At 42.0% G+C, this 131,500-nt stretch overlaps 2 protein-coding genes and 1 long non-coding RNA gene across 3 annotated transcripts; 2 read left to right on the top strand and 1 right to left on the bottom strand.

The window, feature by feature from the left end:
* Positions 1-19,857: 19,857 nt before the first annotated feature.
* On the top strand, positions 19,858-57,308 carry BCO1 (beta-carotene oxygenase 1). Its single transcript, XM_063110785.1, has 11 exons — positions 19,858-20,085; positions 22,870-22,998; positions 33,235-33,364; positions 35,593-35,740; positions 37,442-37,589; positions 40,226-40,449; positions 43,056-43,313; positions 50,451-50,556; positions 53,020-53,114; positions 54,278-54,389; positions 56,565-57,308. Exons 1-11 carry the CDS (start codon positions 20,022-20,024, stop codon positions 56,771-56,773), a joined length of 1,623 nt encoding a protein of 540 aa, XP_062966855.1. The 5' UTR covers positions 19,858-20,021; the 3' UTR covers positions 56,774-57,308.
* LOC134388052 (uncharacterized) lies at positions 40,146-77,796 on the bottom strand. The gene is made up of 3 exons (XR_010024617.1): positions 77,170-77,796; positions 51,972-52,216; positions 40,146-40,221 (listed from the first exon to the last, which is right to left on the bottom strand). It is a non-coding gene; the product is annotated as an uncharacterized LOC134388052 (long non-coding RNA).
* Positions 77,474-129,668, top strand: GAN (gigaxonin). Its single transcript, XM_063110783.1, has 11 exons — positions 77,474-77,824; positions 105,528-105,642; positions 108,047-108,397; positions 110,039-110,256; positions 110,469-110,590; positions 114,592-114,704; positions 115,598-115,747; positions 116,684-116,820; positions 117,071-117,199; positions 126,863-126,972; positions 127,060-129,668. Exons 1-11 carry the CDS (start codon positions 77,658-77,660, stop codon positions 127,239-127,241), a joined length of 1,794 nt encoding a protein of 597 aa, XP_062966853.1. The 5' UTR covers positions 77,474-77,657; the 3' UTR covers positions 127,242-129,668.
* The last annotated feature ends 1,832 nt before the right edge of the window (positions 129,669-131,500 follow it).

The raw sequence follows: 131,500 nt of genomic DNA, 5'->3' as shown, positions 1-131,500 counted from the left end.
TCATAATGCCCTTGCTGTGACCTTCCTTCACATCTCTGTGCATTTGCCTGTGAGGTCCTCTCTGCCAGGACCTAACCCTTCCTGACCACCTCCTCATCCTTTAAGACTCAGCTCAAACGTCACTTCCTTTGTGAGCTCTGTAGAACTTGCCTCATGTAATAAGCCTCGCTCTTCTGTGTTTCGCTTTTCTTTTTTTTAAATAATAGCTTTGTTGAGCTATAATTCACATATCATACAATTCACTAATTTAAAGTGTACAATTCAATGGTTTTTAATATATTTACATGGTTGTGCAACTATCACCACAATCAATTTTAGAACATTTTTGTCACTCCAAAAGGAAACCCTATACCCAATAAGCAATTACTCCCTATGTCCTCCTGTCCCCATTTTCTGGCAGTAACTAATCTACTTTCTGTATTAAGGATTTGCCTATTTTGGACATTAAATATAAAAATCATACAGTATGCGGCCTTTTGTAACTGGCTTTTTTTACTTAGCATCGTGCTCTCAAGGTTCATCTACGCTGTAATGTGGACCTGAACCCCTTCCCCCACCCTTAAATATTAGCTGACTAGCTTTTATGCTTCTGTAATTAGCTTGCGCAAGGTTTTACAAGCCCCTGCAGGTGGGACTTTCTGGTAAGGGCAGATAAAGGACTTCCCAAACCGCCCAAAGTTCACCCAGTTCTGGGAAGGGCCTAACCACACAAGGGGTGGGCTGCTGGGCAATTCCCCAGTTCCTCGTCTGTATACCACCCCACTGAAAGCCATCAATGAATTTAAAAGTCACCTCAGGTGACCAATAAGCTGTATACAACTCATCCTGTTGCCAAAGTCTGCCTACCAAACTGTATAAAAAGTGCTCGTGTTAAGAGCTCGGGGCCGCTTCTGTCCTGAAGACGGAGCGACCCCAGCATGCTGGAATAAAAAAACCTCTTGCTTGATTGCAGCGATTTCTGTCTCCTGGTCTTTGCGAGATGAGCCTTCCCAGCAAGTAAGATTTGCGCTTTCAGGCCAGTCTTACAGTAACAAGTGTCAGAACTTCATTCCTTTGGGGGAGGGGTACTCAGTAAAACTTTATTAAATAAAGGTTGAATGAAGGGTCTTACAGAACTAACATATCCCCACCTTAGGTCTTTTTTTGCCTGCCTGAGTAACGTGCCTGTAAACTTTCATAATTAATTACGTTTGACAATGTTACTTTAGTGATGGGAAAAATTATTTTAACTGCTAGCTTCAGAGTTCCTCTTGAGAGGAGAACTTTTTCTTTAGGAAAATACCTACACAGGCCATCTGGGTTGGGAATGAAGAGTCAAAAGGGTATGGTTTATACTTTTAAATCAAAAGCCAGAGCTGGAATGGTCTGCATAAGAAGTTAGTAAATTGAGGTTAGAGGAGGGAGCCGTGCAATGTGATGGGATGTGGAAGCTTCAAAACAGGTGTCAGGTCAACAGTTCCTTGTGGCAGGGTAGACAGAGACTTTAGAGAACACAGTTGTCTAATATTTGGTTTTAAGTTGTCAACTTGCTCACAGTCCCATTTATTTTTTCTCTCCATTGCCCCTCCCCCAGCTCCAGGCAACCACTAATCTACTTTCTGTCTCTATGGGTTTATCTATTCTGGACATTTCTTATAAATGCAATCATACAATATGTGACCTTTTGTGTATGGCTTCTACTTAGCATAATGTTTTCAAGGTTCATCCACCTTATAGTGTGTATCAGTGCTTCATTCCTCTTTAGGGCTGAATAATATCCCATTGCATGGATAGACCACATTTTGTCTATCCATCATCAGTTGATGAACATGTGGGTTGTTTTACTCCGTGATTCTCAATCTCTGTCCATCGATGGCTGGCTCATAGTAGGATTCAATGAACATTTTTGCCATTTTGGCCCTGTCTCCCAGATCCCTGGGGCTGAGCCTTTGGCCTCCCTCTGTTTCCTAAAAACCCCTCCAAGCCTTCTGGAGTGGCCCTGCCTGACAGAAGAGGGGAAGGGCCAGAGCCTGGGGCAGGGCGCGGTATCATCGCTGACTCACAGCCTGGAGCACAGGCTGGGCAGAACTGGCCTGTTATCTCTGGAGTCCAAACTTCTAATGACTTCCATTGCAAAACTACATGGAAGGTACAGGCAGTGATAATGTATCTTCTGGGTGAAGGCTTAACTGATGTCTCTAATGGAACATGCTTAGAGACATTTGATAACGAATGCAAATCTGCAGGCTAAATTCCATGTTCACATTCTTTACATTCTGATAAATTGCAGACTCCTGGATGTGGATTTGTTTTGGTGATGTCAGCTCCCAATGTCCTTAACCTTTGGAACTCACACTTAAAGTAAGCAGGACATGGCTGGCCCTGTGTGAGTGTGTTTCCAGTGATCTGATCCAGCTGTCCGAGTTTCCAAGCAGTATCAGCAACATGAAAACAGAGAGCAAGTTCAGTTTAAATAAAGCATAGAGCCCATAAAAAGAACCATAAAGATATTAATGCCCTATGGCCTAGATGTTCCAGTCCAGGAAGTGCACACATTTTAGTTTGAGTCCCCAAGAAGCTAAATGAGATAAGGATTCAAGTACAAGGAACCTATTTGGGAGGGGATTCAGGAAACACTGGCAGGCACTGGGGGAGTACCTCTCTCTATGGGAACTGGTGTCTTTACTGGTCATACTGAATTTTTGTCCTCCTTTAGATCAAAAAGACAACATAACAAAAGAATTCTCATGGTCCTATCACCCTAACATATTTTCATTTCTTCTTGGTTTCATCATGTGCTTGATCCCTGGAAGACAGGTCCAGGCACAATCATAGTGTGTATATAATTAGTTCATGTTGTGTTCTGGATTTCCCACTTAGCATCAGACATTAAACCTTTTCCATGTTGCTAATGAGCATTGAAATTGGCATGGTGGTGGCTGAGATGCCTTTCACTGAATGGACATTTATCAAGCCATTCCCATGTTGCTAGACATTATGATTATGGAGGCTGAGAAGTTCCATAATCTGCCATCTGCAAGCTGGAGAACCCGAAAAGCTGGTGGTGTAAGTTCTAGTCTCAGCCCAAAGGCCTGAGAACCAGGAGAGCTCTGATGTCTGAAGACAGGAGAGGCTGGATGTCTCAGCTCAAGAAAAGAGTAAATTCACCCTTTCTCCTTTTTGTTCTGTTTGACCTCAATGTATTGTATGGTGCCCACCCATGTTGGTGAGAATGGATCTTCTTTACTTAGTCTACTGATTTAAATGCTAATCTCTTCTGGAAACACCCTCACAGATATACTCAGAAATAATGTTTTACCAGCTACCTGGGCATCCCTTAGCCCAGTCAATTAACACATAAAAAAATTAACAGTCACAACTTCTCAAATAAGCTTCTCACGCTTGAATCCTTGTCTTAGGGTCTGCTTCCAGGAGAGCACAAGTATGGACTGATACATTCTCAGGAGTGAAACAACTGGACCACAGGGGATGATATTTTTATGATTCTTGCTATGGACTCAATGCCCTGTTTAAACCAAATCAATTATCTTTCTAGTGCTCATATTGCTGATCCCATTTGAAGACTAAGACCTGCAGATAAAATCCTGGCAAATATGCTCACACTGCTGAGCAGTGTCCTGGATGCTTTCCTGGTGGTTTCAATTCTACCACTGGGGACGATCTTTGAGCAACTGATAACAACCTTAGTCACTGGAATGATGAGCAGTATTCTACTGATTTTTTTAAAACATGGATATAAGTGAACCCTACAGGTTTGCTGACATATGCTTAGTTGGTTGCTTTTATAGGATAGCTGGTAACCTGGATCTTGAAAGCCTAGCCAGGCAGAATGGGGTGGAGAGACAGCTAGTAGAATGGGTGCCTCAGGGAGATCCCAGAATGCCAAAGCCTGTTTCTTATCCATACCACAGAACTAACATAACCTACAGCCACCCCAATTATCCTCCACTGAGTGCTCTGCAATGCCTGGTCACATCTCCACTCTTTTGTACGTGCTGTTTCCTCTACCAAGAATGCCTTTTCTTACACCCTTGCTTAGACATTTATACCCTTTTTCGAGAATAGCTCAAATATAAAACTCTTCTCTGAAGCCTCCCTGGGTCCTATAGGAGTTCATTGCTACATCTCCTGTGCCCTCATAGCATTTTAATCTACTACCATTTTAGCACTATTTAAAGGTGACAACAAGCTTTTAAAAAAGAGTAAGAGAAAGTACAAGAAAAACTACAAGAACTTCGTTATAAAAATAAATCAATTTCTAGCCTTTTCTATTCCCATTTTAAAGTTATTTTGCTGACTTACTATTGTGGGTTGAATTCTGTCGCTCAATTAGATATGCTGAAGTCCTGATTCCTGGTACCTTCAAATGTGACCTTATTTGGAAATAAGTCTAGAATCATTGTGCAGTGTATGCATGTATTGAAATAATACACTGTACCCCACAAAAATAAAATAGTAAAATTAAAAATAAAGAGAAAAAAAAGAAATAAGGTCTTTCCATAGGTAACCAAATTAAGAGGAGGTCATCAGGGTGGGCCCTAATCCAATGACTGGTATTCTTATATTACTGACAGGTCAGGCTCAGCTTGCCTTCTCGCCTTAAACAAATGACATGAAAGTCCGAAAGTTGGTGCAAGGATTGAAAGCTTTATTCAGATTACCAGTACTAAACTAAATGTCTAACCAAGCAAACAAACAAAGAGAAAACAGGAGCAGTGGGGTCCAATTTAGCCTAGTCCTAATCAGTGGGGCCCACCTATTCCATTAACAGTAATTGATAAAAGCAGTTCTCCCCACTGTTTTCAGCATAAAGAAAAGTATCGACTAGATTAAAATCAGAAAAACAAAGCATAGCCAGGAGCCCTCCAGGGTGCACCTATACAGACGTGGATATAATCCAACCAAACAGAAGAGGGCTCAGAAAATCAGAGAAAGGTAAAGAGAATAAAGCATTGCCTTGTCAGAATTTAGGCCAGGGACTCCAGGAGAGATCTACCAACATCAGAGACATGGGAGCAAAATAGTCCCAGTGGCCACTTGCCTCTTGCATCTAGAGTCTTCTCCGGTGCCCAAAGCTTTCCAATTTTTGCCAGTGATTAAATTAGGCTCTCGGATTTCAGAGTCATAGAAATGAACAATGTACCCAACAGTAAAGCAAGCAACACTTTATTAAAAGAGGAGATAGACTTATGCATAAGGGGGTTGGTTAGCAACAGTAAAGCTAGCCCCACTGAGGGGAGCTGTCCAGGGTCTTTTACAGGGAAAGGAGTTAAGGGGTGGCAGGCCAGTGTCACTGGAGGTGGTCTATTCTGTTCTTCCTGGTTGCATCATGGGCGCATGCTCAGTAGGCAGTGGTGTTCATCATTGTCACCCCAGGAGGATAATTGTAGCAGTCACCTTGATGCTTTGTGCGCAGGTGGGAATTCCTAAAGGGGTCTTAAGGTTACTCTGTAACTTTTACAATTATAGTACACAAGCCTTGGGGAGGGGTTTTGCACCTCAGTAAACTGTCTGTTTCCTCTCTTAGTCTGTTTTGTCAGGGCAGCCCATGGGGTAATCATTTGCCCTGGGGGGGTCTCATGACTGAGGAGTGGAAAAGTAACAAAGTGTCCTCTGCAGGGAGAATGGAGTCAGTTTGGTTCACAGGCCTAGTCTTACTCTGTTTCACAACCAAAACTGTCTCGCATTGAAGCTCAGGATCCCAGGCCCTGGGGGGTGACGACAGCATTGGGGCCTGAGGACACTGAACCTGGCATTCTCCAGGGGACAGAGTTACTCCCCCAGCCTGATAGAAGCTCAATTAGATTCATAACATTTCAGAGTTCTATGTGCATGGTCTTGGGGTGAGCTCCATTCTGTCCTGAGTGGTGCCCCAGCAGGAGGGATGCCCCAGACTGTTCTAGAGTCTCCAGGCCCATGGGTTTGGATATATAGGGTTAAAGAAATATCCATCTCATTGATGAAATTATAGCAAATGGGAAGAAACCCGTAGAACAATGCCACAGGTATCTGCCTCTCTTCAACACGTTTCCCCCAAGGCATCGTCCCCCATAGGAGGCCCCAGTTCAGTAGGGATCATTGTCACCCCAGGAGGGTCATTGTAGCAGTCACCTTGATGCTTTGTGCACAGGTGGGAATTCCTAAAGGGGTCTTAAGGTTAATCTGTCACTTTTACAATTATAGTAAACAAGTCTTGGGGAGGGGTTTTGAAACTCAGTAAATATGTTTCCTCTCTTATCTCAATCTATTTTGTCAGGGCAGCCCATGGGGTAATCATTTCCCTGAGGGGTCTCATGACTGATGAGTGGAAAAGTAACAAAGTGTCCTCTGTGTAAGACTGTCCCGAAAGCACGAATCTTACTTGTTGGGAAGGCTCATCTCGCAAAGACCAGGAGACAGAAATCGCTGCAATCAAGCAAGAGGTTTTTTTATTCCAGCATGCTGGGGTCGCTCCATCTTCAGGACAGAAGCGGCCCCGAGCTCTTAACATGAGCACTTTTTATACAGTTTGGTAGCCAGACTTTGGCAACAGGATGAGTTGTATACAGCTTATTGGTCACCTGAGGTGACTTTTAAATTCATTGGTGGCTTTCAGTGGGGTGGTATACAGACGAGGAACTGGGGAATTGCCCAACAGCCCACCCCTTGTGTGGTTAGGCCCTTCCCGGAACTGGGTGAACTTTGGGCAGTTTGGGAAGTCCTTTATCTGCCCTTACCAGAAAGTCCCACCCGCAGGGGCTTGTAAAACCTTGCACAAGCTAATTACAGAAGCAGAAAAGCTAGCCAGTTAATATTTAAGGGTGGGGGAAGGGGTTCAGGTCCACATTTCCCCCTTTTTCTTGTGGGTATTTCAATCATGAAATACTGATTCCTGTTGGTTTAATTCCTGATATTGTTGCCTTAACATCATAATTTGAACAGTACTAACACGTTCTCTAACAAAAGCTAGCAAGCGATTTAAAATGCAGGGACTAAAGGTCAGAAGCAACACCAAAATGACTGGTGGTCCTAATAGGGTAGACACGAGGGTCGTGAGCCAGGGGGAGGAGTTGAACCATGACTCAAACCATCCCTGATTTTGTTCTCTTTCTTTTTTTCTTTTGGCCAGGCCTTCCCTGATTTTGTCCATGGAGTCTTTAATTACCCCTGAGTGATCAATGTAAAAACAATATTCTTCTCTTAGTGCAGCGCAGAGTCCCCCCTGCTGAAGGAACAAGAGGTCTAGTCCCCTTCTATTTTGTAGGACCACCTCAGAAAGAGAGGTGAGGGACTCTTGTAATTTAGTAATTGAATTTTCTATTTCTTTAATATCAGCATCTGTGGCTGCCCGTAAACTTTGGTAATTCTGATGTTGAATAGCCAGAGCTGAAGCTCCTGTAGCTGCCCCAGCTGCTCCCAATCCTAAGCCTAAGCGGACAGAGAGCGTGATACTTACCGGCTCCCTTCTGGTTCGGTAGTTCCCGTTATTTTCATCCCAGTATGATAATAGTTCTTCATAGGGATGGTAAACAAGCCAAGGCAACAACCGAACCAAGACACAGAAATCCTGGGTCTCGTCTAGGGCCTGTAAGCTAACACAGGGTGTGACCCCAGTAGCGCAGGCCCACCATCCTTCTAGAGGGGGCAACAGATATGTGTCACCAGACCACTCGGTCAAGTTAAGAGTCTGGTTGCACAGCTGGCTGTGTGAGGAGGGGATCTTTCCTATACATGTTCCTCGCCCCATAACAGCTGACAGAGTGAGTTTGACCTGTCGTTGCTGCCAACGACAGTTGGAGACATCAGATGTAGTATTAATTTCACTTCTAAAGGCTATTCCTTCATAATATGGGGGTGCAACATTATAACAAAGCCAGCAGGAGTGGGTAGCATTGGGGTTGGTACTATTTAAGACCTTGAAAGCTTCAGAAATTAAGTGGAATAACCCAGGTTGTTTTTGAGGTTTAGATTTAGGGAGCTTAGACATTTTCTTTGATGTCTTAGCTTTTGACCTTTTAGTGGAGGCTGAGGACTCTGGTTGGGTACCTGGGGTAGTTTTTAGTTTGACCATTGGAGGTCCCACTGGAGCTAAGTATTTATTTGGGCCTAGGCTGGTATACTGGGTTTCTACTTTGAGCTTGATGGTGAACAACAGCCCATCATCATACCTCTCTTTATAAAATCTTAACCCCCACATAAATCCTTTTTCCCACCCAGTGGCCTTTTTTTCCTGCATCCGTGAAGGATACTCGGAAGGGGTGGCAACATCCCGTGCAGGCAGGGTTATCTTTCCACTTAGAGTGGCTGCTTCCCAATCGGCCTGCCCACCCTGCAGCAAGGGGAGAGAGGTGTATAATTAGCAGTTACCTTTATATAGTCCCAGGAGGACGAGGGATTCCAATATGTGTCTCCCGTGGTCTCACAGCCCCAGCCTTTACAGAAATAATCTGCTTTGCCTCCATACTGAAAGTTTAGTGCTCTGTCACGGTGGAACCCAGAGCACACATAGAAGGTGAGGGCACTCAGCATACTTCTCCGATCTTTAGTAGAGCAGCCCCCCCACGGCTCGAGCCCAAAGCGCCCCAGAGGGGAGGGGGTAGAAGGGGGTTTGTGAGCATCAAAGTATCCTTCTAAATCCCAGTTGGCTGGGGCTCCTATAGCTAATTTGCACATATCAGGAAACAGGTCAGGCCACCATTTTCCCGTGGTGACCTTGGATAGGTTCCAGATTTCATCTCCCGCCCCATTTAGAACATACCAAGTTAACTTTTGGGGAATATGTGGGCTGGAAGCTCTCAGGCTCCCAGGAAAGACTGTCAGGTACAGAAGGGGAAAAAATAAAATTTTCATCTTACAATATTTAAGGTGTTTGAACCCCCAGTCCAAACGATTTTGAGCTTCAAGGGGTGTTCCTTGAAACTTTGGGCTCTCCAGGCGGCGTCTTTTGATCCTTGGTCCTCTGGTGGTGCAGGCTTTACGTGCGAGGCGTGGATCCAGGCAGTGATCCCATCTACTTTTACGGCCATTGGTGTTTTCAGGAGCACCAGGCAAGGTCCCTTCCAGTGGGGTTCCAGAGTCTGGGAGCGATGTCGTCTTACATAGACTGTGTCCCCGACCTGGAACTGGTGAGAAACTTCGGAGATCCCAGGTTCATAGACGGCCACTAGCTGCGTCCAGAGTTCCTTCTGCACCGCTTGCAGTCCTTTTAACCTGGCATATAAGTCACTGTTACTGTGGCAAGTGGGTTCAAAGTGTCCCCCAGTAAACTCAAGGGGACTGGGGTATCATAGAGAATTTCAAAGGGGGTCAGGTTGAACCGGGAGGGGGTGTTCCTAGCTCTAAACAGGGCCAAGGGAAGGAGCACCACCCAGTCCATGCCAGTCTCCATGGTTAATTTAGTCAGGGTCTCTTTTAGAGTTCTGTTCATCCTTTCTACCTGTCCTGAACTCTGGGGTCTGTAGATACAATGTAATTTCCAATCGACCCCTAGGTATCTGGCCATTCCCTGGCTTACCTTGGCAATGAAGGCGGGCCCATTGTTGGACCCGATTACCTTGGGTACCCCGAAGCGTGGGACGATTTCTTCCAGGATTTTCTTGACCACGACGGTGGCAGTTTCCTGCTTTTTTGGGAACGCCTCTACCCATCCAGAGAAGGCGTCTACAAAAACTAGAAGATACTTCTAACCATATTTACCTGGCTTGATCTCTGTAAAGTCTGCTTCCCAATATACTCCTGGTCTGTCACCCCTGAGTCTCTTGCCAAGTCGTACGGTGTTTTTACAGACATTTACTTTTTGACACGGTACACAATTTTTAACTATTTGTTCTGCCAGTTGTTTTAGCCCTATGATGTGATATTTTGTTTTTAGGGCAGTCTGGACTAATTTATTAATTCCCAGATGAGTCCATTGGTGCATTTATTGAATCATGGCTCATGCCTGTTTGTGTGGCAAGATGGGCTTGCCTGTCACTGCTTGCCAACGTTCCTTTTCCTGATCAAAGTGGTGATTAGAGTCCCTTGAGATCATGGCTATGTCCTCAGCAGAGTATTTAAACTTGGGCTTTTCTAGCTAAGGGACGTTAACTAGCAGAATAGACATGGACCTGTGGGCTGCCACCCTTGCTTCAGAATTGGCCAAGTTGTTTCCCCTGGCGATGGGGGAATCCCCTTTCTGGTGGCCCGGGCAGTGTATTACTCACTTTTAGCGGTCGGTGAAGGGCCTCCAACAGGGCTACGATCTCTGCCTTGTTTTTGATTTCTTTTCCTCCAGAGGTCAGCAGATCCTGTTGCTGATAGATAGCACCGGGCACATGGGCAATAGAAAAGGCATACCTGCTGTCCGTATAGATGTTGATTCTTTTGCCCTCTCCTAGTTAAAGGGCTTTTGTGAGGGCAATGAGTTCTGCCTTCTGAGTGGATGTTCCTGCAGGTAAGGCCTGTGCCCATATCAGGTTCTGGCCATCTACTATAGCGGCTCCTGCCTTTCGTACTCCTTCCTCCAGGAAACTGCTGCCGTCAGTAAACCAGGTGGCTTCAGCGTCCGTCAGAGGCTGATCTGACAAGTCTTTCCACCATCCATGTGCCTCAGCAAGCATTTGTTGGCAGTCATGGATAGGAGGGTCAAGGTCAGGGTCTGGGAGCAACGTGGCTGGATTTAGGCTCACCAGGGGAGCAAAAGTAACCCGGTCTGAGTTCAGTAACAGAGTCTGATAGTGAGTCATGCGAGCATTTGTGAGCCAGCGGTCAGGGGGCTGGTGGACAATACTCTCTAAGGCATGAGGTGCCGAAATTACCAAACTCTGTCCCATAGTCAACTTGTCAGCATCTTTACCAGAACTGCGACTGCCGCTATGATCCTTAGACAAACTGGCCACCCCGAAGCTACAGGGTCTAATTTTTTAGACAGATATGCTACAGGCCTTTTCCAGGGGCCCAGTTTTTGAGTTAGGACCCCCTTTGCAACCCGCTTATTTTCTGCCACATACAAGTGGAAGGGCTTGGTTATGTCGGGGAGCCCTAGGGCTGGAGCGGACATCAAGACCGTCTTGATGTTGTCAAAAGCCTGTTGCTCCTCTTTTCCCCACTTGAAGGGCTGACTGTTTTTAGTGAGGGGATATAACGGGGATGCCATCTCAGCAAAACCAGGTATCCATAGGCGGCAGAACCCGGCAGTACCTAAAAATTCCCTGACTTGTTTTGGGTTAGCGGGTGGCGGAATGTGAAACACTGTCTCTTTTCTGGCCTCAGACAACCATCTTTTCCCGTCTTTAAGAAGGTACCCCAGGTAACTGACCTGTCGCTTGCAGATCTGAGCCTTTTTGGTGAAGGCTCGATAGCCCAGTTCTCCTAACTCTGTGAGGAGACGCTTTGTTCCTTCCAGACACAGTTCCTCGTCGGCTGCTGCCAGGAGGAGATCATCTACATACTGCAACAGAGTTACCTGGGGGTTAGAGGCCCGGAACATAGCCAAGTCTTGGTGGAGGGCCTCGTCAAAGATGGTGGGCGAGTGTTTGAACCCTTGAGGCAGGCAGGTCCACATGAGTTGCCCTGCTAGGCCAGTCTCTGGGTCTTTCCACTCAAAAGCGAAGTACTCTTGACTTTTTAAAGCCAGCAGTAGGCAGAAGAATGCGTCCTTGAGGTCCAGTACTGAGTACTAGGTCCTGTCTGGGGGTAGAGAGCTTAAAAGGGGGTTAGGAGCTGTGGAGTGGAGGTCGGCTACCCGCTTATTTACCTCTTGGAGGTCCTGGTCCGTTCGGTAATCATTAGTCCCAGGTTTTTGGACTGGTAGCAAGGGCATGTTCCAGGCCAATTGGCACTTCCGTAGGATCCCCAGCTGGAGCAAATGGGCAATGTGGGGTTGGATGCCTTCGTGTGCCTCTCGGGACATTGGGTATTGTCGGACAGCTATAGGACTGGCCTGAGCCTTCAGCTCTATGTGGACGGGGGGGCTGGTTTTTAGCCTTCCCTATCCCTGCAGTTTCTGCCCACGCCTGAGGGTAGTTTTCTAACCACCAGTCCATCTGTCCGGTCTCCTGCCCTTGTTTTTCAAACAATTGGTATTCATCTTCTAGCCTGAGAGTTAATACCTTGAGAGGCTTTCCTTGTCGATTTAGCACCTGAGGTCCCTCGGGGTCAAAATGAATTTGAGCACCCATTTTGGTGAGATCTCTTCCCAGTAGTGGGTAGGGGCACTCAGGAATGACAATGAACGAGTGGGATACCCGGCCCACACCTAGGTCCACCATTCTTCGGGTAGTCCATGGGTACTGTCTGTTCCCTGTAGCCCCTTGTACCCACGATTTCTTTTTGAGAAGGGGTCCATCTGCCTGTTGCAACACTGAATGTTCAGCTCCAGTATCTACCATGAACTGAGTAGGCTTACCCTGGGTTCGGGGAGGGGGTCTGAACCCCGTCCCCTCTAATCACTGTCTTCCTGCAGGGCCAAGACCTTGGGGCCTTCAGGCTTTTTCTTTTTCTTGGCGCATTCTCAAGCCCAGTGTCCTTTCTCCTTGCAGTATGTACACTGATCCTTTGCTAGGGGTTCCTTCCTGTTGCCTGGTACGGTCTTACTCGGTTCCCTAGTTTCCCTGACTACAGTGGCCAGAATTTTGTGAAGATTTCTTTCTTGGCACTTTTCTCCCTTTATTTCTTTAGCTTCCTGCTCTTTCTGCTTTCTCTCTTCCTTTTTCTTCCTCTGACTCTCTATTATGATAAACCTTTTCAGCCATCTGCACTAATTCCCTCAATGACTTATCTTGTAACCCTTCAAGCTTCTGCAGTTTCTTCCTGAGGTCTCTACTAGACTGGTCAATAAAAGCAACTGTCACTGTAGCCTTGTGCTCCTCACTACTAGGACCATACAGGGTAAACTGACGGAATGCCTCCATGAGTCTCTCAAAAAATGCTGACGGAGACTCATCGGGCCCCTGGATTACCTCTCTTACCTTAGTCAAATTGGTGGGGCATTTTGCTGCCCCTCGGAGACCTGCCATTAGAGCCTGGCGATAGACCTTCAGGTGCTCCCTACCTTCTGCCAAGTTAAAAATCCCAGTTAGGTCTGGTCAACGGGAATCCTGCATCTATGACATCAGGGAGGAGGGTAGGTCGCCCATCGGCTCCTGGAACATTCTTTCGAGCCTCCAGGAGGATCTGTTGCTTCTCCTCGGTGGTGAACAGGACCTGGAGGAGCTGCTGGCAATCATCCCAGGTGGGCTGATGAGTAAAGAGAAGGGAATCTACAAGATTAGTAAGACCCTGGGGGTTTTCAGAATAAGGGGGATTCTGAGATTTCCAATTGTAAAGATCGGAAGAGGAGAAAGGCCAGTACTGTAAGGGCTGGTTGCCCTCTTCATCAGGAGGGCCATAAGCCCACAGGGGGAAGATAGGAATTGCCTCTGAAGAGGCCACTCGTTTACTGCGTGTCCCTTGAGCAGGCCCTCTCTCGGGTCCTTGTGGGTCCTCTGGCGGAGCTGACGGGCAGACTGCCTGTGGTTGGAGAGAAGGGGCATAGGGATGGGGAGGGTCTAGAAGAAGCAAGTCTGATTCGGTGGGAGTTAGGACCTCCGGTTTCTTTCCCATCACTTTAAGAGCAAACACGGCCAATGGACCTGTTAGGGGAACAAAGGGACAGACCCACGGAGGAGGGTCCATGACTAGATCTTCCCAGACAATGATAAAAGGAACCTGGTCTGGGTGACTTTTAGAATTGAGACCAAAAATTTTTCTCTTTACTGCCGTGATCAGCGGCGGAGAGAAAGAGCCTTCGGCGGACCACCCGAGTTGGAATGTCGGCCACTCTGAAGAACAAAGCGTTGCCCACTTATCCTTTTTAACCTGTACAGACAGATTATGAGCCCTGGCCTTCATGTCAGTCCAGTATTTCTGAGTCAGATTTAAAGGGGTCAAGACAGTCTGCCCCATGTCGCCCCAGAAAGTCATCAGTCCCAACACCCACGCAACCAGACAAATAAAAGCCAAAACACTGACGCTCCTCTGCCACGGGCGCCACAACCTGATTATCAGAGAACTTGGGAGGGGTCTCCTTCCTAGAGATCTCCCGTGGAGCCGAACCTGTTTGTCTCCAACAGAGGAATCTGGAGTGTCCTCCAGGATTCCTGTGGCTGCGACGTGCCAGTACATACCCACCGCTATGACCACTACAGACCAGTGACTCCATCTCAGAGCCTCCAAAAAACTGAAACCAGACCGATGACTCCGTCCTGGAGCCACCGAAAAGCCGAAACCAGATTACAGTAGACAACAAAGACACAAAGACAGACACAGCAGCCAGACAGACAACCTCGGTACCTGCTTGAGCGATCCTCTGTTCTCTAGTCTCTGGTCCCAGAGAGAGCTGCTTCCCGGCCAATGCACCAAAATGTAAGATTGCCCGAAAGCATGAATCTTACTTGTTGGGAAGGCTCATCTCGCAAAGACCAGGAGACAGAAATTGCTGCAATCAAGCAAGAGGTTTTTTTATTCCAGCATGCTGGGGTCGCTCCATCTTCAGGACAGAAGTGGCCCGAGCTCTTAACACGAGCACTTTTTATACAGTTTGGTAGCCAGACTTTGGCAACGGGATGAGTTGTATACAGCTTACTGGTCACCTGAGGTGACTTTTAAATTCATTGGTGGCTTTCAGTGGGGTGGTATACAGACGAGGAACTGGGGAATTGCCCAGCAGCCCACCCCTTGTGTGGTTAGGCCCTTCCCGGAACTGGGTGAACTTTGGGCGGTTTGGGAAGTCCTTTATCTGCCCTTACCAGAAAGTCCCACCCGCAGGGGCTTGTAAAACCTTGCACAAGCTAATTACAGAAGCATAAAAGCTAGCCAGTTAATATTTAAGGGTGGGGGAAGGGGTTCAGGTCCACATCTGCAGAGAAAATGGAGTCAGTTTGGTTCACAGGCCTAGCCTTACTCTGTTTCACTTATAAGAAGAGGGAAATATGAACACAGACAGAGGAAAAATGTTGTGTGAAAACAGATGAAGATTGGTGTGATGCACCTGCAAAGCAAGAATGGCACCCACCAGAAGCTGGAAGAGGCAGGAAGGACCCTCCCCTAGTACCTTCAGAGGGAACATGGCTCTGCTGATGCCTTGATTTCAGACTTTTGGCTCCAGAACTATAAGAGAATAAATTTCTGTTGTTTAAGCCATGCAGTTTGCATTACTTTATTATGACAGCCCTGGGTCACTAATACAAGGACTATGTCGCACAATGAGACCACATGCCATTTATTTGTTCATTCATTCATTCATTCATTCAATAAATATTTGTTGAACACCTACTACATGCCAAGAACTATGCTAAATTCTGGATTTTAAACAGGAGAGTGACATGATCAGGATTGAACCCAGATAATCTGCTTGCATCAGGAAAGGTGGATTGGAGGGGGCTGGAGGCAGGGAGGCCTGTGAGGAGGCTGCTCCCAAGAGATTAAAAATAATGACTGTGGCTGGGGGCTGGAGGAGAGAAGAGCACCTAAAAGATTACAAAGGAGGTAGAGATGTCAGGACTATAGCTCAGGCTATTACCTGATAGTCATTTTTTAAATTGAATTTTTGTCAAGCATCACCAGTTGGGTTCTAAAACACATGGTGAAAAATTGAAGTTTTCCAGTTCAGGCATTACAAGACATTTCTTTTTCTACCAGTAATGCCCTCTGCATTTCAATTTTGTCAGTTCTATCTCCTAAGTGTGGCATATTACTATTTTATAGATTATAATACTTATAATTATTATTTGCCTTCCTATATCTCTTATCAGGCTTTGAGCTTATTGAGGTCAGGAGATATGATTCCTCATTTTTCTGTCTCTAATACTCAGTGGGACACTAGTCTCTGCTGCTTAGTTGGACTTTATGGAATTAAGGCATCCTTTAAAATGTTAATAGCATAACTTATGGCCTTTTGTTTAGTGATGAAGTTTTCCCTCCTGGAGCCCCTAGGGAGGCTGTCTGACACTGATGCTGTTCTCTCTTGGCGGGGGCAGCTGCCACCTCTGCAGGGACTTTGCCTGTGACCTTGGATGCTGCTATCCAAGATTTCAACATTATCTGCTCAGCTTATCATCCTGGCTAATTAGTGGTACCATTTAGAAGCTAGCTTAATTGGAGAACTGTAAAGTAACTTAGATATAATAACATTATCTCCAAAAGGGAAATATTAACTGATTTAGTCAATACCTTTGGAACAGGAGATACAGAATTGCAAAATAAGGCTTTATTCTTTCATAGCACAAAATTTTACTTTTTGATTTCAGTGTTTACTTCTCAACCTCATGACTGTTTTATTGGTTCAACCCATCCTGTGGGACAAGTGACCTCAGGGAAAGGGAGCCACCTCTTCCTTTCTCCTTCCCGAAACTACCGAAGAGGAGCCCATGGTCAAATCTTCCACTCCACCAAATAGCGTGTGATCTCTGGCCCAGGGGCATGGCCTCACTAAGCTTCAGTTGTTTTATTGATACAACGGGGATAATAATTCTACCTGCCAAACAGTGTCTGTGCGATGGTCAGAAGATGCACAGAATACAGAGCAGGGAGCATGCTGCATGTGAACTCACTTCCTCTCTAGCCCTGCAGTTCACATTCTTCCTTCTTCCCAAAGGGAGGAGGTGAAGGCTACACCTATGAGTACCTTAGACTCTCCCAAGGTCACACTGTGTGTGATTCGATACCAAGCCTTGCATTCTCCAGAAGCAAATCCTATTTTGCCATCTCTGGATTACTACTGAAGGCAGCATTGCCAGTTTGCACAAACATGTGTCCTGTGGTAGGAAGCCCCAGGAGATCCCCAACCTGGCACAGGGAGAAGCCTGCCAGTAAACACCTCCATGGAGTGCCAGTGCTTCCTCTGCTACACTCTTCTTCCTGTACTCCCTCAGCAACTTGCACCTCCACCCGCCCCAAGTCTGTCGACAATTCACCTCTCACCTCCCTCCCTCTCCTACTGCCATTTTCTTCTGACCCCTGTTCTCCTGCTTCTCTCCTGCCACAGCCTCACACAATGCACGCCCATCCCTCCCACAAGCCAGAGCCACTTGGGTGGCGGCCATGCTCTGGTCTTTGCACAAGCTGTTCCCTTTAGTAGGTGCGCTCTTCCCGTCTTCTCCACTTGGCCAATGCCTAGTAATCTTTCAGGTCTTGGCTTAAGCACTGGTCCTTTTGGGAAGCCTTCTGCAGATGTCCCCTCTCTACCTAACACCCCCAGCCTCAGTGGATTTCCCCCTCCTTCCTCTGTTCACAGCAGGCTGTGTACACCTGTGACTTAGAACTGCTCCGTATTTGTGGAACAGATGAATGAATGAATGCATGAACAAATTCACATTTTTACCATTGTCAACCATGAGCTTCTCTGACATTGTATACTCGACACTGGCTTGTTATACAGTCATAAATGCTTCTGTCCCCCTTAGTCACATGTAAATGCTATCTTTAGGAGCCCTCCTGCTAGCTCAGCAGAACTGTCAATAGAACTTGTGTGATGATGAAAATATTCTGTCTGCATTGTTCAATATGATGACCACAGAGCCCTTGAAATGTGGCTAGTGTGAAGGAGGAACTGAATTTTTAATTTAACTTTATTGTAGTTAATTTATATGAAAATTTAAGTAGCCATGTGTGGCTAGTGGCTACTGTGTTGTACAGCACAGCTAAGCTCTCACATGAATGCCTTTGTTGGACATCATATCTTGACTTAAGACTCCATTTCCTACAGTACGAAGGCCAAATTCTTACAAATCCTGCACATTCTAATCCCTAAACCATTTCCACCCCCACTTTAGATGCAGTGGTGATGAACAGTGGTTGCAAGTACAGACTCTGGAGCAAGGCTGCCTTGGTTCAAAGCCCAGCTCTGGGCTTCTGAGCAAGCTATTTAATTCCTCTGTGCCTTGCTTTCCTTACCCATGAAATGGGGCTAAAACACCTATACTCAGGGTTATGGTGAGGAGAACATGAGCTCATACGTGTAAAAGGCTCAGAAGAGTGTCTGGCACATAGGAAGCTCTCCATACATGGCAACTACAATTATCTCTCTTTATACATCCCTGCAGAACCAGCCCAGCCTCCTCGCTGTCCCACCCCCCACCCCCACTAGAATTGTTCACACTGTTTCTTCTGTCTGGAAAGGTTGCCCCCTTCATTTTGCCCACTCAAACACTTCCCACTCTCAAGGGCTCAACTGTGCACCCCCCTCCTCCAGGAAGCCTTTTTTATTAATCCTCCTGAGCTTGAGCAAGCTTCTCCTCCTCAGACTTCCAAGATACTTTCTATCTGTGCCCCTTATAGAGCAGCTGTAATAGGCAACTAGTTATTATTTACTGTGTACATACATGACTTCACAGCCAGGCTAGAAGAAACATAAAATCCAAGATACTAGGTCATTGGTATCTATTTTCCTTCTAGTGACAGGCCACAGTTGTGTGCATTGTAACTGCTCAAAAAATTAGTATGTTTGATTATTATATTGACTGGTCTTTCTTTCCTTAAAGGAGACTGGCAACTTCTGCTTCCTCTCTACACATTCACTTTTGGGAGCCCTTTCCGCCCAGAGGTCCTATAGAGCGTCAAGGACAGGTCCTGAGACTCCATGGAGAGGGAGAGAGGCTTAGGCCCAGCCCTTTAGCATCCAGAAAATAGCCAGTTAATTTACAACCATGTGAGTATAAGCAACCCCAAGCAATGAAAAGAGAAGAACTGCCCAGCTGAGCCAAATCAGGCCACAGAATATGACAGATCATAAAAATGGTTGTTGTTTTAAGCCATTAAGTTTTGAAGGGGTTCATTGCACAGCAGTAAATAACCAGAACTCTTATATAAGATGTGCTATTCCCCCTACATTCCCATTGCTTCTGTTCTCTTATGCACTGGCCAGTTTTCAGTCCCATTTTAAGACAGTGAATGCATTATAGAAATTGCCTGTGGATCACTCACTTTTGCTCTCCTGTCTACTTCTCTTCCCCTACTAGCAACTCTGAAATATGGGACACATTACCTATAATGGAGAAGAACATTCACTGATTAGCAGTTGACCTTGATCAAGTTACACCACATCTCTGAGACTGTAAAAATAAGAATGCTAATGACTTCCTTGTAGGGATGTGGGGTGACTACATGAGCTCCTTAAGTCTTCCCTCAGTGCTCATAGCAGCTCGAATATGGATTTTAGGCCATAGCATCACGTCAAGATGTGCAAATATGGGGAAACCCTAAAATCAAATACAGATGTGGTTTTGCCCTCTTGATAGGCCAGGAAGTTAAACTGAAGTTTACTTCTTTCTATTCCTCGCAGTTCTTGAGTAAAGTCTTAGATTTCCTGTCTTTATTTTTTAAAGGAAGGAATACATAAAACATTTTATGTTTCCTTGTTCCAAAAAGAAAACAATAAGTTGCTCTTTACACATGCTTTTTAGGGGGGAGGAGCAGGGGCTTTTATTAAAAACAAAACAGAACATAAAACCCTTCTTCCCCTCTCTGCAGATGAAGTCCCTGCAACGTGCAGCAGGCACATGATCCATGCACTCAAGGTTGCCCTCGTGCCTGCCACCTGTCATTGTCCTGACTGCCTGTCTTCTTGCTCTGACAATCAGCATTTCCTCCTTGTGGGTTAGATTATTTCAGAACGCCTAACTAAGCAGAATGCACTGGATTCTCTCTGCCAATTTAGAACCCAGCCAGAAACTAGCTTGTCTTAGTCAAGCCAAAAATGAAACTGGGAGGGGGGAGAACTGGGGAGACAATAAGAGGATTAGCTATGACACATGGTTTGGGAACTGACCTTTGACCAAACATCTTATAAATAACGCCAGCACAGCTTTCCCTGTGTGCGCAGACATACCAGGCCCTCAGAGAGAGGGAAATCAGAGCCAGCCAAGAGGGAAAAAGCAGAGACAAGGGAATGGCATCACGAGGGATGAAGATGTAGAGGAGGGAAGGGGCAGGAAGGAGGAAGAAAAGGAGGAACGAGGACCAGTTGCTTTGAACACAGAAGAGCGTCGGTTCGCTGTCAGTCTCGCTCTCCCTCTGAGCCCTGCAGAATGGATATAATATTCGGCAGGAATAAGAATGAACAGCTGGAGCCTGTGAGGGCCAAAGTGAGAGGTGAGCATTTTGCGTAAGTGATTGGCTCTACCTATGTGCTTAGATGGACACTTTTTTTGATTATGGAAATAGTACTGATTGTAAATTATTTTTGAAAAATCTGGGAAACAGTGCAGATGGGGGAAATGACCCATAATCCAGACACATTCTCTGTGAAAATCCAGGAGTGCTTTTATGCATTAGTACTCACAGTTGCCAAGGAGAGAGTCGTTTTCACTATTTACGGGAGAAAACGTTGGAGATGCCCCAATTGGCATGTATGCAATTAAATCAATCTGCAAAATACTGCCTATTCCAAGTGTGTGATATGTTTGTGCAAATGTATGCATCTAAATTAATTTCAAAATGGTGAGAGAAGCATGTAAAGCTCCCACTCACACCTATGCACACATGCTGGGCATTGCAGAGTCTGATGTGATTTTCTTTCAGGTACACACAGGTGTGAGCACCTGCAGAGCTGATAAAACAGACCCAGAGTGGGACCCTCTTTAAGAACAATCTTTTAGAGAGCTTTGTGTCTGTTTTCTTCTTCTTCTTCTTCTTCTTCTTCTTTTTTTTTTTTTTTTTTTGATGGCCAGCACACGATCAAACCCTGGATGGACCTTGGTGTTATCAGCATCAACTCTAACCAACTGAGCTAACCAGCCAGCTCTTTCATCTGTTATTTCTTGTGCTTTCTCTTCCTTTTTGGGTTACCACTTTCCTGCTACCATCTTGTCTAGACTCTACAAGGCAGTTACTGGTTCTGAACTCTCAGGTCCCTAGAGTGGCTAATGGGTAGCTCAGGCACACAGGCATTTTCATTTTTGAGTAGGTGGGCTGGATATTTTTCACAAGGAGAGGACAACTGTGAGTGCTCTTTGTGAGGAAGGTCAGATGGAGATTTTCAACTGAAGAATTGCCTTGAGAGTCTTTTGAAAGAAAAAAAATGGCTTGTATGTGCATTACAAAGATAATATACAATCTATAGCTATATATATAGCTGTGTATATTAAACTATGCATAAAATTTGGAAGTGCAAATGAGAACATAGGAGGAAATTAAATTCAGCTATATTTCCATCTCTTAAGCACTATTAATATTTGCATCTATTTCCTTTAAGTTTTTGAAAGATAGATAGATGACTATATATATAAATATTTTTTTCATGGGGAGTGATTGCTAATGGATGTAGGATTTCTGTTGGGGGCAATGGAATTAGATAGAGGAAATAGTTGCACAACATTGTGAACATTGCAAAAACTCCTGAACTCTACACTTTAAAATGATGACCCTGTACCACCCAGCTGCCAAAAAAGAGTAAGTAAATAAATAAAATGATAAGCTTTATGTTATACGAATTTTATCTCAAAATTGCAAAAAAAAAGAAAAGAAATTAAAATTCCATTCCCTGTTGTAACTGTCAAAGTGCCCATTTTTCTAACACTGAATCTGATCCCTTAGCATGGTCATGTTAGTCCTTGTCACTTGGCCCGTGCTTAACTCTCCAGCCTCATTTCTCACAATTTCCTTGCTTGAAAATTACAGTCCAGTCTTACTAAATAGCTTGCACATTTCCTGGTCTTTATCTCTTGGTGTGGGTTCCTCCAGAGGCAAGAATTCAGGTGTAAGTAGTTTATTTGGGATGAGATGCCCAGAAACACCAGGAAGGGTGAGGAAAAAGAGACAAGGAAGGAAGCCAATAAAAGGGGCATTGTCCAGCCATAATTGATCACTGGAGGCCATTGGAGCTGATTCCTCTGAACATAGTGTAAAACATGCCTTTATGATCTCAACTGAGGCAGGGGAGTGGTGGTATTTGTCCCCCAACTTTCCATCCACCATTGGATGAGAGCTGCTTCCAGGGGCATTATCTCTCTAAGGGGCTTCCAGCTTGCCCAGTGCATGGGCGAAGCATCGTCTCTTCCACAGTCAAAACAAAGCCCTCAGGCAGAGAGCTGCAGGTATTTGCAGACAGCAGCCTTCAGGCATAGATGAATGCCAAGGAATGCCATAGCATCTTCTCCAGTACCCTGTCTCTAGGACAGCGCTATTCTACAGAAATATAATGCATGCCACCACCTACTTAAAAATTTTCTAGTAGACACATTCAAGAAAGTAAAAAGGAACAGGCAAAATTAACTTTAATAGTACATTTTATTTAACAAAATATATCAAAGGTATCAATTCAACATAAAATCAATGAAAAAAATTGCTTATGAGATATTTAACATTTTTCATATGAAGTCTTTGAAATCAGGTGTGTCTTTTATCCTTACATCACATCTCAATTCAGACCAGCCACATTTCAAGTGCTCAATCGCTACATGGGGCTGGCGGCTACTGTATTGGACAGCATAGCTCTAGAATGTTCTTTTCTTATGGCTTTCTGAGGCAAACACCTACTCTCCAAGACTCAGCCAGGTTGGCTCCTCCAGGAAGCTGTCTGCACCCTCCTGCTCTTACTCCACCCTGGGATGATGTCCTATTCCCCGCAGCTCCCTTTGCTGAGTCTGTAGCACGGCCTTCTCCACAATGTATTTTGACTGTCTGTTTGTTCATCTGTCTCAGTGAACGGTGGGCAACTTGAGGACAGGGATGATGTCTATTCATCTTAGTCTCCTCAGTACTAGCAAAATGCCAGGCATATTATACACTTCTGGAAATGCCTGTGGAATGAATGAGAAGATGCAATGGGTGGTATTTGGATAATATATATGATCTCACTTCCTTTCCATGGTCATTTCTTCGAGCTTTTGGGTTTGGAAGTGAAAACTGGAAACTAAACATTCTTTCCTTTAACAGGCAAGATTCCAACATGGCTGCAGGGAATCCTGCTGCGCAACGGGCCTGGGATGCACACAGTGGGGGAGACCAGATACAACCACTGGTTTGACGGCCTGGCCTTGCTCCACAGCTTCAGCATTCGAGATGGTGAGAGCCCTGTATGAATACATGGCTATGATGCTTTGGCTACTGTAACAAATGATTACAAATCTAGTGGCTTAAAAAACCACACAGTTATTTTCTTACCTCTGGAAGTCAGAAGTCTAAAATGGGTTTCACTGGGCTAAAATCAAGGTGTTGGCAGGACTGCATTCCTTCTGGAGCCTCTAGAGGAGAATTCATTTCCTTGCCTTTTCTAGCTTCTAGAAGCTGCCTGCATTCCTCAGCTTGTGGCTCCATCTCTGTCTTCAAAGCCAGCAGCATAGCATCTTGCAATCTCTCTCTCTTTCTCTCTCTCTCTGCTTTCATCCTTATATTCTCTGACTCTGACCCTTCTGCCTCCCTCTTATAACGACCCTTGTGATTACAATGAGTCCACCCAGATAATCCAGAATAGTCTCATCTCAAACTCCTTAATCACACCTATAAAATCTCTTTTGCTATGTCAAGTAACACATTCACAAATCCTGGGGATTAGGATGTAGACGTCCTGGGGGCTGGGGCAGCATTACTTAACCCACCACAAGCACAAACCTTCTTGGAAAGGTGGCCAAGGTTTGTTTTCAGAGAGTTCATCTTGCAAAATAATACGCATTCCCAGTAAGGGAGCTAAGACCAGGTAGAAGATTATAGGCTTTGGAATCAGACATGCATAAAATCAAAATAGGAAACACATAGAGCTGAGAAGAACAAGCTGAATACATTGGTCACCAGGCAAGGGAGAGCATGTCACTCAAGCAATGAGTTGAATGGTCTCCCTGAGTAGAAATGGAAATGGCTGGATATAGAGCAGAAAGGAAGAAGTATCCCAAATAAGGCAAAATTCTAAATTCAGGTGTCTGGCTCGAGCGAACTCTTCACTATTGGCAGTGGTCAGTTGGCCAGTCTCCAACACAGGGTCGAAGGCCACAGAGTGCAGGAACTCTGATCAAATTGTGTCTTCACCACCTAGCACAGGGCCTGGCTTGGAGGGGCACTTGGAAACTCTTGATGGAGCTGAGATGGTATGATGAGATAGCCATTGTTTTGGTAGATGGATATGATATTTCCCCTACACAACTCTTCAAACCCACTGCAAGGAGGTTTTGCTGGCCCCTCTAAGTATTTCGTGCCTATCCACAACTCAGCCCTCACAACAGCTCCTGAGGAAGGAACCACTATTATTATCTCAGTTTTACAGATGACAGCCCACAGCCCAGCAAAGAAGTGGTAGAGATCAGATGTAAACCCAAAGCTCTCTAAAATCAAAATCCCACGTCCTAACCACTGTGCAATTCTACTGTTCCCTTCTCCCACTAGCTACTGTTCTTCCCTGTTTCTCCAGCCCAGTCCTTTCAGGGCTGCCAGATCACCAATGTTGGTGTGGCACAGCTTGGCCTCATCTCTCCTCTCCTCTAGAACTCTCAGTGGCTCCCCATTGTCTGACAGCGGAAATAGAAACCAAAAATGCTAAGTTCTATACCTGATTCCGTAGAGTGCACCCACAGGGAAATCAGAGTCTCTGATGTGCAGATGACACAAAGCCAGTGTTTCTCACGAGGTTGTTTGTGGACCTCCTGCATTGGAATCCCCTAGGATGCTCATGAAAGCTTTGAATCCTGAGACCCATCCAGGGATCATAATCCCAAGGGGTAGGGACAGAGGCTTGGTGTTTCTAACATGTTTCCCAGGTGATCCGACCCCCCTGAGGCTTGAGAATCCCCCCACAGTGGACCTTCAGCCAGGCTGCTCAGGTCCACCCGAGGCTGAGTTAATCAGAAATGCCATGGGTGGGGCACAGTCTTCTGTAATTTTTTTAAAAGAGCCAAGGTGATTCCAGTGCACAGCCAGCTCAGAGAACTTCCGCATAATGCCAAACTAATATTAAAAGACTTTGGAGCAAGAAAGCGAAAGGCAGGAAAATGGCTTGTGGACTTCACCAGAGGCCAGTAGAAGTTTATGCTTTAAAAAAAAAAAAAAAACTATTTGAATAAAAGAGGCACAGTGGAGAAGGGGAAGCTGGGTGAAAAGTATACAAGAACACTCCTTTCTATAAGTCTAAAATTATTTCAAAATAAAGAGTTTTTATAAAGCAGGCATAGAGATGAGTGATTCCAAGTCTCCCTTGGAAATGAAATTCAATCATTTTCTAATAAGAGGCAAAGTCATTGTCTCACCAAGATTTGAAGATTGGAAAGTGCGCTTTTATATATACATCAGTATAGATAGATAGATATGGATATGGATATGGATATGGATATGGATATAGATATAGATATAGATATAGATATAGATATAGATATAGATACATGCCATCCTCACCCCACCAAAATAGAAGAGCCCAGGAAGGAGCGTGTCCGTTCACCCATGTCTCTTCAGAAGAAATGTGGCTAACTGGGCTCTCCCAAAAGCAGGGTGGTGGGACTGTGGGTGGCTCCTCCCTTAATCTGAGCCTCAGAGTTCAGTTTTAGCCTTGAGCAATTCCAGAGACCCCTTTTCCTGTGGTCCCTAGGTGCTCCATGCTTTGGGACTGGATGTTTATAGGAAATGGGCAGCCTGGACAACTGGGCAGGATATTTACATTTCAAGTGAACAGAATTCAGCATTTCAGGCTAAGCACCCGGGTGGCCCAAAGCACCCTAGCTGATGCCATGTGGGTGGTGACCTCCATCTAGAAAGAGGGACCAGTGAAAGAAGGGCTGATTCAAGGGGAGACCAAGGTGGCCCTAAAGCAGGTCTCCACTTCTGTGCAGCACATGGGTGAGGACCAGTGTGTGGCCTCGCTGACCCCCAGGTGAGTTTTCCCACCTGCAGGATGTTGTCGGACAATCTAGAATTTCAGCAGCTTTCATTTATCAAGTTCACTCTGTGCCAGTGGGCCAAACACCTTGCCTCATCTCATCTCATTTAAAACTGCCCACCCTAAGAGGGAGGACTGTGTGATCTCTAACAACCAGTTGAGGAAACTGAGGTTCAGTGAGATTAAGAGACTTGCCCAAGATCACCCAGCTTGCATGCAGATGAACCCAGAGCCAAAGCCTTGACCACTCTGTCTACAACATCTCAATACTGTATGTAGCTTTTATTGAGCACCTACTATGTGCTCAGTGCTTTACAAGGCTTAAATGTCACACAACTCTGTAAGGAACGTATCATGGTCCTTATGTCACAGTGGAGGGGACTGAGGCTGGACTCTGAGCAAGGGCAAGTGCATGCCTACTACATGATAGAGCAAGGATTCATAGCCATGTGGAGACCTAAACCTCCTTAGAGGTAGGGACTTTGACTGGTCTGCTGGCTTATTATGTCCCCACTTCCTGGCCCTTCAGGGTGTTTAAGGCCTATTGGTTGAAAGCATGAAATCAGGGCCTGGTCAACCCCAAAGCCCAGGCTCCTAACCAGTCCTCCATATTTTTTTTTTTTTTACTGGTAAGGGGATTGCAACCCTTGGCTTGGTGTCGTCTGCACCACGCTCAGTCAGTGAGCCCACTGGCCATCCCTATATAGGATCCAAACCCATGGCTTCGGTGCTACCAGTGCCACACTCTCCCGAGTGAGCCATGGGGCCAGCCCAAGTCCTCCATATTTCTTCCTGCTGCTCCAGGAATAAATCTCCCTCTACAGAATATCTCAGGGATGACTTATTCCCACAGTAGCCACCCATGAAAAGATGGTTGAGAGGAGATGATTACCTGCCCCTTAAGGACACACAAACACCTGAAGACTGGAGAAGGAACTAGGGGGTCTTTACTGGTCTCCTTCAGTCTTATTATGATTAGTGTTACTATTATTGCCATTAGCTCCACTTAAGTGCACAGGTGGGAGTCACTGCCACTGAAAAGAACACTCAAATCCTTGGGAGATGGACATGAAAACACAACCCTGAGGGTAAAATTAATCAATGATGTTAGAAGTCAGCATAGTGGTTACGCTGGAGGGGAAGAGGTTAGTGACAGGACACATAACACGAGGGTGGCTGATGTCCTGTTTCTTTTTTTCTTTTTCTTTTCTAAGTAATAGACTTTATTTTTATAGCAGTTTTATGTTTGTAGAAAAGTTGAGAAGAAAGTAAATAGTTCCCCTACCCGCCTCCCCTCACATGCACTGTTTCTTCTATTATTAACATGTTACATTAGTGTGGTACATTTGTTACAATTATGATCCAATACTGGTCTATTATTATTAACTTAATTTTACATTAGGGTTCCCTCTTTATGTTGTACAGTTCTGTGGGTTTTGCCAAATGCATAATGTCATGTATCCACTGTTGCAGGACCATACAGAATAGTTTTGCTGCCTTAAAAATCCTCTGTGCTCCATCTATTCATCCCTGACTCGTCCCCTGAAACCCTGGCAGCCACTGATTTTTTTTTTCCCATTACCTCAAACATTTATCATTAATTTGTGTTAGTAACATTCAAACTCCTCTCTTTAAACTAACTGAAAGAATACAGTAAGTTGTTGCTAATGATAGTCACCTGCTGTGCTACCAAACACTGGATATTATTCCTCCTGTCTAGCTGTACTTTTGTTTGTTAACCAACCTCTCACTAGCCCCCGTCCCTCATGCCTGTTTCTTGATCTGGATGTAGTTACCTGAGTATGTTCAGTTTGTGAAATATCATCAAGCTGTGCAGTTATGATAGCAAATCTCTATAGGTATGTTTTTAAGAGCAAGGGTCAGACAGAATAGTCAAACTGATCGTTATTGCTATGTTAGGATCTTGGTTAAGAGAGCCAGCTATACATATGCGTTGACAGCCTTTGAATCCAGATTATCACTTGCTAGCTGTGTGGCTTAAGGTAAGATACTTAACCTCTCTGTACCTCCATTTTATTAGCTAAGAAGTCTGCAGGGCTGTGAGTACTTCTGTACTTCATTTGGTAAGAAATTTGAAACCTTTAAGCATTGCTTAGATTTTGTTTTATTTTGCTGTTAATTAGCAAATGGCATTTTGTTGATTTTTTTTTTTTTTTAGAGAATACATTTTTAGTGGGAGTTTTCTACTTGCTTCCAGTGTTGTGAGAATTAATTAAGATAATACACATAAAGTGCCCAACACAGTGTTTAGCACACCCATGCTCAATAAATGTTAGGGCAAGAATTTCTTGGGAATGTGTTATCTCCTCTAAGCCTATCATTGTGATGTCAACATATGATGAGCATTTCTGTGATCAACTTTTTGTTTACTGGAATGAAACATCAGTATGTCCAAGCCCTACTTTTCCGCATTTTGTAACTGTACCAGCACTGGAAACACAAATTATACCACAAAAAAGGAATGTGTTCTCTAGGGGGGGGAAATTCAACATAATTTTATTTGCTAATTAACAGAAAAATAAAATAAAATGCCACCCCTTTCCCAACCCCACCCCAAGGTTTCAAACTGCCACCAAAGTTCAAAGGCCTCAGGCACTCACAGCCATGCAGACCCAGTAGGTCCCCTCATTCCAACACATTCCCCAACCTCATTTCATTCCTGCTGCTCCCAAGTCCCTACTCCTGTCCCAGCCCAACGTGACTCAGCTCCTGTGGGAAGTGGTTGGCATTTTCCCACCTCCAGGCCTTTGCTTACAGACTTCCTGGGGAGGGTGAACTGGAAAGCGCTGCCCTCCCTCTGCCAACCCCTGCCTTCCCAGTATACTGCAGTTGAATTCTATTCATCTTTCAAGGCCTATTTCAAGTACCACCTCCTCCATGAAGCCCTTCTGATTCATTCCAGCTGGGAAGGATCTTCCTGCACCCTCCCATCCCCAGGAGAAACCTGTGAATGGACTTTGCAAATGTGATTAAGAATTTTGAGATGAGGAGATTATCCTGGATTATCTAGGTGGGCTCAGTGTAGTAATCACAAGAGTCCTTCTAAGAGGCAGGAGGGCCAGCCTCAGAGAAGGAGATAAGGTGATGGAAGAAGAGGCCACAGTGATGCAGCCATGAGCCAAGGAGCACAGGAAGCTTTTTAAAAATTAATTTATGAAGCCCCAGCTGTGCCCTTCGGATGAAGTTGCTTGGAGGCGGCAGGGGAGAAGAGGGCCTCGGTGGCCCCCAGGTCAGCAAGACGACTAATAGGGTTCCCATGGACCCACATAGGAGCAAGGAGCCACAACAACTGAAAAGATGGAGCCACTTAGAGGCCACTGAGTCATCACAAGGGACTGTTGCACAGCCTGTCCTGTGGGAAGCATTTGCAGCACAAGTGGTAGGGGAGATGGGCCCACCAGGGGAATGCTGGGGCACAGAAAGGACAGCTGATCTGCATCCCAATCAGTGTAGGACCACTCAGAGGAGACTGGTCAGGAATACAGAACTGCAGGGGGTGCAGTTTGATGAAAAGACTCAGGCCCAGATCAGGGTTGTGTAGTAACTCAACTTGTGTAGTACTTCCAGGGAGCCAGAAATACCTATAAAGTCAACCATTATAACCTGTGCTGCACAAAAAGCCTTCCTTAGGGAATTAGCAGCAAAGCAGCAAATTTAGCTAAACCACAGAGCTCAAGTACTGGTCCCAACAGGAAGTTCCTCCACTTTAGAAGTAAGCAAAGGACAAAAAATCAGTTCTAGCTCAGACACACTGCCAGCACCACGGGCCTGCCTGGGGACCAAGGCATGAAGAAGGGGACCGGACCCCCTCCCACAACCAGGCACATTGCGCCAGTGCCTCAGGGCCCACCTGGGTACCCAAGGCATGGAAAAGGGGACTGGACCTCCCCCACAACAGGCACACTGCCAGTGCCAAGGAGCATGCCAAAAACATCACCTCCACATAGGTGGCCCACCACAGCCACCACAATAACCATGGCTGCTGCAAAAGTGGCTAGATGCTACAACCACCACACAGATGGTCCGCCAACCACTGGAGTGCATCGACACAGGAGAGTCACCAGCAGAGATAAAGAAAAGAAGAGGATGTCTCTCTCCACAAAGACCATTCCAGAGTGACAGAAGAAGCATCCATTCTACGATAATACTGGGGGACCTGATCACACCTCTCAGCATTGGACAGATCATCTAGGCAACAAATCAAAAGAGTAACCATTATTCTTTCAGAAGAAGAGAAAACATCTAGGGTAATTAGAGGGGGGAGGGAAGAGGGAGAGTGGGATGGGGAGAGATTGGACAAGGAGCATAAAGAATAATTACAATTTGTAACAATATGTATGCTAGTAATATTGATTTGATCAACATATCTCAATGTTGAACCCCCAAAATATGTATAATCAATTTTGATTCAATAAAAATAAAAAATAAAAAAATTAATTTTTTAATTAAAACATGATTGTACATATTTGTGGGGTACAGAATTGACTATCAGTATTTGTGTACAATATGTGATGATCAAATCAGGATAGTTGGCATATTTGTTGTTACAAAACATTCTCATTCTATGTGTCCATTACCAATTTTTCTCTAACCCCCTCCCCTTCCCCCCCAATAATCACAGTTCTGTTCTCTACTTCTGAAAGTTCAATGTATTATTGTATTTGGTCTTTCTTTTTCTATCTCTTTCTTTCTTTCTTTCTTTCTTTCTTTCACTCATTAGTTCTTAGCTCTCACTTATGAGAGAGGACATGTGGTATTTCTCTTTCTGTGCCTGGCTTATTTCACTTAACATAATTTTCTCCAAGTTCATCCATGTTGCTGTGAATGGCAGAATTTCATTCTTTTTTATGGCTGAGTAGTATTCCATTGTATGTATATACCACATTTTCCTTATCCAGTCTGCCATCAATGAACTTTTAGGTTAGTTCTATATCTTGTCTACTGTAAATAGAGCTGCAATGAACATGGGAGTGCAGGTATCCCTTCAACATGATGATTTCCATTCCTTTGGGTATATACCCAGTTGTGGGATTGCTTGATCGTATGGAAGTTCTATGGGTAGTTGTTCGAGGAACCTCAGTACTGTTTTGCATAAAGGTTGTTCTAATTGACAGTCCCACCAACAGTGTAGGAGGGTGACCCTTTCTCAATATCCTCATCAGCATTTGTTATTCTCTGTCTTTTTGATAATATCCAGTCTGGGGTGAAGTGATATCTCAACATGATTTCGATTTGCATTTCCCTGATGATTAGTGATGTTGAGCATTTTTTCATGTACCTATTGGCAATTTGCATGTGTTCCTTTGAGAAATGTCTATTCAGTTCCTTTGCCCATTTTTTAATTGGATTATTTGGTTTTTTTACTGTTAAGTTGTTTTAGTTGCTTGTATATTCTTGATATTAATCTCTTGTCAGATGCATAGATTGCAGATATTTTCTCCCATTCCGCAGGTTGTCTTTTCACTCTGTTGATTGTTTCCTTTGCTGTGCTAAAGCTTTTTAGCTTGATATAATCCTATTTGTTTAATTTTTCTTTTGTTGCCTATGTTTGGGGGACGTTATTCATAAAGTTTTTGCCCTGTCCTACTTCCCGAAGTGTTTCCTCTATGTTTTCTTCTAGGAGTTTATAGTTTCAGGTCTTATATTTAAGTCTTTAATCCATTTTGAGTTGATTTTGGTATGTGGTGAGAGTTGCAGGTCTGATTTTATTCTTCTACATATGGTTGTCCAGTTTTCCGAGCACTATTTATTGAAGAGGCTGTCCTTTCCTCAATGTATGTTCTTCATGTCTTTGTCAAAGACCAGTTGGCTATAAATACATGGATCAATATTTGGGTTCTCTATTCTGTTCCATTGGTCCTTGTGTCTGTTTTTATGCTAGTACCATGCTGTTTTTGTTACTATAGCTTTGTAGTATAATTTGAAGTCAAGTAGTATAATGCCTCTGGCTTTATTTATTTATTTTTGCTCAAGATTGTTTTGGCTATTCAGGGTCTTTTTTTATTCCACATGAATGTTAGGATTGTTTTTCTGTTTCTGTGAAGAATGTCATTGGCATTTTGATGGGGATTGCATTGAATCTGTAGATTGCTTTGGGTAGTATGGACATTTTCACAACATTAATTCTTCCAATCCATGAACATGGAATGTCTTTCCATCTTTTTGTGTCCTTTTTAATTTCTTTCAGCAGTGATTTGTAGTTCTCATTGTAGACATATTTCACTCCCTTGGTTAGATGACAAGATGCTACATATAGAAAGACCTAAAGACTATCAAAACACTCCTAGAGCTGATAAATGAATTTGTAAAGTTGCAGGATACAAAAATCAGCTGTGTTTTTAACACTTCCACAACAAACTAGCAGAAAAAGAAATCAAGAAAGCAAACCCATTTACAATAGCTACCAAAAAAAAAAAAAAAAAAACAACTTAGGAATTAACTTAACCAAGCAGGCAGCTTTAAATTCTATAAAAGGCAAGGAACAGATCCTCCCCTAGAGCCTTCAGAAGGAATTAGCCCTGCCAACACCTTGCTTTTAGTCCCATAAGACCCATTTCAGACTATGTCCTCCAAAACTTGGCATAACTTAGGATATTTTCAAGTTGGTCTCAATGGCCTGGTCAATAGTCCCTGCTTTTATGCAATGAGTTAGAACTTCTCTTTGGGGTCTGGATGAATTAGACATTAAACACAGTACCGACCTTCTACTGACATGCAGAATTGGGTGTTAGGTCACCTCCTGTGGTAGCAGATATCAAATGTTACCCCAGGGGGCTGAAATTGTAGCTGTAGGCTTCTGCAAGCAGGGCTCCCAGGACTGAACAGGACTCCAGTGAAACCTAGTCCACTATGCAGCCTTCTGGACCAGTCCTCCAAATCTGTGCCTTCTCTGGAGGGAGACCAACATGGCAGAAGTTTTTGTCAATGGCCTGAGCCAATGCCTCTTGGCTGGGTGATGCTAGGCAAAGCTATTGAACGTTTCTGAGCCTCAGTTCCCTCATATGGAAAATGGAGCTAAGGGGCCAGCCCCGTGGCTCACTTGGGAGAGTGTGGTGCTGGTAGTGCCGAAGGCTGCGGGTTCGGATCCTATATAGGGATGGCTGGTGCACTCATTGGCTGAGCGTGGTGCAGACCACATCGTGCCAAGGGTTTTGATCCCCTTTACAGTTAAAAAAAAAAAAAAAAAAAAGGAAATGGAGCTAAGAGTAGGCATACTTTTACCTTCCCATATTGTTGTGTCTCATGAAAAAAATGTGTGTGAAATCGCATTCCAATGCTAGTTGTATCAGGTACTCGTATTAAAGGAGCCTGTCTTAGTGAACTAACCTCCCCCTTGGCCCCGTAAAACCCCTAGAATGGCTGAAAATGATTTTAAAACCCTGTAAAGATGTCAGCCTGAGACTATTCTGCTTCTTCTGTTTCAGGTGAAGTCTATTACAGAAGCAAATACCTGAGAAGTGACACCTACAACGCCAATATCGAGGCAAACAGAATTGTGGTGTCAGAGTTTGGAACAATGGCCTATCCGGATCCCTGCAAAAACATATTTTCCAAGTAAGTGCCCATTTGGAATTTGGCTGAAGTTCATGCTTTTTGATATCCTTGATTGTCAAAACAACCAACATCTGTTCCTCTGATGATTCTCTTTATATATTTATTTTTTTAATTGTACATGTTTATGGGGTACAGTTTGTTGTTCCCATACATGCATATATTGCATAATGATCCAAGCAGAAGAGTTAGCATATCTATCACCTAAACATTTGTCATTTCTTGGTGGTTATAACATTCAAGATCCTCTTTTCTGGCTATATTGAAATATACAATACAATATTATTGGCCATTGTCACCTTAGGGCACCAGAATTTATTCTTCCTATCTAATTGTAACTTTGTGACTTTGTACTGTGTATCAACCTTTCCCTGATGATTCTCTTTAGGGTGCATAAAAACTTCATATGACTGGCCTTTGACCATATATGCTATACAATTCTTGATCGCTGATAGCAAGAGAGACAAAATGCATGTGACAAATTATTAGATACTCTCCCACATGGCTGGTGAGAGAGCAATTTCGAATTATCTATCAAAATTACAAATGCACATTCCCGTTAGTCTAGATATCCTTGCTTGTGTCTGAAGTGACAAATGTACAAGGTTATTCATGGCTGCATTATTTGTAATAACAAGATACTGAAAACAACCCAAATGTCCAACAACAGAGGAGTGGCTATAACAGTGTTGGGCTCTTTTACCTGCCTGTAATCCTGCTTACTGGGCCAATTGTAGAGCTAGGGCTGGGTCTAGAGCTCACAGACCCCTCAAGCCCATTCACAGACTGGGTGACAAACCCTTCACACACCAGGCTGGGTCACCAGACTCCTCACACACAGGTCTATGTGCTAGGTAACCGGCAAACAGGTCCTTGGAAGCCGTAGGTTGGAGAGCATGGCCGTGAGCAGCGGCCACCTGAGGCAGTAAACGCCAGCCAGGCCACTGTGCTGCACACCCGCATTAACTCCACCCACACACAATTTACAAAGAATGTGCCGCACCACCCCCAACTGGGCCTAGGGCGAGGGGTACTTATTAAATTATCCTATTTTCCCAACAAACAGTAAAAGTGTACAAGAAAATGCCATGCTGGAGTAAAAAGGAGGATGCTCTTTATGTACAGTGTGGAAAGATTTCTAAGATATATTGCTTAAGTTAAAAAAAAAAAAAAGCAAGGTATAGAAAGAGCATACGATGTGCTATATTTTGTATAAAAAAGCAGGAGGAAATCTAGATTTATTTTTGCTTGTTTATACATAAAGAAACTCGGAAAGGATGCTTAAGGGAGGTGAGAAACTGGCCAATGGATGACAAAGATAGGAGAGATTTGGGGCTGTACGTGTTTTAAATCATTTGGGTTACGATGCATATGAATGTATAAAATATTAGACAATTAAATTAAGTTCTTGGCCAGGGAGTCAGACCTTCCATCAGCATCTCCTTTCTGATACTTTTTAGACATAAAAGGGTTATGAAAGGGTTAGGGGTCAACTGGCCCCGAGATGTCAGATTGCTCTTGCTTTTCCAGAACTGACATCATCTCTTCAATTCCAGTATCCAGCCCTAGGGCTGGCAGAGAGCAAGACTGAACTCACATTTGCAAATGGGGAGCAGGGGAGGAGCCCATGAGAAAGGGAGTGGGGTGCAGGGGTGGATTTAAAACCACAGCTGTGGGGTATCCTTGCTGTTATACTATCTGTCAGTAGGGGAAGCATCACCCAATACACAGATCCAGTACTTGCCAATTTCATCAATAAACTTCTTTGGGTTTTCTTTCTTCCTGCTTGGAGTATTCCTTTTTTAAAAAACTTATTTCCTGGATGAAAGGGAGATAACCAGTGTGGACTCACATTCCTGCCAAAACAGGGATTGGCTGTTTCTCTAGGCTTTGGGGGCCATTATGGGTACATGTATGATTTCTGTAGAGCTTCTTCAAATACTTTGGAACAACCCACTGGCTCCTGCTGCCTCTGGTAATGGATTTTGAGAGCTGGCTGCCGTTTTGTCCCAGATGACTCACTTCTTAGCTGACTTAATGTGGTGGTATCTTTGGGGAACCTGATATCAAAGTCCTCCGGATTCCTCAGGTGACCCACTGGGACCCAGAACTTTTTCTCCCTTAGTTTAAGTACAGTGGTTTAGGTGGTAGGAAAACTAAAGCCATGTAGGGCAGAGCTTTGTGGCTCGGTAGATATACTGTTGACCCTGTGGATTTTCTTTTCCCTACAGAGCATTCTCTTACTTGTCTCACACCATCCCAGATTTCACAGACAACTGCTTGATAAATATCATGAAGTGTGGAGAAGACTTCTATGCAATCACAGAGACCAATTACATGAGGAAAATCAACCCACAGACTCTGGAAACCCTGGAGAAGGTATCAACAGATCCACAACCAGCATCGGTTCCTGACTCAGAAAAGGGACCCCTGGGTGAAGCCGTGTAGCCTGCAGGGAGCTCACTGGAGGGTCCCCTCCTCTAATGCCATTTGTTCCTGGGTTTCCTCTAGCACAGCATTTAGTACTAAATTCTAAGCTCCTTGAGTTTTGTGTCTGTATTGGTTTCCTGTGGCTGTTGCAACACAGTATCATAAACTAGGTGACTTGAAACAACAGAAATTTACTCTCTCATAGTTCTGGAGGCCAGAAATCTAAAATCAAGGTGTCAGCAGGGCCAGGCTCTCTCTGAAGGCATTAAGGAAGGATCCTTCCTGCCTCTTCCAGCTTCTGGTGGTAAGAAAACTAAAGCCATGGAGGGCAGAGCTTTGTGGCTCAGTAGATTGCCGGTAATCTTCGGTGTTCCTCAGCTTGTAACACATCAATCTCTGCCTTCATCCTCACACAGCCTTCTACCTGTGGGTCTGTGTGCCCAAATTTCCCACCTTTTATAAAGACACAAGTCATTGGATTAGGGCCCACTCTATTGCAGTATGACATCTTAATTACACCCGCAAAAACCCTATTACCAGATAAGGTCACATCCAAAATTACCAGGGGTTAGGACTTCGCCAAGCTTTTTGGAAGACACAGTTCAACCCGTAACCATGTCCATAGTTCTTGGCACTGAGGGAGCTCACTGAAAGTTTGTATGAATGTGTGGGAACGCCCACGATCCCCAGTAGCTGTACCTTGTACTGACCTGAAGAGGGAGGCATTAGGCAGAGCACAAGGGCACACAGCTAAAAGCCCTAGCAGATACCTCACCTGGGAAGAATCACGTCAACATTTCTGTGAAAATCAATAGACTCACTCTCAATTTTCTTCAGCTGGTTGTTCAAGGCCCCAATATCTTTGCAATACATTTTAACAATCTATTAAAGGGAGTGCTTTTCATAGCTGTGAAACCATGTCCTTTTAAGCAAGGAGACATAGATCCAACTAATCTGCACTTTCCACAAAGCTACAGAGAGGAAATACTGGGAGAGAATGGAGCATTACACAGCTCCTGGCTGGAGGCTGTGCTATTACAGGAGAGGAACAGTGGGCAGCTGGTCTCCAGCCACACCATTGTTGTATACTTGTGGCCTGCTTTGGAGCAGAAGTCATTATTCAGCTTGTTGGTTGAGTTTTGCTTTGCTCAAATGTTTTTGTAACTTCTCTGTTTGCAGAATAATCTTATGAGGGAGGCTTGGAAATTTATGCCTCTGGGGAATGCAAAAGGGGAGAATTTAAATGACTTCACCAGAATGACATTGGAGCAGTGGCCACGATTAGCTCAAAGACTACCTTTCTGCCCAGGTCATTGCTAGAGCTTTCTGTGGTGAGGCATCTTGTCTTTATGCTGAGGACACTGCAGGACCAGGTAGCAGGGTTGGGACAACAGCCACAGAAAACACACCAGCTCACTAACTCCGTGCAATCACTTTGCTGTAGAGTCTTCCTTCCCCCACTTGAGGTTAAGTCAGGTTGAGGTTAAGTCAGGTTGCAAGAGTAAACATCCTCTTTAGAGGCAAATTCTGTTTTATTTCACATCAGGGGAGGTGTTAAAAACATCATCTCTCTGAGCCTAGAATCAGTCAGGTTTTCACAGGATTTCACTCTCTCCCCTTTTTAAAATAGGCGGCTGTCATATTTTGCAGGTTGATTATCGAAAATACATGGCTATAAATCTGGCAACTGCACATCCTCATTATGATGAGGCTGGAAACGTTCTCAATATGGGTACCTCCATTGTGGACAAGGGGAAGACAAAATATGTGATGTTTAAGATCCCTGCCCCAGCACCAGGTAGGTCATTCTGGGGAACGTAGTGAGACACAAAAGCCAAGGGCGGCTCCTTCTGAAGCATTCTGACAACACAGGACTCAAAGTGATACTTTCCGCCATAAATTATTCAGATAACCGTGAACTCAGTGGGATTTCTTTTGGATGAAAGGAATCCTTTTACTATTCTAACCTCTAGGCACCAGTTCATTAATCCATTAGTTTATCCTTCCACCCATCCATCCATCTGTAGAGCTAGGGCTGGGTCTGGAGCTCCCAGACCCCTCGAGCCCATTTACAAACCCTTCACATGCAGGTCTATGAACCGGAAAAAGGTCCTTGGAGCCATAGTTGAAGAAAGAGTAGTCTTTATTCAGCACACACATGTCTAAGAGCTAAGCAGTCCAAAGACAAACTCCAAACTCAGCTGCTACTGGCAAAGTCCAAAGGAAAAACTGAGCAGCTGCCAGCAGAGTAAACATGCTCTATTTTTAGATGAGAGCTCTACCAGCCAGCTTCTGCTTCACAAACTGAAGAGCACACAATAGCAACAAACGGGAAAGATACATGGGTGCACATGCACACTAACTCCACCCACACAACTTGTTTACAAGAAATGTGCTGCTCTACCCCCAACTGGACCTGAGCAGAGGGAGCCTGACTAAATTATCCTATTTTCTCCACACCATCCATCCATTTTTTTAGTCTTCCAGCAAACCTTTGTATGCAGGGTTAAGCCTCCACTTGCATTCCCCACCCCTGAGCCAGGCTCCTGAGGTTGTTTAGGGAGCTCAGCCCTGCTGGGATCCCCTCCAGATCCACACCCTCTTCTCCCGGCCTTCTGGCCCTTCTCCACTTAGGGCCAGGATCCTGGAGCAAAGCCCAGGCCAACTGTGATTGCATGTTCCTGAGGGGGAGGAGGGCAAGGCTCCCAGCCCATGTTTGTCCAGGACCCTCCTGGGAACTACGCCTGGGAGACAAAGCCTCTTCCAAGGGCAGCTGTGCAGGACTCAGGAGACAGTGCAGAAGTGCAAGGGGGATGCTTGACCTGACCTTTTGGTTTAGGAAAACTAGTTTCCACCTGTGATGCCTGCTGGTCCTCTTCCTCCATAGTCCTGGAGAACCTCCTGAGCAAATGACCAGGCTCTGTGGGAGGCATGAGCCCCCGAGGTCAGAAGGTACAATGAGTATTCTTATTAAATAGAACTCCCATTAATTAAGCCAATAAAGGGATATAGCGTTGAGCTCAGAATCCTAGAATGTCAGACTTGGGGATTGTTAGGCATTTCAGTTTGCCACCACGTACTACAGAGGAGAACCGTGAGGCTGAGGGGGATGAGGTGACATGCCCACAGTCATGGAGCTACCAGCATGCACGTGGCAACCCCCTGACCACCCGTCCCGTGCTGGTGGCTGCACTGGGACTCAGGTCCTGCACTGTGCCTTCCAGGCCAGGATGATTTTCATGTTGGTTTGCACCGTGCTCCATTTGTTTGGTGAAGGAAAGAGCGATCCCACAACCCCATGGCATCCCTCCCACCAGCCAGCTGTTTATAGTGTGCACAGGTGGCCACAAGAGAGGTGGGGACGTTTGCAGATAACTCATTATAGACCAGCCCCAGGCCTGGGTGGGGAGGCCTCTGGCCAGTGAGTGACTCATCCTAGCAGAGGAATAAGAAAACCCAGCACGCACTGAAACCTTTGGTGTCTGGGCGCCAGGCGAGACACTCGCATGACTGACAGCATCATTTCGTTGTCTTCTCTGCCTTCACCTGTGAGTGTTACGATCCCTAATAACAGAGGAGGAAGGCAAGTCTCAGGAGGCCATGTTTTCTTGGCTTAAACCTGTGACTTTGGCCATTACAGTAGACCATTCCACCCAGCCTCAGTTTCCCATCTGTGAAATGGACACTCTACAGCTTGTCTTGATTGTCTCATTATATGTAAAATCCCCTCATGACAACAGGCACTTGGTTCCATTCCCAGGTGTTTTGAAATGGACAGTACCAAGAGAAATTCGTGGAAACTTGTGGAATACAGATCAAATGATGGTTCCCAGCAAAATTTCAGAGCTCAAGCCTGAGAAACTCACCCTTCACCTGGGAGCTTGATAGAAATGCAGAATCTCAGGCCCCCACCCCAGCACATTTTATCACAATCCCCAGATGTTCGATATGCACATTAGTTTGAGAGGCACTGCTCTACAGGTGAGGTTGGCAAATTTCTTCTGTAAAAGGGCCAAATAGTATATATTTAAGGTTTTGAGGACCCTATCTCATCTGTGTCACAATGGCTCACCTCTCCACCATTGTAGCTGAAAAGTGAAAGCAGCCATACATGATGCAGAAAGGAGTGAGCACGGCTGTGTTCCAATAAAACTTTATTTACAAAAGCAGATGGAGGCTAGGCGTGGTCCCCAGCCTGTAGTTGCAGACCCCTGGCTTGGAGGCCTCCCTCTGTGGTTCAGTGGTTTTCAGATTGTAGAACAGGAAGATCACAGCTCCTGTCCCCTACATCAGCCACAGCAGAAACCTCTTTCTCTGGTCTACTTGTTGGCTCTTAAAGGTTCTTCTTAGCAACAGAGACAGTTTGTAGGTGAGGGTGCTGTTGTCCAGGGAGCTGCCAGATCCTGCATGATTCCGAGGCTTGCTTTTCTCTAGAGGCCAAGAAGAAGGGGAAGAGCCCCCTGAAGCACGTGGAGGTGTTCTGCTCCATCCCCTCTCACTCCCTCCTCTCCCCGAGCTACTACCACAGCTTTGGTATCACCGAGAACTACGTTGTCTTTCTCGAGCAGCCTTTCAAGTTGGATATTCTCAAGTTGGCAACTGCGTACATGCGGGGAGTGACCTGGGCTTCCTGCCTGACTTTCCACAGGGAGGACAAGGTGAGGCCTGGCTGGGGGGGGTCTAACCCAGAGGGGGGCCTGGCTGCCCAGCCACAGGAGCAGACTGAGAGGGAGACAAGGCAAAGAAGCAGCATGGGTGGAGGGAAGGAGGAGGCTACCGTGCAGTCACCCTGGAGGCATCCGCCAACCTTCCAGAAGGTTCTGAAAGCTGGATGGTCCTTCAGTAGTTAAAGCCAAGTTAGAGCAAGGGGTCTGAGCCTTCCTACCCCCACGTAGATAAGTCACTGAACACAGATGGTCCTGGGAAGGGGGTGTGACCTTGAGCAGCCAAAGCAGTTCCCGCATGCCCAGCAGCAAAGGGACCAAGTCCTCAATCCTGAGGAATCGCTGGGCACCACGCAGTCTCCACCACCATTGATAAGGCACCTTCAGCCTCTCAGCTGCCACCACGTAATGTCAGGGGGAGAGGGACAGGTGACAGATTATTTAGACATCGTAACGATAGAGCATTCCACCAGATCGTTCAGTAGAAGCATCTTCAGGTATACCTGAGTGCTCAAAGTATATATGTATGTATGTGCATGTGTATATGTGTATGCATGTATACGTGTATGGGTGTGCGTGTGTGTGAATATGTATGTTTTTGCTTATTTATTTGCTGCTGTTACTTTGCTTTTGAAAAATATCAAGTAATCCTCTGTGTTATCTATTCAAATAATGCAAAAGTATAGAAAGCCACAAATGAAGTGCCTTCCCAGTGCCTCCCCACGCCTTCTCCTCCCCTCCTTGTCTGCTCCCCTCTCTGGAGGGAACCACCACTATCCAGTTGCACCCTTCCACCCCTCTTTCTATGCATCTGCACACACTTTTATGTACATATACAAATATTTGTCTCGCTTGTGCCCAACCTTCCTCTTTAAGGCCAATCCTTTGTCTTCTCCAGGAGGAAAGCAAGGTGGTTGAGGGTGTAAAGGGGTTAGGGGAGGTCCCTTCTCTGTTCAGAAACTTCTAGTGGTTTCCCATCTTCCTCAGAATAAGATTCAAGGGCTTTGTTCAGCCTCTGGGTCCCTACCACTCGCTCCCTGCTCATTCTGTACCTACTTCGGATCTCCTGGGTCTCAAACTGGCCAAACATGCTCCTGCCACAGGGACTTTGCACTTTCCATCCCCTCCACCTGGAATGAGGCTTTTCCCCCAGATGGCTTTCTCCCTCAGTTGATCTAGGTCTTGGCTCAACGCCCGATCCCTGGGGCCTTCCTTGATAAGCCCATCTATAATGGGCCCGCCTGGGCTTTCTCATCCCCTACCCTTTTCATTTTTCTCAGGAGCACTCATCATCCTTGACATATTACGTATTTGATATTTATTGCTGGCTTCACCCCCACTAGCATATAAGCTACATGAAAGCAGGGGCTTGGTATTATTTTGTCTCCAGTTTCTGATGGGTGCCTGATCAGCAGTGAGCCCTTGCTACATATCTGTGAAATGAATGCGTAGGCGCAGGAAGGCAGCTGGGACTGGGCTGCCCTGCAGCAGTTTCCCCAGACGTGCCTGGGGAGCTTCCCACTGGCAGGAGCTGTCGGCCCTCTCAGCCTCCAATCTGCAGCCCCAGGGGATTCCCTGGCCCTCAGAGAGTCCCACAGTTAGAGCCCACAATGGCAGGGAAGACAGCCCTGGGAAAGGCTTTGGAATGCATTTGGAAGAGAATTTCCTGAAGAGTCTTGTGGCTGGCCCAGGGATTGGGGTCATGAGGAAGAAAGGCCTAAAATACCACCCCTAGCTTTGCCTCTCCATATCAAGCCCCCCTCCCACCACGCCATCAAACCTTCCTCCTCTGTAACCCTCTTAGCATCTGGAGCTTGATTCTGGGGAAGGGGAGAAAGAGGCATACAAGACCAGGGGTGGTGGTAGGAACAGCCTGGAGTAGTCCGTCCCCCGTTTCAAAAGAGGGTGGGTTAGGCCAGAAATGCAAGAGGAAAGAAAACTTCCCCCTCCTTTGGATTAGGCAACTTGGACTGCAGAAATGGCTAATTAGCACTCAGAGTGATACCAGCTTCATAACTCCCAAGGTGCATCCAGAGGCCTAGTGAGCTGCTGCTCCCTTGTGGGCTCCTTAGCTAGAACCAGGGTGGCTCCACCTGCAGCCCTCCAGGATAGGCGGGGCTGCTATGACAAGTGCCTCTTGGCAAACGGGAAAAAGTGGGAAGCAGCCTCTGCAGTGGAGTTCAAGAGAGGGGACCCAGAAGGGTGGTGGGGCGGTAGGGTTTTAGGGGCTCCAGTTGTGGAGTCTGGCACCTGGCAGGCTCTCCCCAACCTTTTCATTGCCAGGGAGCTGGCATGTCACCACCCACCAGAGTCCCAGTCAGTGGAATGAGGGGACAGGGCAACCTCAGTATCCTCCCCAAACACTGTCCTCCTGCAAAGTTTCCCTCCTCTCCATGGAAGTGCAACAATAAACAGCTCCCATTTAGTGAGTGCTTTTTCCTGTCTGGCACTTCTGAGGGGACAAAGGACTCAGAATGGGGAAGGGACACTCCACAGTCATGAGCTATGCCTGGCAGGGCTGGGTCTTGTCCAGTCCCCAGATGCTACCGTGTCGGGCCCTCGGAGAAAGAGCTGAGTGCCAGGTGTGCATCTTCTTTCAGACTTACATTCACATCGTTGACCAAAGAACCAGAAAACCTGTGCCGATTAAGTTTTACACGGACCCCATGCTGGTCTTCCATCATGTCAACGCCTACGAAGAGGATGGCTGCATCGTGTTTGACATCGTGGCCTATGAGGACAACAGCATTTACCAGCTCTTCTACCTGGCCAATCTGAACCAGGACTTCCAGGAGAATTCCACGCTCACCTCGGTCCCCACCCTCAGAAGGTTTGCTGTGCCCCTGCATGTGGACAAGGTAAGGGCGATAGAGAAGGTCTGTCTTATTTCTAGAGAGACGTGAGACCAGGTAGAGTTGCTTTGGCACTTATTTGATTGACACTGAAATCCAAAATGATTTGTTCTTAATGAAAAATAGAAAATATCTTTCATTATTTTTCCAAAAGTGGTACATATTCATAGTAGAAACTTTAGAAAATATAGATAACTAAAAAGGAAAAAAAAAAAATCCTCATAAACCCACCACCCCAAATGATCATTGTGGATATATTTGTACCACCTCATCTCTCCCTCACTCACTCCCTCTAAATGTGTGTGTATATATGTATTTTGTGTATTTTAATTTATGTATCTTAATTTTAATCATACTGCATATAATTTTTAACAGCTATATTGAGAGATACTTTACATACCATACAATTCTCCCAGTTAAAGCATTCAATTCAGTGGCCTTTGGTATGTTCAGAGTTGTACGTCCATCACCACAGTCAGTTTTAGAACATTTTCATCACCCCAAAAAGAAACCCCACACCCTTTAGCCATCATCTCCTAGTACCCCCTTCACCAGGCCCAGGCAACCACTAATCTACTTTCTACTTCAAAAGATTTGCCCATTCTGGACATCGATTATAAACGGAATCATACAACATGAGGTCTTTTATGACTGGATTCTCTCGTATAGCACAGTATTCTCAAGGTTCAGCTATTTTGTGGCATGTATTAGTACTTTACGCCTTTTCGTGGCTGGATCTGTACATACTATTTTGCATACTGCCTTTCCCCCCTATTTGTATATCTAAACTTTTCTCTGTGACATTAAATATTCTTTGACAACATCATTCTAAACATTTGCCTAATAGTCTATGGCAGGGATTCATCACCATTTGCTTACCCAGTGCCCTGATGTTGAACAGTTCCCTTCTTACACTAAAAATGACCACGGGGCCAGACATTATCCTCAATTAGAGTGATGCTGCCAAGGCTCTGTGCTTGACTTAAGGAGGGCACAGAGGCTTCTGGCTCCAGAACTCACTGACTTCATGACTTAATTACTTTAAATGAACCCAAATTCAATTCAATTCAATTTTGATGGCTCACATTTACTAAATGCATGCTATGTGCCAGGTACCTTGCTAAGCATTTTATTTTCCTTTACCTCACTTAATGATTAAAACAACCTGTGGGAGAGGTCCTCCTATTAGCCTCATTTTATAGATGAAAAAACTGAGGCTCAGAGAGTTAAGAAATGTGCCTAAGTTCACACAACCCAGAGTAGCAGAGCCGAGATTGAAACCTGCACCGGTCTGTCTCCAAACCCACACATTTGTAACTGCTAAGGGGTAGTGACTCTGCTGCTCTCCCCAGCAGGCCTAACTCCTGGAAAGAGCCCCAGTTAGGTCGTACTGACTCCTCTCGGGGCTCTGCAGGATGCCTTCTCCCACCCTCACTGCCAGGCTCCTCTATGCAGCGGTCCAGCCATACTCCCAGCCAGTGAGCAGGGGAGCCAACGTTTGAGCCCAGGTTAGCTTGACTCCAGAGATCGGATCCGCGATCCCTCCAGCATTTCCCCAGCTGTATTCATTTGTGTATCTCTGCCATGGTTTTTACCATTTTTCATATCACCTCTATTTAATATTTACAAAATCATTTTTTTATTGTGGTAAAATATATATACATAAAGATTGCCATTTTAAGCATTTTAAAACATTTGCGTGGAATTAATTACATTCACAATGTAACCACTACCTTCATCTATTTCCAAAACTTAAGAGAGTTTAGGTTCTCTAAACCTAAACTCTGTACCTGTTAAGCAGTAATTTCTCATTAGTCTTTCCCCCCAACCACGCCCCAATTTCTAGTTACCTCTAATCTACTTCTGTCTCTGAAATTTACAAAATCATTTTTTTTGTTTCAATCAACTCACTCTTAACTCATTTGGAAGGAAACATTTCACCACCCAATTGAAAGCCGGCATTGCTTGCTACAAATAGAAGACACACATGAGAACAAAACAGTGGAAACAGAGCAGAGGTCTTGAGCTCCAGCCAGAGGCTATTGCTTGCCAGGACCCAATCTCTTTGTGAAAAAGAAAGTTTTCAAAGTATTATGTGTGAAAGACACCGTAGCTCCTGAGACTCTCCTTGCCCCAGTCAGAATGATTAGAAGAGAATAAGGTGTGCACTTTCTCCCCATATGACTCAGGGCTGTTGAAAGAATGGCCGTGTCACATAAAATCATCACAGGAGCTGCTGGCCTCTGCACCCCTGGCTCCAGGAAACACCGCAGTGCAGTGCCTTGTACTGTCTCCTGATTCCAGGAAGCAATGGGGGTGGGGGGTGGGGGTATCACAAAGCACACAGGTGGCAAATCACAAGGCCGACCTCAGCCCAGGGATGATACACAGAGAGGAACATGCTCCCTCCCACTGCCCACACACAGCGAGATTTTATATCCTAATGTTATGCTCCAGAAATGGGTGCCTTCCTAAGAACCAAGCTAAGAAGGTTAGCATGTATATTTTTAAAAGCCATCCTGTGAGCCATCTGCTGCTTTGAAACTAGCAAAAAAGAGCAAGCTCTGGCATAGGTAGCTTTGGCCACGCTTTTTAATTGCTATTTATTGTCCCTTAAAAATGCCTTCTTACTTCACTTTCAAGTTGCTCCCCCTGCATATTGAAATCAGAAAGTCGAGCAGGTGGACATAGGCTCACATGCCCAGAACCAGAGGCTCTGGCGTCATCCTATCCAAGGGCTTATTAGAGAGGTGGCCTCAGGGCGGGGAGATACTGCCCTTTCTCAAATGCCTTTTGGGTCTGGGGCCTTTGCACATTGCTGTTCCCTCTGCGACACTGTTCTCTTCCTATCACACCTCCTCCTCCCTCTGGCTGGACGCTGGAATCACCGGGAGAGCTTTGAGACCATGCCCAAGCCTGGGCCCCACCCGTGGAAGTTCTGACATCATTGGTCTGGGCTGAGGCCCAGGCCTGAGCATGGTCTCAGAGCCCCCCCGGTGATTCCAGTGCACAGCCAGGGAGAGAACCACGGAGTCTAGCAAATTCCTGCTCCTCCTTCAGGTCTCAACATAAGTTCTCCCCTCAGATGAGTTCGGAGTACACTCCCTGATACCTAATAATAGCTCTTTGCTCAACATTAATCTTAAGTATCATGAACTCATTCAGTCCCCTCTTGCTGCTGAAGCATGAGCTCCTAGAGGACAGGGATTCTCCTGTCCTGTCAGCAGTTCATCCCTGCACTCAGAGAGTACTCATTAAGCTCTTCAATATGGTAAAGGAATGAATGAATGAATGAACAATGTGAAGCAAGTTCTCTAGAAGGTACAAGGTCTTCCTTCAGCACTGAAACAAGTCCCAAGTGGAAAATACTCTCCGTGTAGAACAGGCAATAGTAAATTGTACTTAAAAGTCCAGGATCTCCAGACTGCCCCTGATTCTTTTGCACTTGGGCCAGCTGGGGTCAAAGGAAGGTGGGGCTGGCAGGGCCTCTTGGCACCCTGGCCTGATTATGTAGGGGTGGCGCAGGGGTGTCCAAGGTAGGGCTTGGCAGGGGCGGAGGAGGGACCGGGAGGGGTGTGGACATGTACAGGCAGCTGGCAAGGTGGCCCTGCCCTCATCCTGAAGGGCGCCACGCGCTGCCTTGGAGGTGGCTTCATAAGCATTTGCCATCCACGCCAGAGGGGCCATCACCGGAGGAGGCCTTTAGACCTAGAAGGTGTGGCTGGATCAGTAGATTTGTTTTTTATCTCCAAATGCAATAAAGAAGACACAATAGTAAGAGAAGCCACTGTTCACTGAGAGCTCACTATGTGCTAGACCCTGTGTTAAATGCCTTTTCTGCTCCTAGACCCCTGCAAGAAGGACCCCTACTCTGGGCTTGGCAGTTTGGAGGGCCCTGATCTGGGCTTTCTTTCTCCAGCAGGACCCCTTCTCCGCAGGGTGACGACTTCACAGGACCGAGGGGTCATGCCCACCCAGAGCGGTGTTGCTCCCACCCCATCCATGCTCTAGAGACCTGGAATCCCAGAATTCTCTGCCTAAATGGCCCCAGCTGGTTCCATTGCCTGCCTCTGTCCTCCTCAGTGGTGTGCCCACCCCAGGCCCATGAGGTGGCCCAGGCTGGCTGATGGCTTGGTTGTGCTGGCTGGGGCATCCATACAGTTAGGGACGCAGCCTGGGAGGAGAGGGAAGGGAGCCAGGGGCCAAAGGTGAGCTCTCACTGTGTCTCCTTATTCCAGCCTAGAACTCCAAGGAGTCCTGGAATCCTAAATTCACACTCATTCTTCCAGACCAGCACTGTGCAATAGAACCTACTACATTGCTGTAACATTCTCTTTGCCTGTCCAATACAGTATCTACCAGTCATGAGTGCTACCGAGGACTTGAAATCTGGCTAGTGCAGCTGAGGAACTGAATTTGTAATTTTTCTTAATTTTATTTTAAAAGTAGATTTATATAGCCTCATATGGCTAGTGGTTGCCACTTTAGACAGCACAGCTCCACAACATTGTGGAGGTCTACGAGTCAAGGTAGAGAGAGACAGTGTTTTACTTAATTTGCTTGATATATTTAGACATAGGGTCAGTGGGCTTCTGCTTATATTCTCATCCCAGGTCCTGCAAATTTTAGGAACTGCTAAATATGTTCCTAATTCTTATCACAACTCCCTGAGTTTATTATTATCCCCATGTCTACAGATGAGAGAGAAAGTAACTTGCCCAACATGGCAGAATTATTCATGGGATTTGAGTTGGGATTTGAATGCATGTCTGTCTGGCCCTGGGCCAGGTGTTTTCACAGTCATTATTTAATTTAATCCTAATCCTCAAATGCAGGTTGAAGCAACCGTGCTTATGCTCAGCATCTGTTCAAAAGTTATGAATTGCCACCCCTATTTTACAGATGAGGAAGCAGACTTAGTGAGGTAGAGGGGTCTGCTCAAGTTCACACAGAAAGCTATAGAGTTGGATTTCCCACCTAAGGTGGTGACTGGGGGATTACTGAGATTACTGCTTCTCATGAGAGTACATGAAGTGTAGAGATTCCAAAGCAAGCCTGCAGGATTTTGTTGAAATTTGGCTGGAAAAACGATTTCTTCCCAAAGCTAAGCATGTTGGCCGCCTAAAGAAACCGAGTCATGTTCATTTCTGCTGTGTGTGGAAAAATTCACAGTTTATCCCTCAACCCGTCTGACCAGTTTCAGGCTGAAGTTATAAGACATCTCTGCAGACTGACTCCCTGTGAATCAAGGCTGGGACGCAGACAGAGGCCTGTTGCTGTCAGCTGTGAAGCAAGCACCAGGCGGGGCCTCCCACTGACTGGTGGTGGGTGCAGGTGGAGGCATTAGACTTTCTGCTCACGTGCAGGGCGCTGGGCTACTTTGTTCGTGCACTACATCTCATTTAATTCCTGCAGCCGCCTGCAAAGCACGTGCTTTGCTCCTTTTATGTTGGTGGGAAAGATATGGAATTGTGCATTCACTCATTCTTTCAGCAATTACTTTTCGGATACTGACTATGTGCCATGCACTGAATGAAATCTGGTACCTGCTTTCATGCAGAAGACAAACAGAAGAGAAGGAAACAGCTCCATAAAGGAGATAATTGCAGCTTAGGACAGATGCCTTGGAGACTCTGAAGATTCAGAATGAGTTGTTAGGGAAATGGATGTTTGAGCTGAGACCTACCAGATGGGAATGGGCCAGCCTCAGGGCCTTTGCACCTGCTGCTTCTGGGCAGGAGAATCACAGTGCAAAGGCCTGGGTCCAGACTCTACTTCTCTCTGCTTGACAAGTCACTTTCCTTCTCTGGGCCTCAGTTTCCTCTTCTATAAATTGAGGGATTGAGCTAAACAAATCTCTAAGGACCCCTACAATTCAACCACTGGGGTGCAGTAAACCTTCCCTCCTTCCCCAAAACAAAGGTGCTATAATTAACACAGGTCGGTTTTAAATAAAAGTCATTTTGGAAAATTTGGAAAGTAAGAAAATCTTAAATGAGAAGTTAGCCAGAACAATAGCCTTCTGTTATCTGTTCGTCAGTGTTTTCCAGTGCCTAACCTGTACTCACCCCCAGTAGTAGTGACAGCAATATCAACATCATCATAATAATAATGATAATGATATAACAACAACAATGTCATCACCAACCAAAGCAGCTAACATTTAGCTAGCACTTCCTGTTAGCCAGGCACTCCTGTGAACCATTTGTGCGGATGATCTCATTTAATCTACACAATAACTCTATTATCCTCATAATACACATAAGGAAACTGAACTACAGGGAGGCTGAGTAACTTGCTCAAGGTCCCATGGTTAGTATGTGAAGGAAATAGGGAGTAATAGATGCTCAACAAATATTTAATCATGTTAAATCCCTCTCCTGGGTTATAAGGATGACAGTAAATTACTGAACAAAGTCTGGTTGTAGCCTGAGACCAAGGAATGTCCTTGAAAGTTGTTTTTCTCCCCAATAATTTTTATTGCATGTTTATTTTCATTTCAGCAGTGATAGATTTTCATAGGAAAAAATATAGAAAATACAGAGAAGAATAGAAAAGGAAATCAAAACCCCCCATAATTCTACCATCTGCTGTATTGTTAATATTTGGTATATTTCTCCCAGTCTCTTTTCAATGTAATTTTTTTAACATGGTTGAGCTCAGACTGCATACACAATTTGTTCTGATGCTTTTTTCACTCAGTGTTACATTATAAGCATTTCCCATCTCATTGTCAACTCTTTAGAAACATCTTTTTAATGACTGACGCAGGCTTTTACAGGTGAATCATCCGGTATTTAAAAAGTAAGAACTTACTCTTGAAAGCACATTACTTTTCCTTGTGAGGGATAAGGCATCCCAGAGTTAGAGAAGGGAGCCCCAGGTGCAGGAGTCCTGGTCCTACAACCTACAAGCTCTGTGCAACCTTGGGGGAGTCCATTTCAAATTGACAATCCTCTTTTTTTTTTTTTAACTGAGCATAGGAATAATAACCATAAAATAACTGCTTCCTATGACTAAGGTGAGGCCAAAACAAGATGACATCCATTAAAGCATTTAAAAATGGACACAGTAAAGCAAATGTTTGCTCTGGATAACAAGTTTTAATTTTTTTTTTTTTTTTTGAAAACCCATTCTTCTCAGAATGCAGAAGTGGGCTCAAGTTTGGTCAAACTGCCATCTACAACAGCAACAGCCCTGAAAGAAAAAGATGACCAAGTCTACTGCCAGCCAGAATTGCTTTTTACAGGTAAAATGCTTCCTCTTTCCCTGCATTTAGGGAAGGGGCAGATTTTCTTAGAGACCCTGAGGCCTCTTTATATTACACCTTCCTCTGATGCATGGAGAAGGGACAAAGCAGAAAGGCTCTGGGATGCCCCAGTGAAAGCATTTGGGGACATTTCTCTTCCTTATATAGTCAAACACCTCAAATGAAGGCACTAGGTGGTTGTTGGGCCAAACTTTCACAGGTGCCCTCTGCAAATGCTGCGACTTACTGAACACTGGCTTTTGAACATGCATGATACAATCATATTTCTACCTTCACACATTCACAGTACCCTGCAAAACAGAGGTGTTGCCAGCCCCATCTTGCAGAGGAGAGAACGGCCTGAGAGATGTTGAGCCACACGCAGAAAATAAGCCACCTAGAACAGGAGTCACACTCACTGGAGTGGGGCTTCTCTCCTGGGCACTATTGACATTGGGGGCCAGGTAATTCCTGGGTATTATAGGATGCTTAGCAGCATCCCCGACCTCTGCCCACCAGATGCCAGGAGTACCCCCTACTCTGAATTGGAATAATTAAAAATGTCTCTAGACATTGCTAATGTCCCATGGGGGGCATCATCACCCTGATTGAGAAACACCACCCTGATTGAGAATCACCACCCTAGAATATAAGCCCATGAGGCAGGGACTGTGTTTCTGTGCTCACAGTGGATCACAACAGCATATGACACACAGTCTGGCATAGAAGGGTCTGTGTTGACACTTGAAAGTGCAGAATTAACAGGCTTGCCCAAGGGCTCTCAGCTAGTGTGGATTTAAACTGAGGACCTTGCTCCATTGGCTGCCCCAGGCCAGAGTCAGGCATCTGGAAGGGCACACATCCCGACGGTCTCATCTGTTGTCACTGACATTGGATGTGTTCATACACAGCAAGGGCTTGGCTTAGGGCCTGGCCCACAGAGAGAGTCCAGCCTGCAGTAGCCAACATTAGAACTACTTGAAAGGGCAGGTGCTGGTACATACAATTCTCGTTTTAGAGCTGAGGAAAGCAAGCGAGGACAATTTTTAGCAACTTGCCAAGGCAGGCAGTAGAGCTGGGGTCTGAGCCCAGGCTTCTCTGATCCCAAAGCGCTTAACTGCTGCTTTTATACTTTTACAAAATGTGTAACCCATCATGTAAAATGTTCTGAAACTGCTTCTTTCACTTAATGGATGTAGCCTGAATATTTTCCCACATCCTGGACTCTTCAAGAATGTGGCTTTTAATAGCTGCACAGAATTCACACTTTACTTAACCAAGTACTTCCGGTGGGCCATTTACAGGGTGAAGGTTGGGGGTTCAGGGGTCCCAGACCAGGTTTGAGAGGGGCCCAGGAGCTTCATGGGAAGTCTCAGGCCTACTCTGGGGTCAACTGCAGGCATCTTCTTACTTACATGGGTGGATGGTCGCTCTTCCTCATGTTCATCTTAAGCTGTCTTTTGGAAGTTCTTAGTCATTTGTGGGATTGGGCATCTCCTTCCCATCTCAATAGTCCACTCCCCTTCACTCTCCACTGAGCCTGATGACCACTTGTGCCACCTGGAGTCTTGACCATGAGGTCTTCCTGTGGTGAATGTACCCGTCTCTGCTTCCTCTCCTCTTGGACAGTCTATCTTCCACAGCAATGGGCTCCACCTACCTGGAACATTTCATAAAAGGGGTACATTCATTTCAGCATTCAGACTTAGAAATTCTATTTGACACGGTGGGCATATATAATTATACATATATTCACATGGAAAAAAATGTAAGTTTTGAGGGATTATGAAAGTAATGGGCATAATGAAAATTTCACATAATGAGAAACTTAGATTCCACAATAGAAAATATAAAATAAAAGGCAGTTATAACCCAGTAATGCTTCAAAATTTTTTCACTTCTTTTGTAACACAGTGAAGATAATTCTACAACTATGCTTTTTACACTTAACCTTATGGTATGGACACTTGCCCATGTTATTAAAATCCTTTGTCAGCATTATTTTTACATAATGTTATTATATAATTCACCTGATCTATTTAACTATTCTACACTGAACACTCCTTTCCGTGGCTTCCAGTTTCCCTTCACACCCACACATGCATGCACATGCATATACATCAGTACTTTTTTTTTTTAAGAGCTTTAAGAAATTGCAGTAGCCTCTGATTTTAATCATGCAATTCTCTTTGATTTCTATCTTAGATAATTAAAGATGTTTATACACTTAAAAACCTAGGTCTATGGCACCTTTCTCTGGAAACTTCTAATAGAGCTGGGGTAATTATCAGAGGTTTCCTCCCCTGCCTTTGAGCACATTTGATCCAGTCTGGGCTCTGAGTCAAATTCAGGAATCCTGGCTTGGGAACTGTTTCTGTGGAAAGGATGCCTCGCCTGGTATGAAGAGCAATGTTCCCAGTCCCCAGTGATGGGGACCTTATCAGCCATTGCATTTCTCTCTAGGCTTAGAGCTACCTCGGATCAATTATGCTCGCAATGGGAAACAATACCGATACATCTTTGCTGCTGAAGTTCAGTGGAGTCCAGTCCCAACCAAGGTACTGATCCCTGTGTGACCGTGCACTGGTTTTCCTTAAAAACGGTCATATCTGTCTGCAAAGCTGAATTTTCAAGTTTTGAGACTGGGTGATCTTGATCAAAAAAGAGATCAGGAGAGAGGTCAGTTTGGGGCAAAATAAATTTAAAGTAATGATGGACCATCTAAGAGAGAGAGCTGTACCTAATGGGCTAAAGCTCAGGTAAGAGGTCAAGCCTGGAGCTTATTTGCTTTCTTATTCAATACATATTCACTGAGCACCAATTATGTGCTACAACATGGTAAGCACCGAGGATAAGGCAACCAGCCAGGGGACCCCAATCCCTGCCCTCAAGGAACTTATCCTCTCAAGCAGAGAGGGTACAGCTGAAATTTGGAGGATTTATTTTGTTTTTTAATCTATTTGTCGAATACTTACTGTGCCCTGAGCATTGTGCTAAATGCTATACAGACATCACTTTTCCATAACATCTTCATTTTTTAATAATAAAATGAAAAATTTTTTTTAAAAAATGCAAACAGTGAAGAAATGTACAAAGCCAAAATTTAAGATTTCCACACACCCACACTTCCCACTAATCCCTTGCTCTAAAGGGAAATAGGCCTACGAGAGATTGAGAGGCCCAGAGGCTTACACTTTTAAAGTATCAAAGGACTTGTATTATACTTTAAACGTTTGCATTGAATAATTAGTTTATTTACCACATATAAAATTGCAATGTAGTGAATGCCAAATACCACCTAAATTCAGGATGCTGATTTTTAAAAGAATTCATTATGCAGCATTGGCTATGTGGTGGCCAGAGGATCTATGTGGGGTTTTTTTGTCCTTTTTTTGTGACCGCACTCAGCCAGTGAGCAAACTGGCCATCCCTATATAGGATCCGAACCCGCGGCGGGAGCGCTGCTGCACTCCCAGCGCCATCTCCCGAGTGAGCCATGGGGTCGGCCCGGGAGGATCTATGTTTAAAGTTGGAGGAGGAAAGTTAGCTTCTTTCATTTCTGTTGTTGTGCTGACCACAGGTAGATGTCATTTGGTGGTAATGTAAGAGGTCTGCATTTGAGGGGCTAAATCTCCTCTCTTTGTGGACATGATGCCTTCTCACATGCAAGGGATAAGCATGCTCTCAATCATTCCCATGTTCCTCCTTTTTGGATGCACAGATAATAAAATATGACCTTCTCACAAAGTCGTCCTTAAGATGGGAAGAGGAGGGCTGCTGGCCAGCGGAACCCGTGTTCGTGCCTATGCCAGGTGCCAAGGATGAGGATGATGGTAAGACACCCCTGAAAAGGCAAGCTTGTAACCACCCCTCAGAGACATCGTGTGGGGGCAGCTGACCCCCGCCGGGCCACACTTTGAAGTCTAGGTCTGCCTGAGTCAAAGCTGCAGGGTTAGGGAGTCCCCAAGGCCACCTTCACTCCTGACACCAACTGCAAGTTCAGGGGTCCCCAAGGCCACCTTCAGGCTCAATAATTCATTGGAAGGATTCCCAGAACTCATTAAAAACTGTTGAACTTACATTTATGGTTTACTGCAGTGAAAGGATACAAATTAAAATCAGCAAAGAGAAGAGGCACACAGGACAGAGTCTGGGAGAGACCAGGCATGAGAGCGTTGCCAGCTGGGGAAGCTCACATGAGCCTTGGTGTCTAGAGTTTTTATTGGGGCTCAGTCACATTGACCTGGTTGACCAATTGTGTGGCTGATCTTTAGTCCTCAGTCCCTCTGGAGATCAAGCTAATACCATGTGGCCCAAGGCCCCACATAAATCACATTGTAAGATTAGACTACTTGGCATGGCCCAAGGCCCCAGGTAAACAAAGACACTTGTATCAGGCAGGACATTTCAAGGGCCTGGAGGAGACCTCTCAGGAGCTGAGGGCAAAGGCTAGCCCTCTCTTAGGGCAAGGTTAAATTCTTTTTTTCTTTTTCTTTCTTTTTTTTTTTTAAGCTTCCAGCCCCAATTGGGTTGTCCTTAGTTTCTGTGATTTACAGTAAAATTTCACATGGGCCACTGTTTCTGTGGGTTTTGTTTGTTTATTTGCTTTTAGTGGCTGGCAGTAAGGGGATATGAACCCTTGACCCTGGTGTTACAACACCGTGCTCTAACCAACTGAGCTAACCAGCCAGCTCAAGGTTTAATTCTTTACTACACAAAGCTCATGTCCTTTTCACTGAGCAACACTAAACTCTCCCAGAACACAGAATCTTGGTTTCAAAGTTCATTGCAATCATTGGATCCTAATTTTTTAACTATCTATAAGCTTGTAAATTTTTCACAGAGAACCTAGCAATGTATATTTGTGGCCCACCTCTCCTTTCTAGGTTTCTACATGACCGAGTGGTCCTTTCCCTCCTTGATTCTCAGAAATGCCTTGCCCTCAGCCCTGGGGATGCTAAGGAGAGAAACTAGAACCATGGGAGGGGTTAGGCTGCCCAACCCTGCAGAGGAGGGTGGCCTGCCCCACTGAGCCTGTCAGCTTCTTCCCTAGGTGAGAAGGGAGTGGTTTTCCACCTGAGCCTTGCTTTCCTACAGACCATGGCATGGCATGCCAGGCCAGGGACCTCCTGTCACTGTCATCTCCAAGGTGGGGGACTGTTAGCATCACCTCCTAATGAAGCCAGTCTCCCACTTGGCTGTGCAAATGTTTCCCATGCATTCCACAGTGGGCAGGGAGAGTCATGTCTTCATTTTACCGAGGGGAGGCTTAGAGAGTGAGACATTCGCCCAAAGTTGCATACTCACTACATACAGAGGTAGGCTTTGAATCCAGGCCAACCTGACTGTAACTGAACTCAACCACTTTGCAACCAGGAGCCCTGGGAGGAATTGCGAGTGTCTGTAGAAATTTTATGGGCATTATTCTGTTTAACCCTCTACCCCTTGAGAGCGAGTACTGACAGTATTTCCATTTTACAGAGGGGAAAGCTGAAGTCATTAGTGTTGCTGCATGTGCAAGAGGTGAATTGGGCTCATTCAAACGCCATTTGAGTGTAACGATTCCAAGTTTAGCTGAGTGAGATATGTTAGCCTAAGTGCAGCTCTGAAGCTGATTCTCTGTAATTGGAGTTTTTAAATAGTAGGAAAATAGGCATTCTTTAATGTATGCAATAATTTACAAAGTCCTTTCGTAATCCATTATATAGGACATCCTCTCAGCAACCTTTTGAGAGTATTTAGAATTATCCCTACTCCACAGATGAAGAGACAGAGGTGCAAAGAGATAAAGGGACTGGCCCAGCTAGTGCTAGAACCAGATCTTTTGATTCCTAGTTCCCAGGGCCTTTCCATTCCACTTGCTCAGAGTATCAGATTCACTTCTGTCCTGTTTTGATCACATATGTAAATTCAAAGAGGACAGGGAGACAGAGCTGAGACCTATCCCTCCAGCTAGAGGAGATTGGAGGCTGCACTTCTACAAAGTGTCTCTTTTTGTTTTCCCAAAGGAGTTCTCTTATCAGCCATCGTCTCTACCCATCCCCAAAAGCCGCCTTTTCTGCTTATTCTGGATGCCAAAAGTATGACAGAATTGGCTCGCGCCTCTGTTGATGTAGAGATGAACCTGGATCTCCATGGGATATTCATTCCAGACGCAGACGGGGACATGAGGAAGGAGGCCTCTTCCGAGGAACAGCCGGACAGGGCTTCAGACTGACACGTGGCCCCATAGACCTGATGGTGTTGCAGCTTGGGCCCTGGGAGGACTAGCTCAGCTGGCAGGATCCCCAGGGCTCGAAGCTTGACACCTTTCTTTTGGAAAGGCCTTCATTTCATTTTGCACTTATTCTTTGTGGGTGCTTTGATTAGGACATAGAAAGAGAGCTTGTCATTATCTTTTCTTTCATTTTATTTCAGCCATAAAAACCTTGTTTGAAAGCAAAATTATTGATTAGCTCTAGCACTTCCAAGAAAGTTCCTTTCCTTTATTATAAAGACCTTGACGATGAATCAGAAATTGTATTAAATCACACTATCATCATTTGTAGAATGAGTAACCACTAATATATTAGAGAAGAGACAGGTAAATGTTCATCACTGCTCCTTCCTCTGTCTCTTTCTCTTTCCTTCCCTCCCTCTCTTCTTTCTCATGGACTAAATTGTGCATCTGGGTGTCTTAGCTTTCTCAGACATGCCCTATTTGTAAGTTATGTGGCCAGGAAGGCATGTACTTCTCAGTCATTCTACACAAGGCACGGCATAATATAAAATAATAAAAACTTTAAAGTCTGTTCATGCCTTATTTTATTTTTACATGGCTTCTTCCTCTGAGGTTCTTCTAAGGCAATAAAATAGAGTTGCAGAGCTTGATGGTTCCTAGCCAAGCAAGATGCCTCCTTGTACAATCAACGGGACTAACAGATTGGTGTGGGACTCCCCCTCTGCAGGAAGGGGCGAAGGTGCTGGACATCAACCTGACTAGCCATGGCCAAGGGGCTAGAATCCAGGATTGAGTCCTGGAGCATAAGAAGTTCTTGCCTGTTGCTGAGAACCATAGCAGTGGGCCACATCGTGTCACAGGGGAAAGGAGAGACTCCAAGCTGTATGTGCTGCCAAGATAGACCAGGTGTTTGGGGCACAGTGGAAGGAAGATGATGATCCCTGAGCCAGGTGGGGATGGGGATGGAGGAAGTTGGGAACAAGCCAAGCAGGGTTCCATGCAATTATTGGGAGCCCCATGGGCACCTGAGTCTCACCTTTATAATCTAGTGGGTGGCTGGTGCATGGTTTAAAGAACCAAAGGCTAGATATTTCCCAAGTACCCATGTCATGGGATTGGGGGGTAGAGTGCAGGGGGACCTGGGATTTACACCCTTATTCTGCAATTGCCTCTTCTCCTGAGTCTGGATTTTGTTCAGTCACCAATGGAGATTCAGTGACATGTGTCAAGGATGGGAAGGAATCTCTGGTGGCAGTGCATGAAATACTCCAAGGGGGCAGACCTCACCAGGGTGGTCTTGGCTTTTGCCTTGCTACCACCATGAAGTCATGTTTAGCTTCCACTAAAATGTAAAAATGTAGGCTCCATTAGGCCAGGGAGATCAATTTTTTCGTGGTGTTTTTTGGTTTTTTTTTTTAATTTTTATAAAGATAATTGAATGGGCACGTGCAGCTCTAAGAAACAATACAGAAAGGTCCCATGCACTTTACCCAGTTTCCCCCAATGATAACATTTTGCAAAATTATGTAGTAACAACATCACAACCAGGATATGACATTGATACAATTCACCAATCTTATTCAGATTTCCCCAGTTTTACTCGTACTCATTTGCATGTGTGGATGTCTGTGTGTTTAGTTCTAGACAATTTTATCACATGTTGGTTCCTGTCTCCACCACCACAGTCAAGATATTGAGTAGGACCTCAGCACAAGCCTCTTCATGTTGCCATTTTATCACCACATCTGCCTCCCTCCCACCCTATCTCCCATCCCTAACCCCTGGCAACCACCATTTCTAAAATGTTATCATCTCAGAAATGTTACATAAATGGAATGACACAGTATTGTTCTTTTGTGATTGGCTTTTCTCTCACAGCAGAATTCCTTGGAGATTCACCCAGTTGTTGTGTGTATTCATCCAGTTGTTCCCTGTTGGGTATGTTTTGTTCCTCCTCAGCACCTATAACACTGCCTGTGTAATGTAGGCACTCAATAAAAATTTGTTGAATGAATGCATGAATGAATTTCCCCAACAAACTGATTCAACTCCACAATGCTCCAACGAGAAATGCATGTTTTACTGAAGATCTCCCAGGAGACAAGGAAGAGAGTTCACATGGAACCCCAAAACAACACACATAATTCCCTGCTGAGGTTCCTCTATCCTGCTATCTCTGATCTCTCCTCTCTCTCTTCCCCTGTTCTTGCAAAATTTCCTCTACCATTGGCATTTCCATTTTCACCCTCAGCTTACATACCCATTCAACAAAAACAAAAACCATGGAAATGACAGAACGAAGACCATTTACTCTTCCTTCAGATCTCCTTTGGGAATCTCAGTATCTCCAACAACATAAAGATGGATTGGGGGGAAAGATCAACTCTCGTGGCCTAAAGAAAGCACCGTCAAGGCCTGTGTTTGGGTGGCAGGAATAGAAAAGAGTTGACATCCATGACAGTCATTCACCTCCTCATTCTTCTGCTTTAAACATTTGAGAAGAGGGTGGAATTACAAAATGCTTCCCCACCTCCATTCTGCTCAATTCCGATTGCCAAACAGTACCTGGACCAATTGTGAAAAAGGGTGCAGTTCTGTGGGGAAGAAAAATATGTCGTGGTTTGTTTACCTTGTTTAGGAGGACAGGTGGAATACCAGACTGATGAGGAAGACTGGCACACCAGATCTTTTTTTCTCAGTTTCAAAAACACCAAAGGTTGATGCCAGGATATTTGATTTATCTGGATCCTTGGTTCCATTGCGTTTCGTACACAGGCCCGGGTAATTAGCTCAAAGCTCCACAAGAGCTGTGACGACACATGCTCCTTTCTTGAAGGAACCCCCAAATAGTCCATCTGATCCTCAGAGCCTTGCTTGTTATGCTTCATGTGGGTGTAGTATGTGAGCAGGAAGTTCTGCAGGAAAAATCACTCTGGGTTTGTTTATTGTTTTGATAAAGTCACAGCATTTCTCAAGTGCTCTAAGCTGTAAGTTTCAGGCACATGGTAGGCACTCAAAGCTTACTGACCCACTAATTTTTTCCACCAAAGGTTTCTTTAGTTTGATTCCAATTCAGGAATAAGCTGGATATATACTTGGGCAAATCAACTCATGCAAAATCTAAGTGCATTTGAGCTACATCTGTAATACTTGGTCATACTCACTTTCTCCCCACCAAAGTTACTGACGTTGGGCTGACTTAAGAAGGTTGCTGGTCCAGGTTAAGTACAAGCACCTCTGACCACTTCTAAAGCTGCTTAAAGACCGTTTGGGTGGTTTTTAAATGGCCAGGAGAAGTCTTTCCTGTGGCAAATCAGGACATGCCGACCGAAAGTCATCACCACCATCCAACGATGATGAGACATGTGGCTTCACACTTTACCTTTCTTCTGGGGAAGACTCAGAGACCATGTATGGAAACATACAGGGCTGGCTGCCCCAGCTCCTGGCCACATCGGGAAACATCTTTGAGGTCAAGCCCCAGTGCAGAGGCAGGGGATTTTCTTAGACACAACAAGCAAAGAGAGATGTGGGGGCACTGTATTTGGGCAGCACGGGGATGGGCAAGGCTTTCCTCCTTCCTGGTAATTGGTAAAGGCTTCCTGGAAGGTCAGGACTTCAGGACCTGCCTGAACGGTCAGAGGTAGCACCTGGTAAGGGCTGCTCACTGAGGCTGAGGGTGCAGGCTGGGACAAGGATTTGAAAGCGGTTGCAGGTTGACTAAACAGAGCAGGTGTGGAGCTTATTTCCCAAGAAAGAGTGGTGGGAAGAGGGAGAGACTTATGAGATGTTTTTTCTCTGATTATATAAGCCCTATATGAGAGTACTTCACAAAGTTCATGGAAAGATTTGTATTCACTTTCAATCCTCTTTTTCCACAAACTTTTTGAAGTACCCTCATACGTTCATTGTAGAGCACCTGGATCAGTTAAAGAAAGAAACACAAAAGACACCCATAGTCCCACGACCAAAAGAGAACCACTGAAATCATCCTGGTGTGTTTTTCTCCAGGTGTTTTGTGTGTGTGTGTGTGCACATGTGTACGTGTGTGTACAGTTTACATGTTAGTGATCAGTTTATAACCTACCCACCAGTTTATAACCTGCTTTTTTTCATTTAATGTATGACACAAGCATTTTCCCAGGTCATTAACTTCTTTTGATGGGTGCATATTATTCCCACTTTGGGGCATGGCATAACGTACACCACCCTACCGTTGGGCATTTAGGTTGTTTCCAATTTTTGAGTATTGTGAATAATGCCCTAAGTAACTTTGTGTATAAAATTCTTGGGTTCATCCCTCACCCTATATTCAGTTGTTATTATTTTCTTTGTCTAGATTCCCAATTTGGGATTACTGAATCAAAGAGTATTTAAAAAAAGGTTTGACAATAAAACTCCTTAAAGAAAACATAGGGAAAACACTCCAGGAAGTAGGATTGGGTACCGACGTCATGAATACAACCCCAAAAGAACAGGCAACCAAAAGAAAAATAAACAAATGGGATTATATCAAACTAAAAAGCTTCTGCACAGCAAAAGAAACAATTAACAGAGTTAAAAGACTACCAACACAGTGGGAAAAAATATTTGCTAAGTATACATCTGACAAAGGATTAATATCCAGAATATACAAGGAACTCAAACAACTTAGTAAAAAAATAAGTACCCCAATTAAAAAATGGGCAAAGGAGCTGAATAGGCATTTCTCAAAGGAAGATATACGAATGGCCAACAGACACATGAAAAAATGTTCAACATCACTCAGCATTCAGGAAATGCAAATCAAAACCAGTTTGAGATACCATCTCACTCCAGTTAGAATGGCTGATATCCAAAAGGCTGAGAATGAAATGCTGGTGAGGATGCAGAGAAAAAGGAACCCTCCTACACTGTTGGTGGGACTACAAAATGGTGCAGCCTTTATGGAAAATGGTATAGAGGTTCCTTAAACAATTACAGAGAGATCTACCATATGATTCAGCTATCCCACTGCTGGGAATATACCCAGAGGAATGGAAATCATCAAGTTGAAGGTATACCTGTACTCCCATGTTTATTGCAGCACTCTTTACAATAGCCAAGAGTTGGAACCAGCCCAAACGTCCATCATAAGATGAGTGGATAAGGAAAATGGTATATCTTCTACACAATGGAATACTACCCTGCTATAAAAAAATGAAATACTATCATTCAGAGAAACACAGATGGACTTAGAGAAAATTATATTAAGTGAAATAAGCCAGGCACAGAAAGAGAAATACCTCATGTTCTCACTTATTTGTGGGAGCTAATAAAAATAAATAAATATACAAACAAATAAACCGGGGATGGGGGGAAAGAAGACATAACATTCACAATTCCTTGAACTTGTTAAGTGAGCAGATATGATGTTGATGGGGAGGGGGGAAAAGGGAGGGAGGAAAAGGAGGAATTGGTAAAGGGACACAAAAATCAACTACATTGTATATTGATAAATTAAAAAAATTAAAAATTAAAAATTAAAAAAAAAGAATTCAAAAAAACCCAACAAGGTTTGAGGTATTTTCTTGAAAGGCCAAAGGTTTTGGCTTTATTTGTAGAAGAAATTCTTGGATATTAGATGCTCAAATGGGCAAAATGACTGTAGGGCTAGGAAAACACATTTCTCAGGAAATAGAAAAAAATAGGTACATGGTAATATTACTTTAGTCCAAATCCTCCCTCCCTCCTTTCTCCTATTCTTTCCTGTTCCCCATCTCCTTCCACTCCACACAGATGTGTGTTTTCTTAGGCATACATTCACACATTCATTCATTCATTCATTCAGTGATGACCAAGACTTTGCTGATATGTAGTGAAGAAAACCAGTATCTCAACTGTCCTCAGGGAGCATACGGCATAGTGAACAGACCAACACAGTACAATGAAATGAGGGTAAGAAGAGGGGCACCCCAGAGGACACCCTGTGCTGTCTTGAGAGCCAGGCGTGGCTGATACGGGGAGGACAGTAGCAGGTGGCTGAGTGAAAAGTGCAATCCACACAAAGAAAGGAGCATGTGCCCAGGCCTGGAGTCAGGGGACAACGTGGCAAATTTAGAAACCACTTCAACTGTGGGATGGAAGGTGGGCTGTGGCAAAAGACAAAGTTCAGGCAGACCCCCAAATTACCTGCACTCAGGTGAGAAATGACATTGGCATTAACTAAAGAGAAGTCTCCAAAAGCAGCTTCAAGGACATTCAAAAGCTGACAGTAATTTTTTAAATAATAGCTTTTTTGAAGTCTGATTCACATATCAAAAAATTCGCCCAATTAAAGTGTACAATTAAATGGTTTTTAGTATATTGAGAGCTGTATGACTTATCACCACTACCTAATTTTAGAACATTTTTATTACCCCGAAGAGAAATCCTGTACCTATGAGCGTCATTCCCCATTCTGCACCCCTCCCTGCCTCCAGTCCTAGGCAACCACAAATCTACTTTCTATCTCTGTGGATTTGCTTATTCTGGATATTTCATATAAATGGAATTACATAATATGTGGGTTTTTTGACTGGCTTCTCTCAGCATGTTTTCAAGGTTCATCTATGTTGTTGCACGAACTAATACTTCATAACTTTTTATGGCTGAATAATATTCATTGTATGAGTATACCACATTTTGCTTATCCATTCATCAGTTGGTAAACATTTGGGTTGTTTCCTCTTTTGGGCTATCACGAATGATGCTGCCATGAACATTCGTGTACAAGTTTTTGTGTGAACATATGTTTTCATTTCTCTTGAATATACTGTATACTTAGGAGTGGAACTGCTGTGTTGTGTGGTAACTCTATGTTTAACATTTTGAGGAACTGCCAAACTGTTTTGAAAAGTGGCTGTATCATTTTACAATCTCACCAGCAATGTATGAGAGTTTCAATATGTCCACATCCTCTCTAATACTTGCTATTGTTTGCCTTTTTTATTTTAGCCATCCTAGTGGGCGTGGAGTGGTATCTCACTGTGGTTTGATTAGCATTTCCCTAATGACTAATGATGTTGAGCATCTTTTCATGTGACTATTGGTCATTGGTATATCCTCTTTGGAGAAATGTCTGCTTGAATCCTTTGCCATTTTTTAACTGGGGTATTTGTCCTTTTATTGTTGAGTCACAAGAGTTTTTTACATATTGTGATGTAAGTCCCTTATCAATTACATACTTTTCAAATATTTTTCCCATTCTGTAGGTAGTCTCCTTCCTTCCTTCCTTCCATTCCTTTTTGGTGGTTGACCAATACAGGCGTCCAAACTCTTGACCTTTCTGTTATCAGCACCACACCCTCTCAAGTGAGCTAACTGGCCAGCCCTAGTCTTTTTACTTTCTTGATGTTGCCCTCTGAAGTGCAAAAGTTTCTAAATTTTGATGAAGTGCAATTTATCTAATTTTTCTTTTATCACTTGTGGTTTTGGTGTCATAGATATAAAACCATTGCTTAACCCATGGTCATGAGCAATTACTCCTATGTTTTCTTCTAAGAAGTTTACAGTTTTGGCACTTACATTTACATTTATGATTCATTCTGAGTTGACTTTTATATATAGCGTAAGGTAGGGTCCTACTTCATCCTCTTGCATATGGATATCCAGCTGCCCCAGCAAGGCCAAAGACCAGGAAATCAAGATGGAAGTGTCAGTCAGTGCTGGTTCCCTGACTCTTTCTGAAATGGAGATTTGGTCTCCCCTCCTTCAGGGTTTGCTCAAATCTCCCTTTCAGTGGGAATTTCCTGACCCTAATCTAACATTAACTTGCCTCTTCCATCACACACACTCCCAATCCCCTTAACCTACTTAAGTTTTCTTTTTCTCCTTAGCTTTTTGTCTTCTAAGATACTGTATAATTCACCTACTTATTATGTTTATTAGTATTTGTCCATCTTCCACACTAGGAGATAAGTTCCATGGGGCAAGGATTTTTCTGTTTTAGTCTCTAAGGATCTAGATTAGTGTCTGGCACATAGTAGGTGCTCAATGCATGTGTGTTGAATGAACATATGAACTGAAATGGCCCCACCAAGCCTCTCTCAGCTGCAAGTCTGGTTCCTTATCTGCAATGGCCTATCTCGGCTTTCATGGCAATGAAGGCAATGCCTGTCATCAGGCCAATCAATTCTCCATAACCTATGGATTATCCTGTTCACTGGTCTCCACCCCACTCCATTAACACACTGGCAATTATGATCTCTAAAACACAGATAACCTCAATTCTCATCTCCACCAAGACTTGCAAAAGTCTGGGAGGGAAATAGATGGTTTGGCTTTGAATATGTACTTGAGGATAGACTTTTTAGAATTAGATTTAGATTGCAGAGTTGGGATGGTAAGTTGTCCCTGGCTGAAGTTGCTGGGGTTTGTTATGTTGGGTTATACTGTTTCCATTAGTCTGCCTGGTGGTAATGAGTTTGTGGTTTCTGCACTTGGTTAGGCTCAGGATGTTCGCTGTAAAGGGGTCTTGAGCACCTGAGGTGGTGTGGAGCAGGGACTTCAGGGTGCCCATGGCCTTCTTGAATTGCATGTGAACTTCCATGGGTATGTGTGTTTTCAAGCAGAGCAGACTCCATAACTTGCATCAGATTCTTAAAAAGAAAAGTGAAGCGTTTCTGCACTGCCCCAGCTCTGAGGATTCTGATTCTGTGACTTAATGATGTACAGCTGAAATTAACAGACTGTACACAGCCCAGGAAGGAAAAGGAATAGCTTGAAAGGTGTGCCCTCTTCTCCCTTTCCCTACTTCGTAACAAACCTGAGTGATTGTCTTAAAGATTCTGAACCAGGTGCTGGTTCTTTTCAAGTTGAACAATCTGTTCTTTTGCAAGACTCTGGGCATTTCTTGAGGCCTCAATTTTTCTCATAGGTAACATAGGGATAGCTCTGGTTTACTTGATTTTTGTGTGAATATGAAAGTATGTCTAGGGTACAAAGTGTTATAGGAATGCAACATATTAATAATAAAGGGAGCGTATGCCTTTTTTGCTATGTAGCAACAGACTGTCTTGTGCTCTACTACATCCATCTGTCCATCCAGCCATACACCCACCCAATCTATCTATCCATCCAATAAACATTCATTTCCTCACAATAAGTATAAAAGCTACCATGTATATGACAAAAACTTTATATAAAACACTAATCCTCATAAAAATCCTGAATGAACTGAAGTTCAGAGAGCTCAGGCCAATTGATCAAAGTCACACAGCTAGAAAGTGATGGAGCAGGGCTTAAATTGAAATCTAATTCTGTTTGATGTCAAAGGCAATGTTTGTCAATTTCACCCACCAAAACACCCCTAATGGCAGAGAAGAGAGGAGCCATGAGGAGGAAGGCGGAGGGAAGAATCTACCAAATATAGCACCTTGAAATCTGTGTTTCACTTTAAAATGCATGCACATGTTACAGTGTACTCCATATTATACCCATGTTTGTCTTAATATTAAGGAATTACCCACCGATCTCTAGGTACAAGTGATGCTTTGAGAAGGGGGTATATCCCAGTGTAGCTCTCTGCCACACTCCCCACCACACATACCATTTTTCCATATCAGATGTTTGTTGTTTATGTTTTGAGTCTTATCTCCTGGGTTGGATTAGAAGTTCCTGGAGGGCAAGATCTGAATCTAATTCCTCTTTTCTCCCTCACAAGGCCTAGCCCAGTGCCCACCATGAAACTAGATAATAAAGATATACAGATAATAAATTTGGCAAAGATGTATTCAATTCCTGCATAACCAAGTCAGGAGCCATGGGAGATTCAGATAGTTACAATATGGTTTCTGCTCTCAACATTTAAAATTGAGCTGGAGAGGCCAAGCTTCTAGAATCTGCCTGAAACGATCTTCCGATGACTCTTGGCACACCATTTATAAAGCTTAGGACTGTAATAAAGCAATAGAAGAAATGGTAGGTAATTAGACACCAAACAAAAAGTTTCATTAAATAGGACAAATTTTTTGAAAAGTGACAACCTGTTCCTCTGGAAAGGCAGCATTGTGTCAATTAAAGAGCACACCTTGAAGTCACAAAGTACAAATTATTGATGTTGAAATTGTCATTTCCCAAGAAGGAAAAGTTGAAAACACAGTCACCTGCTCTAGAAGCTATCTGCTTTCCCAGAAGTTTTGAAGTTTTGTCTCTGATTGATTAGACTTTGAGGGTCATGTTCAGAATTTTAGCAGCCCAAACAGACCTGTGTTCTTTTCTGACACACCTGGCTAGGTTCTGGGTTTATCACATTCAAATCTTTTCATCAAATATTTACCGAGCCCACTGTGTAGGTCCTGGGGATGCATAGAGTGGCAGCAACACATGATGACTGGCTCACAAACTTTGCAATGAAGCAAGGATTCAAAATCCTGGCTACTCCATGAATTAGCTGAGGACATTAGCAAGGGACAGGTTTTCACCTCTCTGGGCCTCAGTCTTTTAAGTCATAAAATGGAGAGCCTACTACTTATCCTGTAGGTGGTTGTAAGGACTCTGGGTAATAGATATAAAGCTCCCTGCACAGGGAATTGCACTAAGAACCCCACAAATGAGCATTAGCAGAAGTACCGATTGGAAAAAAATTAAGGAAATATCTCTGATTTCAAGAAACTCCCAGACTGGCAAAAGGATCAATATGTTAACAGATAAATGTCGTTAGCGTGATGGGTATAATTATGGCTTTTAAAACTAATGTTTACTGAACACTTACCATGTATCAGACTGTGCTAAACAATTGTACCCGGATAATCTCATTCATTCTGCACAAAACCGTACACATCAGAAACCACAATTATTCCCAATGAGGACCCTGAGGCTTGGGCAGTTTAAGCAACATGCCCAGGGTCACACTGTTGGAAAGTGAGAAAAGTAGGATTTGAACCTGGCAATCTGGTTCCAGAGGTAGATTTCAAGGCACAAACAACAGACAAAAAGAAGTTGGGAGAGACTTTACAGAGGTGATGTGGGAGAGGCAAGCAGAAGCTTTTCAAAGTCACGAGAGAAGGAGTCCAGGCAGCAGGGAAAAGCAGACACAGAGAGCTAGCATGATGAAACAGCTCATTCTGTTCAGGAATTCAGGTGGGTCAGTGTAGAGAGTTTGGGACGAGGGATGATGGGGGTATAGAAGATGAGAGTGGGATAGGAGGAGGGGACCAGGCAGTGGGACACCTCAAATGCCAGGAACAGGGACTTGGACTTTTACCTGGAAAAAATGAGGGACCAATGAGGATATTAAAGACAACATCATCAGTGTGCAGGGAATGTAATCTACCTGCCTATGTTCAAAGAGGAGATTACTCGGGGCAGTATATTTGAATACTCACGCCACAACACATTTTGCAACCAAATCACTACTTTCTAGATACTGTTTATGTGCAAGTCTCACTCCTCCCCTACTAGCCAATAAGTTCCTAAATTAAATATTGATTTTAATTGCTTTTGGTCTCCCACAAGTGCCTGGTATATGTCAGGTGCTTAAAATTTTTTTTAAAAGAATGAGTGATTAAAAGTATGAATGAAGTTCACATTTAGGTCAATGTATCTCTGAATAATTGAATTTTAAGCTGAATTTTTAAAAATGCATGTATTTGAGATGAATCATAGACCTAAATGTGAAAGGGAAAACAAAAGAAGTTCCAGAAGGAAGCAAGGAGAATATCATCATGATTGCAGAGATTTCTTAAACAGAACATGAAGAGCACTAGTCATAAAAGAAAAAATTGATAAATGGACCTTCATGAAAATTAAGAATGTCTGTTCATCAAAGACATCATTTAGAAAATGAAAATGCTACTTATAGACTGGAAGAAAAAATTTGTCTTTACATATATATAATGAAAAACTACTAAAAATTAATTTAAAAGTCCAATTTTAAAAAATGAAGCAAAATTTGAATAATCACCTGACAACAAAAAAATCACCAAGTGGTCAAAAAGCATATAAAAAGATGCTCAACATTATTATTCAGTAGGGAAATACACATTAAAACAACAATGAGATATCACCACACACCAACCGGAATGGATGTAATTAAAAGACTGACACCACCAATTACTGGAGGATGTGGACCGACTGGAACTCTCATACATTCCTGGTGGGAGTAGCATGTGGTACAACCACTTTGGAAAACTGTTTGGCAGTATCTACTAAAGCTGAGCACATGCCTCCTCTATGAGCCAGCAATCGAAATTTTGGGTACATCCCCAATAGACAAAAGTGCATGTATCCAACTAAAGACTTATTAAGAATATTCCTAACAGCCCCAAACTGGAAATAATCCAATGCCCATCAATAGGAAAATGAATATATAAACTGTGGCTTATTCATATAATGTTACGCTCACAGTAATAAAGAACCAACCATTGCCACAAACAACAAAATGGAAGAATTTCAAAGATATTATATTCAGTGAAAGAAGCCAAATGCAAAAGCTCAAGAACAGGAAAAATCAATCAATGGTGGTAGCAGTCAGAACAGTGGTTTCCTCTGGGTGGTACTGACTGGAAGTGGGCCTGAGGGAGACTGCTGGGTTACTGGAAATGTTCTGTATTTTGAATCGGCTGGTGATTTCACAGGTGTATCCACATGGGAAAATTACTTAAGCTGTACACTCAAGGTTAGAGTACTTTACTGTATGTTATGCCTCAATAAAGATATTTTTAAAAGATAATAAATATATTAAAGTATTAATTAGTTTCAAAACTTGCTGTTAAAGAAGAGGTCTGACATATTTCAGAAAATATAGAAATGGATTTAAATGTTAAAAAAATAAAGGCATGCAGCATGAAATAAAAGGGGTAGGAGGGGATGTTTGAAGACCCGGAGTATAAGACGGAAGTGTCAGGTGGAGTAAGAAAACAGATGAAGTCCACCTAAAGCCCAGCATCAATGCCAGAGAGACACGAGAAGCGAGGCTGTCAACCCAGAACTGGAGAAGGTGCAGCTGGTGTGGCCCTGACTGTAGAGGTGAAGGGAATGGCTTTTTACTTGAAAGTCAACTGGAAGTTAACAATTCCTAAACCGGACAAGGATGTCATTAAAAACAAGGATGATGGTGGTGGTGATAATAACAATAACAAATAGAACAACACTTAGTATTTACTGAGTATCTACTATGTGCCACACCTTGTTGTCCAGTATCATCTGACACTTGACCAGTATCATCTCATTTTATCCTCACAACTACTTTGTGAGAAGCTACTATGATCATCTCAGTTTTACAGAGGGAGAAACTAAAGAAGTTCAGAAATTTACTCAAAATATCCAAGGCTGGGAGAAAGAGAGCCAAGACCCCAAAGAAATCAGCAGTTAGGAAACCCAATGGATTAAAGGAATTCAGATGACTTCACAGACATTTAAATAGATCTAAGGCACAGGCAAATCACTTACATGATGTAAATTCTGCAGAATAAACCAGCTCATTGTATACTCAGTGGTACATTAGTTAGAGTTCTAGGGGAAGGACAAAATTTGGTATCTTTTACATGCTTTCAGATATATGAACAATATACAATACCCAAACTAAATTTAAAGGGTAAAAAGTGCAAGGTGGTATACCTTGACAGGCGAAAATAATGGTTCTTGGACTGGACCTAGTTTGAAAGAAGTTATTGGGGCAACCTATGCCCAGAGCTATTATATTTTGACCTTCTAAGGTTTTGAAGTTTCATTTCAGGTCCTTTGAATCACTCTTGATAATTCATCTTCCTCCAAGTTGGCAATGTCAGGGTAGGCAGCAAGAGATGAAAAGGTCCAGGAACATATTCATTCATTCATTCAATAAGTATTTATTGAGCACATGCTATACACCAGGCATTTTTTTAGAGGCTAGGAATACAGTGATAGATAAAATAGGCAGTCCCTGCAAGGCCTCTTGAAACCTATGTTATAATCAGAGGAGACACACAACACACAAATAAACATAGTTAATTTTAGGCAGTGATTAAATGCTGTGAGGAAAAATGAAGTAGGCTAAGGGAAGACATATGAGCTATCTTCAAAAAGTTCATAGAAAATGCATATTATGAAAAAACTATGCATGAATTACAAAATTTTTTGCACCAAAATAAACTCATACTAACTTATTCTAACATATCTTACCAGGATCTAGTTTGAGGCACTAAGAAGGATAAGACATCAATTTGAAAAGAGCCCCTATCAGAGCAACATGAATTCTGCTAAAATTGAAGCATGAACAAATATCAAATTGATGGTGCAGCCTGGGTGAAAGAATGGTGAAATCACTGATGCCTTATGAAAAGTTCATGGGGCCAATGCCCCAAAGAAATCATCAGTTTACAAACAGATAATTTGTGTTAAGAAGGGACAAGATGATATTGAAGATGAAGGCTGCAGCAGCAAACCATCCACATCAATTTGCAAGGGAAAATTAATCTTGTTCATGCCCTAATTGAAAAGAACCAAAGATTAACAGCAAAAACAATAGCCAGCACCATAGACATCTCAATTGGTTCAGCTTACATAATTCTGACCAAAAAATTACACTTGAGCAAACTTTCTACTCAATGGGTGCCAGAACTGTTGGACCCACATCAACTGCAGACAAGAGCAGAGCTTTCAGTGGAAACTTTAAACAAGTGGCATCAAGATCCTGAAGCATCTCTGAAGAATTGTAACAGGAGATGAAACATGGCTTCTAGTATGATCCTGAAGTCAAAGCACAATCAAAGCCATTGCTACCAAGAGGAGGAAGTGGTCCAGTCAAAGCAAAAGCAGACCAGTCAAGAGCAAAGGTCATGGCAACAGTTTTTTAGGATGCTCAGGCATTTTGCTTGTTGACTTTTTGGAGGGCCAAAGAACAATAACCTCTGCTTATTATGAGAGTGTTTTTGGAAAGTTAGTGAAAGCTATAGCAGAAAAACACCCAGGAAAGCTTCACCAGAGAGTCCTTGTCCACCACCACAATGCTCATTCCTCTCATCAAATAAGGGCAATTTTGTGAGATTTCCAATGGGAATTCATTAGGCATCCACCTTAGAGTCCTGACTTAGCTTCTTTTGAGTTCTTTTTGTTTCCCACTCTTAAAAAAAAAAGTTTAAAAGGCACCCATTTTTCTTCAGTTAATAATGTAAAAAAGACTGCCTTTACATAGTTAAAGTCCTAGGACCCTCAGTTCTTTAGGGATGGACTAAATGGCCGGTATCACGGCTTACAAAAGTGTCTTGAATTTGATGGAGCTTATGTTGAGAAATAAAGTTTATATTTTTTATATTTATCTTTTAATTCCATTTTTCCACTAACTTTTTAAGTCTCCTCATACAGGAAGTGAGTGAAGGCCTCTCTGAAGAGTTGGCATTTGAGCTCTAAGTTAAGTAGAATGAAAGAGGAAGCTATGAGAATATGAGGAATGAGACCTCCAAGCTGAGGAATTAGCCAGTGCAAAGGCCCTGACATGGCACTGTGCTAGGCCTGTTCAAGGAATAGCAAGAAGGCCAGTTGGTTGGTGCACACTGAGAGAGGGGAACGTGGTAGGAAAAGAGGTCATGGAGGAAAGAGAAGTCCAGATCACAAAGGGCTTTCGATTTTTTTTTTTTTTCTTTGATAGGAAGCCACTGGAGGATTTTGAATTGGGAAGTAACTTAATCTGATTACTTTATGGGGAGAAAGAATTCATAAGGAGGCAAGAGGAAAAGCAGGGAAAGCAGTTAGGAGGCTTCTGCTGAACAGGTGAGTGGTGGCTGGATCAGGGTGGTTTTGGTGGAGGTTGTGAGAAGTGGCTGGATTCAGAAGACAGTCTGCAGATAGAGATCCAGGATTTACTGATGAATTGGATAAAGAGAGTGAGAGACTGAGGTCGAGAAAGACCCTAAATTTCTGCCTTTGGGTAAATGAATGGTGCTGTTTGGGGGAATGATTTACTCGGGGAATGACTAGGTTTATTACTTTCTGACAGGTTAAGTTCAAGGTGTCTAACAGATATTCAATTGGGGACGTCAAGCAGGTTGCTGAATACACCAGTTTGGAGTTCAGTGGGGAATTATGGAAAACAATGTCTGAAGTAATCCCTTACAGATAGAAAAATCTCGGTTTTCCCTATCTATTAGCATTTATTCTTTTGGCAAATATTTATTGAGCACCTACTTTGTGTCAGGCACTGTGCTGGGTCTGGGTGAGAGGGTATTAGCATTGATTTAGACAGAAACAGTCGCTACCTTCAGGGAGTTTTGTTACAACTTAATTAGTTCACTAGTTTCTGCAACACTTCTCTGAGTACATCCTGTGTAAATATATAGAATCAACTCTCAAGTGTTTCAAGTACCGAGATGTTCTCTGACTCAGCAATTTGGAAGAGCTTAGATTTTTCGGAAAGAAAAGAGCTATATATAGATTGGGACAAATGACTGATTTGCCCAATAAAATATCTGAAGACTATCTTAAAATGAGTCAGAAGAGACTGTCTCAACAAAATTAATGTTTATGAAGAGTCAACTTGGTGTAATGGAAAAGCTTACAGGGCTGGAAGGCAGAAGATCTTGGCCTCAGTCTGTTCTGCCCTGACTAGGTCATATGTATGACCTTGACTTAGTCTTGCTCATCTATACTTTCTTCTCAATAAAAATGAATCCATTGGATTTTATGTTTTCTAAAAAGTTTTTAAACTATTTTTTTCTTTGCATTATTTCTTTTACTGGATGCTCTAACAGTTATTAAAAAATAAAAGCCCAAACCCACAAGGGGATTCTTCTCTTGAGGGTTCATTTTTAAGACAAAAGAAAGCATTTTAAAAAAATTTTCTTTTTGCAAATGGAAATTGCTTTCTCGTGTGGTTTTTTTTTTTTCTGATTGTAAAAATGATACAATTAGCGCTGAAAATATAAAGAGAAAAGTACAAAAAGAGTAAAAAGCCTCTATAATACCACTGAGATGACTAAGTTTGCCATCGCCATCATTATATCTGCAGCATCTATCATATAGCAGGTGCTTAAAAAACATTTGTTGAATGAATGGTTACTGTTATCTTGCAAACATCTAAAAAAAAAAAAAAAAAAAACTTTTCTCTGGGGGTTGTTTAGCCCTAAACCAGAAGAGCTCAGTATAGTCACCAGAGACTGAAACTGCCAGGACAATATCAGATCTCTCAGATTACGTGTTGCACAATGACACTTGACATCTGATGCCTATGGAACGTAGGGAAACAATAACATTAAACACACTATTCTGATGGTCATAAATAAAATCAAGGGCGGCTCAGTTTGAGCAACATCAAGAAAGTCTGCAAAACATTCCTCAGCTTAACCAGGAGTGACTCCTGTGGCAGAAGGAGGGTAGGTTCTGCCTCCCAAAGCCTTCCTCTCATATATCGGTCCTCTTTCTTCCCATAGTACTAGGATGAGTTTTACTGGGACACCTAAATTCAACTCTTTTTATTGGTAACCTACCATCCTTTTTATTGCCAACTCCCTTTTCAGTAAGTAGAATGAAGGAGGAAGCTATGAGAATATGAGGAATGAGACCTCCAAGCTGAGGAATTAGCCAGTGCAAAGGCCCTGACATGGCACTGTGCTAGGCCTGTTCAAGGAATAGCAAGAAGGCCAGTTTGGTTGGTGCACACTGAGAGAGGGGAACGTGGTAGGAAAAGAGGTCATGGAGGAAAGAAGTCCAGATCACAAAGCTTTCGATTACTTCTGAAAATGAATTAAGGCCAGATCCTGTCTGCAGACTTACGATCCTCTTTTTTTTTTTTTCCTCAAATGGAATTAGTAGTTGCTAATGTTAAAAAACCAGAACATTCAACATATAAATCTGAATTTTCAGGATATCTTGAAAAAGTGTTAGATCTGGCACCACTGGGCTCTTATAGGGCAATCAGTAGAGCTGCAGGGCATCTGTTCTTCAGCTTCCCACAAACTTCACCTACCCCTATTGTCTGACATCCACATTCCATTGCATGCTTTGCTCATTTACCTCATTTGCTACCTCAAACTCATTGTGTAAAGTATTAACAGGTAATATGTAAAGTAGGGGCACCTACTAAGCACAGGGCACTCTGCAAGTCCCTGACAACATGGGTGAATACAACACCGCTCCTATCTTGGAGGAGTTCACAATCCAAGGAGGAAACAGACTTACAAACTAGTAAATTACAGTGCAGTGCAGGAAGTGCAACACAGAAAGTGTAAACACAGCATGGCAGAGGGAGCATAGAGATGGCTGACCTACTCTGTCCTGGGAAGCTAATTGAAGGTTTTTGAAGGCCATGTTTGAGCTGGGTTTTGAATAATGAATAAGAGTTCACTAGGCAGATAAAGTGGTGGGGAATACTGGAAACTTGGGGTGATATTAAAAGGGTATATAATGTCTTCTGCTGATTAGCTGCCTGTTGCACAGGTGACCCCCGCCCAAAGCCAGCCACCTTCCTCCTGATTGACATTGGTGTGTCTAAAAGCCAATGTCTAGGACATCCCATACCTTCCTTCTGTCAAAACAACAAAGAAGTTTCACCTTCACCAGGAAGAGCCTACCTGACTAATCCCCATTCACCTCCAATTACCTCAACTAAGACAACCTTCCCATTCTGGGATAATTGGTTAGGTGACCATGATTCTGTTATTGAAGCTCTTTGTTTTGTTTTGGAACCTCTTACATCTGAAGAATAGACCAGCATTACAAGCAATTCATAAGTATTTATCAAATATCTATATTATGTAGAGAACTCTCCCTATCACATATATCATTTTTGGCCCCAGCAACAGCCCAGTTGAGAAAAAAGGCAACGAAAAATTAAGTAAGAACAAAGAATACAATTCAAAAATGTTTATTAAGTGACTGGTATTCACAGATTTTTGAAATCCCTCCATTTATCCAACATTCAGTGAGCACTACTATGTGTCAAGCACTGTATGTGACACCCAGAAATCGTGCCAAGATAAAATAAACATACAAGCTAGCAGGTGACATGAATAAATAAACCCATTAAAATAAGTTTCCCGCCAGAGCAATGTTCAAAGTATAGCACTGCTTGGGGAAAGAAATGTCAACTGCTCCCAGGGACACTGGGCAGGTATGGAGAGTTGCTTATCTTGTTTGTATTTTACTTTTTATTATGCATTTTACAACATACAGAAAAATATAGAAAATAATAAAATGAACCTCCAAGTACCCATCACTCGGCTTCAACAATTAGTAACTTATGGCCACTTTTGATTCCGTCTATAATCCCACCTGCTTCCCCTATCCTTCTATTTTGTTTTGAAGTAAATCCTAGACATTATTATCACTGCATTCATAAATACTGAGCTATGTTTGAAGATGGAACTGGAAATGTGTGGATCTTCCACTAGTAACATCCTTTCCCCCTTCACTTTTCTGCCCTGAAAGCAGCTATATACTCTGATTCCTGCCAGTGATCCCAAAGCTTGGTTGGTTCAAGGTAAAGACCCAAGACTTTACTGGAGCCTTGTGTTGACTGAAGGAGAATACGGAGGTGATCAGTGAAAACACCATCCTGCCTTGTTTGGAAAGATAACCATATTCTTCTGGTCCTTGGTCCTCATAAAATTGCTAATTCTTTGGAAGTTTACTGAGCACCTAAAGTTTGCACAAAATGGTAGCTGCATTCTACATTCCGATGTGTCCTCAGCAATCTCCAGGGAAACTTCAGACATTATGGGCCTTTCCCCACACGCTGAGTTGACCCAGAGTTGCTTCCTGTCACAGTCTTGATCTACACTGGGTTGGGAGCCTGGTCGCATCAGGACATCTAGTTCTCTATCTTTCATTCCTTCAGCATTTCCTGTCTCTCCTTGAAAGGTACCAAGATCTATGCAGTTAGTTACTCAACCCAGAACATTTATCCTGGACTCCCTCTCCCTCACAATTCTGCCTATTTCAATCCACTACGGCAATTGTCTGAAGTAATCCACTACTGTCCACCTCCATCGTTACTCTTTCATGCAGGACACCATTCCCTTCTCTCAAGTACTGCAATATCTAAGCATCTACTTGCCCTTAGCACCCCAGCCCCCGCCTCACTCTCCACGCAGGAGCTTAGTGATCTTAAAAAAACAAAAACAAACAAACAAAAAACCCCCCCAAAAAACCAACCCGAAAACCAGAAAAACCTGCTTAAAACCCTTCCGTGGTTCCTAACACCTACAGGGTCAAGACCAACCTCCTTACCACAGCCAAGGAGGCCCGGCAAAATTCAAGACATACCGTGTACTTCTCCAGCTACACTTGCTACATCTCTCTAACCCATAACCAAAACTTTCTTTTCAGGTCTGCTTTCTCGGGTCTCTGTGCTCTGACCTGGGAAGCTCCTTTTTTTCCTCATAAATAGTAAAAGCTACACCTTCTAAGCACGAGTCCACAATAACACTGAGAAGTCGTCTTCACCTTGCAGATGAAGAATTGAGGATGGATGGGCACCTTACCCATGGCCACACAGCTAGCAAGCGGAAGGGCCGAGATTCAAACTCGCGTCTCCAGAGTCCACGGGCGTAATCACAGAGTCCTAGCCTGCCCGCTCCATCCCTGCTGCGACCACTCTTAGCTATCGACACCTCCCAGCTGCACCCGGGCTGCTCCGGGGCCAAGACGAGCCGGTCCGGAAGAGAAAGGAGGCTTCTGATTGGCCGCTTCCGGGGACGGAGCACCAGAGGGAGGGGAGCGAGGGCGCGGGGGCGTCGCGGGGAAATGACGCAACGCCGGGGCTCCTTAAAGGCGCCGGCCCCACGCGCTGCGGATGGCGCAGGCGCGTTCCGGGGACTCCAGCTTCTGAGCACTGGAAGACGGGCCCGGCGGGCGGACGGGCGCGCGCGCAGAGTGTGCGGACGGGGAGCGCGCCGGACGCGGGCGGCTGGAGGGGTCTGGTCCGGCGGCGTTGGGAGCCGGACCGGCAGGCCGAGGAGCGGGCGCCGCGATGGCCGAGGGCAGCGCCGTGTCCGACCCGCAGCATGCCGCGCGCCTGCTGCGAGCGCTCAGCTCTTTCCGCGAGGAGTCTCGCTTCTGCGACGCGCACCTGGTCCTCGACGGAGAGGAGATCCCGGTGCAGAAGAACATCCTGGCAGCGGCTAGCCCGTACATCAGGTGAGGAGGGGGCCGCGGCGGGCGGGCGGGGCCGCGCTGCCCGGAGCCCGGGGGCGGGGCGGGCCGCGGCGGGCGTGTCCCGGAGCCTCTGGTCCCCGACCTCCCGGCCGCCAGGGTCCTCCTGGTCACCGCTCAGCGCGGCGTCCCTCCCGGCAGACACCCTGGGCCGGGCCTCACTTGCCGCCGCCCCGCAGAACAGCCCCTGGGGCATTGGGGCCCCGGGCCGGGCCCGTGCTCCTCATGGGACCTCTGCGCCCCTTGGAGTTGTCCCCGGACCCGGGCCGTGACTCCTCCGCCCTGTCCCACCGCCTTGGCGAGTGCCGGAGCCCCGGAGGCCCCCGAGACGCCGTCCTGGGCCGGCCCGGGACCTGCACCCGCGAGCAGGGCGGGGCCGCGCCCGGGAAGAGCCGCCCCCTCGCCGGGACCTGGCCCGCGGATCCCGGTGAAGTTTTCCGGCCGTTTGTTTCCAAACCTACGCGCAGTGGGTTTAACCTCTTAACATTTTAAGCTTTGCACCAGGAAATGTTTGCCCTAACTCAGAAACAGTTCAAGTGCTCTTGTAACTTCTGGTTTCTCCGGGCTCTCATAAATAGTTCATAGCTGGCAGTTCAGAGGTTTGAGCAATCAATACCAAATTGGATCAGCAGACCAGAGTCTTTCTTGTATCCTACGTACTCCCTGTTTGGGGAAATGCTTAGGAAGACTACTTTAGATGCATCATTGTTGTAGTTCTTTAAATGGCATCCAGCTGGCTTAAAGGAAATAAATTTCAAATCGTCAAACACATTCTCTCTGTTCCCATTCATTTTTCTCCACAGCAGTCACCACTATGATATACTCTGTATTTTACTCATTTACTTTGTTGATCTTTCCCAACCACAGTGTAAGCTAAATAAGACCAGGGATTTTTCTTTTGCTCATTGCTGTACCCGGCACACCCAGCAAGAACAGTGCCTGGTGGGTTAGCAAATGTGTTGAATGAATGAATGACTGCCTTCCTTTCTACGGCAGCAAATCCTCTAGGGAGGATTGGCTCCATTACCTTTCCATGTTAGGCATTCAGTTATACCTAATTTGGAAGAGTACTGGACTCAGAGTTTGAGACCTGCTTTATGCTTCTACCTTTTACTTATTAGCTTTGAGTTGTTGGTATATGACTTAGTCTTGGCCTCAGCTCACTAGTATGACAAATGAAGGATAAAACCGTATCTTTATCTCATTTGATTTTTGACCACCTGTGAAGAAACATGTAATAGTGTTTTGAACACCTCACTGGTCTGCAAACAGGCCTACGAAATACCCGCTGAATTAGAAAAGGTCTCCTCTAGTCCAATTTTGTCACTTTCTAAATAGGAAAACTGGGGCTCAGTGGGTGTTTGTGACTTGTCTTGAAGTTACTAGTATTTAGTGGTTGAAATAGTATTAGACTGCAAGACAATGACACCTAGTCTCCTACTCTTTTACCATACCAAGTTACAGCATTACTTGTATTTAACTGTTCTTTGTGTAAACTGTACCATTTGCTGGCTTACAGTATGTTATAGATTAAGTGCTTATCAAGCACTTTCACATACCGTCTTATTTTGATTTTCATTTTTGACCATCTTGTGCAGTTGGTATGGCAGATATTTTTTGAAGTTTAGAATGATCAATTTCAAGCCTATTTCAAAGTAATTTTACTAATCTGTATTACTACCTAGAAACTTTTTAGTAATTTTAAATACCAATACTATTGGTCTTTTGTAATGGATCTGTTTTGGTTGAACAGTACTTTAGAGAATTATATTGAAACAAAATGAATTTGTATGTTCTAGAACTTGATGTTTCTTATCTTTCCCTTTTGAAACTTAAGCATTTAGATCTGTGATATCATTAACATATGAATTGGATGTTCAAAAACTTGATAAGTTATGAAGTTTTATAAAAATCTGAGTTTTGTTTAATGTCCTTAGTTAACCTAGTTTTAGAAACTGTCATAAGCAGTCTATAGTTGTATAGTTCAGAAGCAGTGTTTTATATTGCTTCCTGGATATATGCTCAACAAAGGGAGCCAATCTAAACCGGTCATACTAGGAAATAAAGCAATTCATTTGGCACACTTTCTGCTTAATGTAGAAAAGTCTTCTCAACTAACTTATTGGTTTAATCTTTTACTGTGCTTTATCTTTGGTCTAGCATTTATTTTCCCTAACAGTCTTAGCAACCATACATAGAAAGACTTTAAGTATAAAAGGAAAAAGCCAGAAAACTCAACTTCAGCAACAAAACTGTCAGGATAATCTGAGAGAGGTCTGACATCTCTGGGTTGTGCAGCCTTAGCAGGTAGGACCTCCCACAGTCTATCATTCAGCTCACTGAGCAGGAAGCTACTTTCCCAGCACTCCCTTTTCCCAGCTTTTCCTTATTCTGATCCCTGGATGGCATTTTTCCTTTGATTTCGCTGGGAAAACTAAATGTAAACATAGCTGACAACCTTTAAGAATGACGAAAGTGAAATTATAGATATAATGACCCACAGAGTCTTTACTTTCTCGACAACTCTGAGACCTATTGGGAAATGTTCCCTGAGGCTTACAGGAAATTTCCCTTTCTTTTGAATATTGTAAACATTGCTTTGCTTCATGTCTGAGGCACTTTCGATTCTGGCACAATTCCATTGATAAGTTCAGACCCATTTCTCTCGTGAGTTGTGGTTCTTGGGGACTAATGTATCTGAGAAGGATTTGAAAATGAAGTTCTGTGTGCTTCTGCAGTAACATTGTAGTAGCTCTGTACAGGTTCCTGGTCCTGTGTTCACTTATAAAAATTTAGGTTTTTCTAGGGACTTATTGCAACATTAGTTTGTTTAGCTTTCAGTCCTGGAGAATAAAGGAAAGAAAGATTTCCATGATTTTTGGATCCTTTGATGAGTTGGCTACCAATGTAAATGGCTTTTTTTTTTCCTCCTTATTTTTTGAGAGAAAGCTTGTCTAGTGAGTGTGGAGTGAGATATTGGGCCTTGCATCCAGCCTACGACATCTTGAACAACTTTTCTGTGCCCTAGTTTCCATACCTGTGAAATGAAGTTGGTTGGGCTACATGAACAGCAAATCCCCTTTGAGTCTAAATTGTGGAGCTCTGTGCTATTTTTGTTTTGCTTTGTGTGTATTGTGTTATTTGAAGTTTTGTTACACATTGGTGTTAAAGCGTTCCCCTCCCCCTGTCATACAGACCTTGTCGGGTATTGTGTTGTATAAATCCAGCCTTGTGGAATTGTGCTGTAACAAGCATTTATTTAATGCTGTTAAGCTGGGTATGTTCCAAGGCCTAATTATTGATGATCTTGTTTTGCCATTTAAATCTAAAATTTGACCATAGATGATGCTGACAAAACTACTTAAGGAGACTAGTATGATCCTCCATAGGAGGTCCAAATCTCATAGTAACATGGAAATTGTCATTATCCTTTTTTGGGTATGTGAAATTTGTCCTGTGATGTAATATCACATGGCGCTAAAGTTCATTCGCTTTGTCTGCTGTGTACAAAGCATGCTATTAGCCCACACTTCCTTTTCTTCATTGATTTATGTGAATAACTGAGCAACCTCTTATCAGATTCTTTGCTTCCTTATTAGTGCTGAAAATACAGAGGCAGCAGTACCACTAAGTGTTCACTGGAAGCAGTGAAAGTCTGGCTGTGAAGCAAAGTGATTTCAGAGTAGTGCTCAGCTAATAGTAGTTTGCTTTCTTTATGATGTTTTCATAATGTTTCCTTTCCTTTCACTTGTATTTTGAGTTTATAGTCTTCCATGTCTATAGCAGCTCCTGAGTGATTGTCGTAAGGATTTTGAATAGCAATTGTAGCCTCAGTTTCTTAGTGCTCAGTTAGAAGCTCCAGGTTCTGAGTCTCTTACTGAATACTAAGCATTCTTAAAATCAGATTGACCATACCTATCTCTTGGTGATGGGATGAAGTTGGATCTGAATATCTTTTAATGGATCTAGGCCATGTTTGTTTTGGTCTACCTACTACACAGCATTCCTAATAACTGCTTCAAAAGATGAAATCTGTCATGAAGGACTTACAGTTAAATGGTTTTAATTATTTTACTTTCCTTTTGTTTTTACTTTTTGTTTTTTGTATTTGCAATCTTGCTTGATTAAACCCTGTTCTTATGTGAGTTCTTCAAAAGTGATATTAAAGTATGTTCAGTTTCAGAAGATCAAAGAAGTAGTTTGTCTGGACTTCTGAGGAAACTAAGCGCTTGAAAATTGGAGCCCTGTTTAAGTTTAACACAGATTACTCATTTCAGCATGAAGATATTTGTTTGTTTATACAGGACAGTGGTTGCCAATGTTAGTGGCAGTGAATGCTCTACTTCTGGAGAAGTTTTTGGAAGTTTCAGATGATGAAACAAATCAGTAAAATTCTTGTTAGACTAGTGACTAACATAAAGGGAAGTACTGAGCGATCAGATTTATTTATAGAACTTTCCTGAAGATTCTTATTTTGAGTAATAGTGATAGAAGTAAAACTTAGCTTTAGTTAATACTGTTTATCTGATTGATAAATCCTCTTTCACCTAGAGCCTTTTGACTTCTACCTTTTCTTGTAGTTTGTGTTTTCTCCTGTACGTCACCTTCAATGTTCTTAAAGTAATTTATTATAAAATTTAGAGATTCAAGTAAAGTGCTGTTCCACATACAAACTCTGATTCCTTATGATATAGATTTGGATGTTATAAGACTAAGCATCCAAATTACAAAATCACCTTATCCATTGTTTAAAATATTAATCAGTTCTTCTCATGATATCAAAGCGGGACTTAGAATCTATTTATGATCCATAAAGAAAACATAGGGCAAATGAGGAGTCATTTGTCTTATGAGCACCACGCAGTAAGCCCTTTGGGAGCTGCGTCATCCTTCTGAAGGGTGTAAGACTATCATTTTGTGTACTAAAGCTGTAATATAAATGAATAATTTGTAAGTTGGAATTCTGGGTTAAGGGTGGAGATGCAGGGGTGTAGGGGCGTGACCAGTGGCAGGCTGTGGGTGCAGCCTTGAATTTGAGTGCTTCCCATGGGTTCTCAGCCTGTTAGAAGGAAGGAAATCAAAGGCTGAGGTAAAAGTCATATGTCCATCTAAGTGCACCGACACTCAGCTAGAGTTCTTGACCCGTGTGCTCAGAAGAGCAGAGAGTTCACTTGTCTTCCTAAGTACATATTGCCAAAGAGTGACTTAGCAATAGAATGATGGTTGGATGTTTGCTGCTTCCATTTTTCTGCGGGAATAAATGGTGAATGCCCTAACTTGTCACAAAATTATGGTAGAAATAATATGAAAAATAAATATATATCACATTGTCACTTACTATTGTAGCGAAGGAATTTCCCTTTTTCCTCTGTTCAAAGATATTAGAAAAAATGGAGTACTTAGGGAAAATAAGATATTTTGTGAGATAAAACAGATATAGACTTCAAGCCATAAAGCTTTGAGAGGCAGTGTATACATTTCATAAGTGGAAGATAGGTGGACTGGTTTTAAAATAATCGACTGGTGAATAATGGAATATAGACCAATAACATATCTTTTGCCTTTTCTTTTTTGAGATAATGTACTAACGGATATAGAAACTTAAATGTATATTTCATAAATATATGTGGTTCTCGCAACTACGAAGTATTTCTATATCCTTTTAAGAACAATTTTAAAGACCATTTGTTGCTTGTGATTTTTATGTCAACACGGTAACAGGAATAGAAATATTTTGAAATATAGTTTAATAGTCATATTAGGACTCATCAGTAACCAATTTCTTATGCCTCTGAATAATTGTTTACTGTTATAGAGCTTGAAATGTTTACAGACTTTTGTCTATCAGTCCCTGAATTGGAGTGAACTTCGTATTGAAAATTCACATTTAGGATGGGAGACTGGTATGTTTCTTCTAACATGTAGAGAATATTTACTAGAAATGAAGCCAGAAGTTTGAGGCCAGTGGGATTTTGAAGAGCAATGAGAATCTTTAGAAAGGTCACTGAACATCTCGTTTGCCATTCCCTGTCCATGCCGTAGCCCACTTTCTACCTCAGGGGTGGGATTGGAGGCCAGCAGGACCCACATGTCATCGTACAGTTTTCCATTTGGTTAGTAAGGGGAACAGTTTCCTGTAAATGTCCAGCTTCTCTTCCTACTCTAGAGCTAGTGTAGGGATTTTAGGTTTACCATATGTTTTAGTCCGTTTTGTGTTGCTATAACAGAAATACCTGACACTGGGTAATTTATAAAGGAAAGAGGTTTATTTGGCTTACGATTCTGGGACAGCTGCATCTGGCATGGGCCTCAGGCTGCTTCTACTCATGGCAGAAAGCAGCAGGCAGCCGGCAGGTACAAGCAGATCACATGGTGAGAGGAAGCAAGAGAGAGAGAGAGAGAGAAGGTGCCAGGGTCTTTTAAACAACAAGCTCTCGCGGGAACTAATAGAGCGAGAACTCACTCATTTATCCCCCCTTCCCCAGGGAGAGCATTAATCCATTCAAGAGGGATCAGCCCCCATGACTCGATCAGTTTCCAACACTGCCACATTGGAGATCAAATTTCCCCATGAATTTTGGAGGGGACAACACATCCAAACTCCATCAGCATAGCAGATTAAAGACTTCTCTTTGGGTATGTGGTGGGTTGGTTTGTTCTGCTGCCTGGCTTCCTTAACAGCTACTGTCTTGTGTGAGTAAAGCTACCGACTTTGTCCCCTACCTAGGATTTATAATCCCTGTTGTTGGTAGGGAGGGAGTAACTCATTTTTATCACCTCCTGCAGTGGGGACAGGAGCAAGGTAGTTGCTATGCTTCCTTTATTTACAGTCTTCTCTTGTACTGATAGAAAAGGGGGCTATGAAAATGTTGACCTGTCAACTGTCACAGCTGTTGGTATATTCTTTAGAAATGTTATCACTGCCATAACCCATATTCGTGTGGTGGTGTGCTTACCAGTAATAGATTACAGTTCAAGAACTGGCATTGTCTAAAATGATTGAAATGTACTGTGCATTATTTCATCACAGATACGGTTCACAGTAAAGGGTCCTCATGTGGATTGTTCAGGGGGTTGATTACAGCTTTAATCAGTCATGGAACAAACATACAGGAGATAACTCAAGAAGTCTCAGCAGCCATGAGGTGCCAGTGAGACAGTGGTAAGTGACAGACAAGGGTACTGCCCTATAGAGTGCTACGCCCTCCAGGGCTCCATTTTCTTATGTATCACCAGCTATTTGAGTGTGGATTTAGTGGTCTCCCACCAACGGTATCAAAACTAAGACTGAATATGTGGAGACCTAAGTCAGTCTGTTTTTCTACCCCTGTGGGCCTAGTGAAGGAAATAAAGCTAAAGATTTAAAAATTATTTTTGATATTTACTTAATTTTTCAATATTGTATGTCCTCATGTTGTGAGTAGTATATCAGAGTATCAAGAATGGAGAAAGAATAGATTTGCTTTATTTATGAATGGGGAAAGAATAAATTTGCTTTATTTATGGAGGTAGACACTTCTGAAAGTCTACTCCAAAAGCTTATTTAATTGGCTCATTTGAGCATTCACTACTATATTAGTAACCTCAATTCATCACATTTACAGAAACTTTCTTTATGTGGAGAACATGAGTTCATTCAGTAACCTTTTCTTGAGGGTTTATGTGTGGCTCTGCCGTGACAAGACAGCCAGGGTGCCAGTGTCCAGGTGTCACTGAAACCCCAAAGGTCCGTTTGCTCGCCGCTCAGTAGCCAATAATCGAGAGACAGGTGTTGGTGTAAGGAAAGGTAGCCTTTAATCAGGAAGCCGGCAGCCTGGGGAAATGGGTTCATGTCTCAAAGACCATCTCCACTTTTCACAGACTTGCCAAAGGGTTTTATAGGGACAGGTGGTAGGGGGCTGATTTGTGGTGACCTAAGCAAGGACATGCAGGCATAATCATAAAGTTGAAGATAAACGTCAGAAAACTTCTCAGGTGGGAGCTAATTCATGGTGACCATCCTCCATGAAGTCAAGTTAACAGATTCAGTTCCTGTTAACTTCAAAAAGATCTAGTTAGTAAGCTAGTAAAGAATGGCTACCTGGGTTAAAAATTTCTTCTGTGGGCCGGCCCATGGCTCACTCGGGAGAGTGTGGTGCTGGTAACACCAAGGCTATGGGTTCAGATCCCATATAGGGATGGCCAGTTGGCTCACTGGTTGAGTGTGGTGCTGACAACACCAAGTCAAGGGTTAAGATCCCCTTACCGGTCATCTTTTAAAAAAAATTTTTTTTTTAAATTCTTCTATAATTATTCTGTGTATACAGTGTGAGCAAAAGTCATTGCGTTCTAGCAGTCATGTGAACAAGAATCATTGTATTCTAATGTCCAGCTGCAAGCTATGTGGTTCGGGTTACACATGTAAGGAAAAAAAACTTTTTAATTTAGAAGTTTAACAAAATGGAGTGACTTCTGTTCAGCCAGTTACACAGGGAGTCTGGCTGGGGAGGCAGGCGATAAAGAAGTCTGATCACCAAGCAACATGAACACTCTGCAGGGAACACACAGAGGACCAGAGGGGTCGCTTCTGTGGACCAGATGAAGAGAGCAGCACTCTGAGACAGTGCTATTGGCACCAGAGAAGAACCAGGGAGGCCCAGGGCACAGAAACGCTGAGGTCCGGGGTAGAAACAGATTGGGGGATCTGGGAACAGAAGAGCACCGGCATACCAGGAGATAATGAACTGTGGGTGGTTGGCATCGAATCACATTAGAGGTGTGGGCAGGGCCTTGTCGTCCCTGAGTTCCAGGTGGCGTTTATACTGCTTCCCAGTAAGAATAAGTTCTCGCTGTAACGTTTCCCTGAGTAGCTCGATGTGTATAGGGAGGTGGCAGAGTGCGCAAAAGGGATGAAAAGGCAGTTTTTCAAAGTGGTTTAGCCTGTGGTAGAGAGTTTGTGTTTTGTTTTAAGGATTATAGATGGACATCAATGGGTTTAAGAAGGGGAATATGTAGCCTCTTTGGTACGTTTTTTAAGGTTACTCTGGCCACAGGATTGGATATGCATTATGAAAGTCAGGAGCGGAGGTGGTGGCCACTTAGGAGGACACTGCAGCTGTTCAGACAGGAAGTGGGATACCCTGGGCTAGGGTTTGCAGTGGAGTTGGAGTGAAGCGGCTGGATTGGAGATATTTGAAGGAGAGATCAGGAATGGCTCCCAGTTTCTCTGTTGACTTTCTTGTTGTGGCCAGTAAACAGTGCTCATCATCCCTTACTGTGAGCATTAAATTAGGGACCATTCAGAATGATTTTGTAACGTACAGCTTAGTTATGAAAAAGCAAAGCGTGGAGCAAAAGCTGTTTCCATTTTATCGATCCTTCTAGGTGTAGGAGTTCTGAGGGGAAGAACTACTTTCATATGGGTGATCACATATGAAAGGAACCCATTTTGAGCAAGACCTTGGAGATGATGATTAGGGGATGGGTGGGCGGGGCACATAAAGAGGGGCAAGGAGTCTCATTCAGGTAGAAGGAAGGTATCAGATATGCAGGAGCATCAGATATGCACTCAGGGCAGAGAATAGGCCGATTTGGTTGGCTAGAGGCTTTGCAGAGGAATGGTGGTTAAGTGTGGATGGGCAGAGAGGTAAGGAAGTATTCTGGAGTGCTGCCTGGTTAATTAGTTTAGATTCTTATTCAGTCATTAGTTGGTAATCGTTAAAGAATAGTATTAGTAATGTGATGGAACTCTACCTTAAGAAGGTCATTTAGTTGTCATATGCCTCTTATACTGGGGTAGAATAAGAGCAGAGCTGCTAGGCTGATTGGATTAGCACACAATGGCATGTCCTAGGCATCAGGGAAGGAATCACCTGGTGGCTAATTGAATGTGGGAACTAAGGATGAAGCAAAAAGAAGCAGTAACAGGTTTTGAGCTTGGCTGCTTAAGGAAAGTGGGGAAGATAACAATCTTAGATTTGTTGAATGTGAGATAACATTGCTGTATAAACACCTTAGTTATAGTCTTCTAGTACTTGACAGCTCTACAGACTGCTTCACATATCTGTGAATGTGGGGGTTTTTTGCATGTGTTTCTTGTCTCTGCCTTTCTCAACCTCCTACTCTGGCAGGTAAATTTGTATTCGTCCATCAAGACCTGGTTCAAATTTTCCTTCCTCTGTAACATTTTCCCAGCTCTGCCAGATAATCAGTTCCATCAACAGGCTCCTTTAGTATATGGTGTGTATCTTTAGGATGGCAGGTATCAGTCTTTTACTTAGTGTTGAGAAACGATAGACAGATGGACTGGGTGCTTTTAAAGCCCATTATCTACAGGGTCAGAGGCACTAAATTCATAAATGGAACTTCCATTTGTAAGAGAATTGAGTTGATCGTGATCTATAAGTAGTGATGAAGAAATGAAAGACCAGAGTTCAGGATGCTGTATATTTTGGACAGCTGAATATGCATTGGTGGTTGGGGGAGATAGACAGAATAAACCATCTTACAACACAGTGTAACCTGTAAGAGAGTCTTCAGTTTGTATAGTTTTAGATGGCATGGTCAGCTCCAACAGAGTCCATTTCTGGTGCCAAGGAACCTGGGAGAGGAAGAGACCAAATTCTTTATTCAGAAATAGTAGCTCCAATGAGATAGCTTTTGTTCCAGTATGACTAAAGAATTAATTGAGAAGCATTCATTTCCTTGACAACATTTTGGAAGGCATTATCAGCTTCAAGTTGTTTGAAGAAGTTTTTTAGCAGAGGATTATAAATTAAGGAGGCGCCAGAAGCAAAAAGGTGGTTTTAAGATAGAGCTTAGAGATGCTGAAGTGCAGCTCATCCTGAAGCTGCCTCTTATTTACTAAAGGGAACTACAAAGGGGTGTGTTTGAGGCTGTAGTTTTTGTTTTCCCCTACTCCCATGATCTCCTTTTTGAAAAAGAAAGAGTTTCTTAACATTCACTTAATGCTTTGAACTACCTTGAAAGGATGAATACAAAGAAGATAATAAATTCATTAAAATTCTTACTTTCTCTTTGGATTTATCCAGGAGGTACACTTTCTTTGAAAAGGCATAAACCTTCCTTCTAACTCTGCATTGGGAAAGAGAAAATGGAAAGTGAGTAGAAATATGAACCTGCTTCTGAAATATGGAGCTTCTCTTGTAATTAGTACCATTTGTAATATTGTAGCAAAAAAGAACTAGATAAGCCAGTTCTTAATTACAGAGGGAAGACTTGTAAGAGTGCCCCCAAAATCAAAAGGGCTTAACTCTTGAGATGATCATTTGCATGGGGTCTCAAGGTTACAGAAGGAGCCTCTTTTGAGTAGCTTCTGAAAAATAATGCCTAAGTAGAAAATCTGGAATAGTTTGACAGGTTGTGGCATGAATGTATTTCTTTTATGTGTATTTCCAAAAGGTCAGGGTGTGACCAGAACAAGGAATCAGGCTTGTTTCATTCTAGAAGAATTTTTTTGCTTCACAAGTTGCTGCATCATGATTCTGTCTTTGAACTCATCTTAAAATTTTAACTTGCATTTTAAAACTTTGTCTTTTAAGAGGAAATTTTATTGACTGCTTTACTTTCAAGATCATAAGAACTAGATTTAAATTTTTAAAAATCTATTTTATACACAAAAAAATGTGGAAAATCACATGAGAGTTCAGTTATTTACGTCACCCTAAATTAACTTCTGGTTCTGAACAGTGTACTTAATGTATTGTTATGGTGGTAATTTACATATATGTATTATATATAGTTCATCTTTTTTCTTTTTTTATATATCAATATTCCTTAATTTTTTTCTAGTGCTTTTGGGATTTGATCTTTTATTTATTTATTTACTTTTATTGGTTATGAATATTCATGAGGTACAAAGCTGATTGTCACCCCTGGTGGCCATAATGTGAGGGCCAAATTCATACTGGCAGCATACCCATTTCCACAAATTGCATTTGTACCCCATGGTCCCCCACCCAGTTATCCCCAATCTCCCTTTCCCTCTCCCCGCCACTCATCTTTGTAGCCCAAGTAATGTTCTCTCCCTCTGCAAGTCCAATGCACTACTATGGTCTTTCCTTCCTTCTTTCTCTCTTAGCTCCCACATATGAATGAGTACATGTGATATTTATCCCTCTGTGCTTTGCTTATTTCACTCAACATAAGTTTCTCCAGGCTCATCCATGTTGTTGCAAATGGGAGTATTTCATTCTTTTTTATGGCTGACTAGTATTCCATGGTCTGTGTATATATATACACACCCCAGTTTCCTTATCTGTCGATGGACATTTAGGTTGGTTCCAGGTCTTGGCTATTGTAAACAGAGCTGCATTGAACATGGGAGTGCACGTATCCCTTTGACATGATGATTTCCATTCTTCTGGGTATATACCCAGAAGAGGGATTGCTGGATTGTATGGAAGATCTATCTGTAGTTGTTTGAGAAACCTCCATACTGTTTTCCGTAGTGATTGTGCTAATTTACAGTCCCACCAGCAGTATACGAGTGTTCCCTCGTCAGCATTTGTTACTTATTGTCTTTTTGATTATAGCCAGTCTAACTGTGGTAAGGTGGTATCTCAATGTAGTTTTAATTTGCATTTCCCTGATGACTAGTGATGTTGAGCATTTTTTCATGTACTTGTTGGCCATTTGTATGTCTTCCTTTGAAAAATGTTCAGCTCCTTTGCCCATTTTTTAATTGAGTTGTTTGTTTTTTTACTGTATAATTGCTTGAGTTCCTTGTGTATTATGGATATTAATCCCTTGTCAGATTCATAGGTCTGAGCACAGACTTTATGGACATGAGCCTGAAAGCACAAGCAGCAAAAGAAAAAATAAACAAATGGGACTATATCAAACTAAAAAGCTTCTGCACAGCAAAGGAAACAATCAACAGAGTGAAACGACAACCTGCAGAGTGGAAGAAAATTTTTGCTAATTATGCATCTAACAAGGGATTAATATTCATCTTTTTTCTTTTTTTCTTTTTTTTGGTCTTTTTTTGTGACCGATAAGGGGATCGCAACCCTTGGCGTGGTGTCGCCCACACCGCACTCAGCCAGTGAGTGCACCAGCCACTCCTATATAGGATCCGAACCCGCGGTGGGAGCGCCGCTGCACCCCCAGCGCCGCACTCTCCCGAGTGAGCCATGGGGTCTGCCCGTATTCATCTTTTTTCTTGAAGTCATTTCACATCCTTCTCAAATATCTCAATGTAATGCTCATAATCATTACTTTTAATAGCTATTTATTATTACATCATATTGTCCCATATAATTTGCTTCATCATTCTCCTGTTTGACATTTTAATTTCTAGGTTTTTTTTCTTCCAAATAGTCACATTAAACAAATCAGAAAAAAACTTTTGGATTTTTTATTCTTTATATTTTTTGTGGGTACAGATAAACCCACGTTGGGGGCTATATTCCTGATCAGAAGATAGAAATATTTGTTATGTGAAACCAGATTACTGTCCAGGAAGACTGTATTATCATATACAGACCCTAGCAGTGTGTATCTGATTTTTTTTTTTTTTTTTCTAGCAATCACCATTACTTTGTAACTTTGGGGAAAGATTTCTCAAAATTGTTGTATAACATGTATGTGTTAGACTAGAGTTTAAAATGTTGTGTGGTTGTGGGACATAGTATAAAAATACCCAGAGCAGGGATTGGCAAACTTTTTCCGTGAAGGGTCAGAAATATTTTAGGTTTTGCAGGCCACATGTGGCCTCTGTCACGTATGCTTTTGTTTTTGTCTTAACAACCTTTTAAAAATATAAAAAACATTTTTAGCTCAAAGGCCATATAACAACAAGCAGCGGATTGTAATTTGTCAAGCTTTGTCTACAGTATTCAATTTTTAAAAATTTTTTAAAAAGTTTGGACATATAAACTTTTAATGCTATTTAAATTAATGTAAATGATTAGTTACATGCCAGTCTTCTATATAGCTAAGACTGACAATCAAGGCTAATTATCCCTGGCTCTCTCCCCTCCTGTTCGCCCACCCATATTCTCTTATTTCTTCTAGGATGTTGTTCTGTTGTATGTCCTCTTCCTCTCCTGTATTTTTTATTTTTTTCCTTCTCTCCTGGCTCCTTTTGCCTAGTATAAAAGTATGTGTCATTTCCAGTGCCAGACATATAGGAGATCTGCAAATGTTGGATGAATGCATCTGTTTAAAGCAAATAGACTGCATCTTCTTCTAACAAGTGCATGATTACCTTGACTTTGCAACCAAGATTCTTGAAAAAATAGTCTCTTTATCTTGTGCACAGTCTCACCTTCTGTTTTGTCTTCTCCCTGCAGTTAGGCTCGTATCTCATGACTCCCTTAAAACTGTTCTTTAAAAAACTGCAAAATGTAATTGCCAAACGAAGTGAAACTTTTTAAGTGTTTACCTTACTGACCTATTTGCCATATTTATCACTATCTGCTTTTGATCATTTTCTTGATGCTTGCTTGGTCTCTACAGGCTTCTGTGACCCCTTTTGTTCTATTTTCCCCACAGTTTGCTTTTCTGGCTCCCCTGCCTGTCTGTCTCTACACCTCGACTAGGCAAAATGTTCTGTCCTCATCCTATACTCTCTCCCACAACGACCTCATCTACTTCAAAGGTGCCGTTACCTCTTCCTCTCTCCCCAGCCCGATCGATCTGACAGCCTGCTACGTGACCGCCTGAAACCCAGTCAGGCCTAGCTCTCTCTCCCCCAGCTAGGTTGTCCTTCATTTATTGTGCTGGTTAATACACTACCAGACACCCCAGGAGAAACATGGGCATCATAGGAGATGCCACCTTCCCCTTGTACCTCCACATCTAGTTGACACTCAGACTGTTACCATTGCCACTTCCCCTACTCGAGTACTAGCTTTTCTTAGTTCTGAGTTGTGACGGGATCTCTTACTGTCTGTCTGCCTCCATGCTCAGTCCTCATCAGTCTTCCACACTGCTGCCTCCAGAGTGATGTTTCTAGAATATAATTGGTTAATGTTTAGAACTAATGTCTTTGGTGATGTAGTTGATTCAGGGCTGGGGCAGGAAAAACACACCATAAGCCTGGAGCATCTTGTGCTAGAAAGTATGGAGGGGCTCAGAAGAAGATAAAGGTTTCTCGAAAGCTGCAGGGGCCAACCTGAAAGAACTCCCAATAGCCAAACTGCAACAATTTGAGCAGGAAAATAAATAATGATAATATTGGGTTATAATCCTTAGAATAAAATAAACGTCCATGGGTCTGTGAACGAAGAAATGAATGAATGGATAAATAAACTAATAAATGGAATAGAGGAGACAGTTCTTTCTTACAAAAGAATTTCAATTAATATATGTAGGAGAAATAGAGAATACAAAATTATCATTGAAACACCACAATAATAATTGTCATAGGGAAGATCCACCTATGGATACTAAAATTAGTGGGCAAGAGAGGAGGAAAAGGATATTTGATTACTCTCAAATTATCTCCTCCAGTGTGTTTATTAATTACAAAGAGAAAGATAGTAACTTGACAATGGAGACTAGCAGACACCACCTTAAGCAAGTGACCAAGGTTAACCTCACCAGTAATTAGTCATATCAACATCATGTTCTCCCTGATGTGATGTGGAAAAGGGTACGATGTTATTCCTATAGTGTTCCTGCCAAAAATGTAGAACGTCAGTGTAATCATAAGAAATTAAACAAACCCAAGTTGAGGGCCATTTTATGAAATAATTGACCAAGACTTATCAACGTGTTGAAGTCAAGGAAGACGAGGAAAGTCGGAAGAGCTGTCACAGGTTGGAGACACAACCAAATGGAGTCTGAGGCTGTAGGTTGGATCCTGGAACAGAGAAAAGACATTAGGAGAAAACCGATGATATTTGAATAAAGTCTGTAGTTTTGTTAGTAGTATTGTACCAATATTAATTTCTCAGTTTTGATAATTGTTGGGCAAAGGGCATATAGGAACTCTACAATTTTTAGAAACTTTTCTATATGTCTAAAATTGCTTGAAAATAAAGTTAAAAAGAAAGCCATACTCCTAAGGAGTGGCTCTGTTTCTCTTAAGGTGAAGTCCAAATTCCTTCGAAGGGTGTTCAGGTCCATCGGGGCTGGCTCTTCTCCACCCTCCCTCCTCCCCACCCTCTTCCCCCATATACTTTATCTACCTCTACTCTCCAGCCTTGCTAGATGCCTGGCATTCTCTCCTTCCCTGAATGTGCAGTGCTTCAGTGCCTGTGCTGTCCCCCCTTGTTCGTGTACTTCCTCTCCTTCCTGATATGCCTGTAAAATACTCATCAAAGACCCAGTTCAGGTGCCACCTCTGTGAAGTTTTCTGTCATCACTCTCTCCAGAGAGCTGTTTGCCCCCCTTTGTGCTTAGGATAGCACCTGCTTCACGGTGTTCACGGTGATCTTCTTGTCACGTCTCCTTGGTCTCCAGTCTGTGGCAGGTCCTCTGTCTGTCTTTGTCTTTCATGACCATGACACTTTTGGTGAGTACTGCTCAGTTACTTTATAGAATGCCCCTTGACTTTGGTTTGCTTGATTTCTTACTATTAGATTTGAGTTGTGCATTTTTGACAGGAATACTACAGAAGTGATATTGTGTCTTTCTCAGTGCATCATATCAGGAGCCCCATAATGTTGGTTTGTCCCAACATTGGTAATGTTCAGTTTGATCACGTGGTTTGTTTTTTTAAAAATTTTTTTGGCAGCTGGCCACTATGGGGAGCCAAACCCTTGACCTTGGTGTTATAACTCCGAACTCTAACTAACAGAGCTAACCAGCCAGCCCAAGATAAATTTCTCCTTGGTTCAAATCACTTGATTCTCAAAGGCATACAATTGCTATTCTGATATTTCTTCTAGATATGGATGTAATTGGACATAGCTACTCAGAACAAAGCTAAATACAAAATGCCATATTTCATCTTCAAAGTGGATGATGTGATATTATACTAGTTTGTTTTCTGTTGTTTATAACAGAATACCCGAAACTGGGTAATGTATAAAGAAAAGAGGTTCATTCCTTACAGTTTCAGAGGCTGGGAAGTCCAGGGTCCAGAGAACACATCTGGTGAGGGCTTTCTTCTTGGTGGTAACTCTACAGCATCCCAGGGTGTCACATGACAGGGATGGCAAGAGCCCTTTCATGTGCCCTCCTTATAAAGCCACCACTCTGCCTTCATGACAACCTACTAAACCATTACCCCATTAATTCATGAGTGTATTAATCTGTTCATGAGGACAGAGTCTTCACAATCCAGGCACCTCTCAAAGGCCCCACCTTTCAGATACTGTAATCAGATTGCTCACCCTCTTAACCCTGTTACTATGGGGATTAAGTTTCTAACACATGAACTTTTGGGGGACACATTTAACCCACAGCAGATACCAGGAGGAAAATGGGAGGCATATTTGTGAAATGTCATGTGTTGTGTAGTTGGAGGAAGGGAGGTTGTCGGGGAAGGAAAGGATTTTGGCCGTGGCCTCCTGGGAGTTGTTCTGCATCCTCTGTTAGGTCTGCTTCACCTTCACTGCCATGTTGTTGGTTGGTGGGATGACACTTGGACAGTAAACTCGTGATTTTCCTGAAACCTTTCCTAACCTGTGTGTTTTTCATGACATTGTAACTCCTGATTTTCCCAGGCAGGGCACTGGTGATGGCGAGTGGAGAGCAGTGAAATGGGGGATGGGTACACCAGGCTTATCCACAAACAGAAAACCTCCTCTACAGACAGCCTGAGAGTCCAGTTCTCGGGCCCCAGCACAAAGGCAGATTGTTACATTGTAGACATTTGAGCAGCTTTGGAGTAGTTGAACATTTGAGCATTAAACTCTTGAATTGCTGTCTGTAAAGGACACCCTGAGTTGATGTGGAAGGAGAGCATCACCTCCTCATTGTGGACAAACCAGGATGTAGTACAAAAAAATCTCACAACTGTTATCTGGTTAACAATGCCATTTCTGAATGGTTGTGGGCATTTGATTTCAGGGCCACAGGAAAACAGTCACTAACATTGGTTCCCTAACCTGATTATGTGCTCATTATCAAGTCTATTTAAATGCCCATTCAGTGCCAGACATTTTATTAGGTGTGGGGATAGAGTAAGGGGGAAAAAATATCTTCATAGATGTTGACATTAAATGAATGCAATTTTATTAGATGGTGATAAATTCTATGAAGAAAAACAAAGCAGGGGAGGAGGAATGGGGGGATTGTTATGTGAGACAGGGTGGGTACCTAGGCTGCTCTTTGGAGGTTCAGAGACCTGAATCCAGTGAAGGATTGACCCAGGTGAATATGGGAGTGAGGTGCGGAGAGAGCGTTCCAGGCGGGGGGATGTGTCAGGATGAGCTGGGAACTTTCAATATGTACAGTCCCAGTCCTGATTGAATTGGTCTGAGATGGGACCCAGGAAGCTGCTTTTTTATAAAAGCTCTCTGGAAGATTCTGGGAGGCCAGGTTGAGGAACTACTCTTAAAATCCATTCAAATTGGGAGTCATTCCAGGATCTATGTGAGGATGGTGTAAGTAAAAACCATAATCTCTTTAGGTAAAAAGAATTGGAGGCTAGAAATTCATTAGCTAGAAATGAATAGAGGAAAATTAAAGGAAATAATGAAGGAAAAGAGAGAGTACTGAACCTCCATTAGAATGCCACTCTGTCAATAAAGTGCACCTGTTAGAGTAGTGAGAGGAGGAGTGTGGCCCAGTGCCCATTTCTGCTTCCCTGTGCTACCTCCTGTCTTCTTACCTTGGCTCTGGTGTGCCGATGTGAGGCTGACAGCCGTTCCCCAGACAGGGCACACAGCGCTATCCTTCTGCTCCCCTGGAGTCTCCTCTCCTTGGTACTCTCCTAACTTGCCTTTGTCTTGGGAAGAGCACCTTGATGATTGGTTCGGTCGCTGGCAGCTGGTGTAGGTCAGGTGCTGCTGTGAAGAGGGAACTCGCCTGTAGGTCTCTGGTACCCAGGGTACATCCTTCCACTTGCTTAGGGCTTTCTTGGGCTTTGCTCTGAGACCTCTGGTCAGGTCTCAGACATCTGTGTAAATGCTTTTCTTCCATGTAGATGGGATTCTTGGATGGCAGGAACTGTGAGCTAGGTTTCTGTTTTCCCACCCACAAAAGTGTGCCAAAAAAGGCCTCTGGGAGAGGATGCCATCTGTTGATGGAAACGGCAACTGCAGATGGGTATTTCATTAAGTTGAATGGGGACTAAAAGAGCTTTTAAACAAAATACTTTATTTTTTAGAGCAGTTTTAAGATCTCAGCAAAATTGAGAGGACGGTACACAGATATCCCCTGTCCCCTCGTCCCCACATATGCACAGCCTCCCCTCCTATCAACATCCCACACCAAAGTAGTACATTTGTTAGAATTGATGAACCTACGTTGAAGAATTGTTGTCACCCAAAGACTGTGGTTTACATTACGGTTCACTCTTGGTGTTATACAGTTTATGAGTTTGGACACAGGTATCCACCGTTATAAGTATCCCACAGAGTAGTTTCACTGCCCTAAACATTTTCTGCCCTAAAGATCCATTTTTGATATGGATTTTAGGAGCTCAGGAAAACAAAGGAGTGGGGGGCATCTGTAAAACAAACTTGCCACGGGAACATAAATTATTGGTTTGACTGTGGACACTGGACTCTGGGAAGGGGTCAGTGAGAGGCTGGTTAATGGACACAGAATTACAACTAGGTAGGAAAAATAAGTTCTACTGGTGTACAGTAGTGCTAGGCATCTATAATTACCAGTAGTTTATTGTGTGTTCTCAAAATACTAGAGGAGAGGAGCTGTTATGTTCTCATCACAAAGAAACAATAAATTTTGGTGATGAGGAATTTGCTAACTATCCTGATTTGATCACTATATACTGTATGCATGTATGAAAATATAACTCTGCACCCCATAAATATGTACAATCACTATATTTCAATTAAAAATACATAAATTAATTTTTAAAAATTACTAGTTTGGCCTAAGAGGACAAATGAAGAAGTGACATGGCTAGCCCAGGCTCCTCTCCACATAGCTCAGAGAACCTGATCCTGGTAGCTACATAGCTCGAGGTGACATGAATCATTTGAAACCATATGAGTAAGGCCCATGAGTCACCCCAGAATGTCTGTAAATCTTGACTTCTTGAACATTACATTCTCTTGCATTCTATTTGAATATTTCCTTGCTTTTATAGGAAACAAGCTTTTACATGAGAGGGGAAGAAAAGTCACTTAGACTTATTCTCTATCGCTGTTACATCAGATCCCATTCAGTAATGTCTAAGATGATTCTTGGAAGAAGAGGACCAGGCCTGATTATCTGGGTTGTTTGGTGCGTCATTTAGACACGTTGAACTTTTTCAGCAATTTGGAAGCCAGTAAGAAGAGGACTGTATATACCAAACAGATGTTTGGCTCTTATATTTATTTAAAAGTTGTAGACCCCTTTCATTGATGAAAGACTTTTCATAATACCAACCTCTCTATTAGCTAGTAGCCAACAAGTTTTTTCTTATAAAACCTTTTTTCAGTGTTGTCAAGAAAAAGCAAAGTTGATTTTTGTTTTATGTTTTGTTCAATTTTAATAGAACAGAAAATTTTTAAAAAGTGCTTGGTCAAAGGATAGGTAATTGGAGGAAAAATAAACTTAGACTGCATAATCCACAAGAGGTAGATTATAAATCCTAGATAACTGATTGAATTGGCTGGACTTTAGCCTCTGCAATTCAATAGGGTGGGTCTCAGGGCTGGGTCTGTATGGCCAGGTTCAGCAGTTCAGCCAAGAAACGTGCAGAGATACAAGCAATCTTAAATCGCCTTATTTAATCTCTTCTATTTACAAATAAGAAAATGGGAGCAGAGAGGGAAAATATCTTGCCCTAGAAACAGAAAACTGGGGAAGAGTGCGACAGTCCTGGATATTTATATCTGAACACCTGAGGCCCATTTTTATAATACTCCCAATTATTTCTACTTTCTCTCAACAAATGTTATGAAATTCTCAAAGTGGTATTTTAAGACTACTATAGGAGAGAGTTTGTAAATTGACATCACATAATAATAAAAACAAGGATATTGTGACTTCCATCAAATTTACATGTAATCCTGTAGCTTCCTGGAGTGGGAATGGGGAATGTAGAGAAGATTTATAGGCTGTGAGATTGAAGTTGATTTATAGGCTCACTTTAGAAACAAAATTACCAGTTATTAACCCCTTGGTTTAGCTTTTACAATTATTTATTAGCTCATTCAATATATTTCATTGAGCTCTCTGTTACATTTGGCAGAGGTAGAAACAATGTTCGAGATGTGAAAATTCTCAGTGAAAAAGGGAAAAGCTAAGGAGAATGCTTTGGACTGGAAGAGTGAGGACAGTTAATGGGTAGGTGTTAGGAAAATTAGGGTATACGGAAGACATAAAACAGTGAAACAAAGCTAAAGGTCTATAGAGGTTTAAACTGGGAAGTTGTGGGAAAAGTGAAGACAAAAAGAGGACAGTAAGACAAATTTATGGGGTTACCAAATGAGAAAGGAATGGTGACTCTTTGAGAAATGAGGGAAGGAAGCAGCTGGGAATGACAAGGCTGTGGAGCAGGACTGTTTCACAGTAGATTCTGAGCGACTCTCACAGTCTGTGTTCTTGGCAGACAGATGATCATGGCCTGATGCTACTGAGATGTAGTCTGCAGACCAGTGATGGTCTGCACTTTGTCTGTCACCTGTCCATGCTGACGTAAGTGCAGACATCGAGAATAAGAGTTTAGAAACTCATAGCAATTTGACGGAGTAATTTATGTCTGTTGAATCTAATGATAAAATCACTGGGGCCTGTATTTTTTATACCTTTTTTATTTTGATTTTTTGTAATTAATTTTTATTATATTTTACAAAATGTTCATCTGAGATGGATTGGAAGTACAAAAACGCACCATGGGTCTTTTGAGAAGTACCACTTAACCCCTTGCTCCTCAAAGAGTGATCTGGAGATCAGCAGCATGCACGTCACCTGAGAGCTTGTTATAATATAAACACAGACGCTCAGGCCCCACCACCAATCTTCTGCATCAGAAAAATCTTGTTTTGTCAAGACTCCCCGATGAGTTTATGAATGTTGAAGTTTAAGAAGCCTGGGCCTCAGTCCTTTCAGCGTTGGACAGATCAAATTATTAGGAAGTTCTTCCTTATTATTGATTCTAGTTCGGCTTCGTTGTACCTGAGATCGTCAGAAAAAAGTCTTTCATGCGATAGTACTTCAAATATTTAAAGACCACTATCAGTTTGAAACTTTATTTTACAAAAAAATATTGAGCATCATCAATTCTTTCTAACCTGCTGGGCTAGGTTGTAGGATTACAATAATAAAGAGGCCTCAAGGCACTTAGAGTTTATAAAGGACATAATAAAGGACAGAATTTGATAATCTCATAATGTATCATAGTAAAGACATCGATCAAGTGCTGGGAAAATTTATAGCAGAAGTTATTTTTACCTGCAAGGAGGTGAGGGTGGAACACAGCCTGTGGCATGATGGAGTGATCTAGAAAAAACTTGTGGAGCAACTGGCATTGGGACCGGTCTTCCAAAAATGGGTACGAATTGGGTGTGCACAGATGGTACTGGGGGAGGTCAAAGGTGGGATAGGATGATGGGAAAGTTTGGGGGTAGATGTAACGTAACGTGAGTTTAAACCATAATTAAAGTTTTGTTATTTAACCTTCAGATGTTAAGAGAGTTTGAGTGCACAATGATTCATTTTTTCATAGGCTTTGGGAAGGATCACATTTATAGAAGCCTGAAATGATCAGTGCTCATATTTAGAGGAGTCTTTTTTTCTGTCCTCTTAGCCATTGTGTATACTCCACCATCTGCTGAGAGAAAACTGTACTCTTTTAAAAGGATCCTCTTTCATTGTGGAAACATATGGCAATAGAGTTATCTCTAACGAATAAAAACCAATTCAGTCACATGGGTCAAAAAATAGAAATAAAAAGGGGAAACAGTAAAAGTCCCCTTACACATTTTCCCTATTAGCCCAGTCCCCTTCGTCCTGCTACCCTCTACAGCACACATGCAGGTACAGCCAGCTCTTGATGGAACAAGCATTATATTAAAATAAGAATTTTTATGTGAGGTTGAGGCTCCTCTATCTGAATGTACTGGAGTTACCACCTTTAAATAGGTTGCTGCCTGTATCAGTCTTAGTCAGAAGATAGAAACCACACAGAAATTTGAACAAGGAAAGTTTAATATAAAGAATTATTAACTACAATAGGAGATTAGAGTAATGAAGTATTGGCTAGGAAGAAGTAAAGAAAACTCTAAAAAATATAGAAATAGCAGATCTGAGGAGCAGCCAACACCACCCCCTCAGGGCTAATCTTATTAGACAGGGCACACCCATGGCTCACTGAATGGCAGAAGAGCCACATTGGTGGAACATGCTGAAAATCTGTCTTCTATGGTACCTGGGAAAGCTATTCGTGGGGAGGTGCCTAAAAACTGTAGGGTGCTGCTGGCAGTTGTGTACTGCAGGAGCCTGAGGCTGGGAAAGAAGCCTGCAGCATAGGAGCCAGGAAGCAAAACAATTTCCTCGTGGGGTGTCTCTCCAGTGCCCTCTACTGAAAAGCTGAGCATCATGCCAGTTGACAAAGGAAAACTATTTAAAAGGCTCAGATCCATTTTCACAGAATGAGCAAGAAGGATGAATTTGGAGCTGAGAGGCAATACCTTGATAACCAGCACAGTGAGTAAGAAAGACAAATAGTCATGACATCCTAAGTGAAACATTACTAGGAAGACATGTTGGTTGCCAAAAGATTATGTGATGGATAGCAAAGCCAACTATTAATGATTTAGGTATTATTCTTACCTCTTACCCTGTTTTCTCTTTTGATTGATTGAGAATTGACTGAAATTTTTTTCCCTTAATAAAAGTGTCAGGCATGTAGATAAACCTAGGGCGCAGCAAGTGGAAAGAATATACCTTTTGAGTAAAACTCTTAGTTCAGCAGAAATTATAGAGGCAGGAACAGTAGATATGAAATATAGGGGAAAAACAAAGTTGTCTAAATACCCTTTTTATACCTTCGGATACATTTTGTATCTCATCTTCTTAAAGATCTACAAGGGCCTCCTACTGGCATCAGAATGGACTGGTTTCCTTCTACTGGTACACAGCTATTATCCTGCGTTCTCTTCTCTTTTCTGTGCTGGATCATGTCTTTTTAGCATCCAGAATCTTCCATTTTGTTGATTTGCTCCTTTGGTTGGTTGGGGCACTTTTTCCAACAGCATTCTGAGAAAGGTTGCATGGGAAGTAAATTGTTTTGTGAAATTGTCTTCTGAAAATGTTTTCTTCTGTCTTGACATTTGATTGACAGTTTGGCTAGTTATAAAAATGTAGGTTAGAAATAGTTTTGCTTCAGTTTTTTAAAGTCATTTCCCCATTGCTATTTAACTTCCATTTACAAGTATGAAGCAGTTCTGATTCATGTTCCTTTCTGTGTAACCTGTTTTTCTTTCTGGAAGTTTGTAAGAATGTTTCTTTTGTTAACAGTATCCTGAAGTATTATGATGATATGCCTTGGGGTGGGTCTATTTTCATCCATTGTTATGAGTACTTCCTTGGTAGTCTTCTCTTTTTTGGTGGAGGGGACGTTCCTATTTTTCAGATATTCAACCTTCTGACCTGATCCTCCAGTTTTCTTCTGTATTCTATCTGCCTTTGTCCTTTTGCTCTCTTTTGTAGGAGATTGCGTCAACTTCTTATTTGACCTTACATTTAAAAAAGAAAAATTGCAATCATTAAAAATTACTTGTTCTCTGTATGTTCCTTTTACAGCATCTTGTTCTTGTTTCATAAACACAGAATCCTCTCTTTACTCTCTTGGAATATTAATGAGAGGTTTCTTTTTTCAATGAACTTTTCATTTTGACATAATCCTTACTTTCTTCCAAGTTTCCTTTTTTCTGTTGGTTTTGTCTTCTGTCCTTCATCTTTCCTAGATGGCTAGTGAGTCCTGTTTGCTCAGTTTTAAGAGTGGGGCTCTAAAACAGAGTTGACTAGTATGCCAAAAAATGTGTTGCAGGTGTGTTGAAGATATTGATGGTGTCAGTCTTCAGAGTAGCTGGGCATTATCTGGAGAGGCTGGGGGCCCCTATCTAGCCCTCAGCCTACTGAGAGTCTCTGTTTACCCCAGCGTAATATTACATTTTCTACATGCCATGTGACATGAGAGGTTTCAGAAGTGCTGCTTCAAAATATATTGGAAGCTCGGAGCCCATAGATTAGGCTTTTTGACCGTGGATTTCATGATCTCGTGTTGCATCATCAGACTGGGTTATTTTCTTGGGGCAGATCGATGTTTGTACCTTTAGGTCTATACCCTTGAGCTTATCAAATCCTCCAGAAGAGTCTTCTAGTTTCTTGCTTAGAGGATATAGCTCTGGCTTTCAGCATTTTAGGAGCAGGATTTGGGGGGCTAGGTGGGGGGGAAGACTGATGGTTCATCATTCAGTATGTAAACATTCTCTTAACTCTCTGTTTTTGTTTTTGTTTTTTTTGGTTTTTTTGGCCTTTTCTGTGACCACGCTCAGCCAGTGAGTGAACCGGCCATCCCTATATAGGATCCGAACCCGCGGCGGGAGCGCTACTGCGCTCCCAGCGCCGCACTCTCCCGAGTGAGCCACGGGGTCGGCCCAACTCTCTCAGTTTTTGACACAATACACTTAACCTCAAATATGCCTTGTATCCCCCCACCCAGCGACCCTCAGTTTTACACATTTCAGAGTATAAATCTCTTCTGCTGGAGCTGAGGAGAGCCTTATTAAACTGTGCGCAGAAGTTGTGTATACACATGGAGTGAGGACTTGGGAATTTAATTCTTCAGACTTTGTCAATCAGTTCTATTTCAGCTCGTCTTTTACCCCTCTTTCCACAGCTACCTTGTAGTACCAGTTTCTGAGCCTTCGGGGTTCTACAGTGCAGTTTAGGTTGTGTCTGGCTTTGCTTGCTGTTAAATTAGGATTAAGCTTCCTCAGATATTCCAAGTCGTTTAATCTTGTCTGTTTTCTAGCTTATGAAATTTTAATATTGTTTCCTGTTCTCTTTGTATTCAATCTAACAAAAGTATGATTTTTATTGACTTTATTATAAAAGCCTGAATGCGAAGGATGAGTTCAAAAATGTTTGTTTCTAAGATGTTCTCCCTGTAATTATCACCACTTGGATACCAGCATTTAAAGGTGTGCTTTTCTTTTCTTTTCTTTTCTTTTCTTTTCTTTTCTTTTCTTTTCTTTTCTTTTCTTTTCTTTTCTTTTCTTTTCTTTTCTTTTCTTTTCTTAGAAAGCATGGTTATTAGGTAGCAGTTAATATGATGCCATTCCTGGGATTTAACAGAATTGTAATTCATATCAATGGCATATTTCAAAGTTATTTTTAAAATTTCACTTAAATTATTTTTAAAAAAACAATTTTTTTTAGTAAAAAATATTGGAATATCTTTTGGACTTTGGGTAAGTTACAGGCTTTTAAACAACACAAAATGCATTGACTATGAAAAATTGTTCTTTAAATCGTTTAAAAAATTGTTGTTTAAATCTTTAAAAAAGTGTAAAGCCTGCTAAGGGATTAATATCAAAAATATATAAAGAACTCCTACACTTCAATGTGAGAAGGACAAATAACAAAAAACCAAGAGACAGGAACCGAACAAGTGTTTCACGGAGAGGAAGCCTCTATGGCCACAAGCCTATGAAAGGCTGTTCAGCACCAGGGTAAGAAGGGAAGTGCAGGTGACAGCAGTGAGGTACGTTTCACTCATTCGACTGGCAAAACTGGAGATGTATACCAGATTCAAGTGGTGTAGTTTGCAACTCTGCAGGTGCTCTTACACATAGCCGATGAGGCTGTAAACTGCTCCACTTTGTTTGGAGAATAATTTAGTATGATCTCCTGCTCTGGAGAATAATGTAGCATACTTCCACTCCCAGGGCTATATGCAAGGGAAAATCTTTTACGTAGTACAAAAGGAGACACAGATAATAATAGTCATAGCAACACTGTTGACAACATTAAAAACCTCAAAACAATCCCAGAGGCCCATCAATAAGAAAGTGGGATATTATACAGCAGAAAGAAGAGAAGGACAATTTATATGCACCCTTTTGTAAAATTAAAAACAATTTATAACTTAAAAAATATTTATATATATTTCACGGATGTAATAATAAAAAAGAAGGGAAAATTGAACATAAGATTTAGAATAATAGTTACTTCAGATGTTGGAAGCAGAAAAATGGATTGGTGGGGAGGACCATTTGGTTAGAAGCAGGTTATTGTCAAGGTGTTAGCTTTTGTTTTAGGTGGTAGGTTTATGGAGTCCTTGTTACATTATTGAAAATAATTAAATAATTAAATACATTTAAAAAATAAGCCTAAAGGGCCTGATTTCCAAGGTGAAATAGAGATTCGTACTCATGGGGATCTGAGTTCTTTTGTTTTGTTTTTCAAGAAGCAGCATTTTGAATCCTGGACCAATGTTTTATAGTTAAAAGTTATAAAAATATATTGATCTAAAGATAACAAACTAAATTTTCTAGGTGGAGGTTCATATACTGATAAGTATCATATCCTTTATATTTAGTGTATAAATATTGATAGCTATTTCTGTTCTTTCATAGAAATTTTGCATTTTTTTCCCCTTTCTTAGGACAAAGTTAAACTATAATCCTCCAAAAGATGATGGATCAACTTATAAGATTGAACTTGAAGGGATATCGGTAATGGTTATGAGAGAGATCCTGGATTACATCTTCAGTGGGCAGGTATGATGAGAAACAAAGGAAAGAAGACCTAAGTAGAGGCTTCTCAATCTCAGGGTGAGGGTCTACTTTCATCCATTGTATGACAAAGTGACGCTGTCATCTTCATCTCTGTCATTGTGTGCTTTGACTTGTATCTCCTACTGGTAATGGCACCCCATGTGTGTGCTTCCAGGGCTCTGCTAAATTAAGAGAAGCAGAGGAAGTAATATCTTAGACCCAAATCCCAGTTTCTATTTTTACCGTTCTGAGTATGAGAGAGGAAGAACATGGGACACTCCCTTCACTGCTGTCTTTTTTGTTGTTGTTGTTTTGTTTTGGATCTTCTTTACTCCAATCTTGGTTTGTATCTACACTATTGGTGAATGTATTGTCTCCACAGCACAGAGATAGGAGCTTCCTTGGGCACTGGGGATTATTTTGTAGAAATAAAGAGTTCCTTATAGATCATTACCAAGAAAGGAAATTCACACTAGTGACAGGCACCTGTATTATGTTCATGATGCCTTGGTCCTGTTGCCTTAGTAGTGCCAACATCCCTGCCCGATCCACATCCTTTCTTCCTGATTTCCTTTTACTCTCTGTACCCACTTATATTTCTGAGATTTAATGATACCCAGGGAAGAAAGCAATGTTATTAAACTTCTTTCTTTTCCTTTGCCCTCCTCCTGTCCCCAACTATGTGATTTAAAGTATAGCATGAGGACTCTTAAGGAGAATCTCAGGTGTGAATCAGGGCTAGTTTTTTTAATGGAAGGAAGAGGTTAGCGTATCTTACATTTGGTTATATGAGAATGCATTTATCTTTATTCTTCTTGAGATCTTGTTCCCTCCTCTGTCCTTTGTTCCTTCTTCATCACTCTTGTTTTACTTTTCCCTTCTGTAAAGGCTGCTTCTCCTACATATTTTCTAAGTATTCTGAATGTATTACTTACTGTGTCTAAATACATTCATTCTGTCCAGAGTCATACTCAGTGATCCTCATCCTTTTTGAAGTTTGTTGTTTGATTTCATAATGTTATCCCCTCCCCTTCTCTTTTCTCTACATATTAGGTGGTGGGTGTGTATGTGTATGATTGTTAAAAATAGTGAGTTTAAATTCATTTGGGGACAACCCTTAAAATTCTGGAGCTACACTGTAGCATCACAAAACCAGGCTTAAGACCATCCTCTTGTGTAACCTGTAAAGACAGTTCAGCAGCAGTTGTTGCAGCAGCAGGTAACAAGTTATAAACCGGTAAGAGCATATCCATGGTCAGGCTTGGATTTGAAACTTGAAATCTTATTTACAGATTGACTTCTGTGATTTGTTCCCAATTTAAATTGAAAACCTTAGTTGCAGTGTAAGTTATAACAAACTCCTGAGTTAGCAGTTTAGTTTTATTGAAGTACATCGTAGTGTTTTTTCTCATGCATATAATTGAACAGTCTGTAGCCATCTGCTATCTTGTGGCTAAATTTATTGTCACGTAAGTGGGAGCTTTCCCCTTACGTGTGGCTTCCTCAGTATCTGCTTTTCACAGTTTTGTTGCTCCATTTCTAAGGTGATTGGCAATTACACACTTTTTTGGTATCTGTGGTACAAAATTTTTTTGGTATCTGTGGTAAAAATGTTTCTGGCCGTACTCTCTTATGAAATCTCTCCTTCACGTTTCCAAATGTAGGTGCAGTCCCCACTTTGGGGGAGTCCACTTATGATCGTGGCAATATTTTGCAGGCTCGTGTCTTTACGTGGCATTACTACTGCAGGAATAACTGAAGTGGGTGGAGGAAGAGGAACAATCAGAAAACTGAAGAAAGTTAAGGAAAAGTAAACATTCATAATGAGAAAAAAAAGCCCTTATATTAGGGATTTATTCCAAGAAGTAGTTTTGAGACCCAATTGTATCTGTTGCTCTGTATACAATGTTTTGGTGTTCAGAATGAGACCTCTGCCTCTGCTTGAGTTCAGTTCAGCATACCGTTTGCAGAAGAGTGAACATAATGGATTTGGAAGCTAGATTGTCAGTGTTCTAGTGCCAGTATTTAAAGAACCCACCTTCAGTTTTTTACCATAGAATGCAGAACTTTCCATTTCCTAAGGATTTCAATTAAGGTTTTTTCCTAAAGTTATAGAAGTAAGCAATGCGGACAGTTCACTTTAGAAGGGTTACTGGTAGTTAACGCTGGTACAGCAGGGGGAGAGCTTAGAAAAGCCAACCAAGTACACACTTGCTTATGATGGTAGAAGGCTCCTTGGTATCCTCACACTCTTGACAAAAACAGGGTTGAACCATATGAGATTGCCAATGTCCAACCATCTTTGAGCTACAGAAATGGAAATGTCATGTGGTTTGGCCTAATAGATCAGTGGTTTGAGTTTTAAATATATACATTCAAATATAAAATATGTGTGATACTCTTACAGATCAGACTAAATGAAGATACAATCCAAGATGTCGTACAGGCAGCAGACCTGCTACTGCTGACAGATCTTAAAACTCTGTGCTGTGAGTTTTTAGAAGGCTGTATTGCTGCAGAGAACTGTATCGGTATCCGTGACTTTGCACTTCATTACTGCCTGCATCATGTACATTACCTTGCCACGGAATACCTGGAGACTCATTTCCAAGATGTCAGCAGCACAGAAGAATTCCTAGAACTGAGTCCTCAAAAGCTTAAAGAAGTGGTTTCTCTTGAGAAGTTAAATGTTGGCAATGAGAGATACGTATTTGAAGCAGTAATTCGATGGATAGCACATGATACAGAACTAAGAAAGGTACCTGTCATTCCCAGCATGGCCTGATGTTGCCTTCTTATTTCTTTCTTTTTAATCCAAACTGTAGCTGTTTTATCTCTCTTCTTCAGCTTGACTTACAAAGTTGTGAAGAGGATGCTTAAGGTCGACTGGTTGCTGGGGAAACGAGGCGGTTCTCTGTCCTTTGGTTATTCTGAACTTTATGCTGTAAAGACTGTTGGCTTTTATTACTCAGAGTATAGAAGTATATACCCTAAAATGACTATTTCAAAACCAAGAACATTTTCTTGAAAAACTGGTTAATAAACTAGTCATTAAAGAATTTCACCTTACATAGAGTGCTCTAATCATTTGTTCAAATTTAGTGATTAAGTAGCAAAAGTATATAATTCATATTAGACATGAATATGTTAGATATTTCTGAACAGTAGGTACCGCGAAAGTGATTATATAGTAATCAGGATTTTTTTGAACATTGGCTTTTCTATATTTTTCTTGTAATATTAATGTTGATGCGTTATCTATGTTTACTATTTTATTGAGCTATTACTGTACATAATATTTCTGTAAATGCGATTTAATTCACAGCACATCCAAATATGTGAAATAAAGCAAGTTATAGCTGTTTTAACAATTGTTTCATTTAAAAATTTTTTAATTTACATATTTATGGGGTACAACATGGTATTTCCATACGTGTATGCATTGTGTAATGATCAAATCAGGGTAAATAGTATATCCATCAGTGCAGACATTTATCATTTGTTTGTGATGAGAACATGCAGAAACCTCTCTTCTAGCTATTTTGAAACATACAATATGATACTGTTAACTCTAGTTATCTTACAATGCTATTGAGCACCAAAACTTATTCTTCCTCTCCAGCTGTGGCTTTGAGCCTGTTGACCAATCTGTTACCATTGCCTCCCTCCATGTGGAGTCTAAAAAACTGTTTTCATAGAACTAGAGAGTAGAATGGTGGTTATAGCCATTTTTTTACTGTTTTCCTATTGAAATGTGAACCCTTTAAGGTGTGAAGAAAGCTGCTTGAAACTTTGCAGCAATACCTCAAATATAAATATAAACTCAATAATTTTTTAAAAGTGAATTTTTTAGTGAGTAGAAGGTTGGTGACTAGAGGCTGGGAAGGGACTAGGGAGAGGAGATAGGGAGAGGTTGGTTAATGGACACAAGGTCACAGCTAGACAGGAAAACTAAGTTCTAGTGGTGCACAGTAGTGCTAGGCACCTAGAATTAACAATAATTTATTGTATGTTCTCAAATGGCTAGAAGAGAGGAGCTCAGATGTTCTTATCACAAAGAAATGATTAATTTTTGTGATGATGAATATGCTAATTACCCTGATTTGATCATCATGCGTTGCACACATGTATTGAAGTAGAATTCTGTACCCCACAAATGTGTGCAGTCAGTACATTTCAATTAAAAAATAAATAAAAAGTAAACTTTTACTTATCAAGGCTATGGGAAGTAGAAAGGAAGGGGGCCAATAGAGCATATTCAAGCACTCTTGGCACTTACAACTTGCTTGTTAATAATCTGACTGTTAACAGTTTGTTTTCCTTGAGTTGGAAAATATTCTAAAATCTCTGTGTTACATTCTCCATTTCTTCTCTCCATCTTTTCTTCCCTGTTCTGCAGGTCCACATGAAGGATGTTATGTCAGCACTGTGGGTTTCAGGGTTGGACTCCAGTTATTTACGGGAACAGATGCTGAATGAACCACTAGTACGAGAAATTGTCAAAGAGTGTAGCAATATACCACTCAGCCAGCCACAGCAAGGAGAGGCGATGCTGGCAAACTTCAAGCCCCGGGGTTACTCGGAATGCATCGTGACTGTGGGGGGAGAGGAAAGAGTGTGAGTATGGGTGGGAGTCGTTTGAAAAGGGGTGTACCAGAAGAGAGAGTTCCATGTAAGCAAGAATTCTTAATATTTTTCAGTATCTAAAGCATAATAGCAATTGATTTTCTCCATGTTTTATACATTCTTTACAGCACTAACACTAGTAATGGTTATAAGCAGAACTATATAAAACACATTAACTGCTAATCAATTATTTATTTCCTTAGTTCACGAAAACCAACAGCAGCGATGCGATGCATGTGCCCTCTCTATGACCCTAACAGGCAGCTTTGGATAGAGCTGGCCCCTTTAAGCATGCCAAGGATCAACCACGGGGTTCTCTCAGCAGGTACTGTTCTGGGGTAAATTTTATGTAAACATGAGATCAAGTAATATATCATTTCAGGGTTGTACAGAATGACTCAAAACCTTTTAAAGATATAATTTTATTATAGCTAGATGATGTCATTTTCAGTGTAGGTCTAGCTTTCAAGACTGTGGCTAGGAGAAGAGTGTCTTATGTCAGTCCCAAATGTTATTATTCCCAAATCTTGAATACATAGCTGTTTTTAAGAATATAGCAGCAGAGCATTTATTTGATAACTGATAGAAAAGCAGATTTCAGTGATTCTTCCCTCTTGTTAGCTGTGTGACCAGTGTGACCATACCGGGAACACAAAATTTCTTTGAGCCGTGATATTCCCATCTTTGAAATTCATGTGGTTTAGAATTACAGTACTAATTCTATAAATTATATAAAAGCAGGCATTTCTTATGAGGCTGTATTAGTCCGTTTCTGTTGCTTATAACAAAATACTTGGAACTGGGTGATTTATAAGAAAACAAAATTTATTGCTTACAGTTTTGGAGGTTGGGAAGTCCACAGTGCAGGGAACACAGATGGTGAGGGCCTTTTTGGTGGTGACAGTGACCCAGGGGTCTCACATTGCAAGATGGTGGAAGCAGAGTGGAGAGAGAGAGTGACAGATTCTCCTCTCTCTTCTTTTAAAGCCTTCAGAATCAGCCCTGACCACCATTTTTAATCCATTCACTACTGCATGGTCCTATAATCTAATCATCTCTTCAAGGCCCCACCTTTCAATTACCATAATAGGATTTCCCACCCTCAACAGTTACAGTGGGGATTAAGCTTCTAATATATGAAACTTGGGGGACACAATTCAAGCTACAGTGAATTTTGGGGGGGACATAAATCAATCCACTACAGAGACTTTAGAAAATACTGCTTAAATGAGCAATGGTTTAAAGTTATTTTACTGCAGAAAGTATGTTTTATTTGACCTTTATAGGTTCGAAAGCTGCTATACATTATTCAAAGCTCTCACTTAAGGAGAAGATAGAAAGACTGTGATTGCTGCATTTCTCTTCACCTTGGACCTGCTGCTGTGGGTTCACCTGACAAGTGCCATTTCACATAATTCTAATTACTGACAGCAGTCCTTCTGGAATCCTTATTTAATTGTCTCTGCCCACTAACATTATCTTTAAAAGCTTAAAGTCATGCCGTATTATACCACACCATACCATACCATAAAAATGGTTAAGGCTATATATACTATGGTATGGAAATGGAATCATTTTATGAGTCAAAAAGTTATTGAAGGTATTGTTAGTAATAAAGAGTAGGACAGGTAGCCAACAGGATGTGGGTCTAGTTTCCCTCTTCTGTCTTCTCACAGTTAACTCCCTTAAATTTTACCCCATCATATGTACACACATTCATGATTTTCGTGCATATATACCTATCACAAAGGTTCCTGTATCACCGATTTTTGAAAATTTCCTTGTGGGGTTGGTATTTCAGACACTGAACAATGATGAGAGCAATCTGTGCAGTTGTATTGACATAAACTGAGAGCCTGCTCTGTATCTCTTTCTTTTCTTACCTTCTTTTAAACTGATTTTGACTATTTTTGTCATTCAGTTTTTCCTCTCTACCAATTTGGACATTATTCCTTTGGGGAGGTTACCTTAGAAATTATAGTCTGTATCTTAAGTCACCAAAGCCTAAAGTTAATCAGTACATTTACTCTCCTTCAGGATAGTTTTATTCCATTTTTCATGTTCTCCCATCTTATAATATTAAAATACATGATTATTAGTAACTATATACACATATGATATATGTTTTATGGATGGACGGATAGATAGGTAGTGTTCATTTAGACTTCCTGCTTGCTTTCTTTGTCCTTCTTATGCCTCAGACTTTTCACTTGGGAGCTTATCCTCCTGAATTTTCTTTAATGTGGGTGTTTTGGTGGAAAACTCTCAGATTTGTTTGTCTGCAAATGTCATTATTTTGCCTTCATTCTTAAAGGATATTTTTGCTGGAAATAGAATTTTAGGTTGGTATTTATTGCTTTTCAGCACTTTCCACTGGCTTCTGGCTTTCATCAGTATTAAGTCATTTGTCAGTCTAAAAATCTTTCTTTTCTCCAAGGTGTATTTAAGATTTTCTTTATTGGGCTGGCCAGTTAGCTCAGTCGGTTAGAGTGCAGCCTTATAATGCCAAGGCTGCAGGTTCAGATCCCCATACTGGCCAGCCACCAGAAAAAAAGAGATTTTCTTTGTTGTTTTTTTCCTTGCTATTTCACTATAGCATGCTTAGGTGTATATTTTATTTAAAATGTTATTATATTTGGAGATGGTTGGGCTTCTTTACTCTGTGGCTTAGCCTTTCATCAATTCTGGAAAATTCTTACTCATTATGCCTTCATGTATTACCTCTGCTCCATTCTCCTCTCTCCCTCTGCTTTTGGAAGTCAGATTAAACGCTGATACTCCATCCTCTGCCTCCTGTCTTTTTGTTATTGTCTATCTTTTTGTCTCTCTATGCTACTCTCTTGGTGATTTCTTTTGGTTTATCTTCTGTTCGATGAATTTTCTCTTTAACTCTGATGAATCTATTAAATCCATCCATTGAATTTTTTTTTATTTCTCAAGTTCTCTTTAAATCTTTTTCAAATCTGCTGTTATTTCTATAGTTCCATGTTTCCTTAGAATTACTTCATATTTGCCATTTATTTTTTATTTTTATTTTTATTTTTTTTGACTTTTTGTGACCGGTAGGGGATTGCAACCCTTGGCTTGGTGTCGTCTGCACCGCGCTCAGCCTGTGAGCGCACCGGCCATTCCTATATAGGATCCGAACCCGCAGCGGGAGCGCCGCTGCGCTCCCAAGCGCTGCACTCTCCCGAGTGCACCACGGGGCCGGCCCTGCCTTTTATTTTTTAAACATGACAAGCATTGTTGTTTTATTGTCTTTCTGATTACTACAATATTTGAAATCTTTGCAGGACTATTTCCTGTTGTCTGCTTCTGCTGGTTCTTCTCATAGAGTCTAATTTCTTGGTATGCTTGAGTGTCTTTGGCTGGATGTTGGTCATTTTATTAAAAATTATTTGTAGGAATAATTTGATACCTTAAAATCTTAGAATGTTAGAATCTAAGGCTTGGATGAAGGTACTTTCTTCTGCAGAAGTTTTCCATTTGTTTCTGCCAGTTGCCTGAAAACACTCCTAATTTGGTATTACTGTAAATGAAGTTCAGGGATTGAGATTTTCGAGGCACATAAGGTTTAAATATGAGTACTAATTCTGACTGGCCCTCATCCTGATGGTATAGAACTTTGGAGAGGATCTCTTGCCAGAAACCACACCTTCTATGGGCCTGGGGTTTAGATTTCTGTCTTTCCAATCCCAGGACAAAAGGTTCAGATTTTCCCAGAATGGCAAATGCCCTTAGAGCAAAATGGTTTCCATGCTTAGGAACCTCTCTAGGTCCCATTTTTTCCCTTCAGTTTTGCCTTTTGTCTTTTTGGCTTCTTATCTTCTAAGATTATTTTTAAATGGCTTATCCAGAAAATAAGGTGGTTTTTGGAGAAAAATAACCTAGTCCAACCATTTCCTGAAATAGGAAATTCAACAATTACTCTTAGATGCTGTTTTGAATATAAAGTGCACACAGATGCCTTGGAGCTGAGTACTTCTTAGGTCTTGCATGAACAGATGTAGGTTGTAGCTGGGGGATAGCATACATGAATTGCATGACCTAGAGTTGCCTGGTGATTAGTGGGTGGTGTCAGCCTTCTTTTTACACTACATAGTGGTGGGAATCCACTCAAAGATAGTAATGAGTAAAGCAGAGTGGTCAGAGTGACTCACAAATTTGGCTCTGTCACCAAGGATCAAACAAGATGTCCTGAGTTCAAAGAGAAGATTGTCATTGTTGGAGAAGGTTTCTTCAGATGCTGTCTCTAGAACCTGTGGCATTTATAGGTGTTGAAGAGTTACATTTCAGGTTTTCTGTGTGTCTCCTTTGATTTTGCAGAAGGATTTTTGTTTGTATTCGGGGGCCAAGATGAAAATAAGCAGACGCTGAGCTCGGGAGAAAAGTATGATCCAGATGCAAATATGTGGACTGCCTTGCCACCCATGAATGAGGTAGACTGTTGCTTTTGTCTGGTGGTTTGACATGTTTCTTTTCCCCTGAGCACTTGGGTTTGTTGGTTTTGTGTTTGAGTGTAGGAAAGAAGCAGCAGCCTTGCCAGTCCCCTGCCTGACAGTGCCCCCTGCCCCCCAGCCCTCCTTCCCTCCTCTCTTTCTCTCTCTTGCTCCTCTGGCCTCCTAGCAACTCCTTGTGCCTTCCAGGAATGCCCTCGCCTGGGCGTTTGCCTGTGTTCCTCGCTGTCCAGAACTGTCTTCTCCTAGGCACCTGCATGGCTTGCTCTCTTCTGCCCCTCAGCTCTCCTTTGCCCTTCTCTTCAAACCATGGGTCACCTTCTCACTACCAGGTATTTAAAATTTTTTATGTAAACTCCGGTGGCAGAGAGTTTTGTCTGTTCTGCTCAGTGTTTTATTTTCAGTGCTAAAATAGTGCTTGGCACTTAGTGGACACTGAGAAAATATTTGTTGACAAATGAATGTTAAATTCTTCAGGCATCTGTAACTCCAGAGAGCCACAGCAACTCAGAAGCAGTCATTGCCCATTGCTGTGTAAAAATAATTTTATCAAGCCAGAAGGTAGTAATTCTTCTCGTTGTGAGCTATTATGGATTAAAAAGTAATGATTCTGCTGGTGAATTCACCACATATTTTATTCCCTTGTTCTTAGAAATTACTGGCTTTGGGTTCTCTGTCTATCGTACTAGAGGAATGAGCTGCTAAGGAAGCCAGCAATATTTAAGAAGTATTACTAGGAGAAATGGTTTCGAACGTGGCACTTCTTTGCAGGAACTCTGGAATAAAATATCTATAATTTTTATTACATATGTGAATATTAGCTTTGAATATGGTCATTGTCCTTTTGTGTACAAAGATCTTTGATGTCCTTTCAGGCGAGACATAACTTTGGAATTGTGGAGATAGATGGGATGCTGTATGTTTTAGGAGGAGAAGATGGTGAAAAGGAGCTGATTTCCATGGAATGTTATGATATTTATTCTAAAACCTGGACAAAGCAGCCTGACTTGACCATGGTTAGAAAGGTGAGTACTGAACCTTGTGATAGCTAGTTTGTCTACAAATGGGATTTTGAAGTTAATATTTCTTAGTTTCCTAAATATGCCTTTAATATAACTGTATTAGAAGAACGTAGTGTTAAAATAATTAACATTATAGAAGCCTATGTTTATTAGTATCTTGCCTTCTGTCATCCACCACACACCAAGATAGGAAAGAGAGCAGGTGTGGGAGTGCACCTGCTGGTGGGCTCTGCACGGCGCTGCTGTGTGCTGAGTTCTCCAGTTGGCAGGTGCTTTGTGAATGCACTCATCTAGGAAGCAGCCAGATCTTCCCAGCCTCGTTTCTTAATCATCATGCAGGATTGGGGAGAAACATTAATCTACAGGTAGAGAGTGCCATTGCTTCCTGCGTAGAGTGGGGACAAATGGCCCGCATTAGAGGTCAGAGCGTGGTCGATCTTCACTTAAATTCCCTGTTGTTGTCAGGGAGTTTACCCATCAGGCCAAAGCTTCGGCCAGTGCCATAGGTATTTTACTTCGGGTACTGGAATACTCATGATAATGTTCTCTCACTATATGTGCCCTTTCAGCTAAGTTGTTTTGGATGGGAATTGAGCGACATCTTGTTCCATGGAATCTAAATCTTGGAATCTTCAAATAATGATGAAAGAACAGAGAGACTGGAAAGCTCTTTTAAATTTCAGGGTTATTTACTTCTCTCACTTAGTGAAATAGTATTAGAAGGAGTAAGAGCTCCTTTTCTGAGGATTAACAATATGTATATTACCTTGCTCTTCTCCTTTTTAAAGTCCTGTTTTGTAATATTGGAAAGAACCTAGTTTTACTGTTAGAAATCAAATCCTTTCCTAAATATCTTAAAGTGCGCTCTGGAAAAGTTAATATTTATTCATCTAACTTTAATAATGTTGCCTTTCCCCCATCGTTGTTGTCTCCTTTCAGATTGGCTGCTATGCATCTATGAAAAAGAAAATCTATGCCATGGGTGGAGGCTCATATGGAAAACTCTTTGAATCTGTGGAATGTTATGATCCAAGGACCCAACAGTGGACTGCTATATGCCCTCTAAAAGAGAGGAGGTGAGTGAATGTGGATATGGACTTTGTAGATTCCCTTACTGTTTATTGGGTCTGAAGCCCCTTAACCTAGCTTTTGTCCATCTTTCTTTCAAAGTAACCTTTTATTTGGTGTGGAATTTCCTGGAAAAATAAGGTACACATATTCATGAAATTTTGAATGCTTCACAGTTAAAACAATCATAAGAGGAATTAGGGCATCAGGACTTGAGCTGTAAATCCAATACCTAATAGGCTCTGTGTGGTCTTTCAGATTTGGAGCAGTGGCCTGTGGAGTCGCCATGGAACTGTATGTGTTTGGGGGAGTCAGAAGTCGTGAGGACATCCAGGGTGGTGAGATGGTAACTTGCAAGTCTGAATTCTACCATGATGAGTTTAAAAGGTAATTATGAATGGTTTCACGCAGCTTCTGCAGCTTTTTCTTTATGCTTTCAATGTCATCTTTTAGGTTTATTTAGTTTTGTTTTCAAGTTACTTTCTCAAATTATCTATTTAGGAGGTATGTCTAATGCATACTAGATATTTATTCAGTGACTTCAGATGTATTGGTAACTTAAAAGGAAAACCATAGAAAAATGTCTCTAAAATGTAGATCAGATCTTGACACTTAGTTGACTAAAATCATCCGTTGTTTCACTATAGCTTTTACGAAAAAGTTTAAACTGCTTAACTTAGCATATATGCCTTTTGAGATATGGCTTTTGTATACATTTTCTGCTACTGTCCAACCGAAATGCTTCACACTGAGCCACTTTTTTTCCCCAAACATGTATGATCATCTCAGTTCTGTGCTTGTATGCTGTTCCTTTTGCCTAAAATTTCCCTTCCAGTTCATCCATCCAGCTAACTAGGCCTTTCCAAAACTCTGCTATCACTGTCTAGAGAAAGCCTTCTCACATCTCCCAGTCTGATTTAAATTCCTCAGTCTGATCCCACAGCTCTATACATGTCCCTCTCTGGGGTTGTAACTGTTAACAGCAAGGAACTCTGTATCCTGGCTTCTGGCATCATACCTGGCTCGTATTAGACACTCAAGAAAGTATTGATTAAATGGATGAAGTGTGGTGTTTGAAATTCTTGAAACATCTGACAAGCTGCCGTATATGTCTTGTAGAGTAGATAATGTCCTCCTCAACCTCCCATTTTTCCCCCCTTCACACATATTATTGTAGCCACTAAACAGTATTTTTATTGCAGTAATGCTCACATGTTCAAATCCTAAGGGAGACTGCTCTGCTGAACATAATGTTGTTAGAGCATTTCAGTCATATTACCAGAAGGAGGTGCCATAATATCATGTTTAATTTCATATTTTCTTTGATTAGGGCAAATAATGAGCAGTTACCAAGATGTTTGAAATACATATGTTACTTGACTTCTAGTGTATTTTAAGTTTAGGATATTTGCATAGTCTTTTTTCCTCCCCAATTATAAGGGTGGACTATCTTAGGAAAATTTATTAAAGTATGAGAGCAATTAAGAGGATACTTGCTATGGTAAGGTTAGAGGGCAGAATTTCAAAGACTTCTTTCTATCTCTTCCCTTAATATATTACTGTGAGGGCTGACTGCCCAAGGTAAGAAGTAGTATATTAATTTCCTGCCCAAATGAATCTTGAGATACTGTCTAGCATTAACAAGTAGTAGCTAATGTGTTTGGTTTCTGGTGAAATATCGATATGAACCTTTTTCATCATGATTGAATTACTATTTAGACAGTATGAGTGAGCTAGTAACTTTCTTGCTACAGGAGTCAAGTTTGCTTATGTTTTTACTATTTTTTGTCCCTAATTTGATTGCATAAAACTTAAATCTGGCTGTAAAGCTTCTCAGTCTGCCCTTGATTTGCTATAAATTTGTAGAGCCTTTATATTTCTATCAGGTTGTCTCATATTTGTAGTTGATGAGCTTTAAATATAACTATTACTTGCTTTAAGTTCATAATTATTAAACATTAAGTTCATATATTATTATCTCTTGCTATTTAAAAGCACTTCTAAATAAAATCCATGTATTTTCAGTTTCCCCATATCTAAGCTCTCCAATGTTTATTGTAAATAAAACGAAGAAAGCTGTTAATTTTTCTTGTCAGTGTAATATACGGGATTCTTACCTGTTTAGATAATTCTCACTCATTTAACTCATTTACTCTTCCAAACAGCCTCTGAGGTCGAAGTAGTAGTCTTATTCTCGTTTTACTTGTGAGGAAACCAAAGCACAAAGAGGTTAAGTCACGTGCCCAAGGACTCACGAGTAGTGAGTGGCAGAGCTGGAATTCCAACTCAGGCGTTCTGGTTCCTGGGTCTGCCTTTTCAACCACCACACTATATTGACCTAAAAATATAGGTTTTCCCATAAATATCTATAGGAGAAAGTAACATATAGGAGTAGTTCATTTCTTAAAAGATCAGATGTTTCTAAGTGTATTATATTTGCATATTATGGAAACTGTTGCCAGAGGAGCAATCTGTATTCCATTGGAGAATATTTAGATTGTTTCTAAGTAATCACTTGTCTTTCCTGTCTTTGTTCCCTATTTTTAGGTTAAAACTTTCCTGGAAAAATGCCATATCTTATTATTTTCTGTGTTTCTGAATAAAAACAAAACTGTTTGAAGGAAAGTAAAGAAATTGCCATAAGTCATTACCGAGTCATAGTCACAACTTAATACTCTCAGAAAGACAGTTTCTACATTTCTGTTCCTTGTGTTCCTCTTCTGTTCCTAACACCACCGTCCTCCCAGTTATCCATACTCAGAAGAGGGATGTCCTTGATTTTCTCTTGTGCTTCATGTCTCAGCAGTTGCCAAGTCTGATCTCTTCTTTGACCCTTTGTAATAGTTTTCACATTCACCCCACCTTCATTCCTCTGCCACCACCCTCAGGAAGCAGACAGTCCCTCATGATGTCATAGCCTTCTGACCAGTCTTCACTAATGCACTTACCTGCTTGTGCTTTTGAAAGGCGAATCTGGGGCCGGCCCCGTGGCTCACTCGGGAGAGTGCCGCGCTGGTAGCGCCAAGGCCGCGGGTTCGGATCCTATACAGGGATGGCCGGTGCGCTCACTGGCTGAGTGTGGTATGAGCAACAGCGTGCTGAGTGTTGCAATCCGCTTACCGGTTGGAAAAAAAAAAATAATAAAATAAAATTAAGAAAAAGAAAGGTGAATCTGACAGAAACTTTGGTTATTTCATTCCCCTGCTCAAAATTCTTTGCCGTTTCCAATTGCTTACCAAATAAAGGTAATAGTATTTAGCCTCCTACTCAGGGTCCTCCATGATCTGAGGTTAATTTCTGACCTTTTTCAATTTCTTCCTTTCACATGTCCTGTACACCACCTCATGTCTCATAGCCCTCCTGTGTTTTCTTGCCTCTGTGCATTCACTTAGCCTAGATGCCCCTCTGGCTTTCATTTTTATATGTAAGTCATGATAACTCTTCTTTGAGGGTGAGATCTGTCAGTCTCCTCTTTTGGTCCCTGAATGTGTAATCAGAATAGACGTACTTGACAACTGGCAGAATCCCCATATTGGTTTTCTCACTATGGATTGGGCACCATTATGGCAGGAAGGGCTAAGTGTAAATTCCTGGAACTATCTTTCCCAACCAAGATGGAAAACCAGAAGCAATACTGCATCCTGGGGAATCTGCAGAAATTATGCCACCATTATGGCATAATTAAATGACTTGAAAATGCAGGTGTGATGATACTTATCACATCTCCACTTAATTCATTTAGAAAAAGTAGAAAAATGAGATGAATCTTGGAAAGTGACTGTACTTTCATAAAATTAATCAGGTGATTATGCTGATCACAGATTCTGTCCCAGAGTTGTATGAGGGTACTTCAAAACGTTCATGGAAAGATTAATATTATCTTTTAATTCTATTTTCCCACAAACTTTGTGAGTACCCTGGTATCATATGCTTTGACCAGCTAATGTTTATTTCTTCATACTAATTTGCAAGGATCTTCAGAGGCTGTTTGCTTTTACCTGGCAGGGACAACAGTACACCTGCACAGTCTTTTCTGCTGTCTGCCGTGTATTTGGCCACAGAGATTTTGATGATCTTGACATTCTGCAAAGCATCACATTGATCTACCCCATTAATCACATTATGCTGTTGGTATCTGATGGTCAGGAAGAAGCAAGTGAGACATGTGAGACATGTGCACTAGAGGATGGGAGATGAACCCCACTCCTGACCACATGTGTATCAGTCACCATCCACTCAGAAGACAGAAGCCACACCAGTCATTTGAGTTTAGAAACTGTAATACATGTGATTATTAACTAGTTAGAGGTGGTCAGCTGTTAGAAGGGCTGAAAGAGGACTCTGGAGAAAGCAGAAATAGCTAATGTTGGAAGCACAGTGATTACCTTTAGGGCTGAGAGAAAGCACCCAAGGAAGGAACAAATTGGGAGGAGTCCACCTTGCTCTGCAAGGCTGAGATTCATCCTGTTGGAAGACGGTGTGCCATAGCCCACTGGAGGGCAGAGCACCGGGGTGTCGGGGCCACAGAAACTCTCTGGAGAATGTGCATCCCTGCTCTCGTGCACACGGGTGCGCGATGCAGTAGAAAGTGGAAGGTGACTGAGCTGGAAGAGAGGCCCTTTCCCCTCCCAGCCTTGCAGCCCTCTGCACTCTGGGGACAAAGAAGCAGCTGCTGACGTGGTCCATTTCTCTACTGTGTGTGTGTGTCTTTAACATGTCCTGTTTGTCTGGACCATGGTGTTCTCTGTTTCGTTGGCTTCTCCACTTACTGATGTTATTTCTGTCCTTTACTTTGGGTTTATTTTGCCCCTCCTTTTCTAGTTCCTTCAGGTAGAATTTTAGCTCGCTGAGGGTAGGCCTTTTTATTTTTCTAAAATGCACATTTATAGCTTTAAATTTCCCGCAGAACACCACTTTAGCTGTGTTCCAGACACTTTGGTATGTTTTGTCTTCCTTATCATTCAGCTTGAAATATTTTATTTTTTTCCCCTTCCCTCTTCATATTGGCTGTTTTCTATTGATCTGCCTTCACGTTTGCTGCTGCTTTCCTTTGTCATCTTCACTCTGTTGTCATGACCACCCAATGAATATTTTAATTCTGAAATTTCTGCATAATTTGTTTTTAGATATATATTTTTTTATTTCTGTGCTGAAATTTCCTATCTTTTCATCATAAGCATATTTTCCTTTCCCTTACTGAGCATCATTATGGTAGCTGTGTTCAAGTTCCTGCCTGATAATTCCCGCATCTGAGTCATCTCAGAGTTGGCGTCTGTTGATTGTTTATTCCCTTGAGAATGAGTTCTCATTTTTCTGGCTCTTCTTTTGTTGAGTAATTCTGGATTACATCCTGGACATTGTTAATATTATGTTGTTGAGGCCCTGAATTCTTTTACATTGCTTTAGAGTGTTGCTCTGAGAGTTTTAGTAGGCAATTAACTTGGTTAGACTCAAGTTACAGGCTGTTTCACCTGCAGTGGGTGGCAGCTTAGATCTCAGTTCAGTTCTTTAAGCCTTAGTTACAAGCATACATGGTCCCAGGGTCAAAGACTCAAGGTGAGTGGATACGCATACATTTAGGGGTCCTTCTCTACCTCTCTTTGGGGTTCTCTGCTCACACTTTGGTGATCCCGGTTGTCTCAAGGCTCCTTACCCTGGTTACTGATTTCTGATTCCTGTAGCCAGAAAGAAGGCCAGGTTTTCTATAGGAGTGCAGCTACCCAGAGCTGACACCCTCAGGCTGCATTCAGGGCAAGCGTCCGAGTCACAGAACCTCACTCCATGTGGGTTGCTTGCTCAACTTTTGGTTTCTCTCCAAAATCTCTTGCCTGCTTTTGTTCAGTTTCTAGAGCCATCGGGTAGTTGTTTTTTTGTATTTTGTCCAGAGGTTATAGCTGGTACTTGGAGCAGCAGCAATTTAAAAGCTTCTTCTGCCATCCTGGAAGCAGACACCTCACTAGAGCTCACTATTTGTTTCCTCCTCTCTTTTCTCCTTCATTGTCCTCCTTCCTTCTGTAGCTCTCTCCCTCTCTTCTTTCCTGTTTTTCCCTTCCTACTTTCCTCTCTCTGAAGCTCACTGTTGTGATTCATTCTGTATTTTAAAGTTTCATTCTCAGGGGAAATCTTCATTGTCAGTTATCAGAGGGACACATCATTGTAGCCTCCAGTACGACAAGCCTGTGTTTGAAAACATTGTAACTAAAGGCATGATATTGCTGTGTCCGTTACTGTCATTTACTGTCTACTCTGTGCCAGACACTGTGTAAAATACTTCACATTGGCTGTTTTATTTCATCCTCACAACAGTCGTCTGAGGTTGGTGATGGTATCTGGTATCCCCACTTTATAGATGAGGAACAGCCTAGGTTAGCTAAATCGTCCAAGGTCAGCGAGGTGATAAATGACATTTGAAACCATGTGCCTCATATACCTGTTTTATAAGCAGCAGCAGCTAAGTACATGATCCATTTAAATTTTCAAATTCTATTTAATTTGAAGCTTCAGCATTACAAAAAATAGAACAACTAAGTTTATTTTTCTGAAACCCAGGAACTCTGAATCATTGATCTGCTTAGGACCAAATTTGGTATATCATTTACAAAGACCAGTTTCTTCAGCTTTGAATAATTATTCCAGGGATGAATTATGTTAAATCCTCCACTCTGCAAAATTATTCTGAAATACCATTGTGTTCTGGTGTGCTTTTTCAGTAATCTAGTCATATATGTCTTAATTTAGACGTGCCAGTTACCCTTGTGAGTGTACACATGGCCCTGTTAATGAATTTGCTAGGGAGAGTTGTGTGCCTTTCCACTGAGGTTGATCCTGGTGTTCTGGTTTAGCTAATGACAAGCCATAGTGATACCATGTTGATTTGTTTGATGCAGAACCTGGGAGGAACTTAAATGCTGAGGTTTAGTTATTTTTATGTTTAGTCCTGAAGACGTAAAATGCAAATTAGCAAGTATTGTAGTTTGACATTTTTCCAACTTTTTCTTTCAAAGGCCTGTTCAGGGTCTCCATTTTCCCTTTTCCCTTTTCCTTTTTAATGGAGACAGAGTAAAAATCTGTATTCTCAGTTCCAACAAACTGCCTGATACCAGTCAACATTAAGATTTTTAATGACTCAAATGTTAGATGAATACATTTAGAAGTATGGAGAGGTAGCTTCATTTCTGAGTTGTTCCATGATCTTGGGCAAATCATTTTGCTTCCATGTTTCTTGGAATTCAAAATATGGAAATTAATACTTTATAACAATCTGGGGACTGTTTATTGAAATAAAAGTGGTTCGTGAAGTAATTTTATATATGTATTTGACATCGAGGTGCTCTAAACCTATGCCACTGGCTTTTTGGCTGCTTTCTAGCACAGTAGAGATAACAGGAACAATGCTCCACAATGTTGAAAACATTGTAACTAAAGGCATGATATTGCTGTGTCCATTACTGTCATTTACTGCCTACTCTGTGCCAGACACTGTGCAAAATACTTCACATTGGCTGTTTCATTTCATCCTCACAATAGTCGTCTGAGGTTGGTGATGGTATCTGGTATCCCCACTTTATAGATGAGGAACAGCCTAGGTTAGCTAAAATCATCCAAGGTCAGTGAGGTGATAAATGACATTCAAAACCATTATGCTCCAATAATGAATTAGGCCTGGAGATTGGTAGCTCTAAAGGCTGTTTAGATACATTCCCAAGGTCCTACTGAAGTCTGCTGTGACCTGGTTATGCCTGTTAGCTATTAATGGGAAATTGTTTAGTCCTATTACCCTGAGTGAACATTATTATATAGCAAGGTCTAGATTTGCTTTAAAAAAAAAAAAAACAAAAAAAACCCCAACTTTTATTTTGGAACAATTTTAGACTTGTAAAAAGTTGCAGAAATAGTCAAAGAGTTTTCATAAGCCATCCGCTCAGCTTCTCCTAATGTTGACAACTTACATGACCATAGTACTAACATCAAAACCAGGGTATTTATAGTGTACAATATTTTTAAGTAAGCTACAGACTTATTGGAATTTACCAACTTTTCCACTATCGTATTTTTTCTCTGTTCCCGGATCCAATCTAGGACCCTATGCTGCATTCCGTTATTGTTTCCTTAGTCTCCTTCATCTGTGATGGCTCCTTAGTCTCTGTGTTTCATGACCTTGATACTCTTGGAGATTATTGGTCAGTATTTTAGTAGTCTGTCCCTTAATTTGGGTTTGTCTAATGATCTCTCGTGATTGGATGAGGTTGTATACTTTGGCAATACTGCAGAGGCAATGTCGTGACTTTCTCTACATCATATCAGGGAGAAAAGGTCAATATGCTTTACTGCTGGTGATGTTAACCTTGATTACTTGGGTAAGGTGATGTCTGTTGGATTTCTCCACTGGGAAGTTACTGTTTTTCCCATTGTAATTAATAAATTTCTTGGAGGAGATCATTTGAAAATATGCAAAACTGCTGTTTCTCCTTATTCTTTCACCCACTAATTTTAGCATCTAACCACAATAGTTATTATTGTGGTGGTTACCTAATGGTGATTTTCTGTTTCCCTCATTCCTTCTACACTTATTAATTGGAATTCTTCTGTACAGGAAACCTGTCTTTTCTTCCTGTTTTCTACATTTCTTTCAGTTATTTATATTAGCATGGATTCATGGATATTTATTTTATTCTTTGGGTTATAAATCCAATATTATCATTATTGATTTTCCTGCTCACATTGTTCCAGCTTTGGCCATTAGGAGCTACTTCATGTTGCTCCTGTGTTCCTTTGACATGCCCCCATCTTTTCTTAAGCACTTCCTGTCTGGCACCACAAGATACTCCAGGCTTATCTTGTGTTTTCTCTGCCTTAGCTCCGGAATCAACCACTTCTTCAGGAGCACTGGATCTTTTTAGTGGTTATTAAATTGATTTTCAACAGAGGTGCCAAGGCAATTTAGTAGGGAAAGAAAAGCCTTCAGCAAAAGGTGCTGGAACAACTAGCTATCTGTACGGAAAAAAGTGAACTTTTACTCTTACCATACACAAAAATTAACTTAAAATGTGTCATATGAAATGTGCACAACTTCATCCAATCACAAGAGATCATTAGATAAACCCAAATTAAGGGACATTCTACAATATAATAAATATAAAAGCTAAAACAATAAAATTTCCAGAAGAGAGCATAGGAGAAAAATCTTTGTAACTTTGAGGTAGACAAAGATATCCTCGAAAAACACAGAAAGCATGATTATAAAAGAAGAAAACTAAAATATTAAGAATTTCACAATTCAGTAATAAAGATAGTAGGCCCAATTTTTAAAATGAGCAAATCTTGAACAGACATTTCACAAAAAAATATACATAAAATGCCAATCAGCACATGCAAAGATGCTCAATATCATTGGTCTGCAGGGAAATGCACACCATTAAAATGGCTAAAATTAGATACACTTGCAGTACCAAGAGTTGACAGTAATACTGAGCAATTGGAATTCTCACATGTTGCTAACTGGAATGCAAAATGGCAGAACACTTTGGGAAGCAGCGGGGCTTTTTCTTATCAAGTGGGATATACCCTTATCATAGAACCCAGCAGTTCTGTAAAATAAGCCCATAAAAAATACTTGCATTGTCATGTTCATGACAGCTTTATTCACAATAGCCAACAACTAGAAGTTACCCAAATGAATATAAACAGGTGAGTGGATAAACAAATTTTGGTACATCCATGTAATGAAATACTGTGTAGAAATAAAAAGAAATTACTGATGCAAGCAACAGCCTGGATAAATCAGAAACCTTGTGCTGAGCAAAAACAGCAGATTGGGAGGTACACGGTGTTTATGATTCGGTATATATAACATTCTAGCACAGGCACAACTAGTATCTACGGTGGCAGGAAGCACATCAATGGTTACCTAGAAGTGGAGTGTGGGGGTCAAGATTGGTGCGTGCCTAGTGCTATTATTGATGGCTCACCAAATTTTGTCATCTCAGTCTTCCTAGATGTTGTAGTCATTCTTTTGATTTCCTCACTTTTGATCATCGGCTTTATTTTCAGGTGGATCTACCTTAATGACCAGAATTTATGCATCCCTGCTAGTTCCTCTTTTGTTTATGGAGCTGTACCTATAGGAGCCAGTATTTATGTTATTGGAGATCTTGATACAGGTAAGAATGTTACATTGATTTTGTTGGAATGGTTTCGTGGTGATTCCGAGGCACACTGTTTCACTTTTACTTATTTTCATGGTTTAGGTACCAATTATGACTACGTGCGTGAGTTTAAAAGAAGCACAGGCACCTGGCACCACACTAAGCCACTCCTTCCATCTGACCTTCGCCGCACTGGGTGTGCAGCCTTACGTATTGCAAATTGCAAGCTTTTCCGCCTGCAACTTCAGCAAGGCTTGTTCCGTATTCGTGTTCACTCACCTTGAAGAGGAAGCAGAGCAGAAAGCGAGATCCTGACCCAAGTGCACCATGACATAGCTTTACGTAAGGGAGAACCAAGACAGCACCTGAGACTTACTCTGTTTACTAGGTTTTGGGTATGCTAACTCTTTGGTGGTTTTATAACACTAAAAAGCTTGAGCTTCAGCTCTTGTTTGGGAGAACATGTAATTGTTGAATAACTATGTGTGAAGAATCAGTTCCTCCAATTAGATGCAAGTAAGTGGAGGCAAGTAAATATCCAAAGGAGGAGGTAGTGGGAATTGGTATAATGTAAAATATTGAAGTTAATACTAAGGTGCATTTTCTGTGAAGGGAACTCATATCTGACTCTTGTGTTCAAGTATGTGGCTTTGGTAAACAAACAAAATCCGTATATGCAAATCAACATATCCAAACATAACAAGGTTGCTTTTCTGCTGCACTTGGGAGGCTACATTATGCCTAACCCTGCCCAGTGAATTAAGGTTTATGCCTAAAATGTTAGATTGGACTATATGCCAGTGAGTCTCCATTTATTACTAGTATTCTGTCCTGAAAATCTTTTTAAACTATATTATGATGAATTGAAACTCAGATAAAATTTCTCTTTTATAATATTCTATCTTAGTAATGTAAAGATTCAATAAATTGAAGAGTCAGGTTGCAGCCCTCATTTGAATGCAAAGGAAGTTGCTAACTTCTGTGTTAATTTCAATTAAGATATGTCATACCATGATTTCTGGGGTCGTACTTTTGAAGTTGTGAAGGATCTCATGCAGTGCTATTCTTCCTTTTCAGTTGATCAAAACCATTTTATAAGTATGAGGATATTAGTGAGTAGGAGATTTTATGAAAGAAAGATCTGAGTCAGACAAATCGTAAAGGTCTGCTATGACTGAACAAAACAAAACTGTCCAGACAAAATATGTAGGGATCAAAAACTTTTTAATATAATCTGTCTGAAAGCACACAAAGTCTTGTTTACTACTGTTTAGGATTTGAAAACTTGTCTTAGAACGAGAATCGGTGTTCAGAATCGAGTCTTTGTAATAGAATTTTCCCAATGCCATTCACTAGTAAGAGTTTTAGACAAATTGTGTTATGAGTAGAGTTTGGCTGGTAGAGTAAACTACCTCAACTTAATTTTCTTGTGTTCATAGTAGAGCAAATAGCCTATCTCTCACTCCCACCTCAACTGACTCCACCCCTTTTGGGGAGAGAAGTTGGCTTGCATTAGTGGAGCTTACCTTGTAAGATATTTTGTTTTCCATTCAAATTATGCCACCTTAGTGAAATTTGGGACTTCAAAGTGCTTGATTACTTCATAATTTGAATTTTATGCAATATCAAATTTCTAACCAATTTAATATAGAGTACTTCATTTTAATTGTTTTCTATAGCTTTTTTTCCTCCTAGAATGGCTATAAGCAGCAGCATTTTTGTCTTAATGATTAATAAATGTATAAATGTATATCCTTTGGTTGTAAATTTGAAAACAGGAGTTTCTTCTAGAAACTTCCTATATGGAATGTTTGTATGCTATTAACATGCATATGAAACATCAAGTATGTTTTCCTACCCCTGGACATAAAAAAGAATGACCTATATGCAATTATTTTTCTTATAATGCTTTGAAAGTTGCTGAAAAAAGTTATTCCCAGGCCGGTTCTAAAGAATGCTGTGTGTGGCACGTTAACTCTCCATTCTGGCTGTAAGATACTTGGTGAGAGAAGGTACATTATAATGTTTTTATCTTATACACCAGAGGCTCTAGGCCTGATGAGCCACACATTCATGTGATCCCATCAAATTCAACATGTCAATCAAAGCCAGGCTTAGCATTTTATTGTGTACTGGTAAGCTGTCATCTGCACATTTTTCTAGTGATACTCTGGATATCTTTTAATCAAAACTCAAGCTATGTGGCCACTGCAAAGAAAGAAAATTTTCTTTTTATGATTAGGTGTTAGTTTTAGAGGAAACAGATTGCTAAAAAAGTGAATTTGCTTTGGTGAAATATCCTGTACAGAGTAGAACCTCAGCATTCAGAAGGTGCAGTTGTGGAACTTTAAAGGTAGCAACTGACATCCTGTTAAAGCCATGATAGTCAGCAATTCTCTTTTCTTAATTTCTGAAGTTTAAAATTCTTCCCAGTCTATGCCAGGGCTTTCCAAGGAGACAATTCATTATTTAGGAGTGAATGGGTTTCTATTGCAATATTATCAGTGCCTGCATGACTTGGTAAATTCATTTTATAAAAATAGTTTTCTTAAAATTCAGTTCATTGACATAGTAGCTGCAGAAATTAGATAGTGTTTTATAAAATAAATTTGCCACATAATATGGGATGCAATAACCAACAAAAGCTGCTAAGTGCCAAACTATTATTTCACTATATATAAGTACAAAAATATTGTTTTGCAGTGTAGGGATGTATTTAATTTTATTATGTTCTAAAATTAATCATGACTTTTTTGTAAATTACAGTTATTTCAGTATTGTGAAATAAATTTTAACTCATTTCATGCAGGTTTGTGTTTTAACATTCCACTATGCCTTGAAACATCATTTCTTGATAATTTTTGATACTTCTTTCTCCGTAAGGCAGTTTTACCAGGTCTAAGTTGGAATTGGTGGCTGAGGATAGGGCTTAAAATTTTAAATACAGATATCTTTGGGGGAAGTGCAATTTGTTTCATTATCCCACCAACAAGAAGGAAAGTTTTCTCAGGTGAGAGCAAGTGAATATTTAAAGGATCCCTCCTAGGCTACAGTTTAAAATAGGTCTGTTTGTTTGTTTGTTTGTTTGTTTAATACATCCAAATATAGATTTTTTAAAGCTTAAGTGTTTAATTTAAAATGAAGTTTTTTTTGTTTTTGTTTTTGATAGTGCTTATATCCTGTGAGAAGTGTGAGATGAGGGAGTGTGCGTGCGTGCGTGCGTGCGTGTGTGTGTGTGTGTGTGTGTGTTGTGCTGTGACTTGATAAGTCTGTTTGTATATGTTTACTCTTTGAATTGTAGTTCCAAACTACATATTTTACTGTCTCCTGGTGCTTCAGATAAATTCTTGAGCCTGTCGACCTTCAGTTTATACTACTGTGTTAGACTCATGTTAAGAGTAAATATTGAAATGTTTGCAGTTTGTAATGTTTTACTTGGTGTTTACATTGCTCTTTAGCAGGATTAAAAATGGTGCCTACCAACTGTAGTAGTTGGTAGGCTGTATAGATCTGGCATAACAAATTTCTAATTGTTTAGCTTAGTGTTTAGCAGTGAGGAGTTGATAGCTAATGGTAGGCTTTTTTCAAACTGGGTAACAACCAAACAAGAATATTTGGGGGTATGTTGGACTGTGTATTTGTATTGAATTGTGCTGTTATATTGCACTACCACTTTAATTATGACACTTTCTTCATTGATGGTTTGGAAGTGTCATTTTTATAATTTATAAGGGGGGTGTGGGTGGGATTCCCTAGGCAATATATAGGAAATGCATTCTTTGTGTTGACATGGTAAAGATAAAACTGTCTTTGCTATGCCATCTAAGTTACTCGTGGGGGTAGTAAGGTTGGTTTCTAGAGAAATATCTGAGTTACCTTGTTCCATCAGGGTTCCCTTTGGTACCTTTCTACTTCAGTGTACCAAACCAGGGATCCCAAAAAGTTTTCCAAAGAGTGCTAAAAACACTGCAGTATTACCTTCCAGAATGTTAGCTTTTTTGATTAAAGAGGCCTTCTGTGGTCAAATGAAGACATTTGATTATTTGGGCAGAAAATGAGATGCCTCTTTCATTGTATCAATTTAAAGGTGCTGGAACCCCCTGAAAAACACCAGATGGAAGAGAAAGGCAAGGCTGCTTTTCTTCAGTGGCTGCCCCTTGAGCCACATGAGCCCTGGGGAAGCCAGTGAGAGAAGAAACAGGGTCAAGTACAGCAAGGCCTGCCCTAGGTCAACCAATGAATGTTTATTGAATACCTACTAAGAACTGTGCTGAAGTTTCTGAGAGCTTAACAGTAATGCAGATGTCATCTCGCCCGCCCTCTCTAGATTGCAAACGCATTGTGGGAAGGGCAAGGACACTATCTTTGTCACCTGCTGATCTCAGTGCTTGCACGTAGTAGGTAGTCAATAAACGGTGAACGAATATAGTATCCATGTGATCACATTGATGTTCTTCCCTGGATTAAAAAGTGCTCTCCAAGAGTGACTGATTTTGCTGGATTTTAAATGAGAAGATTTGCACACAGATGGGCTGGCCTCCTA

Source organism: Cynocephalus volans, chromosome 10, assembly GCF_027409185.1.
Source record: "Cynocephalus volans isolate mCynVol1 chromosome 10, mCynVol1.pri, whole genome shotgun sequence".
Taxonomy (NCBI): domain Eukaryota; kingdom Metazoa; phylum Chordata; class Mammalia; order Dermoptera; family Cynocephalidae; genus Cynocephalus; species Cynocephalus volans.
Note: the sequence above shows the minus strand (reverse complement) of the source record. Positions and strands in the feature narration are given on the sequence as shown.

Bases quoted from the DNA above. Each gene is read 5' to 3' on its own strand.
- GAN (XM_063110783.1), top strand. From the start codon at position 77,658: ATGGCCGAGGGCAGCGCCGTGTCCGACCCGCAGCATGCCGCGCGCCTG. The intron at 77,825-105,527 runs GTGAGGAGGGGG...CCCCTTTCTTAG, and splicing joins GCGGCTAGCCCGTACATCAG to GACAAAGTTAAACTATAATC. The intron at 110,257-110,468 runs GTGAGTATGGGT...TTATTTCCTTAG, and splicing joins GTGGGGGGAGAGGAAAGAGT to TTCACGAAAACCAACAGCAG.
- BCO1 (XM_063110785.1), top strand. From the start codon at position 20,022: ATGGATATAATATTCGGCAGGAATAAGAATGAACAGCTGGAGCCTGTG. The intron at 22,999-33,234 runs GTGAGAGCCCTG...CTTCTGTTTCAG, and splicing joins CAGCTTCAGCATTCGAGATG to GTGAAGTCTATTACAGAAGC. The intron at 43,314-50,450 runs GTAAGGGCGATA...CATTCTTCTCAG, and splicing joins TGCCCCTGCATGTGGACAAG to AATGCAGAAGTGGGCTCAAG.